Source organism: Abrus precatorius, unplaced genomic scaffold (genome assembly GCF_003935025.1).
Source record: "Abrus precatorius isolate BTA unplaced genomic scaffold, Abrus_2018 Scaffold3, whole genome shotgun sequence".
In the NCBI taxonomy this organism is placed as follows: Eukaryota; Viridiplantae; Streptophyta; class Magnoliopsida; order Fabales; family Fabaceae; genus Abrus; species Abrus precatorius.
Window position 1 is genome coordinate 9,414,428 of NW_020874373.1, and position 121,674 is coordinate 9,536,101.

General features: G+C 28.6%; 11 protein-coding genes across 19 annotated transcripts; 9 read left to right on the forward strand and 2 right to left on the reverse strand.

Annotated features, from left to right (window-relative positions):
- Window positions 1-2,206: 2,206 nt before the first annotated feature.
- On the forward strand, window positions 2,207-6,334 carry LOC113860747 (pentatricopeptide repeat-containing protein At2g30780-like). Of its 5 annotated transcripts, XR_003504036.1 has the most exons (5): window positions 2,306-2,689; window positions 2,847-3,974; window positions 4,396-4,481; window positions 4,912-5,089; window positions 5,882-6,326. XR_003504036.1 is itself a non-coding variant. In XM_027493249.1 (3 exons), the coding sequence occupies exons 1-2, from the start codon at window positions 2,318-2,320 to the stop codon at window positions 3,969-3,971; spliced, it is 1,497 nt and encodes a 498-aa protein (XP_027349050.1). In that variant the 5' UTR covers window positions 2,207-2,317; the 3' UTR covers window positions 3,972-3,974; window positions 4,396-6,327. The 5 variants fall into 5 exon arrangements, 1 of the variants encoding a protein (XP_027349050.1); XR_003504034.1 differs by having other exon boundaries at window positions 2,207-2,689; window positions 4,912-6,334; XR_003504035.1 differs by lacking the exon at window positions 4,912-5,089 and having other exon boundaries at window positions 2,227-2,689; window positions 5,882-6,323.
- Window positions 6,335-8,714: 2,380 nt separating this feature from the next.
- LOC113860749 (gibberellin receptor GID1B-like) lies at window positions 8,715-12,072 on the reverse strand. Of its 2 annotated transcripts, XM_027493251.1 has the most exons (3): window positions 11,623-12,031; window positions 10,402-11,260; window positions 8,715-9,218 (listed from the first exon to the last, which is right to left on the reverse strand). In XM_027493251.1, the coding sequence occupies exons 1-3, from the start codon at window positions 11,659-11,661 to the stop codon at window positions 9,127-9,129; spliced, it is 990 nt and encodes a 329-aa protein (XP_027349052.1). In that variant the 5' UTR covers window positions 11,662-12,031; the 3' UTR covers window positions 8,715-9,126. The 2 variants fall into 2 exon arrangements, with proteins under 2 accessions (XP_027349052.1, XP_027349051.1); XM_027493250.1 differs by lacking the exon at window positions 8,715-9,218 and having other exon boundaries at window positions 10,264-11,260; window positions 11,623-12,072.
- Window positions 12,073-20,624: 8,552 nt separating this feature from the next.
- LOC113861766 (histone H2AX-like) lies at window positions 20,625-21,188 on the forward strand. Its single transcript, XM_027494790.1, has 2 exons — window positions 20,625-20,886; window positions 20,967-21,188. Exons 1-2 carry the CDS (start codon window positions 20,677-20,679, stop codon window positions 21,186-21,188), a joined length of 432 nt encoding a protein of 143 aa, XP_027350591.1. The 5' UTR covers window positions 20,625-20,676.
- Window positions 21,189-22,797: 1,609 nt separating this feature from the next.
- On the forward strand, window positions 22,798-25,174 carry LOC113863169 (pentatricopeptide repeat-containing protein At2g22410, mitochondrial-like). The gene has a single exon (XM_027496635.1). The coding sequence runs from the start codon at window positions 22,832-22,834 to the stop codon at window positions 24,833-24,835; it is 2,004 nt and encodes a 667-aa protein (XP_027352436.1). The 5' UTR covers window positions 22,798-22,831; the 3' UTR covers window positions 24,836-25,174.
- Window positions 25,175-30,471: 5,297 nt separating this feature from the next.
- LOC113863150 (dirigent protein 22-like) lies at window positions 30,472-31,174 on the forward strand. Its single transcript, XM_027496606.1, has one exon. The coding sequence runs from the start codon at window positions 30,509-30,511 to the stop codon at window positions 31,172-31,174; it is 666 nt and encodes a 221-aa protein (XP_027352407.1). The 5' UTR covers window positions 30,472-30,508.
- An 8,170-nt stretch (window positions 31,175-39,344) lies between these two features.
- On the forward strand, window positions 39,345-40,001 carry LOC113863358 (dirigent protein 22-like). The gene has a single exon (XM_027496914.1). It carries the CDS (start codon window positions 39,345-39,347, stop codon window positions 39,999-40,001), a length of 657 nt encoding a protein of 218 aa, XP_027352715.1.
- A 4,423-nt stretch (window positions 40,002-44,424) lies between these two features.
- LOC113862134 (dirigent protein 22-like) lies at window positions 44,425-45,087 on the forward strand. Its single transcript, XM_027495268.1, has one exon. The coding sequence runs from the start codon at window positions 44,428-44,430 to the stop codon at window positions 45,085-45,087; it is 660 nt and encodes a 219-aa protein (XP_027351069.1). The 5' UTR covers window positions 44,425-44,427.
- A 7,905-nt stretch (window positions 45,088-52,992) lies between these two features.
- LOC113863229 (dirigent protein 1-like) lies at window positions 52,993-53,630 on the forward strand. Its single transcript, XM_027496730.1, has one exon. The coding sequence runs from the start codon at window positions 53,059-53,061 to the stop codon at window positions 53,620-53,622; it is 564 nt and encodes a 187-aa protein (XP_027352531.1). The 5' UTR covers window positions 52,993-53,058; the 3' UTR covers window positions 53,623-53,630.
- A 6,746-nt stretch (window positions 53,631-60,376) lies between these two features.
- Window positions 60,377-61,253, forward strand: LOC113862799 (dirigent protein 22-like). Its single transcript, XM_027496005.1, has one exon. The coding sequence runs from the start codon at window positions 60,480-60,482 to the stop codon at window positions 61,050-61,052; it is 573 nt and encodes a 190-aa protein (XP_027351806.1). The 5' UTR covers window positions 60,377-60,479; the 3' UTR covers window positions 61,053-61,253.
- Window positions 61,254-84,231: 22,978 nt separating this feature from the next.
- On the reverse strand, window positions 84,232-85,053 carry LOC113863688 (zinc finger protein GIS-like). Its single transcript, XM_027497343.1, has one exon. It carries the CDS (start codon window positions 85,051-85,053, stop codon window positions 84,331-84,333), a length of 723 nt encoding a protein of 240 aa, XP_027353144.1. The 3' UTR covers window positions 84,232-84,330.
- Window positions 85,054-104,325: 19,272 nt separating this feature from the next.
- LOC113861334 (regulator of MON1-CCZ1 complex) lies at window positions 104,326-115,139 on the forward strand. 4 transcript variants are annotated; one of them, XM_027494091.1, is made up of 16 exons: window positions 104,326-104,499; window positions 104,896-104,952; window positions 105,316-105,417; window positions 106,010-106,165; window positions 106,302-106,477; window positions 106,635-106,894; window positions 108,215-108,368; window positions 108,620-108,729; window positions 108,831-108,918; window positions 109,762-110,094; window positions 110,171-110,245; window positions 111,304-111,468; window positions 111,610-111,869; window positions 112,424-112,532; window positions 112,633-112,812; window positions 114,675-115,139. In XM_027494091.1, exons 5-16 carry the CDS (start codon window positions 106,310-106,312, stop codon window positions 114,849-114,851), a joined length of 2,079 nt encoding a protein of 692 aa, XP_027349892.1. In that variant the 5' UTR covers window positions 104,326-104,499; window positions 104,896-104,952; window positions 105,316-105,417; window positions 106,010-106,165; window positions 106,302-106,309; the 3' UTR covers window positions 114,852-115,139. The 4 variants fall into 4 exon arrangements, 3 of the variants coding, with proteins under 3 accessions (XP_027349892.1, XP_027349891.1, XP_027349893.1); XM_027494090.1 differs by having other exon boundaries at window positions 104,336-104,365; window positions 104,476-104,499; window positions 104,880-104,952; window positions 111,304-111,869; XR_003504194.1 differs by having other exon boundaries at window positions 104,880-104,952; window positions 111,304-111,869; window positions 112,435-112,532.
- Window positions 115,140-121,674: the final 6,535 nt, after the last annotated feature.

The window sequence follows — 121,674 nt, forward strand, 5'->3', positions numbered from 1 at the left end:
TTTTTATAATATATTATTTTATATATTGATATTCTTATTTTCTATCACGAAAATGTGATATAAGTAAGGATGAAAATAAACTAAGTTAAGCTAGATTTTATATAAATAATTTTTAACTATTTAATAATTTTAAAGCTTAAGTTTAACTTATTATTTGTTATAAGTTTTTTTATTAATTTTAGCTTGATTTTTTAAAAGTCTACTTTGACTTATTAATTCTTTTGATGACTTAATTTTTATTAAAATTTTAATAGATCATTCAACTTTTTTATAAATAAATTATTAAACAATCTATATGTCTTTATAAAGATAATAAAATTTATATCTAAATAAGTAATAAAAAATAGTTCAATACTTTGAATATATTTAATAAAATTATATATTCTTATTTATCATTTTCAAATCACATATTTGATTCAAATAAGTAAATTATTATACATGCAATAAATACAATTAAATGAACATATATATATTATTAAATAAATCTAATAACATAAAGTTTTACACTTTAAATTAACAATTACAATACAAATAAATAATTTTTAAACTTAAAATTAGTCAATATAATAAACAAAAATCTAAAATAAATAAATATGTCATGTTTAATAGTTTTCTTTACACTTCCAATGATTTCTATTTTAACAAAATTCGTCCAAATAGCTAATGTTTTATGTCTCTTCCTTTTAATGACTAAATTTTTACTTTTTTATATGTTAGTTTATAGTTGAACTTAATAATAATTGATCATTTATAAGTGTAAGTGCAATAAAAATAGATGAAATTATTTCATTACTGTCAGTTGAATAAGACATTTTGTTAACTTGAAAGTAAAAAAGTTACATATAATATAAATAATAAGTGTGTAAGATTTTATTTTAAAAGAAGAGTATATAAAGAGGAATCTAATTCAAAATATAATGAAAAAACTAAAAAAAATAATTACATATTAATTTGTTAAAATAAAGAAATAATAAATACGCTAGCATAGTATTATTATTATATACACCGATAATGGATGAAACAAACTAGTGATATAAAAAAATAAAGACAGCGTAATATATATATGATTTATAAGACAACTAAAAAAATAAACACGAAAAGAAAATTCTAACAAATATTCTCTCTCTTAGCGTAAAAATTCTTTAACAAAAAAATATTAAAATTTTTAAATATAAAATTTTATTTATTTTAAAATTAAATTTATTTAATATAATATTATAGTTTTATATAAAATTATTTAATATGTTATTATAAATTTTATGAGTCATAAAATAATTATTTTATTAGATTTAATAAATTTTTTTCAAGTTCAAATATAATCTATTTAATGAAGTTTTTAAAAAATTAAAATTAAATGTATTACTTAAATATATCAAATCAAATTAAAATTTTAAAAAATTAAACCATAAGCTTCTAACAGAATACTTAATTTCCTTTCTAAATATACGGGGATAGATAAAAAAATTGATGTGGTTGGTTTTGTATATCCCACTGCTGAAGGATAAATAAAATCTGTCTACGTAAATGAAAAGAATGATGGTGTGCTAACAAATGCATAAAATATTTTTTTATTAATAAATAAAAAGTATCAAATATCAAGATAGTTTTTATTTAATATAATTTTTAAGAATTTATACTAAGAATGTAATATATTATATTAACAAATAAATTTATTAATTAAAATATTAATATATACTATGATATATTTAGAGTTAATATAAAACATAATTTGTTAAAGTCTCTAACTAAAATGTATTTTTTGTTTTAAAAAAATTACAAACAAATAATGAAAAAAAATGCATGCATACTAATAAAAGTTATGCAAATACTTGATGATTTGGTGACCGTTGCAGCAACAAAAGAGACAAAAGCCAAAAGGCCCCACCTTAAGGCTTTATTTTGCTCGACACTTAACGCCTTTTGTCATACACATTTTATTTATGTTTTTAGATAAAATTTCTACCAAAGAAAAAATATTATAAACTTACAAGATAGACTTATTATATTTTATTACTTAAATAAACATTAAAAATAAAAAAAAAAATTATACCACTCTATTGTCTAATTTTTCAGGTCAAAATTCTATTGTCTAATATAAGTAGTATAAATTTGGCTAATGTTTCAACAAGTAAGTTTGTTTTTTTTTGTTTTTGGTCGGGGCAATATGTAAACTATATGCTGTATTTCAGTTACTGAAATTGGGTGTAATGGGGCGTGGGCTGAAATATCCAAGCCCAGACAAAAGGGAGGTTCTGCATAGTGATGCGTTTTGAGGGGGGTGTTTCTTCATCGTAAAACCCTAGGAAAAGCTTGGGCAATGACAATGAAGCGAGTGTGGAGATTCTCTTCAGACGCAGCGCAAGCTCAATTGTTTCTCTCTCAATTCCATGGAAAATCTCACTCCACAAAGCCCAGAATCGTTCCTTCCTTCATCGCTCGCCAGGTCAATACCCTTTCAAACGGATTATCTGAAATCGCTGTCTTGTTCACTGCGAAGCCTGGCTCTTCATCCGAAAACTATAGGATGGCAATTTTGAGGAACCAATTGGTTCGAGAATCTTCAGACTCTGTTCGGGTTCGCAAGATTTTGGATGAGAATTCTGAAGCTTTGAATCTGCATCAACCTGGTGGACACGCGTTGCTTGAGCTTTTGTATCAATTGAATTCAAACCCTTCTCTTGCCCTTCAGGTATTTTCATTTAATATTCATTTTTTAATAACTGATTTGAATAGAACCGGTTTTTATGGTTTGGATTGGTTTTGCCCCTATCCTAAATCAGAGACTGTGAATTTTGAAAGTAACCCTCTGTTTTTTTTTTTTTTTAATTGTGTTGTTCAACATTCAGGTGTTTAATTGGAGAAGAAAGAACTCTAATGTTGGAAACCCTATGAATTATTTTGAGTACTCAAAGGGTATAAAACTTGCAGGTAGATGTAAGAATGTTGATTTTGCATTTGAACTCTTTAAAGAGGCTTCAACCAAAGGTCTCAGGTCAACCAGCACTTACAATGCACTTATGGCTGCTTATATGTTTAATGGTCTTGCTGATAGGTGCCAGTCTTTGTTCTGTGATATGAAGCGGGATCCAACATGTAATCCATCCATTGCCACGTACAATATTCTTTTATCTGTTTTTGGTAGCTTGATGCTGGTTGATTACATGGAAGCTACATTTCAGGAGATAAATAAGTTACATCTTGACTTGAATATATGCACTTATAATTATTTAATTTCTGGATATATTGCTGCTTGGATGTGGAATGACATGGAAAAGGCTTTTCAAATGTTGAAGTCCAGTCCTGTCCGACCTAACTTGAAAACCTACCTACTAATGCTTCGTGGGTATGCACATTCGGGTAATCTGGAAAAGATGGAAGAGATGTATTCCTTGGTAAGGGATCATGTAAATGAAAAGGAAATTCCACTGCTCAGGTCTATGATATGTGCCTACTGTAAAAGTAATCAAGCAGATAAAATTAGGAAAATAGAGGTATTGTTGAAGCTTATTCCAGAAGAAGAGTACAGGCCATGGTTAAATGTATTGTTAATTAAGCTTTATGCCCGAGAACACTGGATAGAGGAAATGGAGAATGCACTAAATGTGGCATTTGAGCACGGAACCCCTGTAACAACCGTGAGTATTATGAAATGCATAATTACAACTTATTTTCGCTCCAATGCACTAGACAAGCTAGAAAATTTTGTGAGACGTGCTGAAAGTTTTGGTTGGAGAAGCTGCCGCTCCTTATATCATTGTAAGCTGGTCATGCTTGGAGGACAACATCACTTAAATAAAATGCAGGATGTCCTTTGGGAGATGGAAAGTGTCAACCTTGGTTGTACAAAGAAAACACTGTGGATAATGTACAAGGTTTACTTCAGCTGTGGCCAGAAATCCATGGTTTTGAAAACATTGGGACAAATGTTTAAGCATGGTCATGAAGTTCCCCTGCATGCATTTCCATCATAAAATGTATTGTCTGAGGTGCAATCGATCTTTCAAATGATATTGTTGAGTATCAGTTTAAAAGGGGATCTAGAAAAATTTCTAACCAGCTCATAGACACAAATTTTTCGTCCATTTGAAAATATTGTGAACTTCTCATTCCAGTTTCTTCTGTTTGAGTTGTATCTGGAACATTGCAAACCCTTGAGACGCCGAATTGCAAAAGCAAAATGGCGAATTGTTTTTGTAATAAGAATAAATTGACAAAAACATTTTTGTTCAAGGAAGAAAAGAAAAGAAATGTTCATGTGATGAAAATAAATGGGATGCCAATAAAAAAATTAAATGGCTATCAAAGATGTAAATTATTTGTGAATTAGTGGGTCAAGTATGTACATGTGTTTTTTCTCCCTTCTTTGTATTAATTTGAATAACCTTCTTCATGCAGGCCATTTTGTGTTATACATTATTTGGGGAAGAAAACATAGTACCCATAGATGCTAGTGAAATTGATCCTGAGAGAAATTCATTCCTGTAGGTTCTCTCTCCCCTGATTTTGTGATTCTCACTTTCCGCAGTAATAAACATTTATGTACATAACTTTGGAAGAGTGACATTAGAAAAAGAAAGACACTTTAAAGAGCTGTACACTGCATGCTCTTTCAGCTTTTTTTTTCCATTTGTGGATAAAACTGGGCTTTGTGAAGAAAAGTAAATGTGGTCTTTCCTTGGTAATTTACTGTTTAGTAATATTAGCAGGACATGTGTGGAAGCTGGTTGCTGATGCTTAATTCTGAATTTTGAAATATGAGATGTCTATATGCTGAAGTCCTAAAATTAGAAGGGTGTAGTTGCATTATGCTATTGCAAATGTACATTTCAATATTTCATGACTGAATCCTTTGGTGATAATTGAGTTAAAAAGCATGATTTAGAATTTGCCTACTACTTTAACAAAATGCAGATGTGATATGAATCATAATAGTCAATATTGGGCGCGATCGGGGAGCAGCACCGTGCCACGATTTTGGGGCCATCGTGTTGTGGCTCAGTATAGTGGTTGTCTTGACGCGAATTGCGACCATGAAAGGGGAAAATTGAAGCCATCACGACTGCTATGCCAAACAAGGGCAAAACAGGAAGTTTGTCCTTCCTTTCTATAAGTTGGAATGCTTTTTAAGAGGCAATTTTGAGATTTTGCCCCCGTTTATATAGATCGAACCCTACCTCATTCTCTTGCTTTATCCTCGGCATCACTTTCTTGTGCAAGTCACTATTTTTGGCCAAGTTCAGTCATCTTTTTTATCTCCAATAAAATTCAACTTATTTCTAAAATGAACATATAGACATTTTCGGGTTGTCTTTTTCATCTCTAGTGAAACTCAAAATATTTTTTGAGATGTAGACATTTTTTTGATGATAATGAGATATTTTTTGGCAAGACTATATGCATTAGAGCTTTCTTTGGTGACTGACCCCTCTTTTGATTTATTTTCTTTCTCTGTTTAGATTGTTTTCAAAATAGCATTCGTACTTGCTATAGCGTTTTTGGGGTCAATTGCTTTGCGTTGTTATTCGGGATTGACTATTATGATGTGAATCACGAGTTTTCTTATCCCTTGTGTACATCCTAGTATACCACTTGAAATGGTTTTGAAGAAAAGGAAACAATTGTGTTTCTCTGCGCATTAGGATTGTGAAGGAATTGGTATTTCCTTGTGTATTAGAAATTTTTTTTGTGTGTGAAAGACACAAAAACATGTCTCTTTTAGTGCACATTTGTCTTATTGGTGACTTCTCCTTTTCTCTGAATTTTGTTGCTTAACAGTTTGCTCATGTCTAAAGCTTTGGGATTTGCTATAGCACACTTCTGGATGTTACTAGACAGTATGCAGGTGCATAAAAGTTTTTTTGTTGTATTTTTGTGTATGCAGATAATTGTTTTGGAAGATGCAAAAGAATATATTGGTTATGACTCAAAAGAACAGATAAAAGCAGAAGATGAAGACCTTTTGATCGAATGGTTCCATTTGCAAACGAAAGGAGTGCATTGAAATGAAATTCAGAGTTTTGACCTTAAGGTCCGTTGGTTCAATAATACATTTTCATTCTGTTCTGAGGTAGGTGATCCTGGAGCCCATTGTAAAGAAGAGCAACAGGATTGCCCTATTTTTGAAGGGTGGTGCTTGAGGTGTGGCAAATAGTGCACAGATTTTGTAGCTTGACGCTGGAGCTGCCTCTGAAAGCCCATTAATACCCGTTGGTTGTGCACTTTAGTGAGAATTTTGACATTGGTTGATCTTATCATGTGGTCAAATTGTGTGTAGTTAGAAACATTGTCAGCGATTGAGAATAATACATATCTCCCAATTTTGAGTGTCATGTTGAGATAATTTCTTTTGCCATCTGCTACTTATCATTTAGAATTAACGATAACGAGCTGGAGTACAATAAAGATGAAAAATGGCAAAAAAGAAAGCGTCCATTTCTCTTTTATATCTTGCATCTAAAATAAATGACAACTGTAGCCCTCCTTATTTCTTCCCTAATTGCGATTTTTTTTAAAATCCCATACCATTTTATTTTCATATTTTTCTCCTCGTCAAAACACATAAACCTTAAAAAAAATTTCCTTAATTTTCTTTTCCCTAAATATTTCCAACGTAAACATATGATCATTGTTGGTCTAGCAGAGTGCTTTGATATTAGTATTTTCTTTTCTTTTTCTTTTTCTTTTTATTTCCATACATTTCATTGCTCTCCCAAAAAATTTCTTTACCCCTAAAGTCCTCTAGATTACTTGTTGCAATTATCTATTCAGGGTTGAGTCTTGAGGTTTGACAACAAAAATGTCGCATATATGGAGTATGTGTGATAAGTCTTTGAAGTATTTTTATAACTTATTTCATACACTTAATCATTATTTGATAACTTAAATTGAAAACTTATTTTTTATAATGAAACCAGTTATGCAAAGTACATAGATATGCATCGGGGCCGGTTATCCATTTGTTTTTCTTGGTGCTGTTTTTGATACCCTCCATGTACCTCCACCTAAATTATTATAGCTTAAATATAACCCACATCCCTACTTTAAGCCAAAATTGGGCAACAAAACAGATAAACTCGTATAAATATTATACTATAGAGCACTATACATCTCAACGCCAACCCATTTAATCAAACAGATCAAATTGGTTCAAGAATAAAAACAAAATTCCCGTGTCAATTTCTCAATTTCTTTTATACTCTTGTCAATACAATTAAAGATACTTTTTTTCCTTTTAAGGTGGAATTATAATAAAAGTATGCCACGTAACCAAATAATTAATCTCATCATATTATAAATGTTATTAACTCAAATAAAGATTATTTTTTGAAGTGGATATCTATTGTCCTTGGAAGATAAAGGGAATAGGTAGGTGTCGAATTTTATTGGCTCCCTTCCATTTTTGTTTAATTTATTGTCCTCATGAGTCTTTCTCATCAAGTAGATAACATTTCCATAATTTACAATGCTGCATACACAATCAGCTCATGACTAAGGAGGTGCATGTCTATACACACAACACAGTATTTGAAATGGTCAAAATAGTCTACTGTTGTCAACTGCAGACGATTCGGACAATCTTGGAAGCATAGAAAACTACCGAGCATCGAAGAGAAAAGTCAACACGTATATTTCTCATTCTACAGTCATTGAATTTTGACACTAAATCGCATATAAATGGATATGATTGTTTCCAATGAGAAGCATATACTTTGTAAGAGGTTACCTCCACAAAGAAACAATTTCAGTTCAATTCCCCGTTAGAAGATGCAATCACGTATTCTAATCATCATGACTCAATCAAGACTACTAGGAAAGAAAAACAGCCTTTTCTAGTAAAAATAAAACGTCATTAGGATCTATTTACTTTTTTAGCACCTATTTCTTCTCTTTAAGAATCTTAAATTCGAAAATTTACTATTAAAAATCAAATTCCTTTTTAATTAAACTAAGAGACATTGGTACTATTAATTTAAAATAAAATTGGACACTAATGACACACCTGAATAGAAGATCATCATAATGATGTAAACGCGCAAACTACAAGCAATCTCTAGATTTTATATTGTATTAAGGTACCGACCAAAAAATGGTGATTTTTGTCCATGATCCCCAATAAAGAAAACCAATTTGTTGATAATGACTCCTCCCTTTGTCGAGTTCGGGAATATTTTCAAGACATAAACAGCTAATTTACTCGGGACAACTCTCAGTAAGAACATGAAATATGCTAGCTAGATAACCCAGGTAACAAAAATGTGTATATATATATATATATGTATGTGCGTGTGTGTGTGTGGAATTTTTGAAAGAATTAAAAATATAGACACACTAAAAAATTCGTCAAAATTAGTTAATTTCATATAAAATTTGTCAATCACAAATATGAATTTAACTAATTTTATTCAAAAGTTTTTATATTTTTCTCCAAAATCTCATATTTCGATATATAACATTTTTAAATATCATTATAAAAATATTACTCCACACACACATGTATCAAATAAATTTTGAATTAATAGAAAATTTTTAAACTTATCTTCTTAATATAAACTATTAACTCAATGACTAGATTAAGGGAGTTCAGTTTCTATAATATATATATATATATATATATATATATAGAGAGAGAGAGAGAGAGAGAGAGAGAGAGAGACCACAAAAGACAAGGTTCGATGTCTTTGTCCCACCTTAGCTGTTCCTACCACTTAGTGACCATTAAACACTTTAAAGCAAACCCAACAGGTTTAATTTTTTAATTGGACTATTTGGTTTCGTGGGTTCCCAAAAGTGGTCCCTATGAATACATCCAAAAATCCCAACCACTAGAAAATGGGTTCTCCCTGTCAAAAGACTCAAAACAATGCCAAATTCCCGAATTTGCTGTTTTCCCAAGCTCCAAATAGACATGATACAACAGGCAATAAGGTGATGACAATAATTAATCAGATTGATGTTGAAAGAGAGAGAAATATTATGATTCAAACTCCTGCCAATCATTCTTCGCGTGAAAACTTTTCTTGTCCTTTTGGTGTATGGTGGTTAGGCTTGGCCCTATTTTGGTATATGTGGATTAAGAACAAGTCCTCGCTCCCTCCCCCGCGAGTTCAATCACACGTTTCATTCTTCCTAAGTCACACTATTATGCATACACAAAACTCTCTTTTCCGCCTTCACATTTGTCATCAACTTTATCAGACGAATCATATTTATCGAACGTGCTAGAATGCAAAGAGGAGGGGAATCAGAGAACAAATCTAATGCTTCATCTTTTTATCACTAGTGCACTAGTACTACTCTATTATCTTGACTTTTTCTAATATACTGTCCCTTCTGATTCAAATGTTGAAGATGATAACCTTACTTTATATTTTGGAAAATCCAAAAGGCAAAATTAAAAGAATGGCCCTTTAGAACAGACAAAAAGCTTAGCTTTACTTTTATAGTCAATTGGACACGCCATAATACTCGAATTAACTTGTGTCGTATTCGCCCGTATCATAGGCCTACTCACCCTCTATTCTCTTTTTCCTTTCACTCTTACCTTTTCTTCCTTTTAATTTCTTTTGGGCATTACCCCACATAAAGATTTTGCACAAGTATCTCAATGAAACACATTAAATAACTCAACACAAAAAATTGAAACAGCTTAATTGGAACCATTAACAGGATGCAATTGAGACCAGCACGATATTGGCTTCTGCCAGAACTAAAGTCAAAACCAAACATCCAATACAATTGTATAACCCTAGAACATAAGTGTGTGTGTGTATATATACACACCACATACAAATTCATAACAGATTGGGGTCTTCTCTAGTTCACATTCAGTAATTAGTGCTACAAGAGGAATGCATTCACTTAACCAAAATGATTAACCATTCCTTATCTTCTATCACCCCGTTGCTATTGAGGTCAAAAATTTGAAAGGGGGTAAAGTTTTGTATAAGGTGGTTCCGCCAAACCCCACAAATGAACTGATTTCTGCTCCTGCAGAAATTGGTGCAACATTCCAAAAGACACGAACAAAGAGAACAGGAAGTAATAGTCCCCATGTCACAGAACTCTCAAATTGACTACCATAGATGTTACGATAGTAATAAGTAGTACTACACAATTTTATAACTACACACCCTTACTACAACGTGGAGAAAAAGATAAAATAAGATACAAAAATAGGAAAAAAGAAAAAGAGCACCCATGTAAAATGTCAAGCTTTTGTTATGTATGGCCTCCTGTAGGTAAGTTAAAAAGTGGTAGTAGTGTATTAACAGTTAGAATTCACAAAGTTCTTGATCTCCTCCATAAGGCAATAGAAATGATCGTTATTTGGCAAGAAGTAGAAACCAATAGTGGCCTCCTTAAGGTAAAGAAGTTTGACCTGTTGGCCAGAATCCTCAAGACCTTTCACATATGCCAATTGCCAATCTTGGAGAAGATCCAAACCAGCAACACAAACAAGAGTTTTAGGAAATTTGACTCCTGCAAGGCTTTTCCCTCTAGGGCCAAAAGGGTTACAAGCAGGATGGTCTCTGTCCTCTCCTTTAGGTAGAAAAGCCCTCCAATACCAATCACGATCTTGAAGCCTCACAAAGTACTTCCCATCCAATCTCATCTCTGACTCGGTTCTCTTCTCCCCACCAAACAATGGGTGAAGAAGAATATTTCCCATTACCTCAACTTCTTCCTCAGCAGCCCTCACAGCCACATGATGAACAATGTTCCCACCAGAACTGTCCCCTACCATGTACACATGAACCTTCGATTCTCTTCCACTTTGAAGCCATGTTCTTGACTTAACCCACTTCAATGTAGCCCAACCATCATCATAGGCACAAGGACACCGATGTTCCGGCGATCGCCGGTAATTCACTGAAACGACAACAGCCTTACAAATACTCACAAGGCGGCGACAGAAGGTGTCATAGATAGCACTATTTGCTGAAGAATGCGAAAAACTTCCCCCGTGAAAGAATATTATAACAGGAACAATCTCTGTGGTACTCAATGGCCTTTCAAGATCTTTGATACCCCATTGAGCCTCGCTTTCAGAAGCTGGTAAGTACACACGATTGAAGAGTCCATTGTTTCTATCAACATGATCAAAGGAGAAAACCCCATCAACGGGATTTGCATTGGCAGGGACTTTTCGATCAAGAAACTCTGCTAACTCCCGATTAAATGTTCCATCAGCTCGTCTAAGAAGATTGTAAGCTAACTTGAAATTGGAGATAAGCACCCACGTGTTAAGTGGAACAACACTCTACAAAATCAAACCATAGATTGAAGATATTAAAACACTTATCCACATCACTCTTTACTTCTATTTCTAGATCAATTTGTTGATTCAACTAAACAGAACAAGAAATCCAAAACCTACATGGAACAAACTGAAAGTACAATGAAAAAAAAAAAACCTAAACCAACCCCAAAAATTGGATTATTCAATATGGTGTCACTTCATTAATAAACAAAAAACCAGTCCCTTTTGTAACCCCTATATGTCACCCAAAGAAGATGCAGTCCTTGCAATTGGAGTTAAAGATTAAAACTTTCTTCAAAACCCAACATCAAAAACAAAACAAAAGCAAAATGGGAGATTCCAAAAACAAGAGAGAGGGATACCCTTGATTCATTGAGGTTGACTTCATTACTGCCAGCCATGTCTCGTTGTTTCTCTATAAAGCGAATATCAAAAGGGGGAACCCACAGAAAAGGCCTGAGCAGCAGCAACAATGATCCCCACTGTAACCGCTCTCTTGTGCCGTCTCGTAATAACGATCACAACAAAGTGTAAAAGAGTATGTACGTACGTACATACGTACGTATCTATGTATGTCTCTCTCAGGGTGGTGCCTCTTACACTAACAACTCTCTTGATCGATTCCTAGTTGAAGGTTTTGGTGAAGAAGAAGGTACACTCGTGTGTGACACAGGAGGGAACAGATAGAGTTCAGAGAGATCGTAGATATATAAGAGAGAGGAGGGAGAAGGATAAGAAGATGAAGAAGAGAGAGAGAGAGAGAAAGAGAAGAGAGAGTCAAACGCAACGGAACGACGAGAATGGACGGAGACGAGAAATACGACAAAGAGGGCGGCGGAATTAAACTGTTTATATGGGTCCCACCATTTCCAATTTTTTATTTTATTATTAATTAATTTCTTTCAATGTCCATTTTCTCTTTCTTATTTTGTCTTTTTCCCCTTGTGCATTGATAATGATGACCATTCAGCCATTTTGCAAGTCCGTTTTGGGCTCGTTTATTTTATGGACTGATTATTAAATTTTGACAATTTACCATTTTTTACTTTTTAAAATAACTTATTTAAAATTATTTTTATACATTATTATTATTTATTTATTGATATTAATATTTATATAATATTTAATTTAACTTAAATAATATAATATATAATTAATATAAATGATAGTAAAGTTATATTTGTATTCTTTTTAAATTTTATTTAAAATATAACATTATTTATAAAGTATATCATTTATATTATATATTAATTAAATTATATAATCTAATCTGAATATTATATAAATAAATAACATATATTAAAAATAAATAATATAATTTTAAGATATAAAAATCTTATTTAAGCGACTAAATTTAACTTCTATGCCCCAATAAGTAAGATAATTTTTTTTATGATAAAAGAACTGAAGCTTTTATTTATTTATTAATAATTACTAAAAAAAACCATCTCCTAATATTTTAACTCTGATAAACTTAAGCTAATCTAAACAATGTTATTTTTCTCACGTTTTAAACTCATGGTCCACTTTTTTATTTTCTTTTTTTTCCCTCGTGTTCTGTCTTTGCATTGTTTTCGTTATTTTCATTCTATTTATTATTTTCTCGTTATGATAAGGGTGTAAGATATTTAATTAAAAAAAGGCATAATTAAAAATAGTAATAAATATCATTTTAAACTTTTAAAATGACAAATATATAAGAATAATATTTTCTTCTAAAAATAAAAGATATGAATAGATAACATTTAAGTTAACAGTTTGGTACACGTCACTTAATTCTTTACCACTAATTTCTATGAATATACAATCGAAGCTCTTACATCTGTCGAGTTTGCTTGATCATATATACTTCATGAAACTTGTATTAAAAAACAACAACTTGTTAGCATAAACTCAAATTAACTGCACCGTACTTCATAATTAGCTGCATACTTGATTCTTTACACCTGGTTACAACAAGTTACCCCAACCTTATATCCAATAATTCATGAAAAATATTAACAAGGTACTTTTTGTTCGTATCTTATAAATATTTTTATTATTACAAAATATCAGAATGATTAAAAAAAGTTTACACTATTTATTTAGTAAAATATATTTAACAATAAGAATTTTTTAAAATAATATTATTGGCTTTCCTCGTTGACGAGTGTCTACTATTGTACCTAAAATGGACCAAGTTTTTTTTCACGGGTACAATAATTTTGTTGTAACGAATTGAAGAGATGGCTTTCACTTTTCTACGCGAAAAAGTACATTTCCTAAAGAGACAGTAGATCTGGAAAAGACTGGAAATAGTAAAAAACAGGGTCTGGCAATAGCCGTACCTAATGAAAAATCTTGTTGGAAAGAAAGAGAAGCCACAAGTGAAATAAAACAAGGAGACAAAAGAGTTTCCCTGCGTGCGGCCAACGCCAAGGAACGTGGCGACAAAGGGTTCCCTCTCCACCAATTCCCCAAACTACCCTTTCCTTTCCCACAAAACCGCAATAAGTGCCACTGACGATGACACGTGTTTTGTCCGCTAGTAAGTCGCGCATGACGGCATGTTTTTTGTCAGAATCTCAAAGGGAGCTTCGTTTTCGTCCTTTCTTTATTTTTTTCCACAGTTTCTCAAATTAAACCCAAAACTAAAAATTAATGTGTCAAATAGATTTATCAGTTAAAAAAATTTTAAAATGGAAAAAAGTGCATTGATCGTATATTTAACTAAATAATGTACTTGAAATTTTATAATTAATAATATTAGGAAAAATATAGGATATAAAGTTGGGCGAAAGGTTAGAATTGTTGTGGTATTGAATGAAACTGAGGCGGTTGAATTGTATCAATCTATATCTGTGGTGGTGCACTATAAACAAATGGCGTAATGACGTTAGTCTATGTTGGGGGTGGGTCCCGCATGCGAAGTGTTTATTCTCAAAACGAGTTTGATACGATGATCGAATAGGGCTTTCGGTGTGGGACACAGTTCGAGGAGACGTTCTGATCCGCTGAAGCGGTTTTCGCTACTGGACACGTGTGCAATAGCTTGCTCTGCGGTTCTTTCGATTCATCTCATGACGTTAGGCGCGGGACCCTACCGTGGATCCATGCCGTTTGTTTTCTTCTATTTGATGGAAACGGTGAGGTGAGAATCAGATTCAATTGAGCCATCACCGTTTCTCCCTCTGCTATTTTAATTGCAAGGGGGTAAGAGGCCATTTATTTACTTTCATCTTTATAATTTATCACTTTCATATATTAGTTCAAAAAATAAGATATAATATTTTTTATAAAAACATATTGTAGAAATATATTCAATACGAAATATTTAAAAAAAAACAATAATTTTAATAGGTTATGTACAAAGATCAAGAAAATATCAAATTCACTAAATATTTAAAAATAGATAAAAGATTAAGAAACGTTTTAAATAATGAGCTTGGACAACAAAAAATATTAATGATATAATCAAATTTCATATAATTTATTATTAAATAACAAAGTTAAGATTCACATAAAAAATTTAAATACATATAATAAAATTATTTAAACAACTCTATTTATATATTTATATATAATATAAATGACAACGATTACAAAAAAAATATATTATGATAAAACTGTAAACTAAAAGCTAAATTTAAATAAGTATTGTTTATAAGCATCGAAGTTTTATTTTAATCATCTTATGTCATGCCGTCATGTGACATACGTAATGCTTGGCCGAAAGGTTTATCATTTTACGAGTATTTTTATTTTTTTTAGATAAATGGATTTTTTTTTAATATATTTCAGTTTAGATAAGAAGAGAAAATCAATAATAAAATGAGTAATATAATAAAAAATATATTATTATTATCATCATCCATCGGAGAAAACAATCCACCATGCACTCCCCAATTTATAACGGCAATACTTTTAATGTCTATTTCTTCATTTATTTCATTCTATTTTTTGTTTTAGAAATTTATGACATAATGCTTATAAATAGTCCAAACATATTTTTAGTTAATCATTATTTTAAGGATCTACAAATAAAATTACACTTATTAAATCATGGTACAACACTTTGACAATGTACGTAACATTGTTTCCACAGAATTTGATTACTTCTTGGAACTTAGTCGTGGAAAATATAGTTTAAAAAATTATTTAAATAGTTAAAAAAAGTCCTCTTTTATCTTTTCTTTTTAAACAAATTTTAAGAAAATAATATTATATATATATATATATATATATATATATTTCTTACAATAGCTCACTCTATAATAATAATAATAATAATAATAATAATAATAATAATGCTTTTATTCAGTATACACTACTATTCAATTTCATTATGAGCATGAGTATATTATTTTTTAAAAATGCCTGTAAAAAGTATAAAATTATTAAATAATTTATGTTAAAATATTTAATTAATGTAAACTTTATTTAGTTTATTTTATAAAATATTTGTTTTTATGAAATTTCCAAAAATATAGACGATTATATTTTAAAATTAATCTCAAATATATATAGCCTTAAAATAAATAGATCTTAAATAGAAAAGGGGCAACCAAGTCTTCTGTGGAGTAAGTAACTAAGGAGACAAGGACCATTCGTGCACGGCACTACACCGGCAACTCTGCGTCTCTCCCAACATTAATTGCTCTAAACCACACTACATGTACATTCAATTTGGTATAACCCGTTGTTGGTGCACTCCAAAAATTGTCTCGAGTTTGTGATGCCAAATTCAAATTGGCATCCATAAGAGAGGCATTTATTGAAGACCCACTGAGAATTAAAGACAACGATGCCCAACTGTCATTGGAAGGTCGATCAAAACCAAAAGCTACTCACATTCTCCTTTACTTGAAACAATTAGAATATAGTTTCACTCTCTCCTCAACACATACACCATGCAAAATGGATGGCTTAAGGGCGATTTCTGTGATTGTTTAAAAGCCTGGGATAAGTATGTTCATAAGCTATATGTATCATTTTTCTTATTGTGTATGTACTTAGAAAGAAATAAACAAGAAATAGAAGGAGAAAAATGATAAATATAATAAACAATACAGTATAATAAAAAAGAAAAAAATAAATGAATAATATTTAAAAATTAAAATTAAAAGCACTGGTGCGCATTTAAGTATTTGATTGTATATGTTGTCCTAATATGGAAGCGGTGCTGAGCATGTGCAACGCACGCATATTATTCCGAACATATTTGCCGTGTTGTTTACTACTTCCTTGTTGCTTCCTCTGCTCCCTCTTTTTTTCCACTTTTTTCGTCTCTTTCTCCCACTCTGCATTCAATGGGCCACTTGCCACATTTGTTTTTCTTTTTTCTACTTTTTTAAATTAATAAACAAAAATATTAAATGTTTTTATATTTTAAATAATAAATGCATAATCATTTTCATTTGATTTTTATTTAATAAAATAATAAATAAATTATTTTTAAAAATAAGGATGATATAACATTATTTTTTAGCAATAAACTATTTTTCTCTCCATCTCTGTTAATTTTTGTCTTCTTCTTTGTCCCTTCATTTTAATAAAAATAAAAGTTTCTGCATTGATAACGTGCGGGCCACCTTTGGGTTTGGCCTTTTCTGCATTAGGTCAGCAACTAGGAACAGCTTTCGGCCTGTTGTGCCCATTGGTTCAATTCCACCAAATGGAAATTGGATCATTTATGCGATGCCAGTCTCTGTTTTATAGTCAGATCACAAAAACAGAGGGGTTGTAATTGTAATTACAATGCTAAAACAATATCAAATGACCAATCCGTGTCGATTTGGATTATCTCCAATTAATCCATGAATAATTCTAAATTATTTTTTTTGCTAATAAATTTCCTTAATAATAACAATTATTTTTTATATTTTGCAATATGTAGATACATATATTTTATTATTTAGTGTTTATTTTATAAAATGACCATAGAATTGTTTTAAAAATAGTATAACAAAAATGTTTTCGACACTAGTCCAATCATCGTCAGAAAAATTAAAAATTCACTCAATCTAAAAAATAAATAAAAAAAATTTTGATGTTCAAATCAATTTGGAAGAATAAAAACATAAAAGAATTCAAAAGCTGGAAAGAACAAGCCAAACCATGTCTCAAACAAAGCCAGTATTAAGACAATGTAAAAAAAGTCACCAGAAGGCAAGACATCAACAATATCTCAAATGCTCATTCGGTAAAGTTTTTTGGAAGTATCATCTTAATATAAGCGATCATATTTTAAGCATTCAACTAATATACCTTCAACAAAGAATTACGAAAAGCAGGTAACTATTTTTTTAAAGTAGTTTCTGTTAAAAAGCTGAAACTTATCATCCTAATTTACATAAAGAGACATTATTTTAGAATCATGCAATTAAAATACATTTTATTTGTATTCGCGTTATTGATTATAAATAGAATCCTTACGTAATATAAACATCAAACCTATATGCATAATTTTTCAATAATACTTTTCATTATTTACTTACCTTATTTTTATTGTCATTTATACTTTTTAAACTTAGGAATTTCTTTGTTTAAATTGTAAATTTTACGTTTGTTTATATGCATTACGTTAATTATTAGGGATAACAATGGGTAGGGTATCGATAGAGTACTATAGTATCTATTTCTATATCCGCGTTTTAAAAAAATACTCGTACTCAGCTTATACTTGCGTGGGTATAAACATTAATCTCCGGACCCGTACCCTCTGAGTACTCGCATACCCATCTTATACCCATTAGCCATGTTTGTTTGAGAAAAAAATATTTATAAAGAAAAATATATTTATATAACTTTACACAAGTAGTATAATAATACAAAAATTTAATATGTAATTGCCGAACAAAGTACAAACATAGGTAAAAAATAAATATTTAAAGATCATAAATGCTAAATGTATTTTAATATAATAATTTTCTAAACTAAAATTCTTAGAAATAATAAGCGAAACTAAACATACAATTATTTGTCATTGATAACCCTATCTTGTGTGAGATTTGATCGATTGACAATGTCAGAGCGACAACAAAATAGATATGCACAATGATTGTTCCTTCGTGTAGGATCACTTAGTGATCTCTTGTGACGGCATTGATAACTAACTCTAATGAATAACGTTTCATAGTTGTTAGGTTTTAATCATACAGATATTGAGAATGAGAATAGAGTTAGAGTAGAAAAGTTCAATATTAACAGCAGAAAGTGAATACATAATTTTTTTTTTAACTTTTGAATTTGAAATTGTAAGAAAAATAATAGATTTAATTAAAATAATATATATATTAATACTAGTATTTTTAACTCATATACTATACAAAAGTATTTTATCAAAAATACAAATTTTTGAAAAAATATTTTAATGAATTAAATATTTATAGTGTATATAAATTTTAAAAGAAATAACTTGAATAAAAGATAAATGGTCACAACAAAATTTTATAATAAAGAAATATACGTGTATATTAAAAAATATATTTTTTATCTAAACAAAATTATCAAATAAAAATTAATAATATTTTTTTATATTTATATCTTTTTAAAAACTTCTTTGAACTTAAATAAATAGTAAAAATAATATTATTTAGATTCAATATATTATAATTATGCTTGTAATAGATATGTTGTATATAAAAATATTATTTTAAATTAAAATATAAAAATAAAATTTAAATATTATTAATAAATAATAAGTTTACGATAATAGTATGTGATTGTAAAATTTATAAAATATTTACAATATATTTATTATTTATCATTCACTTTATGATTTAAACATCAATATGATTTTATTAATAAAAATATTTGTAAAAAAATATTTTATGTGTGTCATATATAAATAATATTTTAAAAAAAGTCAATCTCATATTATTTATGTAATAATTAAATTGTATTAGTCTAATTAAATGATATAAAATAGTAAATAAATTTTTCTATTAAAAATATAAATTAAACTAAATTTGTTGGTTTACTTTATTATTAAATATATTTTTATATTAATCTTATATAATTTCATATAAGTAATATAATAATACAAAAATTCAATACATAATTCTAGAATAAAGTTCAAGCATATATATATATATATGCGGGTATAAGGCAGGATAAGTACTTATATACTCATACACGTACTCATCTCCATTAAAATTTGTGGGTTTTTACCTACACTCATATCCATATCTATATAGCAGGTAAATAACCTACCCATTATGAGTAAATTTTGCGGGTGTTCATTGAGTACTTTACTCATTGTCATCCCTATTCATTATCACTCCCACAATGCATCAATCTATTTTCATCTCATTTCCTCTAACAATTCGTTCTCATTATTTATCCTCCTAACTGTATATTTTGCGGTTTTTTAAACCAATTATCAATGAGAGGGATACCACTATAGTAGTATATTTGTCTTTGAAAATTCTAACCCCACTCCTTGTCAGAGCCACTTTGTTATGGCATATTTTCTCCTTAATTTACGACTAGGTAATGCAATAATAAGAGATAATCATTCGAATGTTATTTGAAAGAGATGATAAAAAAATGGTATTTGAAAGAGTAATGTTATAAGTTTTTATAACATGTTTTTATTAGTTTTTAATATATATACATAGAAAATAAATAATTATTATATTTAACATTCTATAGTATAAAAACATTCATTACATTTTTATCTGATCAATAAGAAAATTAATACAATAAACATTGTAAGAGAACGTAGAAAAATTTCTTAATTTATTGAAATACACCTTTCCTCAAAACTGAAGATAACTATCAACTTGGAATATATAGATGGAAAGATAATATTAACCTGATTCACATGTAAATATTGTCATATTCACACTAACGCATAATTTTATCAGTGATAAAATTATAAACATATTAACCATTAAATTAAACATTTTAATTAAATAATTAAAATTTTACATTTTAAATAGTTAATTCTTTATGGCATAATTTTGCCTTAAATTATAATATATTATTAAAATATAAATACATATTAATTATAAAATTATATATTTATAAACGTCTAAATTGTTTAAATTTAGTTCATATAATTGTTAAATTAATATAAGATAATTTAATAGGTACTTACGTTTGTATTTTACACAAAATTATTAAAAGGTTTGGACATGGTGTTATTTTTTGTTTTCAAGTTTGGGCCCAGTAGGATAAGTGAAAATGGGCTTACACAGTAGCCTTAGAAGACCCATGAAATGTCAACAAGGTCAAATATATTAAAATTATTGTTTCCCGCCCAAAAGCGCAAACTTAAAACTCAAATTACAAGGCGTCCACGCTGGCGATCCGCGAGAATCCCTTTCATCCAATCACAATGAAGCGTCGCGCTCTATATTAATTGAAAACCAAGCTCTCACTCTGCATAACTTCACGACGGGATCTCCACAGAGCAACTTCGGAAAACGACTATGAGTTCTTCAGAGGCAGCAGCTACCACTACCAAAGGTGGAAGGGGCAAACCCAAGACTTCAAAGTCCGTTTCCAGATCCACCAAAGCAGGTCTTCAATTCCCCGTTGGGCGCGTGGCTCGCTATCTGAAAGCCGGTCGCTATGCCCAGCGCGTGGGGTCTGGTTCTCCAGTTTACCTTTCTGCTGTTCTCGAATACCTTGCTGCTGAGGTTCTGGAATTTTCTGTCTCAATTGAATATTTTATGATCTGTTCTGTTGTGTTGTTTCCTGATGTTGTTTTTGGGATCAGGTGTTGGAACTTGCTGGAAACGCGGCGAGGGATAACAAGAAGACGAGGATCATACCGAGGCACATTCAACTTGCAGTGAGGAACGATGAAGAATTGAGTAAGTTGATGGGGCATGTGACAATTGCAAGTGGAGGGGTACTGCCTAACATCAACCAGAATTTGTTGCCGAAGAAGGTCGGCAAGGGAAAAGGCGAAATTGGATCTGCTAGTCAGGAGTTTTAGTCTTTTGGGTTTTGTTGCTCTTTCTCAAACATCAAAATCCAAGTCAATGACTCTCTGTGTTGTGGTTTTGGCTGGCTGTGTGATGTTTTGGGATTAGAATTAGAGTTACATTATGTATAGCTCTTACTTTTGTGAAGAGTAGTTAACTGTTTTGCACTCTACTTTGCGTTACTTCTTCATAAACTTTCTATACCCATTGTTACTGCTACTTGTTCTTGCAACTTTTCATCTTATTGAAAGTAGAAAATTGGTTGAGCCTTAATTTATGCATTATTTGGTTTGAATATGAGTAAATGGAATAATGAAAAACAATTTGAAGGAAAAAAAAGTGAAAGAGGAATTTTAAAAGATGGAAGGGCTTTTTTATTTGATTTGGGAGGAAAGAGAAAGTGAATGAAATTAAATGATGAATATATATATATATATATATAAACTTGTAATTAATTAAATTTAAATTAATTGAACATGTGATAATTTTCTACTGTTGGGATGGGGTTTATAATGGTTAAAGTTTTTGGTGCTCAAGATTTGGCTTGTAACCAACGCTAATTCTGTTGTTTGGCTCCTTTTGAACATGTTTCGTTTAAACACATTATTTGTTAGTCTATAAAATTGAATTATGTTGCTTGCAATATAAAGAATTTATTGTTTTAAAAATACTGTTTTCATTTTTTTGATACTATAAGGTATTCCTTTTTTTAAAAATATTTAAGGATCTTTTAGTAAATAAGATGGGATAAAAAAATAATAAAATAGATAATTTAAATCATTGTATTTTGTGCATTTTTAACCTAGGTTTTTTATGAATAAAATTTGTGTTATAGAATAAGATTAATAAGTCTATATGGTAATTAATATTTTAACTGAATATGTTAATAACTTTAAATTAAAAGTTTCAAAAATTAATTTCTTTTAAGTAAGTTGTTCATTTCTAATAAATGAATAAAAAATATAAGTTTTTAGATAAAAATAAAAATTTAAGTTAATTTTTCTAACAAATACTAAATAAAATTAAATATTGTTTTTAAAAATACTTTTTATGTAATCATTAAAAAATATTCGCTCCAAATGGTTAAGTAAAGATCATAACAAGTTTGATGTAAATTTAAATTTTAGGAGCAGTATCATAATTGACTTTAATTATTTCAAACTTAGATTCAGTGTTATGTGAGAATTGTACCGTGCATTTAAGTAAAATTTTATATGTTTACTTAATAAAAAATATATTAATTCAAGGGATAGGTAAAATTTTGTATTTTTGTTTAAGTAAAAATGTGATAATTTAAACAAAAATACAAAATAACGTAGGTGTATGACGTAATTACTGCAGTGAATTCAAATTTAATTATTTTTTCACTCTAAAAAACACAAGAAATAACATTGAAAACATTTAAACGCTAAATGTTTGTCTCTTCATTTTTAAGATATACATTTTCAAATGTTTAAATAGTAAAAATTATATAAACATTTCTTTGTGGAAATTAGTTAAATATTTTAAGACAAAAATTTAACAAGAGTATGATATAAAATAATAAGAAACGGAAGGTTTTACCACAACTGCAGTTCCTTCGTGGTCAGAATTTATAAGCGACGTTCTCTTTAAGTATCGTTAGCAACGATGCTAACGCTCAAGCTGTTGGCATATGAGAAAACTCTTTATTCTCGTTCCTCACAAACATAAATCATCGTATTCGTACTTTCTCCAACACCGCAAACCACTGTCCGCGTCCGTTTCTAGTTCCACCATTACTAACCAACCAAAATGGAACTCCAAAACCAACGTGGTGATCACACACCCAACTCTTCTCGTCATGGAATCATGTTCATCCATGCCACAATTGAAGCAGATTCAAGCACGCATGACCCTCACTGGCCTCATCACGCACACCTTCCCTCTCAGCCGAGTCATCGCTTTCTGCGCTCTCGCCGATGCCGGTGACATTCGCTACGCTCACCTTCTCTTCCACCACTTTCACCAACCCAACACCTATATGTGGAACACCATGATTCGTGGCTATATCAAGGCACAAATTCCCACCTTGGCTTTCTCGTTCTTTCTCCGTATGCTTCGACGACGCGTTCCGATGGATTGCAGGACCTTCGTTTTCGCTCTCAAGGCGTGCGAGAAGTTTTTGAGGGCTTCTGAAGGGGAATCGGTGCATTGCGTAGGTTGGAAAATGGGGTTTGGTTCTGAGTTGATCGCGCGAAATGGGTTGGTTCATTTTTATGCTGATCGTGGTTGGTTGAAGCACGCGCGTGAAGTGTTTGATGAAAGTTCTGACAGGGATGTTGTTACTTGGACCACGATGATTGACGGGTATGCGGCCCATAACTGTTCAGATGCGGCTATGGGGTTGTTTAGTTTGATGTTGGTGAGTGATGTTGAGCCCAATGAGGTGACTTTGATCGCGGTGCTTTCCGCGTGTTCTCAGAAGGGTGACATTGAAATGGGGAAAAGCATTCATGAAAATGTGGAGAAGAAGAATGTAAGGTGTGGGTTGAGTTTACACAATGCCTTGTTGGATATGTATGTGAAATGTGGTTGTTTGATGGCTGCTAGGGAGCTTTTTGACAGGATGGAAACTAAGGATGTTTTCTCATGGACTAGCATGGTTAATGGGTATGCTAAATGTGGTGACTTGGAGTCTGCAAGGAGGTTTTTTGATCAAACTCCTCAGAAAAATGTGGTCTGCTGGAGTGCAATAATTGCAGGATATTCTCAGAATAACAAACCCAAGGAATCGTTGAAATTGTTTCGCAAAATGGTTGGGGTGGGTGTGGTTCCGGGTGAGCACACCTTAGTGAGTGTGCTCTCTGCTTGTGGCCAGCTGAGTTGCTTGAATTTGGGTCATTGGATTTGTCAGTATTTTGTCAATGAAAAAAGAATGCCCCTTAGTGTTACTCTCGCAAATGCCATTATAGATATGTATGCCAAATGTGGAAGCATAGATGCAGCTGCAGAAGTCTTCCGTGGAATGCCGGAGAGAAACCTGGTTTCTTGGAATTCAATGATTGCAGGGTATGCTGCCAATGGTCAAGCAAAGCACGCTATCTACATTTTTGATGAGATGAGATATATGGGATTTAAGCCAGATGGCATTACATTTGTGAGCTTGTTGACAGCTTGCAGTCATGGTGGTTTAATTTCTGAAGGTCAAGAATACTTTGATACTATGGAAAGAAACTATGGGATAAAACCCAAAAAGGAACATTATGCATGCATGATTGATCTACTAGGTCGAACTGGGCTTCTGGAAGAAGCTTACAAGTTAATAACAAACATGCCAATGCAACCTTGTGAAGCTGCTTGGGGTGCCCTTCTAAATGCTTGTAGAATGCACGGCAATGTTAAGTTGGCCAGATTGTCGGCTCGTCATCTTTTAAGCTTGGATCCAGAAGACAGTGGCATTTATGTGCTGTTGGCAAATATTTGTGCTAAAGAGAGAAAATGGGGTGATGTGAAGAGAGTGCGTAGTTTGATGAGAGACAAGGGTGTGAAGAAGATTCCTGGTCATAGCTTAATAGACATAGATGGTGAATTCAAAGAATTTTTGGTGGCAGATGAATCACACCCTCAATCTGAGGAGATCTATAAAATACTAGATGAAATATTTTTGTTGTCAAAATTGGAAGACTCTGACTTTTAGTTATAGTCTTCAATGGTATGAGTATGACCATATCTCTTCCCGTAAAAATTGAAACCGAAAACCTTGTCTTGGGAAAAATGTATGGTGCTTGTAGTGGATCTGACGCCAATGTAAGTGGTGAATGGTGTGGTCTCTTGCTCAGTCCGATGATTTGCTTGACCAACAAATGATGTGTACTTGTATTGCTATTCATGTAAGAGGATTCCATGTGGGGGCTAGTTACTGCAGATATTGGTATATATATTCCTGTTTGCAATTTTGGGAACCTTGCGACAGGTTTATTGGTTTATAGCATGTTTGTAACTGAGTTTAAACATATGCTTAAAACTCATGTTAATCCAGAAGAAAAGAAGATAAGGGTAGGAAAGGAAGTCGAAATCTCTCTTCATTCAATTATAACTCCTCTCCAAAAATGAGATATTTGAAGGGGAGAGAAACTTTTAAATTAATTAGACAAAATTATCTTTAACTTAATATATGTATTTAATTATTCTAAAATAGTAAACTCATTTATTTTTTCTCCCCTTTCCTTGTGAATGAAATAAGGTACCTCTTCTTTATATTAAAAGCTGTCCTTTTTGAATGCCGATTGCCTGCAATCAGAGAGAGATAGGAAACTTTAAAAAAAGAAATAAACATCTCTATATCTATACTCTTTATTTTATTTTCTAAACGTAACAAAATTAATAAAATATAAGAAGAAATTTTTTTTGAGAAATCTTTTAAATCAAAAGTAACTTATCCGTTTTTCGACAAAATGTACTCGATGTGGTCTTGATGAGAAAAGGAACAAAGAAACATGCTGCAATAGGTCTGTTTAAATTGAAAAAAAAAATCTTTTTTTGTAATTACAGACCTATTGTTTTCCCAATAAATTGAAAATATACAGTTGTTATTCTGTAATTACAAACCAATCAACTCATTAACAACTGTAATTTTCCCAATAAATTTATTTATTAGCCCATTTTAATCAACATTTTCATTCCTGCTCTAGCTATGCTTACTTTGTGCCTTGTTGCGAACTACAGCGGAACATCGTGATGATTGTCTTGCTAAATTATATATTGGCTATCACTGTCAGGGACACTACTGATCGATTCAATAATATATTAGTTAAACTTACTTTTAGGAGTGTTCATCGATTCAATTCAAAGCAAATCGTAACGAATGAAAAATCTAACAAACCAATTTTTTTTTAAAATTTTATTATTAAAAATTAATGTTTGAGAATAAAATTTAATTACTATTTAAGTTTTTAATAAAAGATAAAGTATTGAAGATGCTTATTGGATCCATGCACCTGAGATAAGATGACGCCTCTGTATTCATAATATTATAAAGCTTTAAAACTAGTTAAATTTTGGACTTTGAAATTGCATAAGATGTTCATACCTTGAATGATGGCTTTATGATAGATAAGGAAGGGAAATTTTTTTCATATTTTATATCACTTTAGACTTAATTTGCTCTCTTAAGCTTGGTATGCTTTCTATATAGTGTAATTCCCTAAACTAAGCTTTGACATTATATTGTATTCGCTTTTAGAAACATAAACCCTTTTGACGAATTTGGTCTCGTTACTCCTTTTCATATGTAACTTAACATTTTAATTTAAAATTGCACTAAAGATAGACCTAGAACCTATTTGTCAAAATTGCACATGAACTCTTCCTTCTTTTAGTTAAACATTTGCTCATCCTATGTTTTTACCTAAACTCTAAACCTAAAATTTCACAAAAATCAAAATATCATTATCACACTTGCATGAGCATGCAAGTGTTCAAAATTTCTTTTAACTAATCTTTTGTCATGATCCAAAAATAATTTATAACTAAAGTACATGCTAAGTTATTTATAAATATCACTTAATCTGACAAGTCTACTTAGAAACTAACACATGAGATAATAAATATTTTTAATCAAATAATATGATAAATTTACCACATTTTTGGTAAAAAAAATTTTGTATTTTTATTTCAAAATATAATGCTCTCTTAAGATTGATTTATAACTCAATAAAAATCAATCAAACTCCAAAATACTATAGTATAAAAACTAGACATTTAATACATATCTATAATAAAAAGTTTAACTACTAAATAACTTTAGAATGTCTAAAATATAACAAAAAAGTATCAAGTCTATCTGAAACAATGAAGATCTTATCAAAGGAGATTTTATTAGGATGAATTGATATTTTCAATCATTTGCAACTTCACTACTTAATAATTTACAAATATCAAATAAATAAAAAGTAAGTCAGACTTAATAAAAGCATAATAACTACTTAGAACAAGAAATGGAAATAAATATTGCACAATTTACTTAAAACATATTATTTTAAAAAAAATCATTATAATCACTCTATTAAGAGTTTGATCATGCTCAAAAGTTTATAAATTTATGTTGTTAAAAAATATAATTTCAATAATGGATATTATAATAAAATATACATATACTAAATGTAAATAATATTAATTTTTTAAAATATTGTCAAGATAAGTGCCAATATAATGCTATAAGAGTTTCTCATAAAAAAAGAAAAATAAAATCCAAAACAATTTTATCAAATATTTTTATAATTTTTTAATAAATAAAATATTATAATCAAGACCCCTTTAATATTTTGTTAATTCAATAAAATTTTAGTTTTAATATTAAAAAAAAGTTAAACACATTTATAGCATGTTTGTTTTTAAAAAACAAACATACTTTTAATATTCTTTATTTTATTTTATTTATCTTTTTCTATTGCATAACGTCTCATCAGTGCCTTGCTTATGCGCCGTCGAATATTACTTTACATGACCCGACCTTAAAAGTAACAGTCAACTTAAACTTTATTGATAGCTATTTTTACGAAAAAGCCTATGAGTCAACTTAAACTTTATTATAATTCAAGAGTTGTGTGCTTGACCTCCAGTTGTCCAAGAAGTGACGTTTAAAACAAATCCAAAACCACATTTTTCAAACATTGGAATAGTCATTAAAGCTAAGTTCTTGTTTGAAAATAAAAAACCCTACTCGTTGACTTGCAATGGGATTGTAATCTAACCCACGCTATATTTCTCCTCTATTTCGCGTGGTTTTACGTGCGTTAGTTGCCCTCTCAACCTTTCTCAGTCAGTTTCGAGTTTAATATAATTAATTTTAATAAAATAATAAGATAGATCTTTTTATACCATAATAAATTTTAAAAAATTTTATATTTAATTTAATTTTTTTAATTTAAATTTAATAGCTAGTAAAATAATAAATTATAATTTATTAAATTTAAATTAATATATATTTATATATAGAGAAAGATCTTTTTACAATTTGAGTCTTTCTTTTAACTTAAATCTAATAAATAGTAAAATAATAAATTATAATTTATTAGATTTAAATTAAATAAAAGACTCAAATTAGGTATAAAAACTTTTAAGCTTATATTAGTATAAGAAAAAATAATATATATATATATATATATATATATATTTACACTAGTATAATTCTAAAAACTCTTATATTTAATCTGAACCTTTCATTTAACTTACATCTAACGGTTAGTAAAATAATAAATTATATCCCTTTAAATATAAGTTAAATAAAATGTTCAGATTTAGTGTAAAAGTTTTTTTAAACTTACATGAGTATAAAAAGATCCTACCCGTATATATATATATATGAAGAATAATTTTCTTACACCAGTATAAGTCTAAAAACTCTTACATCTAATCTGAACATTTCATTATAACCCATTAGATGTAAGTTAAATAAAAGGTTCAGATTTAGTGTAAGAATTTTTAAACTTACACCAATGTAAGAAGATCTTGCTTATATATATATATATATATATATATATATATATATAAAAATTAAATTATACTAATATAAGTTATACTTACTCTTATATCATTTAATAATTTTTTATTAAATAAATTAATTATAAAACATTATTAAATTAAAAGTTACAATAATATATATTATATGTACACAATTTGAGATTAATTTAGAATTATTTGATATTTTATATATAAATTAATATAATATATATTATTAAAATTTATAAAATAAAAAATTTGATAATAATCGTATAAATGTTTATTTTTTTAAAATTGACACAAATAATTTATGTAATATATAATTATAATTCAATGATAAGATTAATAAAATATTTTTTTATATTAAACTATTAACTATATAAGAAAGAGTGTAATTTTTACTGGTATGATTAAACTACTTCATATGATAAATTTGTTTAAGGATTGTTTGAAAAGAAAAGTTTTTATGAAAAAAAGATAAAATTTAAATTATAAATAAATATTTTTAAAATTAATATTTTTAAAAATAAAAAATATAAATTAATATATTAATATAAATTTAATATATTAATTATAAATTTTTAATAATAAATAATATATAATTTTTAATTTAAAATTAAAAAATATCAAATATTTCTTCTACCAAAACTCACCTCTCATGACGTACTCTCACTAAAATCTTAAATTATTTTCAGACATTTAAGAGTTATTTAAGAAGGGAAATTTTGGACGGAAAGAAAAGGTATAAATTAATATTAATATATTTAAAATTAATATTTTTTAAAAATAAAAAATATAAATTAATATATCAACAAAAATTTAATATATTAATAATATATTTGTTATTATAAATAATATATAAATATTTAATTTAAAATTAAAAAATATGCTCACCGTTTTCTTCTTAAAAAATTTCCTCCAGACATACCCGTACGGATCATTTAGTTGAAGCCATCCGAATCCCAACCAGAATCTCTCCAACAAATAAATGCTGAGATATTTAAGTTGACCAGGTCAAATTTCACGTTTGAGTTTTGCCTCCGTTAAATGGCTTTCACTTGTAAGGTCAAAAAAACTGGAAAGCATTATTGCTTCCGAGTCAATCATGGGCAACGCCTCACGTCTCACGGCTCCATTTCAGAAGTGGTTACTATTCCCTTTTACGTTGAACCCTTTCCCTCATGCTGGGACGAAGCTTTTGTTTCTCAATTTAGCAATCCCTCCTCCTACGTTGATCATTAGCGTTTCCTTGAGATCGGGGAGAGTAGTGTCATTCCCTTCACTGTTTATCTCCTCTTGGTTAAAACCTTGAAAACAAAAATAAAAAAGTATGAACACAGATAGCTTCTATAACTTAAATACTAAACAAGAAGAATACATAATTTGCCTCTCCGTGTGTCTTTTTAGAACTAAAATTTAATTAGAACCCGATAATTGTATTCTTGTTATGTTCTGCACTAGTTTATTTGCAGCAATTCTTGATTAATTAGAACAAATTAATGCAAGAACAAAGCCACTACTAGACTTGCGACAGTATGAAGTGACAGTTCTGGTCATAATGAACTGCAATTGAGCGACCCTAGGAAAATGTCAATTGTGAAGTAACGGAAGCAGACGTGAAATTTAACGGGGTTAATTTAATTGATATGTCACAATTGAGTTCCTGGGACATGATTTGAATCAGTATTTTCCTTTTCCTTCAATCAATTTAATTTTGAATTCAGATTTTTATCATTGGACTAAGAAACAAGGATCTTAAGCGACTACATCTCCAACTTGCTATAAATAGAACCCACTGTCCTCATAGAATAGTGTCCAAAAAGGAATCAGCAAATAGCTTTTCTTACTTCCTCTCCTATACACCATTACCATGGCCAATTCTAAAACCATCTTATTCACTTTCCTGCTTCTCCTATTCCATACTTTTCTATTCTCCTTACTCGCCACCGCCAGTTACTATCAAAATATCTCTCCAGCGTATCTGGGTTTCCGTGAGGAGAAGCTCACCCACATTCACTTCTACTTCCACGAAATTGTTAGCAGCCCAAACCCTTCCCTCGTTTTTGCCCTTGAACCTCTCAAAGGTAAGTCCAAGTCTCCCCTACCATTTGGGTCCCTAGCTATGATTGAGGATCCATTAACAGTTGGGCCCAAACTGGACTCCAAAATGGTGGGAAAGGCCCAAGGGTTTTACATATCCGCGGCCCATCAAGAGGGCACCGACTTAGAACTTGTCATGGGGATGACCTTTGCATTCACAGATGGGGAATATAACGGCAGCACCCTCAGCGTGTTGGGCCGAAACCCCATTTCCTCTGCTGTGAGGGAAATGCCTATTGTTGGTGGAACCGGTTCCTTCCGGTTCGCACGTGGTTTTACTCAAGCTAGGACTATCCACGTGGAGCACTCAACAGGAGATGCTGTTGTCGAATACAACGTGTTTGTGTTCCATTATTCATCATTGTCTCTGCAGGGTTTTAACGACGGAGTCGAGTTCATGACAGACCCTGTTCTTAACAGAATACAGAATTTTTAGTTACGTTTTTAGAACTATGTTTCACTTCGGGTTCTGTTAATTGCTCCATTTTAATTAGGTGTGTGAATTGTTACTTAAATTTATAAAACTTGTGCCAAGCTATTATAGTCACTTTCGTGACTAGAATGGTATACAGAAATGTAGTGCAAAGTTTTATAAATTTCTAAACTGATTCACACGTATAAATAAGTTCAGGAAACACAGAATGTGGAGAACAATTTCAAAGACATGTTTGATTTTATTTTAAAAATAGTTTTCTGTTTTTTAAAATAAAATTTAATATAAATATATATTATATTTTATTTTTAAAAACAGAAAACTATTTTTAAAATAAACACGTTTTTATGTGCTAAATTTCAGTTAATGTTGTAATGTAAGTGGCATAGATTTGCTAAGTATGTTGCACTTAAATAACTTATGTTGGGCGATGTTATTCCTAAAACTTATGAAACATCGTGCCCATGTACAAATGCTGTACACGAAAATGATGCTAGAAATAATAGTTATGTTATGAATCAATTTTAGATGTTTTCCTTTTGTGTGAGACATCAATATTTGGATATCACACTAGACCTTTAATCAATATCTAGTTTAAGCCATATAGATTATTATGGGTGCAGTAGTGGAACTAGACTAATATTGGGGTGGCTAAACAAAAAGAATACTGTTAAAAAAGCTATTTAAAATTTGAGTTTGGATAATATTTTTAACAAATACATATAAAGACAGAAAATAAAACAAATTAATAAGGCGAAATGATTCAAAATTCATACATAAAATAAAATTAATTTATACACTTAACTTTTTCAAAAGGTATTGTTAATTCTTTTACTAACTTTTCTGAAAACTTTGACTTTAGAAAGTTGTTTTATAAACTATTTAATTAAAATTTCCTTGTAATTTAAAAACTAATCTAAAGTGGGTATATATATATATATCATAAACTTTTCTCAAAAACATTACTTATAAAATGAAAGAAAATTAAAAAAAAATGGAAGTAGGGAACTTCAAAATGAATTAGCTCTCTCATGTTAGAGGTTAATCCAAAGTAAGTTTAAATTTAAAAAGTACCAATTAATTTATGCTTAAAAGAAGAATTTTTAAATTAGTTCTGGCTTTGTAGCTAATAGTGTTAAAGCTTTATTTTCTGATAATTCTCAAGGAGTAAATTGTCCTAATTTGCTTAGGCTTTAAAATATACTAAGAAGAAAACTCGAGATATCTAATCCCTACAATATACTGCCTTATCTAATTGTTGATTAAACGTGAAAAGGTAAAAAAAGAAAAAAAAGAAATTTCATTAAGGTCTGTTTGATTCGAGAAAAATATATAGTTGTTTTATTTATTTTTTTCACTAATATATATATATATATATATATATATATATATATATATAATATGTGTGTATATACACTATAAAATCACATGACAGTATCTACTTATCAAACTAGCGAAGCTAGTAGTTTACAAAAGAAAAAAATTGATATAATGATTTAACACTTACAGGACTAGCTAGTTTCTAATAAAATTATGTTATAGAACTATTTTCAAAACTGAAAAATGAGAAACACAAAAGCACAGATTTTGCCATTTTCAATCTCAACAAAAAATTGTAATATTTTTGTTATAAATTTTTATGCAATTATTTTTAATTTTTTTTAAGTGTTTGTTATATTACTTGTAAACTTGAAAAAATATTCTATATATTTTTTAGATTAACGGTTATAATTTGTATTAGTCTCATCTTTTTGTTGTGTGATTATTTTATAAATTAATTAACGGTCATGTCAGAGTAACAATTAAATTAATTACTTATAATTGTATTAGTCTCATCTTTTTCATTAATTTTATAAATTCAATTTTTTATGCTAAAGATAGTTGTCATGCACTAATTTTTATATCACATATTTTTTGTTGTTGGATCACATAAATATTAAAATTTTGAAAAATAAGGATTAAAATAAAAAACCAAAATTTTGGGACTAAAAAGAAATATATATTTAACCCTAAATTAATGCAAGCCATAACTACAAATTAAATTTACTTTGGACTCTGTACTAAATCAAAGTATAAGCTTCCATAAAAATCAACTTTGCTGTCATGAATAATTGTTATATGTCAAGACACGTGTGATTGACCACATGATAACCCGGAAGTGAAGTTATGCCTTTTAGTCAACGGCCAACAACCCCCTAGAAAAACAAAAACTCCAACTCGATCGTGGAATAATAAACTAATAATAATTTTACAATATTAAATGGGACACTTTTAAATGTTTTTTTATATTTAAAATATATTTTTGGATGTATCATAATAATAAATAAATAATATATGATATTATATATAATATTAATTTTAAAGATTTAAAATTTACATTATAAAATTGAATTAATTAACCTTGATAAGTTACGTCCAAATTTTATAGAAGCAACTTTCGAATCACTCCGGAGGTTTTCCACCCTAAGTATACATATTCTTAATGAATTTTAAATTTATTTAAAGCATAAAATGGTGAATATTTTTAAAATTTAAAGATCTAAATACTTTTTGTATGAAGATCGTAAATTAAATAAATTTGTGAGAAGAATTTGTTCCAAAGTAATAAAGGCAGAGTTTTGGATTAAATTGAGTTGAGATCTACTCTCTAAGTTGTGAAATTCACTCTACTAAGCACTAGCCAAACTAGGTCCACTCACTTTGGTCCTGCCTTATTTTAGAATATTGACATTTTGCCTAAGGATTTTGGCACCAAAGGGAAAAAGTGGTAGAATCCTAGAAGGTGATCATAGAATCAAAGAGTTTCAGGCAAAAATTAGTGTTTAAGACAGAAAAATGTTGTGAAATGTTTAAATTATAATTTACTTCATACGGAAACTGTTTTAGAAGTCTCCAATTATCTCTATTATAACCTTTACTATCTTAAACATTGTAATATCTCTTTTTGACATAATAAAAATGCTATTATGATTACGTGCTTGTAACTTTCTCGCATTTAAACTCCATAAACATTCAATATATATATATTATGAAAATAAGTTTCGGTATTTTGAGAGGATTTAATATTTTATGACTTTTATTTTAAAATATATCATGAAACTAGAACATTTTAATTAAAAATGAAAAAGTATCCTCTCCTTCCTTCTATTATAAAATTTAACTGTCAAACATACCTAAAATAATTTTTTTTAAAAAGCTTTCACCCTTAAATCTGTATGTATTATTATTGTCAAATACTTTAAATAAAATAATACTTTTTTTTTTTTTTACTTTATAAACAAATTTACTTTAAAATAGCCATATCCTTTCTATCTTATAGACTCGTACAATTACTTTTAAAAAGACGCTTACTGTAGTTTAGAGTTCATCCGTTAAAAGGAGCAAGGTTAACTTGGAGAGGTGAATCTAACTAGCTTTTAAAGTTTGACATACAGGAGGTTAAAAAATATTCTCTTTCCTTCTCAGTCTCTTTTTTTTAGTTCTATGTTTTATTAAAACATATTTTAGAGAGTTGTTGCTACATTTGCATATTTGTGTTGTACGAGAATAAAAATTATAGATGGAATAATTGTTAACTAAATTTGAACAAGTAATCTATCTTGTTGGATTGATGAAAATAGAATATATTAAAATTTTTACGTTGTTTAAGGTATATTGAAAGAAGTCTCACTTCGCTTGGAATAAATAAGAGAGTAGGTGAATAAAGCTATATAATGGACTTGAGTCCATGATATCAAGGGACTCTAATCAGAAACATTTTAAGCTTGTATTTTCTTTTCTTATACTTTTGTATTAGAGTATTGTAAGGTTTAATTTAATTACTTGTTTTGGAAAGTGTGGGTGTAATTGGGGGTAAGGAAAAATAGTCTATGCATTGTAAATTTTTTACATAGTATTATTCTATGGTTGTGTGATTATTTTTATCTTATTTCTCTGTTAGAAGGATAATTCTCAAGGGGTAAAGGTGGTGTTTCTTTTCTTCTTTACCCCACAGTGGTATCAGAGCTTATGGTTCGGTAGGATATTCTTAATATACTTTGTGGTTGCAGCTTAGTCCGATCTTTTACATCAGAAAAGATTAATTCCTTGTTGTTGGAAAATCATCCTTGGTTACTGAAGTGTTTCAATGTCATTTCCAAGTGCTATCAAGTGTGACATAGAGAAATTTGATGGTAGGATCAATTTTGGCTTGTGGCAAACACAAGTCAAGGATGTGCTGATACAATCTGGATTACACAAGGAGTTGAAAGGAAATACTTCCAGCATGGAGGAAGAGAAGTGGGAGGAACTAGATTTTAGAGCTACAAATGCAATTCAATTATGTTTAGCTAAGAATGTTCTTGCAAACGTGCAGAAGATGTCGACGGCTAAGGAACTTTGGGAGAAACTTGAAGGCTTATATCAAGCAAAGGGCATCTCAAATCGGATGTTATTGAATGAGCAATTTCATAATTTATGCATGGATGTTGATATGAAGGTCCCTGATCATCTTAGTAAACTTAATGGGATTGTCGCTGAATTAGAGGCTATTGGAGTTAAGATTGAAGATGAAGATATAACATTAAGACTCATTTGGTCTCATTTGTCTTCCTATGAGTTTATAAAGCCTATTCTGATGTATGGCAAGGAAACTTTTAGCTTTGATGAAGTTGCTAATAAGATTCTTTCTGAAAAAAGGAGAATGAAAAGTGACGAATACATGTCAATAAACACAATGATGGTTGTCAGAAGTGGGCCTTATGGAAAGAAGAACCATAGAAAGACTATGGTATGCTGGAAATGTGAAAAGTCTAGACATGTTAAGAAAAATTGTCCAAGTGGAGGAGTATCGGAAAGAAACTCCAAGTTAGATGCTCCTACTATCTCTCTCATTTCTAGGGAGGATGATTTGTTATTTTTTTTAAAAAGATGAGTTGTGTATCCTTATGGCATATCCGCATTGCCATGGAAAAAGATAAGTTTTTTCCTAGTGAATCCACAATTGTATACGGGAGTTGGTTAATGTTGATGCAGGGTGTGCGATAATTATACATGGACATTGGTTAGCATTGATGCAAGGTGTGTGATAATTGTACATGGCATTGGTTAACATTGATGCAGGGTGTGCGGTAAGTGTATACAAGCATTTGTTGGCATTGATGCAAGGTGTGTAATAAGTGTACATGAGCATTGGTTGACATTGATGCAAGGTGTGCGGCAAAAGAAAATTCTTATAGTGGTTTAATTCCAAGTGAGTATACTTTTTATGGTAGAGTATGGTTGTCAGTATAAACAATGATGTGATTACTAGAGTAGGCAATGAAAACAGAAGATGTATCTATTTTAATCATAATGAAGATTGTTAGGATTGATGAAAATAGTACATATTGAAAATCTCACATTGTTCAAGGTATATTGGAATATATCTCACATTGCCTGGGATGAACAAGAGAATGAGTGAACAAGGCTATATAATGGACCTAAGTTCATGGTATTGAGGCATCCCACTCAAAAACACTTTAAGCTTGTATTTTACTTTTCTTATACTTTTGTATTAGAGTATTGTGAGATTTAGTTTAATTACTTTCTTTATAGAGTATAGGTGTAATTGGCTCAAAAAAGAATAGTTTATGCGTTGTAAAATTTTCACATAATGTTATTCTCTGGTTGCCATTAGATTTTCTTCAATTTTTGATGTTTTCAAGTTATATTCTTTTGTAATTATTTTTTATCTTATTTTTCTTTTAGAAGGGTAATTCTTAAGGGGTAAAGGTAATGTTTCTTTTTTTCTTTACCCAACATATCTTTATATAATAAATTAAAGAATATTTATAAAAAAATTAATTTTAAATTTTTTTAAAGAACAACATATTCATATCTTTTTAATTTTAATTTTGTTTAAATAACCGTAAATTATATTTTAATATTTTATCTCATCTTTTGTCTTTATAGTTTTTTGCAATCATTAAATTATTTTAGGATCTTTTTAAGTAGACAAAAAATAATATGACATGAAAGTTGAATAAGACATGAGAAGGAAAAAATAAAGTAAATTCTTATCCTAACATTTGAAGCATACTAAAATAACAAAAGCTATATATATTATGTTATCTTATTACACTTAGAAAGTATTTTTTTTACGATTCTATGCAACCTTTTTTTCTTTTGATTAAAATTGCAACGAATTGTAGTAGAAAAAAAAATGTACGATAAGTGTTACGTTAGGATTCAATTACAAGATATAAGGCTCGAACCATAGATTGAAAGTATGAGATTGCACGATATTTTGAATTCTACAACTATGACTATTTTTTCTGATATGACTCTCTTAAACTTTCAATGGCAATCGAGTAGCACAGATGGTGACACAATTATTATAGTGTTGGCTCAAAAATAGTTAATGAACTAGTACACAATCAATTACAAGATATAAGATTTGAGTCTCATATTAAAAATATAAGATTCCAAAGTAAAATATTTATAAGGTCTGACTCTTTACTAGGATAGCTAATTTTTCTGATGTGATTTATTTGTCAAGATTCTTTTACGTGGAATTACAATAAATCTTTTTCTACATATAAAATCTGAGACATGAGCAGAAATAAATACATAGTAATTTTACAATTTTTCAACTAGATGCCTAGAATTCAACGAATATTTTCACAAAACTTTTTTTTAGCTTTCCCAAATTGCTAAACGTTTTATACGATTCTAGTTAGTTGTTGAAAATTCCGAAAAAACAAACTAATAAAATTTTCCTCTTTGTAGCTTTCCCCGAATTTTGCCAATTAAGACTTATATAAATTTATATATGTGTGTGTTATAACAACATTAATAATATTATTTAAATGTTAAACATATATCTATTAACCTAAGAATTCATATGGATAATAAAGCAAATAAAATGTATACCTTTTGATTTTTTAAAAAATAACTTGGATAAAAATAATAAAACAAATATTTTGAAATGCATTGGATATTTTAAATATCTGTTTGTAGCGTACAAGCAACAATAGCAGAAATTAAAAGAAAATGCTAACCCAATTAAAAAGGGGAAGAGAAAAAAAAATGTAAACAACGAAGGGTGAAAGAAAAATAGTTTTAATTTATTTTTATTTAGTGTTACAGGGAGTAAATTAGTTGGTTTTAAAAAAATTCTCAATTAAATTTAGTGTGCCATCTAAATGACATTTAACATGCTAACTCAACACATCTAAGTTGTACTAATATTTGGATCACAGTAAGAGCAAACGTGATCAATAATTACATAATTAGAATCTAGGAAACAATCATACTTAGTTTAAAAATTAATATCACCTGCCATGCTAATTAAAATGGTAATTTCCTGTCACGATTGTGCTCTCTGCCCATTCTTGTTTTTCATAGTTTTACACATGCATTTCGCAATTATTAAGATCGAGATTTAAGATAACTTAAGTGGTAAGAAGTACCAATACATTATGTTTTTTAATCATCCCCCTTCCCCCTTCCCTTGGGGGTTAGTCTACGTAGCTCAGTAGGTTATTGAGCAGACGTAAGCTTAATTAAAAATATGTTTAAAAATTTGAAAACGCACAATTATTCATTATATTTAATTATTTCCAAGCATGTAGCTCAATGAACATCTAGCAGAGGCTTATCCCACCCTAGCTAGCAACGAGAAAAGAAAAGGCAATCAATTAACAGAGCTTGGACTTAAGATTAATTAATCATTTCAATCAATTTAATTTTGAATTAAACTATAGTTTGAGTGCGGGTATCTATATAATAGTTACTAAGAGTATTTTATTCTTAACCAAGGTGTGATATCTTAATACATCTTACGTTTAATATATAAATCTGTACTACTAAATTTAACAGAACTAGACATTTGTCCTCTCTCATGTCTAATGTTCAACTCAACCAGACTAAATATTTTGTCTTCTCTCATGTCTAGTATACAAATATGCTTGAGTGTACCCAATATGACTAAATATTTATGAACAATTCAATATTAAAATTGAATAGACTCTAATAATATGTTAAAAAATTTGAGTCTAACTTATTTTCAAAAGTTAACTTATAAAGAGAAGACTATCTCAATCCTTGTAAAAATAAAAAGTATTTTAACTTTATTCCTAATCAATTACGACATCTAAACATGTTATAAATAGAATCATCTCTTCAGTGAATTATCAAAATATTATTAAGCACTATGGACAACTCCAAAACTTTCTTACCCACTTTCATCATTCCCATAACCCTCACTTTCATTTTCTTGTCCACCGCCAGCGCCACTTACTACCGCAACATCTCTCCAACGTATCTGGGTTTCCGTGAGGAGAAGCTGACACACATTCACTTCTACTTCCATGAAGTTGTTACGGGCCCAACCCCCTCCCTCATCATGGCCGCTGAGCCCCTCAAGGGTAAGTCGAACTCTCCCCTACCATTTGGATCCATGGTGGTGCTCGAGGACCGTTTAACAATTGGGCCTGAGCTGGAGTCCAAACAGGTGGGAAAGGCCCAAGGGTTTTACATATCTGCGGCCCAAAAGGAGGGTCTGGAATTGGAGATAGTTATGGGGATGACCTTTGCTTTCATAGAAGGGGAATACAATGGGAGCACTCTGAGTGTGTTGGGGAGAAACAGCATCTTCGATGAGGTGAGAGAGATGCCTATTATTGGCGGAACAGGGGCTTTTCGCTTCGCTCGTGGGTTTGTTGAAGCTAAGAGTGTCAAGGTCGATTACCAAAAAGGTGATGCTACTGTTGAGTACAACGTCTACGTGTTCCATTACTCATCCTCCTCTCAGGAGCCTTTTAACGAGGGTCTTCAGTTCATGACAGACCCTATACTTAGCAAAATGTAACTTTTTTTTAATAAGCATGCCGTGTACGAGTTAGTACTAAAATTTGTCACCAGTTTTAGTTCACTTCAGCGATTAAAACGAGATACACATAAACTCACCAATTAGACTGCAAGTGAGTGGAGAATAATTCCATAGACCAACCTCCCAAACTCACTCCTTTTAAAACTTTGAATCGGATTGAATCAATAAACCTTTTGTCATATCAATAATTTTAGTCTTTGAGCTAAATCATTGCCACTCAAATAATTTATATTGGGAGCTGTCTTTTTTAAGATGTTATATTTGGCAATGTTGACTATTGAACAAGTACTGCGATAAAAAAAGAGAAAGATAAGGCATGATGATGTGATGTACACGACTAATGGAAAGGAAATGGGGTGTGAAAGCAACATTTCTCTTATATATTTTGATCCATCTTAGGGATCGTAAAATATATATCAGTATTTATATAGATTATTTGTAACATAGGAGAGAGATTTTAAACGAGTGAATATAGGTATCCTAATACCTGTCTCACGGATACTAACAGTTATATTATTAATTTTTTTATTAAATATTATTATATGTTTGGGATTTTTTTTTTATTTTGAGATAATATTTTTTCGGTATTTTTCCAATAATATTTTTCGTATATAAGCAAATAATCACATTACATGATGTTAATATAATATGATATTATATAATTTTATACAGTATTAATTTTTTAAATTTATAAATATTCATAGATACTTACTATACGCAGTGATATCCACCAATATAAATGAGGAAGAACATAAGGAAAGGATTATATCTGCACCTGCCTCGCTTAATTCATATTCTTAATCTACCTATATTTAAGTTTGTGTAATGCTTACGATAATTATTAAATCATGTAATATCAGTTAAATAGTTATACATGTATATCAAAACTTAAATAAATTAAGTATTTAGATAAGCAATCCTATAATTCATTTAATTATATTTTAGTTGGAGTACATTAAAAAATATTGTAATATTTTCATTAACGAGTTTAAAATTTTAAACTTAATAGTTGATGTAAACTAATCAAGTTTAATACTTACTAATTTTATTAGAAAATTCAAACTAACTTGCGTTGCCTCAAGTAAACCCGAGTTGATCATATCTCTATTCAACTTGTAAGTTGTAAGTACTTTTACTTAAAATAATGTTTTTTAAATTGGATCACCCGATTGGATTAGTGAAGAAACTGGTTTAAGAGTCAATGATTTAATTAAAGTCCACTCAATAAAAATTAAATAATAAATTTAATATTATATAATATGTTAAATTGTAAAAATAATAAAGTTAAGTAAAATTTAAAATTAATATAAAATGATTGTATTGAATGTTTTATAAGATAAAAAATTATAATAAAATTAAATAATACCAATTTGTATATACACATATCTTGTAGGAGACTTTATTTATTTTAAAAATAATTTAAAAATAAAAAATTATGAAAACAAGTTCAGACTGATTTACTAATAATTGTTCATACTCGATTTTAGTTTATTTAACCAATTTTTGAATTTCAATCTAACTGGTCAAATTCGTCGATTTAATTTTCAAAACTATAGTTACTTACCATGTTGGCTATTATACTTGGACTAATGGAGAGCAAGTTTTGTGTAGTACAATTAAATTTAATTAATTTTAGAGAGAAGGGTTACCAACATATTCTTTATTATTAAAGAAAATTTATTAAAATTTATGTAAATCTTACTCTTAATTTTATAATTTAAAAAATTTAATTCATAATAAATAATATATTAAAAATGTATTTCTAACACTACTCTTAATCAAATTTTAATATGTATTGAAATAATTAAGTTTTTGCTACAAGATTTATTTGATTTAATTAAGTTTTTTGTTCTTTAAAAATTATGATCTTTTATTTAATCTCTTTATTTTTTTATTTTCAAATAAATATTTCACAGAATAAAATTTTTATTCTAAATCTGTTCCTCCTGTTTTATTTTATTTGTTATGTGACGCGAGAAAAGAAGAGAAGAGTAAACAGAATAAAGAAAAGGAGTGTGAATCGTCAATGAGCGAAACAAGGAAGAAATTAAGAAAGCTAAGATACAAAAGTCTTTGGAGTGACCTTAGCTGCTAATTAAATGTCTATAATATTTCTTGTACATAATAAGAGTTCATTTTCATCATTCACCTGGTCAAGAATAGCTCCTCTCCACCCTCTCATACATCACTTTGATATTATTTAACTTGTCCTTTTCAAAACTTAAAATTTAATTAAAAGGGAAAGTAAAAAAAAAAAAGTTTTTAAATAAATATTTAACAATTTTATGAATTACTTGTAAGTTAATTTTTTAGTAGTATATTCATAAAATTTAAAATAAATAAATAAAAATAAATTAACTTTAATAAAATTCATTTTTAAAAGATTTCTTAGTTAAAAAAATATTTTTTATGAGAAAAAAATGTAAGTACAGTATCTTAAATATTTAAAGTGCTATTTATTTAATTAAAATTAAAATTTTACCTCAAGAATTTATAAGTCAAGGTTAGAAGTATATTTTAAGATTCAGTTTAAAAGTATATTTTAAGGTTAACTTGTATTAGGCTATTATAATTTAGGTTAAACAAATTTGATTCACTTTTGTGATGAGTTAAAAATTGCTAATTTAAATCAATCTGTTTATTTAATGAATAAATTTATTAAATAAAAATTTCATAATATGTATATAAATTGGATTAATAGAAATTACATGAGAATTTTGTGAATCAAATTTTTTAATTTAACTCATTTATAATTAACTAACTTTTTTAACTCATAAATTAACTTAACTTACCATATGCTGTGAGTTGACTCAACCTAACTTGTGAATTAGGTGAGTTGGATTAAAAAAACACATGAAAAGTTTGTGAATGAATTTTTTTAAACTTAATTTATTTATATTTATCTAATTATTTTAACTTATAAATCAATTTGATCTTACCATATGTTATGAATTGACTCAACCTAACTTATGAAATATAGCTGAGTTGGATTAAGAATAAAACACATAAGAATTTTGTGATTTTTTTGTTTTTAACTTAACTCATAATTTACAATGTGATAAGTTGACTAAAAATTTATAATCCATTTTATAGTTATCTTTTTTCGCATATTGTCAATATTTTAATCTTATTTGACAAAATTATAGTAATACAAACAACCCAGCGAGTAGCCAAGTAGCCATTAATAAGTGATTTTTTCAGTGATATACAATGCAACATACAAGAATCGTTACTATTATTTATACACCTTGTCCAATGTTTCAAGAAACTCCACACATCCAGAATTTTTAAATATATTGTGTTGAATGATTTTAATATGTTTTAACTTTTCCTTTCGTATAGGAGTTGCCAAAATAGAAAAGGAAACTGAGATGATGTACATATTTTGATTGATGAATGCACTTTCACGAACAACCCCGTACCTTTTGACGACCGATATTATCATTATGAAAGAGGTTGGAAGACAAGACAGAAAATTTTAAGTTGAAATAAATGATACAATAGAAAGAAATAAAATAATAAATAATGTTGTAAGAAATTAATATAAATAATATTTCTTTATTTGATTAGTTGATATTAAGATTTGGAAAATGATCATTTTAAATTATAAAATAAGTGTGAAATGGGTGGAAAATATAAATAAAAAAAAGAAGATAAATAAAGGTATATATATATATATATATTATAAATGACATGATAACAAAATTTAAAATCAAATTAGTTATAAGACTTTCTCTGAACACTAGCATTGCACCCTGCTTACATTAATTGTTTAAAAAAACTTGATTTGAAAATGTCTACGATAAGACATGTAATTAAAATGAAAGTAAAACTAAAAAAGATATACCAGTTAGTAGGACTTTCTCCGAAGACTTGCATTGTATCTTACTGAATATTTGGAGAAAAATAAAATTTTTCTCCGAAAATTTTGTTTAAAAAAATAATATAAAAAATTATAAAATTTTTCTATCTTATGTTTTATTTTATTTTAAGAAATTCTTTCGTTTAATTTTTATAAAAATGGAAAATATTAGTTATTTTTAATTTATAATAAAAAATTTATTCATTTTTATAAGTTTTTTCAAATCTAATTGTATAAAAAATTGATTTAAAAATATCTAGATACCTAATTGAAATAAAAGAAATAGGTGTAAGCAGATGCAATGCAAGTTTTTTATATGTATATAGGATATGATCTTCTTCTTATACTGAATTTTTTTTAAAAAAATAAGAAAAAAATTTCTTAAAATAAGAAAAATAATATTTTCACATTATTACGTCTTTATCATATTATATTAATTTAAGAAATATATTAAAAATAATACACAGTTTTCTTATAAATATAGAGTATGAAACATTCCATAACATAACTCATTTTTCTGATAGACCAGTAAGCAGGAGTATCATGCTTGGTGTTATGGCAAAATCCAGAACCCCCTTCTCCACATTCTTTATTCCACTCACTCTGTGTGTTTCCATCCTCTTCTCCTCCCACATAACCGCAAAAGCTTCAAGTTACTCTCGAAGAATCTCACCAGCATCTGTCGGGTTCCACGAGGAGAAGCTGAGCCACCTTCACTTCTATTTCCACGACATAGTCATTGGACCGAACCGCACATCGGTGACTGTAGCGGAGCCCCTTAAGGGTAAGTCAAACTCATCCCTCCCATTCGGAACGGTGGTGACCATCGAGAACCAATTGACCGTGGGGCCCGAACCTGAGTCCGAAAGCGTGGGAAAGGCACAAGGGTTGTACGTGTCTTCGTCCAGGGAAGGACCCGAAATGGAAGCGGGGCTAACCATGGCTATGACTTTTGCGTTCACGGAAGGCAAGTATAAGGGTAGCAGCCTCAGTGTGTTGGGGCGAAACGTTATTAATTACCCCGTCAGGGAGATGCCCATCCTTGGTGGCACCGGAGATTTTCGGTTCGCACGTGGGTTTGCTCAGGCCAAGACTCACGCTTTCGATCACACCACAGGAGATGCTATCGAGGAGTACGACGTTTTTGTCTTCCATTATCTTCCCAGCACTTCGCCATCGGTGAATTTTCATCAAGAACTATGATTCATAATCAATCATGCAGTGTTAAAAAACGTTAATTTTTAATGTACTTTTTTATTATTAATAAAATTTATTAAAAACTATCTAATAATTTTTATCTTTTATAGTCTTAAATTTCAGCTAACAACGGATGACATCTTAGATAAAGTATCTTTTTAATTCTTCTCTGGGATTAAACATGATAGGTCATGTTCAAGTTCTATTATATACAAATTCACTTGAATAGACACAAATTTTTATGTACAAGTTCAGTTGAATATGAATTACAAACGAGAATTTTTTTGGGACCTTTTAGACTTTACGACACTTCATAATGTCCTATCTTTAAACAAAATAATAGTGTTAGCAATTATTTAATATTTTTAATTTCTTTTTATCATATTATATTACATTTTATATCTACTATTTCTTTTTTCATTTTATTATTATTTTTTTAAATGTATATATTTCCATAACTGTGTCTCCAAAACATTTTCTTTTGTAATAAATCTTGTATTACAGGCAATACTGTTGGCATAAATTTAAACAATTAAGTTGATTCAACATAAAAAAAATGACAGTACATGTGATGTCTTAGAAAACCATCTTCATGATTCCTTACTCAGCTTGATCCCAAGTTAATTTTTATGGATTTAAATTTTAAAGAATAGGTTCGATATATTTTAAAGATGAATTTGTAATATACCTCAAGTCATCTTAACCCACTCTAATGGGCATTAGCTATTAGTTTACTAACAAGCATTAGTTATGATGTGTGCAGCTAATGGAAAGATAACAGGGCATTAGTCGTCAGCCAACTCACATACCCAACGACCCGATAAATTTAATTCAAACCAAACACCAAAATGCAGTTTGGTTCATATTTGGTTTAGTTTAAATAATAACATGCCCATTGTAATTTGGGTTAGCATCAAATTTTAAGGAATAAATCCAATTATATGCAAAGATCTGATTCAATTAATGTACCTATTCAATGTTCGAAATTATTTTTTAGTACTTACTTACCTTCAAACACAATAAATATCGTTGACATGAGAATTTAGTTTATTCATAAAAACTTATTAGAACAACATGTGATCTTTTAGATATATCTAATGATTATAGATAGTTAGCTAATAAGAAAAATTTTGCAATTTTGTCAGCTAAAGACAGTATATAAGAAGACATGTAATTTTATTTGATAAAATATAAGAGATGTTGAACTATATTAAAGTTATACTTTTTTTTAAATAGGTATTTTTCCATCATATTAAAGCTAAAAGTTCATTTAGATGATCAAATTAGACTAAAATTATGGAAAAAAAATGAAGATAACAAAAAAGCAAAAGATTGGAAAAAAGTGTTTCTTTTCACAAATTACAAAAATATCTATTAGTTGGTGAATTTTAATACTAACAAAGGATTGTAACAAAGTAAAGAATAATAAGAGAAAAGTTACCAATAAAGTAAAGAAATATGAAACTTTATATAAAAGAGTGATTTGTTGTGTTAAAGTAAGTTATTTGTCTAAGTCTTGCATTAATAAACTTAAATAAAAGAGAGGTAATTGAAAACAAATGGAATGACGAAAGGGGAAAAAATCCTTTTTCAGAAATGTTTTGGTGTATGGGAATTAGAGTGGGATGATATGTAAGAATCTTGAAGAGTATTGACATCAAAGGAGAAAGAGGAGGTGCTGGAAAAAAACAATTTGCATTATACTACAAAAAGAGAGTAAGAGGGTGTGAGAGGGTGGGTGAGGTTCATAATGGGTGGACGCTTGTGATGACTCAATAGAGAAAATATCAAGTAAAATTTGACAGTTATATTGGTCGTGTACAAATATTACTAACATTTTTTTGTACAAACTTTTTGGAGAATTATGAAGTGTTAGCATTACGGGAGATATTCCAAAGGTATAGGAAGGTTGGGGATGTGTTTATTTCGAAGAAATAAGAGTGATAATGCATTTGAAAAGGAGGCTGACCGAGGTAAGCCTTTGTTAATTGAAATTTATGAAGAAAGGAATTAATTGGTGGGACATGAAAGTTGATGAAAACTTGGTGTTATTGATAAGGGACTAACATGAGTCAAGGATGTGGCAAAAAAAAATTTTATAAGCAAATCTAATGACCTGATTATTGGGTATTCCCATGGGTTAGACGAGGCTAATCATGTATTAAGTCAAGAATTAACTTCCTTTCAATCCAATGTTGTTGTTGAGGAGGTAGTGCAAGAAAGAATTAATGTTAGAAATGCACTTTGCAAGGCGAGGAGGAAGAAGCATGGGCCAAATGTCTGGGATATGTTGCAACATTGGCGTTGATAAGTTCGTAATTAGGCCCTCTTCTATGACCCATATATTTATGTTTAACCGTTATTTTAATTGAGTTTTACAATGATTTATATGTTAAATGTGCTATTTAGTATGAAGATGCTACAAGTGAATTTTAGGTGCGTTTTGGATGCAAATTGATGAAAGATTAGAGCGTCGTAGCAATCAGCACATCCATACCCTTTCATCAAGGCTTTGCACAGTCATACTCATTTGCAGGAAGCCCAATTATAAAGAGCTTTTAGGGTTTTCAAACCCTATAAAAGAGATATCTTAGGCATCTTGTTGGACACACTATTTACATCTTGTCTTTTACTCTTTGGTACACTTCACATCTCATTTCTCTTGTACATGATCTTTGACATACTCTTGGTGAGACTTGAAGTTTCGAGCAATCGTACTTAAAGATCAGGAACTCATCTCTAGTTTATGATTATTTTAGTTCTTTCCTTTAACATGAGTAATTAAGTTCATAACTAGGGCTATGAGAACTATTATTCATGAATTTATGAGATTTTGAAGTTTGAATCTATATTTAGTTTCCGTTTGTGATTAACTTTTATTCTATTGCACATAATTATAATCCTAATTAATTATATCCTTAGACGATCGAACCTCGATTAGTTAATGAATCTATATGGCAAAATAAGACAAAGGATTAGGTGGACCAAACTAATCTTTCTCTTCTAATCGTTATTAAATTAAATAGTTCATAGGTACTTTATGCTTTTTTTAATTGATGTTTTGCATGATCATTGAAAATATTAATTAGAAAAAAGAATATTAATATTTCATAATCATTGGATATTAATAGTATGAATGATTTGTAATAACAAAGAAATCAAATTTAGATTTAAATGAAAAAATAAAATAAAGGATTGAATGAGAAAACTTATACGCCCTAAATTCCTCTCCTATAAGTTCAACCAAAATATGTGTTGTTTTATTTGCTTTTATTCATAATTAATTTTATAATTAAATTCTGGTTTTTATAAGATGTCACATCTTTTAGGCTCAAACAATTGAATTAAAAATTTTTAAATAATTAAAAATCAATCTTTGTGAGATGATATTTTAAAAATTTATTTTAAAATTTTTTATTATTTCTTGACGAGTATACTTGCCTAACAAATAGGTGTCAAAACAAGTTTATTTCTGTTTCTCAAACGTTATCTGTTTCTAGTAAGGATGATAGAGAATTGACAAAAAAAATAATATTATAAATTAAAAAATATGCAATCATTTTATGCAGTCATTTTTTAGTCTTTTGAGCAATTGTGTGTTAAGTAGTGATTTATAATTTAATCTATTAAAAAATTGTAAATGTGAGAATTTATAATTTTATGTAAATATTTTTGGGGGACTGAGAATGCAAACGAGAGCTCTCTTTTTAACAAATAAAATAAGATAGTTTCAGCTTTTTTTTCAAACATTAACAACCGCAGTTATATATGAATTTTCAAAATAATTTTGGGCCGTTTCCGTACTTTGTGAATTGAGACGCCAGTGACCCAATGGATCGGAGACAAGTCATAAAGGACAGAAATAGTGGGAGATAATTTGATATACAATAAATCATGTATATACAAGTATAGTATTAATTTTTTTATAGAAATAATATTTGATATTTTTATTTTTATTAAAGAATTTATTCTATTTATATACTTTTTTATCTTTTGTTTTTTATATTTTACATTTTAATAGTTATTTTAAAAAAATTTCAAATAAATAGCAATAAAAACTAATTATTTTATGTATTTTTTTTTAATTTTATGATATACAAAATAACTAGAAAAAATATACATGAAAATAATACCCATTAATAGTATTTTATACTTACCTATAAATTTGTTATTGTAAATCCAAATAAAAGAATACTTAAATAATTTTCATTTAGTTTAATTCTTCTAAAATTAATATTACTTTAAATTTTACTTGCATGAATAAAATTAGTATGAAGTGGATAAAATTGTTTAAAGTCTGAACAAAAATATTTGAATTTTTTTGTATAATTGATTTTTGTATGTTTCGTTTGTAATACATTTGAATTTTAGTTTGACTAATCATAGTAGCAAAATGAACATGCTCTTTTTTTATACATCAATACATAACATTTTAAATAGATATATTGTCTAGTAAAATGTGATAATTTTTTCTCTGACTTTTCATTAGAGAATGAATCATTTCATAAAAAAGAATAATACAAATACAAGTGAAATAACTAAAGGATAGTAAAGTTCGACTGTTGACAGTTAATTAAATTATTTGTAGTATGGAAATATTATTATTTTAATTTTTTAGAAATTTGTAAGATGTAAAATCAATTACCAAATTTTTGTAATCAATTTTATTTGATATTCTTCTTTAATTGATATTAAAGTTAATTCATGTAAGTTTTCTGAGACATTGTTGACTTCGTCAATATTATTAATTTGAGATTTAAATGTTGACATTGTTTCATAAAAATTATGTGTATTAAATAAGAATTTAATTTGTATAAATTAACAGAGTAAGTGGATTGTAATATTAGTAATTTTTACTTTTATAAGAATTAATATAACAATTATATATAATGTATTTTTATTAGTAAATAGTGTAAAAAATTCTACACTAACTAATAACTATATACTAAAATTAAACTTATTAAATAGTTAACGTTTATGACTATTTATATATTGATAAATGTTTTTAAAAGTTTAATTTTGGTGCATTATTTTTACATTATTAATCAATTAGAATACATCACAGTAATAATTTTTACATTAATTATTATAAAAATTAATAATTTTTACTATATGATAATTTATGATGGAATGACAGTATGAAAAATATTGATACTCTCAGTAATCTAATTTAATTTCTTATTTTATTATAGTGTTTATAATATTAATTAATAGAATATATATATATATATATATATATATATATATATTAAGACTAATAAAAAAAGTGTCATGATATATAAAATAATTATAAATTTATAAAATTGAATTTTAAAATAGATGATTTTTAAGTAAAAATTTTTGTATTCTTAATATTATTTTAATACTAATAAATACAATTTTTAATTAATAAATATTAATAATTAATATTGTTTTTAGAAATCATTAATTGTTGGGGCTTCGGGTAGAAGCTTTGATAGCCTTATACATAGCCAGACTAAAGAAACAGTTTAATACTTTTTCTATGCGTACTCTTATAATATTTCGTCTTTTAAAATATATACTAATGTAAGTAGAAAACTATTTAGCATTTTTATCAATAAAATTATGCATGATTATTAATATTAAAATATAATAATTTAACCTTCTATTTAAGTAAAGACTGATGTAGACCAAAAATAAAATAGTAATAAAAAAATTTTATGAAAAAAATTTAAAATATTTTTTGACACTTTTTCTTATTTTCTTTCATCACATAACTCCTTTTATCTCACATTAGTCTCTCATTTTTTTTAATAAGTGGAAATATCATTACTAAGAACAAAAACTAAACAAGGGACGATAAATGTGGAAAACAAATAGAAAGCACTCTCACTACTCTCTCCAACAAAAACTAAAATCAATGAACTTAGCACCCTAAAAGTTAACTCAATTAATCTTCTTTTGTTTTTTCGTAATAAGTAAAATTAAAATAATTTTTTGCCTATTGTTTAAACACCAACTTTTGTTAACAACTTCTATAAACACTTTAAGTAATGAGAACTTTATTCAAATTAAGTTAATAAATCATTTTTTTATAATTATTTAGTGCCAAAGTCATTGATTTATTTTATAATAAGGTTTTCTCTTTTAGCTTTGCTTTATTTTTTATTATTATTTTATTGATTAAAATTTGTAGTGAATTTTGTTCAAATTTTTATTTATAATTATCGTAAACTCTTATTTCTTGCTTTATTGTATTGTATCTTTTCTAAACTTTCTCCTTGGACTAAGAATTATATATATAATATAAAAGATGAAATAACAATAAAAGACTATTTAGAAAAAAAATTAAACAATTTTTTATATAGAAACCAAACAAAAAGAAACTTTGTGTACAGACTAAAAAATTATTTAAAGTTTTTTATTTACAGTAACAAATCTTTGCGATCTCTTATTGAACCATTAAATGCACGACATTTTTTTTAATTAAAAATTTAATTTTAGTTTATTACCCATATATTTCATATTGTGCAAAAGTCAAAAATTACAATATTATCATTACATTTTTAAAAGTTAACTTGTATAATTTATAATACAACCAAATTATTTAATGCCGCGATAATACGAGATTGATTTATAATAAAAACTTACACTAAAAGTATGATTTCTAAACCGCTGTGGTAGACTTGTATTATTAATTGAGTTTTCTCCAGCGTAATTTTCAGTTTCCTTTTTTTAATCCAAGTTTGTACTTAGTTTCAAAGGCTAATTTCTTTATTAGTGTTTTAATTCAACGTAAAAGAATTATTATTAATATGACAATTTGTTTAGCAAAACTTTGTACCATCAAAGCAAATGCTTTAAAATAGCTAAAGGAATCACTTATGCAATAGCCTCCGGCTTCTGTAGAAATGCGTAACAATTTGACTTTTTAGTTTGAAAAGGAAAGAAAATAATAATATATTAAAACGAGGTAGAGAATTTTTGTAGCCACCAAGCTCAAAATTTTCTTAGTAATAGAATTGATTTCTTTGTCGCACATAGACGTTCGTTTACAGTTAAACACGTGGAGAACTATTTCATTTTAATTAATAATTAAAATCAAAATTTGAATAAGAAGCTAGGTTAAATAGTTAAATAGAGAATTTGTCGCCACAATTCTCTCTGTGCCAAACAAATAAGCACTAAGTCTCTATTTATTTATTTAATTTAAAAACCTAAGGTGAGAGCAGAATTTTATTATTTAATGTTGTTACAAATTGTCAATTTCAACGATAACTATATTTTATTTTTATTGATAAAAATAAATCTGGATTTGAATGATATAATTATTAATAGGAAACAAATTAAATAAATAGATTAATTCTTGTGGATAAATTTATTTTTAATTTATTACAAATGATATATCATATAACTTTTAATTCGTATGTGATTGCGTAGATTTAATCTATTTATATAGAATTTCAAATAGGTAATTAATTAAGTCGACAATGTTTAATATTCTTAAAAAATAATTAAATAAATAAATTTGACAAAAAATGCTCTCAAAATAATATATTCGTCTCCTTAGTTATAACGTTCCTGATAAAAAGAAGTAAGACTAAATAGTACTATTCCAAGCATGGTTGGTATTCGTCAACACGTCATGAACAGAGTATGATATTCCAAGCAAGATGTGTCCATATTTGAATAGGCGCTTAATAAATCAAAGATATGCGCTCAGCCACCATATAATAAACGGAAATATTTCGTAGACACATCCACTGACGCCACCATCATAAATATAATATTATCATTTTTCACGTAAAATTTTCTCATATTTCAGTTTCACAAAATATAAATCAATCGTCGACATTTCTTGCCTTCGAATTTCTAAGTAGCATGTAGCATGGCGTGTTATAAATAGCTCATCATTGCCTATTAGAATGCTATGAATCGAGTCCAAGACGTAACTAGTCACTCTTGCTACTCGTACATTGTCGACTATTTGCTTTCATAGTTCCTATCAGTAACCCCATGGCCAAATCCACTTTCTTCATTTGCCTTAACCTTTCTTTCCTCTTATCCTCTCTGGTCACTGCTAGTTACTATCAAACTACGTCCCCATCGATTTTCGATTTTCGCGAGGAGAAGTTCACTCACCTTCACTACTACTTCCATGACGTTGTGACCGGCCCAAACCCAAGCATGGTGGTTGTGGCGGAGCCCAATGGGAAGGTCGTGGATTCGCTGCCATTCGGAACCGTGGTGGCGATGGACGACCCATTGACCGTTGGGCCGGAACCCGACTCCAAACTGGTGGGAAAGGCCCAAGGAATTTACACCTCTATATCGCAAGGGGAGATGGGGCTAATGATGGTGATGACCATGGCTTTCACGGAGGGTGAGTTCAATGGCAGCAGCATTAGCGTGTTGGCAAGGAACATGATCATGAGTGAACCTGTGAGAGAGATGGCCATTGTTGGCGGCACTGGAGCTTTTCGATTTGCACGGGGGTATGCTCAGGCCAAGTTTCACTCTGTCGATTTCTCCAAAGGGGATGCCATCGTTGAATACGATGTATTCTTGCTCCATTATTGAGATTTAATTAACCAATATATATATATATATTCCTCCTTATGTTAATGTTTTGCCATTAGGTTAGTGCCTCCTACTGTTGTTACCCTCTTGAATTTGTTCTCTTTGAAGATTGATACTGGATCTTCTTAGTACGTGTCTTTTAAATAATTAAACCCAGAGCTTTGTTCAACAAAAATAATGCAAGTTTTCATGCTTCTATTGAGACCTTGAACCCTTTAATATTAGTTACTCTAAATAGTCCGTGTGATGTATAATTCATGTAAGTCAATGTTGCATTAACGATAAATTAATATTAAACTCTATAATGTACGTTTGATTTTGTTCAAATCACTTCTAAGCTAAATAATGAAGTGATGCCTGATGGGTCATTGTTTAATCCGTGTACTTAACATTGTTATTTAATTCGGAGGTCAATATGTTCTAGAAATTTATATCTTAATTTATACTACGTTTATAATTCACAATAATGAACTTTTTTACGTAGGTAGAATAAACTATTCTTGTGAGTTTTTAATACAATTGTATACACACGAATTTGAACTCAAAATTATTAATTAAGCTAAAATATTTTTATACCAATTAATTCATGTCTTTAATTATATTATAAAAATTTGTATATCAAAAATGTTAATAATATATTTTTATAGTTAAATAAAACTCTGAAAATTTAATAAATAGAAAAGGAAACCTATTTGAGGTGAGAATCACGCGTTAATTTTATTAATATTTTTACTTATATATTTTTATATCCAACAAATATCATATTAAATTAAGTTAAAATAAAAAATTGAATTTATAAAAATACTTAATTAATTCAAGTAATATACCAAAGATTTAGACTGAAATCAAACTGTTTTTCTAAGGATTTGGTTAAATTCTTAAGAAATTAATAAATATTTTTAATTAAATTTCATGTTAAAAATATATAAAAATTCTAGACTACATATGTTTTATTTTATAAAAGAGAATTTTATTCGAATAAAAACATGTACAATATGAAAAAACTAAAATTAAAAAAAATAATTTAAAAATTAATATTTATCACCTAAACCAGCCCCTAATTGATCAATAATTAATTGTTTGGTTTAATTATATATATAGTTAGATATATTATCTGACATTTTAAAGGATTAATGTAGCTAGCTAGGTATTATAATATAATTTTTTTTAAAAATAGAAATGATTTTTTTATACTATAATTTTTTTAACATTATCATACAACTTATTAACTAACAGATAATTCTGTTAGCATTTTTTCTCGAATATAATAACAAAAGGCTAATTTGACACGGCATAGTGGAAAAGTGCGACGGCTGCGACTAAAATCAACATAAAATATATATTAATTTATTTATTGTGACCAAAGCAATAGTTGTTTCCCCTCACATCTCGCGTTCCTGTAATCAGAGAGATGAGAATTTCGTAATTTCATGTGTCTGTAAGTATTCAACAGTCGTGTGTTGTGCTGTTTCATTAATAATTCAACATTGACGTCACAAAAATAATCCCACATTAAGGGCGTAAGAAAACATAAACTATAAATCGTTTTAAACTGATTTTTCAAATGGGAAAGCTGCTACTTGTTTATCCAAAAGTTTTATTTTATATTTTCCAATCAATCTATATATATTTAGTTATATATTTAATTATTTTTTATAATTTAAATAAAACTAATTTTCTCAAAATCAATTCAACTCAACCTTAAATTAAAAAAGTTTTTAATAGTATCTTTTGAATAAGTAACACTTATGTGTACAATCGCAATTCAGGAAAGATAATTAATTATATTATTTATATAATATTTGTTCGTAACATTATTTTTTCAATATTAGTTATTTTATCTTACAATTATTTTTTAAAATATTTTTGCTTAACACAGTCATGTATACTTTTCTATTATACCAAACACACTGGGATTGTTACTACTCTAATGTATGTTTATTTACGCTCTTTATATTTTTAACTCAACTTTCAAATTTTACCCTTAATAATTTTTAAAAAATGTGTTTTTAAGTTTAATTTATATATTTTATGCAATACTAAACAAAATAATGATAAAAAGTTACTGATGCTCTTATTTATTTGGCAAATATAAGAAAACAAAAAATGATATAGCTAGATTTTTGCAATGGAGAAATTTTTTATTTTATTTAAAATTATATATCAATATTCGTGAGAATATGAAGTTGATATTACTCTATACGACACGAACTTAAGGTTGAAAAAATTTATTTCATAATTTTAGAAACAATGTATGTCTAAATTATTTACTGTACAAAAGGTACACACATGGCACTGCTTAAAAGACTGAGTATTGGAAAGACCTTGAAGCCAATACACATAATCTTTCCTATAACGTTTAGTTTTTAGCGAGTAGTTATTGTTTTGTTTTCTTTTATTGCTAAACTTGTATTCAGTGGTTTTATGTACTAATTTTTTTTTCTTATTTTTAATTTTTGCAATAGATTTATTAAATGTAATGTTTATTTATCAGACATGTTATTGAACATATTTTGTCAATCAAATTATGATAATATTAATATATTATTAATAATTTTGTCTGTAAATAAATATAAAAAGTAAATATATTCACTTTTATGTAAAAATATTACTTATATAAAAATTAAATGATTTTATATTTTATTTACAAAATATCTAAATAAGGATAAATTTTTTAAGAAAATCGACATAAAATAAAATTAGGGTTCAAAATTTAATATTTCTTTTATCAAAAATAAATTTTATCAATTCCACAATTTAAGTTAATTTTTTTATATAATAGATAAAATTAAATTTTTTTACATAATTTAAACACTAATTAGTACGTCATCATTCAATTATATTTTGACAAGTTTATATAAAAAGGTTGAGTTTGAACAAGGTAAGAAGAGAGTAAAGATGGAGTCTTATCTTCCTCCCTTAGACAAACAGGAGCCACTTGTGATGACTATGTCTATGCAGTGTGCATTGTGAGTGGTGAGCAATACAACTATCTAACGCAGAAATAGAAGGACTGGCGGCTTCCACGTTTAGTTTAGCTGTTAGCGTTCGTTTTTTCGTCCATTTTCAGAACTCTCTCACCAAAAAGTAAAGCAAACGAATTGACTTTTACTTTATAGTTTGCAGGTAATGTTACGTATTTCTTTAAACTACTACTTCTTAGACTCAGGGCATGCCCATAATTTTCATGGGGTTTAAGAAATTCGCACTAAACAACCGGGGGACAGAAGAAGGGAAATTTGTCCGTTCAATATATACACTGTAATTTTTTTAATTACCTTAATTAACCATGTTAATTTTAAAAAAAATTAAACAACCGTAGGAATATAATATAAATTTATTCATACTTTTTAAAAGTATATTTTATGTGAGCTTTGATGTTCATAAATAATTATTAAATAATTTAAAATTTTACTAACATGATTTTTTTATTTGTCTTGACTAAAAATATTTTTTTATTGAAGACAATCTTATTCAAGTTAAATAAGATTACCTCACCTTTATTTTCACGATCACCTTCACTGTTCTATTCTCCTCGCTAGCTGTTGCAAATGACCATCATTTCTGTCGAAACATGTCTCCAACATCTCTGGGTTTTAAAAGGAGAAGTTGGTCCACCTTCACGTTTACTTCCACGACAGTGGGTGGCCCAAAGCCAACACCGTCAGAGTGACCCAGGCCCATGAAACCAACACTTCCTTCACACTTTTCGGTCTCATATTGATGGCCGATGATCCATTGACCATGGGCCCAGAACACGTGGGAAGGCCCAAGGAATGTACGGCTTTGCGGACAAGAACGAGATTGCGCTGGTGATGCTAATGAATTCTGAGTTCACAGAAGGGAAATATAATGTCTTAATTGCGTTGTCTTTCTTTCGCTTTTCAATTCTCTGTTAGCATTATTATATAAACAGGCACAAAATAATGTAATTTAGCAACCCAAGAGAATCTAAATTTATTTGAAACAGCGAATGTTTCTTTTGTTAAAAATAATTACTTAAAAGGGTAATAATAACTTTTTAGAGTCTTCATAACCCAACCCATCTCACTAATAGCTTTTAGGACTCGCATAGATTATACTTTGGGTCATTCCATCCCTTGTTGTCATGTATGTTTTCAAAATTTATACTTTTTTAACAATTATATATTGATATTAATAGTTCTTGATTTAATAGATATTATTTTGAATGAAAATAAATTTACTTGCTTTAGAAATAAGTTTTGGTTACTTGCTTCATTTAAATTTTTTTTATATTCGTCAATTGATTTAATCATTAAATTATATAATATTATTTTTATGATTATACATGATCGATTCAACATAAATTTAACATTCATGGTTATATAATCATATATAAACATTTCTTTATATTTTATAAAATATATTATTAATCAAAATAAAGTCACTTAATAAAATTTAAATAATTTTTTAAATTTATAAAATTTTATAAATTTAATTTATTTGTTAAAAATCTTAAGCTAATAACTGAATGAAGAAAATATTATGTTTATAAACTACGTTTTATTTTAAAGAGTAAAGTGAATTCCTTTTTATATTAATATTATTCATTTAAAAAATATTAAAATATATCTTAATTTTTGTTTTATATTTTAGTTATGTATACGGTTAAGATTAATATATTATGTGAAAAAATGAGTTTAATTAATCTTATTTTATAGAGTTTTGATTGAGTTGTTTTATTTATTTATAGACTATAAGTATCTTTTGCTATAAAGAATCTTATTTGAGTCACACTAGAAACACTAAAAGTCTTCTTTCAAAAATTAAAAACAAAATTATATATTAAATTAGAAAAATTACTTTTAATTGATTCTATTGAGTTAAATTGGAGTATAAATAATTAACTCAATTAAAATTTTAACTTGAGTAAAAATAAAAAATAAATCCATCCCATTTTTTCATGACTTGTAGAGATAAAATAGTATACATTATTTTTAAAAGTAATTAGTAACATTTTATGAACGAATATTTATCTCTTGAAATAAAAAAAAAAGAGAAGAAAACAGTTAGTTCGATTAGGACACGTTGGGGTGGATTCTTTTATATAACTTAAATTAAGATATTTATATGAGGTTGTTTAATTTAAGATATATAATAATATGTTATTTAGTTTAATTTATTTATGTACAAACATCAATTAAAAATGTATAATTAAATTTACATTATTTATTGTGTTTTTTATTTACTTTTTATCTAATTTAATTTATATCTAACCCGAATTATGTACTTAAATGTTATAAATGAGATTATTACCAAAAACAATTTTTTGCTAAAATCTTGCTTAACTCATTCGAATTAAACCTCCGTTATTACTATATTTTTTACTTTAACTTTATGGCAGAGGTTCAATTGAATAGTTGATAGTTGAAAAGAATCATTCTGTTTAGATTCACAAATCACATGCATACAGCGTAGGTCACTACTTATTGTCATTTTGCTAACTTGTCTCTGCATTGAATATCAACTAATTATTGAAAAAGAGAGAAAATGACATCTTTTATTTATTATTCGTTGAAAAATAAATTAACAACAACAGCAGAAAAAAATAAAATAAATTAACAGTTACAACTGATCTGATAAGTAAAACTTTTATTTAATATGATTATAACATTAACTTTTTATCATAACAAATTTGCTTATTAATAGGAAATTATTATTTTTATTCTTTAAATTTATGGTTGAATCTACCATAATTTTTAAAATTTAATCGTTTAGTTTTTATTTCAATTTAAAGTTAGTTCTTTTGTTATAATGGCGATAAATTCTTTTAAATAAGTAATAACTATCAAATTTGATTAATAAATTTCTCTAATGACTGAGTTGTGACCATTACTTGATAGGTTCAGCGAGTTTATTTTTTAAAATGCATTGAAAGTATTACTCTATCTCGGTTTTAGGAGTTGATGAGTGACTCGTTTAGGAATTTTAGCTTAAATAACTGCTTATTTTATTGATATTAAAATTTTGATTTGATGTTTATTAACTATGTTTGTAAAGATTAAAAATATAATTTAAACTCATTTGTTTTTATTATAAAAATTTAAAAACTGTATTCCGACAATTCTAATATACCTCATTTAACTTGTTTTAAAATGGGAATTAAGAGTAACAAGCAAGTTAAGTTGGTGAATTATATTATACATAACGGTGTTCAAATATAATAACTTTAAAAAAACATTTTATTAATACATGGTTATACGCATATTATAATTAAAATAATGTGTCATTGTTATCGAAAATTGGTTTGAGTGGCACGGAGTTTGCTACTAAGATTCGAATAATTGTATATAAAAAAAGACTCATCTAAGTGCCCAACCAAATTGCTTGTCACTTAGATAATGTGTCATTTTTCTATATTAACAACACATAATTATCAAATTTATATTTATTTTAATTTTTTTATATCAAAATAAAATAAGTTATTTAAAAAAAGTTTAAAGGGAATTTTTGTATAAAATTACCAACGCTTTTAATATAAAAGATTAAAATAATATTTATTTATAAAATTGTTAACAAGGAGTTATTATAAATAGATTTAAAATTATTCTTATAATTGATATTTGATGAGTAATACAGTAGCTCTCTCTCATCTCACACAGTAAAAAAACCTGAGAGCTAACACACACATTTGCAAAAGAAAAAGTAAAAGATATTCCAAAGGACCACACCCTATTAAGTAAAGGTAGCAAAATTCTTGGTCCAAAAAGTTTCTGCGTCTGCGTCACTCCCATGCTTCATCCACTCTATAAGAGATTCCAAAACTTCTATCTCTTCTCATTGCTTTTACATTCCCTAATCTTTGGGTCTTCAGCATCACCACCTCCATTATCTCTATGGCCAAACCCAAAACCCTAATTTCTATTTTCATCGTTACCCTCCTCTTCTCCTCACTAGTTACTGCCAAATCCTCACGTTTCTACCGAAGCATTCCTCCGACGTCTTTGGGCCTCCAAAAGGAGAAGCTCAGCCACCTTCACTTCTTCTTCCACGACATTGTCAGCGGCCCAAAGCCCACCGCGGTCAAAGTGGCCGAGGCCCACATGACCAACACTTCCTCCACCTTTTTCGGTCTCATGGTGATGACCGACGACCCATTGACTGTCGGCCCCGAACCTGGCTCCAAACTCGTGGGAAAGGCCCAAGGAATTTACGGCTCTGCGGCCCAGGACGAGTTGGGGTTGTTGATGGTCATGAACTTGGCGTTCATGGAGGGGAAATACAATGGCAGCACACTCAGTTTGTTGGGGCGAAATGCGGTGTTCTCCGCCGTCAGGGAAATGCCAATCGTTGGCGGAAGCGGTGCTTTCCGATTCGCACGTGGTTATGCTCAGGCCAAGACTCACACTGTTGACTTAAAAACAGGGGATGCTGTTGTGGAGTACAACGTCTACGTGTTCCATTATTAACCACTGCTCCATACAGCATAATTCTAATATCGGATTCTTGTCTTTACTTTCTCCTCTTCTTTTATTATTAGATAGATTTGGCGTTCTTGGAATAAGAAGTTGTCATAATTCTTTCTATGATTTCACGTGTCTTACTTTGGTTAAAGGTAATGGCTTAAAAACGATTATGACTTGTGTTATCATATTAGCATTGGCATTTATTGAATGATATAATAAATTATATTTTTTTCCCCTGAGATGTTCTGCAAGTGCTTAAAAAAACTGGTACCATCTGTGAAGTTGACTCGCTTAATTTACCAAATTTAACAGATCAAGTTGTGATTTTAAATCTTTCAGCTTACCTCCGCTTACCTATATTTTAAATTGGATTATATAGAGGAGGGGCAGGTTTAACCATTGAATTAATTTTTTAAATAATAATGATTAAAATAATTACATTTTTTGTATTTACTTAAGCAAGTCAAATCACTAACTGCTAATTTTTTTAATCTGTCTTAAAAAATAGGGTAGATTGAACCCAATGCATTTTTTTATTGGTTGATAGCGGGATAGGGTAAAATATGGTAGGTTGAATTGTTTTGCCATTCTTAAAAAAATTATGAACAATACTTTAAGTATTGTTAAAATATGAAAAATAGTTTGATTAACTTGATTTATATCGTCAATTAAATATTTATTGCTTTAATTATATCATTTAAATTAAAAAGTGCATAATTAAACTAGGAAAAAGTAATCAACAATGTAATTAAACTAATAGATTTTGTGGTTAATTTGGGTCAATTTTAAGCTCGTTCATAGAAGTAATAATCTATGTAATATTTTACTGTTCCTCTAAATCGCTGGGGATTCAAGGTAGGAATCGTTTGTCCTTCAAGAATAGTCAAATATTTCACTCATTTCAACTAACCCCACAATGAAAACGTAGAAAAAAAGAGAGTAGAGGAATGCTGAATGAGATCGTTATATTATAACTCGTCAAAGAAATTATTGCATAAACTTATACCTAATTATGTTTATTATATCAACTGACTATTATTGTATTACTATAAACTATCGTAATTAATTGATAATTAGCAAACATTGTTAATAACGTGTTAATAATATACTCTCTGTTTTAAATAATTCACATTTTGAGATTTTTATTTTGTTTCAAATTAACATTAACATGTTGATATAGAATTCCAAGAGGACATTAACTTTTTTCAAAAAAAATTTATTCATATATTCTAGTATGTCTAATTAGATCACGTTAACAAATGTCCTCAAGCTTATTGGTAGGAAATTTCAAAACATAAAAGGTAGAATATCATAAGATACTTATTAGTATTTATTTATCCAATAAGTAAATTGAAATATCTATTTTAAATCAAAAGAGCATTTAATTAGTGCACTTAATTGATAGGTTTAAGAAATAATTAATCCGATAATGGATAAAATAATTTAGCTCTTTTATAACCAATTTAACGAAGAATTGGATTAGTAAAGTGCCACGTGGTAGAGTGGTTGGCATTGATAATGGAGTAGACTTTGTTGGCTTTTTTATTTTGTTTACGTTGGGGTTTGCCATGTACGGTACGCACTTGGACCGTCGAGCGTGTGTTACGGGATTTTGTAACAACTTTTATAAGCTAGCGAAACGTTTAAGTTACAAAAGAATATGCAATTTTTTATTTTTTGTTGCAAAATATAAAAGCAGAAAAGTTACTTTTTTTAATAGATTTTACAAGAAATATCAGAGAATTCCTTTTTTTATAAAAAAATTATTATTAATTTAGTAAATAAAAAAAATACTTATAAGTGGCTATGGTTTAATTTATATTAATAAATTAAAAAGTATACAAGTTAGAAGATTATAAGGTTAAGTTGTCTAAAACATTTTAGATAAATCGAGCTTAAACATAAAATTTACTCTCTTCTTACGTTAGATTGAGTTGATGTTCAAAATTCTAATAGTTGGCATTATAATTTTTACTATTATAATTTAGTTTTTATTGTGGGTGAGCATCTATTGGGATCTAGGTGGGGAATATTTGAGAAATGTACATGAGGAGGGAATTGATCAACCAGCGACCTTAGGTAGCAATGAGACACCTTGTCGATCAAGGAAGCGCCAGTAGGCTTGAAGATCCTTTTAAGAATTATGTGTTCTGTACCAGATTAAGTGTTATTGTTGACATTTGTGTGGATTGTGATTTTATTAAGTAGGAATTCTACATAAGTCCTCAATACGCAACTATTTAGTGTATGTGTAGTAAAGCTTTTTAACAGTTTTTTTAGATAAAAAAGTTGTTAGGGCGGATTAAAATTATGTTTGAGTAAAAAAATTAAAAGCTATGGATTATTATTTTCTAAAGAGAAAAGTTATTGGGTTAAAAGATAAAAATTGAGCATTTTCTCTGCGAAGCTGTTGGGACAAAATAATTTTTTTTTATTAATAACTTTACTATTTTCTTTATAGATAGTTTATTGTCACCAACTACCACACCCACTAATACCTTCTTAAAAAAATAGTATTTATGAACTTCTTTCAGTCAATTTCTTCTTTCCATTACAAAGATTGTGCTTATATGAAGAGAATATGAAGGATCACTAAGAAAACGTGTGGGGTCTATGAATTTACAAACGAAGTATGATTTTTTGGATTTTTTTTTTCTATTTGATTCCACAATGAGTGATTTTTCTTTTGGGATTCCACTTTCAATTGCTGTTATTTTTTATTTTCCTTTGCTAGGAAAGAAACCCTAAAGTATACACCAACATCTTTCATAGGTAAAAACTAAACTTAGATTAGTGAGTGTTTTTGTTCTTCATTGTTACTTACCATAAGAGGTTGTGTTTTGTGGCTTTGGTTTGTTGTTTTTGGTATGTTTGTTGGCTGCCACTTTGTTATCCTTTTAAGGTATTTTAATTTTGATCCTTGGTTCTAATTTGCATTTTCTTGCTATATGTATAAATGGAGTTACTGTTGATGATTTGCCCTTAGATGTCTCTAAGTTTGTTATAGTTTGAATCAAGTGATATATTACTGTTATGATTTGGATATGTTAATATTTATTGCTTAGATAGTCAGTTCTGTTTACTGGTTAGTTTGTTATCAATAGTGGCTAGGAATATAGAACATGATCTCCCATTAGTTATTTTGTTTTTTTATATTTAAGCATTTTCATATTTAATAATGAAACAGCCCAGTTTGCATTCAACACTTGCATTGTATTTCTTTTATTCTCATTCTTTCATGAAAATCAACTATTACTATAATTGGTTGTTATACGAAGTTATGAACATTTAGAAAGGAATCAACTTGTTACAGGAATTGGCCTTAGATTTCTTTGGTTAATTGTGCTATCCTTGTGAACTTCTACTTATTCAAGGATTAGTCCCTTATCTTCCTTGTGCTTTCTCCTTAAAACTAACAACAGGGGCAAAGATTTAAAGAATTATTAATGCTTAGGAATAATGCTTTGACAATATCCTCTTTTCCTTTCTTTTTAATTCTTTTTTTTATCGGTATAAGATGGCAAACCTATTAAGGAAAAAAAGGCACTAATGGATAATGGTGATGCTAGGATTTTTCATGAAGCACTACATGATGCTTCTCTCAAATTTTCACATCCTCCCACAGGTTTGCATTATAACTAATAATTTTTACTTTGTATTTAACTTGTTCTAATTTGTTATATTTGTTTTTATATATCTCATTTTTATAAAACATTTATGGTTAGGTAAATATTATTTGGTTGATGCTGGATATCGAACCCCTCTTGAGTACTTAGGACCTTATAAATGTGAACGGTATCACCTTCCTGATCAGGGACAAATTCAGTAGTATTGAAGTGGGGACAATTGCCCCCACTATATTATATATATATATATATATATATATATATATATAATATTTTAATGTCCCTTTTAATATTTTATTTGCCCCCACACTGTCACAGAAACATAGGTTAATCACTTTTTATTATATTAAAGAATTGCCTCCAAATTTTACTAAAATTACTTTAATGCCACTCAATTTTATATCTCACAAAACTTCTCTAACAAGCCAACTAAGTACATATAACAAAACTCACGTTTTGTATCTGACATGCACGTGTCTCTCTTTTTAATTCTTTCACTTCAATTGCTTTTTTTCAAATGTTAACAAGGTTTCTTCTTTCTCACACATGACGCAACAAGTCAGCAACACAATAGCTCTTATTCTCTTAGGTTCTGTGGATTTTTTTTGGTGTAAAAGCTTCAGTTTTAGATAAACAAATTTCTATCCAACAAGCTGTGAGTTGTTCAACAGTTGTTCTATTGCATTTGTTACTTTTTTATCACTATATTATTTGCATATTTGATTTGTTTTATTTTATTAATGCATTACTTGCATTAGTTTATTTATAATTGTTATTTTTATGTAAAATATTATCATCTTTATTATTGATTTTAGTTTTATGAACATGAAATTAATTATAATTATATTGATTTTATTTCTAGCAATGGAAATATTTTTTAAAAGAAAATCAACATCAGAATAATCATCTTCTCCTCAAGCACTTGATGAATGTAGAAGTAGAATATTGGGTCCAACTAATAAAAAAATATTTTTGGAATTTGATTTGGAAAAACTTCCTAATGATCCTACTTTGAGGCAAAAAATGTCATATCATTATCCAAATAATAGAGATGAAATTAGGAGATATTATTTGTAAAAAGGTCCTTGTCAACCAAAAGAGATTAATTTTCCACAAAGACAATTTGGGGATACTGTTTGTAAATTTAATCTAGATTAGTATTTAAAATATGACAATTGGTTAGAATATAGTCAAAAGGAAGATGAGACATATTGCTTATGTTGTTATGTTATGAGATCACATGTTGGAGAACATAAAGAAAGTGGTGATGCATTTATAACAGAAGATTTTACAAATTGGAAAAAAAGTGACAAGTTTCAAGTTCATGTAGGAGGCCCAAATAGTTCTCACAATCAATCATGGAGAAATTGTGAAGCTCTAATGAAAAAAAGCAACATATTTATGTTGCCATATATAAATAGTCTCATCAAATTAAAAAGGAATACTTAATTCATTTGACTGCAATAATTGATTGCATTTGATTTTTATTGTGCCAAGGGTTGGCTTTTTGTGGTAATGATGAGTCAATGTCTTCATGTAATAAAGGAAATTTTCTTGAACTTCTAGATTTTCTTGCTAACCACAATGAAGTTATTCATAAAGTTTTGAAGAATGCTCGTGGAAATCTTAAGTTAACAGCTCTTACAAAACAAAAAAGATATTGTTAGAACTGCTGCTAGTGAAACCACTAAAGTTATACTTGAAGATCTAGGAGATAATTTATTTGCTATTTTGATTGATGAATCTCGAAATATCTCTATTAAGAAACAAATGATTGTGACTTTACGTTATGTGAATAAGAAAGAGCATGTTGTGGAGCTTTTTCTTGGTCTTGTTCATGTTTCTAATACCAATGCTCTATCATTAAAATTAGCTTTGGAGTCACTATTTACAAAATATGGGCTATGCTTGTCAAGGTTACGTGGACAAGGATATGATGGAGCAAGTAATATGCAAGGTGAATTCAATGGTCTCAAAAGCTTGATATTGAGGGGGAATTGTTCTGCATTCTATATTTATTGTTTTGCTCATAAACTCCAGTTAGCTCTTGTGATGGTAGCAAAAAAGCATGTTGAAATTACATTATTTTATTTAATTTAGTTGCTAATTTGTCTAATGTTGTTTGAGCATCATGTAAGCGTAGAGATATTCTTCGTGAAAGTTAAATTACAAACGTGAAAGAAGCATTGGAAAAAGGAGAAATCTCTAGTGGACGTGACTTGACTAAAAAAACTACAATTAAGAAAACAGGGGATACTAGATGGAGCTCACATTATGGTACATTACTTAATCTAGTTTCTTTGTTCTCTTCTATGATTGATGTGCTTGAAATGCTTGAGGAAGATGACATTAGTTTAGATCAAAAAGCTGAACTATGTACTTTATTGAATTTTATGCAATTTTTTGAATTTATTTTCATCTCGCACTTGATGAAAAATATTCTAGGGATTACTCATGAGTTATCTCAAGCATTACAAAGAAGTGATCAAGATATTGTAAATGTTATGAAATTAGTTATAGTGTCCAAACAGAGGTTACAAGTTATGCGGGATGATGATTGACATTTTTTGCTCACTAATTTTTCATTATTTTGTGAAAAGCACAATGTTGTCATTCCAAATATGAGTGATACCTTTCAAATAAAAGGAAGGTCAAGGCGCAAAATGGAAGAAGTACCTAATTTACATCATTTTCAAGTTGAATTATTCTATCAAGTGATTGATCAACAACTTAAAGAGTTGAATACTTGTTTTACAGAAGTGAATATTGAGTTACTTCTTTGTGTAGCATGCTTAAATCTAAGAGATTTATTTTCTGCATTTGATAAGGAAAAGTTGATTCATCTTGCTCAATTTTATCTTTCAAAATTTTCTCCTGTTGCACTTTTGGCACTAGATAGTAAACTTGAAAATTATTTTATAGATGTATGCTTTGATAATGCATTTTCAAAGCTTGTTGAGACAAAAAAAAATGTTGTATATCCATTGGTCTATTTGCTTTTAGAGTTAGCTTTGATACTACCAGTGGCAACTACAATAGTTGAAAAAACTTTTTCTACTATGAATATCATCAAGAATCGGATGCGAAATTGCATGAGAGACGAATGGTTGAATGATTGTTTAGTTACTTATATATAAAGAGAGATTTTTTGTAATATTAAAAATAAGAAAATTATTCAGTGTTTTCAGAATATGAAAGCTCGTAAAGAACAGTTATGATGTGAATTTTTACTTTTAAATATTATGTTATATTTTTAATGCTATAAATTTTGTACATATTGCCCCCACAACCCAAAAATTCTGGATCTATCACTGTTCCTGATTTTAATCGAGCTACCAACTTTAATAGCCACAATGAAATTTATAATTATTTCTATTCTAATTTGCAGGGGACCATAGAAAGAGCATTTGGTTTATGGAAGAATGGATTTACGATATTGAACTACATGCCAAAATTTAAATATTCAACTCAAGTTCAGATAGTTATTACTACAATGAGAATACACAACTTTATTAGACAAAATAGTCTCATTGATGCTGAATTTAAAAGAATGGATGCTGAAAAGAATTTCATCAACACTCATGATGAGCATGACAATGACAATGATGCAAGTCTATTTGAAAATATGCCATCATCTAGGTCCTCACCATATATGGATCAAATATGAGATTCAATCAAGGATGAGATTGTTGAAGCTTTTGCGAAGAATTAGTTATATTCTGATATCCATAACATGTGTAATTGACAAGTTATTATTACTTTTGTTACAAATTATGCAAGTGCTTGTTGCATTTGTTACACCCTGTACTTGTAGTGCTTGAATTATATTTAAACCTTCTTTTAAATTTTGGATTGTGTTAGTTTGTAAACTTATTAAGGATATGAAAATTTAGGATTGGGATTTATCTTTTGTTTTTGTTTCTTTCAATCCTTTTTTATGAATTTATCTGAATATTGAATCAGCATGTGAATTTCAAACTCAGTTATTAATTATCTAATTTTTGTTCAAACCAATTCATGTTTATTTTGTTTTGATCAATTTTAAGAATCAAAACTAATTACAGCTAAAATATCATTCACTAATGAAAATAAAAATAAAAATAAAATAATTGACAGAATCTGAACATAACAAATTATGTTAAAAATCATTTGTTCAAACCAATTCATACTCTTTTTGATAATTTTTTACAAAAAGTCATCTTTTTTATATCATCCAAACATAACAGATTATGTTAAAAATTACTTTTCAGCAAACATACCCAAACAAAAACAGATTCTACACATAATCAATTCTATATATAATCGATTCTACATACAATCTAATTTTTACAGCTATTCCAAACACGCTCTTAATGTTGGCATTCACGATTTGCAAATAGTTTCGTAATGAATAGGTAAAAACACTGGAATTGTTTACCAAAGAGAAAGCAAAGAACTTTAAATGCTTTTTTTTTATTTTGTAACACTATGTAGCTAATAGTTAAGGGTAAAAGTGAAAAATGATACAAGAGATTACGAAGAGAAAAAAGACAAAGTGCTCGTTAGACAAGACACTTAAGAAGTCGACATCATGTGTTCATGATGTTCACAATGCCCTCATAAAAGTTGAAAGCTTTTTTATTATGAGAATATGCATCGAAACAAAATCTTGTCCTGTCAATTAAGGACAAAAGGTTTTTATTATGTGTCTTGACCTTTTTGTGTGACAAAAGAATACCTCTAAACAAAACTGTGGAAGTTAACCCATGAGAATAACATCATTCATAAAGGGTTAAAAGCTGAACAATAAGAGCGGCAGAAACAAGGAAAGCTCTTGTCATAATTAATAAGCATTGTATTGCACAATGTTTATAAAAGAGAGGAGTTGTGAAGAGAAATAAGACTTTTTTCCTCTTTCACATTTTGGTGTTTTGAAAGAGGGATAACCTCACCCAAGAGAATCATAAAAGAAGAACGGATGATTCATTCTCAAAAGGACCTTTTCACAAGTGTACTCTCTAAGTTTACAAATCCAGAGCATGACATAAAGAGAAATGATGAAACTTCATAATTTATGGACACTTCAAGTACAAAGGAGCATACTTAAATGGCTGCTCCTTGGTATACTTAAGCAGAGAAATAACGCTCAGGTGAAGCTGAGAGAGCGCTCCACTAAACGAGAACTCATGGACGATATTCCCATAAGCGGGCTTTCTAAGTTTACAAATCCAGAGCATGACATGGAGAGAAAGGATGAAACTTCGTAATTTATGGACACTTCAAGCACAAAGGAGCATATTTAGACGAATGCTCCTTGGTATGCTTGAGCAGAGAAATGACGCTCAGGTGAAGCTAAGAGAGCGCTCCACTAAATGAGAACTCATGGACGATATTTGGTTTAGAGGACTTTTAGGTGCGCTTTACTCTAGTAAGGGCGTTTCATAAACAACCTCTTACAAAAATGAGACATGTTAAGAGATAGGGGTAAACTTATTCCCCATAAAGCATCTGTTACGCTCGCCTGATTCACCCTTACCGGTCGAGTGTCTATGAGCTCTCATTTATTCTTATGTACTACGTAAGTTTACAAACCTACCTCTTGTAACATTTTCTAGTTGCGAAACAATTGGCGACTCCACTGAAGAAGTACACTTGGAAATGGAGGGAGCATTGAATAATAATATCAGCAAAAGTTTTTAAAGAAAGCAGAACATAAAGTTCACTTTGAACAAGTCATGCACTCTGAGAATGAGTTAAGTGTTCATTTTACGTTGAAGAGAGTTAAGAAACTGTAAGAGAAAACACGCTAATCATGAGAACGATGTTATGTTCCAATGAAAAGCATTCCCTTGAAAGAATATCCTTATTGTGAGAACATCTGTACAAGAGCAAATGCGTTACTTTGTGACACAAGATAGCGACATATGTGTAAGACCAAACTCCCTAATGACACATTGATGGTTGAATGAGAACGCTTATGATTTTGATTAAGAGGAATGACAATGAGAGAATGAATCGCTTAAAAAAAAATTCATCAAAATTCAAGATCTAATAAATCGAATAATTGAAAATGACTCTTCAAATTAACGAATTTGTGACTCCCGAATATCAAACTGATTTATTAATTTTTTATAATGTATTTCCTAAATATGCATAAACTAGTTTGCTAAGGAGCGCTTGTGAAAGAAGAATGAAAAAATGTGAAATCTAGATAAGTTCCTCTCTCATATTTGTAATATTATGGCACACTTATTCATTGCCTTATAATATGTTTTAAACTAAAATATAACAATGAAATGAGAAAAAGAGGAGTAAAGAAATCACGTAAAGAGAAGAAGGGGAAGCACATTCTTACAAGTATGAAAAATATGGAAACTTGCCTTCACTTTTCCTAAAGCTGCATTTCCAACAACAAAAAATAACATTTTAAAGAAAAAATAGGTACTTAATTTTTAGTGTCCTAATATCATAAAAGAATATTACTTTAATTGATATAATAAAAAAAGAGAATGGGAAGAAAATGATCAAAAACACTAAATTTTAATATCATAATATCTATCTACTGTTCAACAAGTATAAGTTAGTATGATCTGAAAACATAACTTGCACACTCGTACGGATTGTATATTTTGAGAAATGATTTAGTATAATATTAGTTAGATTTCAAATACTCACTTGATATATTTTGGTTTATTTGTGTTCTTAGTTACCAATGGAGACAAATTTAAGATGTTGTTTTGAAGCTAATTGACTTGCATGGATAACGAGAACAATAGATTGTTGAACATTGATAAAAATGACTTTATGTCAATTTATAGCCGGCATTGAAAAATGGTTTGAGTAAAAGCTACTTTATATTAAATACATAGGTGACACGAAAATGATTGAGCAAAAGTTACGCTAGACTAAAATGACTTTACATAAATATCTGCTGAACATAATGTATGCAAATATTATTAAGACATCAATGCCTTGAATAAAAGGAATTACGTCTCATGCGTCCATAATAAGTCTAGTCACGCTTTACAAAAAAGGAGTAAGTGTCTCCTAACCACTAAAATAAGTAAAGAAAGCATTGTCAACAAAGGGAACTAATACATGATAGCGCACTATGGAAGAAGAGCACTGACCTTGAGGGAGCGAACTGAATTATAAAAGAGAGTCCTCATGAATTACCACAAAAGAAAAATGAAATGAAAAGCACATGCTAAGAAATGGTAAAACCCACTATTATGAAAGAAAAACAAGTCAAAGATAGCGAAATTATGTGAAAATTGAAAAGTACATCAAAATGAAATACTCAATCTTGATCGTTTATGTTAGAGCGCAAAACTACACAAGTGCAAAGTATACATGTTAACATCATGGAGATAAGTCCTTAATCCTGACTTCTAATATGATACTTACATTTAGTTATGTATTTCAAATAGATAATAATATTTGTTGCCTACACAATAATTAGTGATACTATAAAATAATATGCATGAATAGTGTATTTGTTTGACAAATATGATGCTTGACTATGTAAAATGACTATCTTGCATGAGATTAATTTCTTGAATGATCGCTTTCAGGTACTTAATAAAAGGTATGAGTGTTTCGATATTTGGAAAGAGTGAAGGAGGATACTTTTCAAAACACGCTTAATACTTTGCTCCCCTTACATAATGAAAAGTATAAGAGTGTCTCAGTATTGGAAAGAGGTGACCATTTTCAAACGCACATGACCATTAAATCCCCTCAACCAACCTTGGCCAAGTTAGAACAAGTAAAATGAAGAAGAGGGAGACTGATCAGAAAAAGTAAAAGAGGGATAAAAGTGTTAGCTCTCTATCTCAGCAACATAAACACGCAATGCAAAAGTGCAAAAATGAAACACGCAATATAGAAGCGTGAAAATGAAGCGCACAATGTGCAAGCGTAAAGGTAGACAATTTTCACAATGAAAATTGAGCACGACAAAAACAAAACTACCTTAGTCAAGACAAAGAACGAAAAGAAAGCTCAAAATTTACTGAAATAATAGTAAAGTACAAAGTAGTAAAAAGAAACCTTTTTAGTGTCTCATACATAATATGTATCCATAAACATTCACAGATCACATACATTCATGCATAACATACATCTATAAGCATTCATACATAACATATATACATATATAAATATCCTTACATTTGCATATAACATTCACATATGACATCTGCATATAGATAATGACACTTATAAGAGTGAGACACAAGGCTCAAAGTTTTTAAGAAAAAGTAACATAACATATATTTTCTAGGTACATTCAAAGCGCTTGTCAAGTGCAAAGAAATGAAAAAATTGAGAAGCTCTATTGTTGTGATAGTACATGATCCGCACTAGCTTTAGAGGCATGAGAATTTGTTTAGAAAAAAGGAAAGTATTACGCTTCACAAACTATGATTTACTTCACATCATTATTTTTTCTAACGATTTATTTGTAGCATGACAAGTTTAAGAGGAAAGAAACCATAACATCTATAGAACTTGAAAGGCAACAAGTAAAAGATAGTGAACGCTACAAACACATGGGACAAAATAAAGAAAGTGTTTCAGAATATAGAACGCATACAAGAACGTGAAATTTATCCAAAGTCATCAAAGTACAATAACTAAAGAACTAAATGAAAAAAAGCTAATAAAGCGCAGATTGGAGCCCAATAACTAAAGGTTCACTCTCTGTCTTTGTTAGCCATGAGTAAACCAAATTCAACTAAGAAATCAAACCTAAGACTTCAGCAGGCAACCTGAAATGCATATTTTTTTACCGAAAAACTAAGCAACAAATAAATTTGCCAACATTTGAAAGGGAATTACAAGGTTAATGCAATTGAACATAGTTCCTATGCCCAAGCACAACGGGCTAATGTTGGGAATTGTTGGAGTACAACTAATATTTAAGGATAAAAGTGGAAAGTGGGACGAGATTGGGAAGAGAAGAAAGACAAAGTGCTTGTTAGACAGAGACGTCTAAGAAGTCAACATCATGTGTTCTAGATAGCATGCTCACACAGGTTGAAAGCTTTTGGACTATGGGAATATGCAACAAAACAAAGCCTTATCCCGTCAATTGAGGACAAAAGTTCTTTACTATGCATTACTTTGACCTTTTCTTATGGCAAAAGGATATCCCGAAACAAAACTCCAGAAGTTGACCCACAAGAATAACATCATTCATAAATGGTTAAAAGCTGAACAGTGAGAGCAGCAAAAATAGGAAATCTCTTGTCATAATTAATAAGTGTTGTATTGCACAAGGTTTATAAAAGAGAGGAATTGTGGAAAGAAACTAGATTATTTTCCTCTTTCATGTTTTGGTGCTCTAGAAGTAGGATAACCTTCTCCAAGAGAATCATATAAGAAGAACGGATGATCCTTTTTCAAAAGAACTTTTCCATAAGTGTACTCTCTAAATTCACAGACCCAGAGCACGACATAGAGAAAAAAAATGAAACTTCCTAATTTATGAACACTGAATGCTCCTTAGTATGCTTGAGCGAATGAATGACACTCAGGTGAAGTTGAGAAAATGCTTCACTAAATGGGAGCTCATGGGCAGTATTTGGCTTGGAGGGCTTTCAGGCGCGTTTTACTCTAGTAGAGACGTTCCACTTCTTGAAAAAGAGATAACAATTACTCTTGGACGTATCTTATATCTTGAGACATTAAACAACCTCCTACAAGAATGAGACATGGTAAGAGATGGAGGTAAACTCATTCTCCCATAAAAGCATCTCTTACACTTGTTTAGTTCACCTCTATAGGTCGAACGTTTATGAGTTTTTATTTATTTTTGTGTACTTTGTAAGTTTACGAATGTATTTCTTATAACATATTTTAGTTCCAAAATATGCATATATATCAATTTTAAAATTTAATTTTTGGAAGCAATTTTATGTTTCTTACAAATTAAATTAATTAGAAAATAAAAAAAGAAATTTAAATATCAATTTCTTTATTTTTATAATTTTTTAACTTTGCAGTGTTATTGCCACACTTGTGGGTACACCCCCTTTTTTTTAGTAAAAAAAAAAGATTGATGTAATTATCAATTTTCTTTTTTAACTTTGCGGTGTTATTGACTCAAATTTTGTTTTGTTGTTCAACAATTGCCACCCTTGTGGGCACACGCTAAATTCAGAAGCACACAAGTAGGTGGATCCTTTCGCACCCTGGGAGGGCTAATTTTATTTTTTTTTTTTTTTTTTGCTGAGCCTCTGTTACTGCAGCCTGACATATCTGAGTTTAATTGGGCCCAGCCCAAATCTATTATTGGGCATTTATGGAGATGCTGTGTTTAGGTCCAAAAATTAGGTTATGAAATGATTTGTAATATAGGGCACAATATAAATAGATTTTAAGAGGCCTATTCAAGTTCTTCAATCAAATTAATTAGGAGATTTGGGAAAAAGGAATTTTTTATAATTTAAAAAGGTCAAAATATAACCATAAAACATAAATCCCGATTATCTAATTAATGTGATTTTATCTCTTTTGGTATAAAAAATATTAAACAGTAAAAATAAAATAAATAATATATATGTATATTTAATCTCTATAATAAAAGCTCGTAAGCTGAATAATTCATATATATAAAAATTTTATATTTTAAATCATATACAAGTATTTCATTTCATTTTAGTCCATACTTTTTTATTTTTTATGTGTATATATATAATTTATATTTATTTAAAATTAAAAAATATATTTGTTCTTTGTAATTAATATTTATTTATAAATTAATTTTTATATTAAAAATTATATATTAATTTTATATGAATATTTCATTATGCCTTGTCTGTTTTGTTTTAATATTTCTCTAACATTGTTAAAATAGTAGGTTACAGTGGAGGAAAAAAATTATTTGTCTAAAAATTAAAACATATTTTTTAGTTACACAGTTTAATTCATAGGTGAGTAAGGATAAAACGTGTATTTTAATTAAATAAAAATAAAAATAATTTTAACCCTTAAAATTAAATTTAAGCATTTAAAAAAATTATTGAAAAAAGAAAGTTGTTATTATACTTTTGCATTTTTCATGTTATAAATATTTTTAATAAAAATATTGCTTTTAAATGTTTAATCTCAACTACTAAAGCCAATAAATAAATGAACATTGTCAAATACAATTTAAAGCATTCAAATTACATGCGAAGTATCCAACGCAGCTGCAATATGCTAGTACGCTATCACTATTTTGCAGCACTTTTCCTGGTCTATGGATGATGAAACCTTGATTTTGCTTAATCTTTTATGCCACACACGTACTGTGAATACACTAATTGTGCAAAAAGAATATTCTGGCAAAATTGCAACTATAACTATTTGAAGTAGCCACCTTCTAGTAACTGTTGTAATTAGACTGTTCATGAAGTGCTCCAAGTATTCTAAACTCCTTTAGCTATAGCTTGTTTATTTATTAGCCTTTGAGTAGTGCAGCAGTTGAATATTAAATCGACTCCTTAGGAACATCACATGCATATTCTGGATCAAATTTGACCAGTTAGACCCGTCATTGTCGTGTGCAGATGTTTCGACTCTGTGTAGATGAGTTGGACCGTTACTATGTTCCAAGTTAAAACTTAGACTGCCAGTCATTTTAATTGCATTTATTGTGTTGTTTGCCTGTTACATATATGCTCTTGCAATAATTCTCATTTAAAATATAAAGATAGTTATTTGACACTTTGACATGACCAGGGAGGAAGCATATATGATCCAAGTAAAATTAATGGTGCAGATGAAGATATTATTGATGATTACAAATACTTTTCCTCATCTTATTACACTGAAATTCCTTTTGTTTGCGAAATTAGAGCAATTTCCTTATTTGATCTAGAAATTAGTAGATAGCTTAAGCACGTTGAGAGGAGTTTGATTTATAATCATATGTAAAAAAGACTTTAGCTTTATTTGAGTGAACTTATAGAGAAGCCCTTATATAAAAAAAATAATATAAAAATAAATAATTCTTTTTTATAAATTTAAAATAATTTATCTCTTTAAATATTTTAAAGAAGTTAAATAAGAGAACTTTCTAAACTTCTAAAAAAAATGTATAAGCTGTTTTTATATTATAAAAGAAATTTTATTATTTTTTATAAGAATTTTTCAAAAAATTTAGCCAATTAAGACTTTTGTTAGAAGAGTGAAAACCCGCTTGGGTAATCTCTAGGCCTCATAAGAATCACTCTTCGACTATTGACTGAGAGATACTCTTGGTACACACCAAAAAAATACATACCTTCCTTGTTTAGGAAAACTAGAAGAGTCTACAATTTCCTAAACATTAACATCTTCAAAGGTTGGCGAAATTTGTCCTGGAGTTAAGGCGTTTATTGTGGTTCGCGATGTTGTTAACTAAGGTGTAGCAATAGCACCTAATAGGAAGTGGATGAAAGGGAAGGGTTTATCTATGTGCTGTAAATGCACCTTCTATGCAGGTTGGCATAACGAGACCACTTACTATGGACAGCCTCGTTTGTTAACTTTGAGGTGTGGACCGATGTCTCTTAATTTCCACTGTACTTTCACTTTCCCTCCGAAAGTGAGGAGCAAGTGGTCCTAGCTGCAAGTCCTAACCATGAAAGAAATTCTACTACTCACATTTTTTATAATTTTTTCTTTTCAGCAAGTAGGAAAAAGATCGGACAAGAAGAAAGAAATTTGAAATAAGAAAAATGAAGTGATATATATATATATATATATATATATATATATATATATATATAATAAATTATAAAAAAGTAACTGAAAAATAACAAATAAAAATATGATTTATTAATCTCAACTCTCAAAGTTAAGAATAAATAATTAATAATAATAAAATTTTATTAGAACGAGAAGTATTTATTATATTTTTAAAATTTTAATATAATAATTGTGTATTTTTTTATAAAAATTTTCTATTTATAAATACTTAAACTGAGTAATGAGATTAAAAAAACTTTAAAAAATATTATAACTCTTACTATAACATGTTCTATTGTGTATTTTGTGTCATTGTTGTAGTCTCACAATGTCATCTCATGTTGCATTTACTCGGGGGCCTTATGCAGTTGCGTTGATGTTAATATTTTTGCAATATTTCAGAATTTCCTTTATTTATTTGTGGTTCTCTGTTTTTATTTTACAGTAAACTCTTAGATTAGTCGATTTTAAGTAAACTTTTAGATTAGCCTCTAAAATTACAAGTGTTAAATGAACTGATTTATAAAATTTTAAAATAAAATTAATTTTTTGATTTGTCAAATGTTAAATATTTTAGTTTAATCAACAATTTGTGTCACAACCATGTTAATTTTTATTATAAAATGACAAATGAAATGTCCAAACAAATATACTATTAATCTAACTGAGCCATTGCCAAAAAGATGCCACCTCCATCATTGCTAAACGACTATCACCTCCATCACTCAAAAAGAATCCCTCATTTCTTTCGTCATCTCTTCTATGTTATAATGTTTTTAACTGTCACTACTATCGAACTTGCCACTGCTCTCTTCACCAAAAACTCCCTTTCTTCCTCATCCACGAACACAAGGACCAACTTGCTTGTCACTACCTTCAACTTCTCTCACCTTGCCCTTTCAAAATCTTTTTCCTTTTGCTTCTCATTTATCGTCATTATCTTTCCTACGTAGAGTCTCAACTCATTGTACAATACATCAAATATAAGTTTCATGATAGTAATGATAATGATAGTAAAATTAGGGAAGAGATGATAAATGTGCAAATTCAAAAAGAAAGGGGAGGGGAGAGGAGAGGAAAGAAGAGAAAAAAGTGTGTAATTTTTTATATTTTATATATACTTGAATTCATCAATAATAATGCAACAACATCGTAAGCCTGAATTATTGTTAAGGTCTGGTTGAGAAAGAAAGATCCTTTTTTGGTGATGAAGTGATAGATGGTCCTTATGGTAGCGGTGGAGACAGTAGGTTCGATGGTAATGGCGGCTAGGAATAGTCTTAGGTTGGAGAGGAGAAAGGAGGGAAGGAAATATCAGATATAACAATGACAGTGACAAAAAAATCAGTTAGAATAGTCATTAAAATTGTGTAAAATATATTGTTTTAATATTTTAGGTCTTATTTAACACAAAAATTAACATCGCTATAATAAAAATTATTAATTAGATACAAAGCGTTTAATAATGTTGATAATTAACAAATTCATCTTACAATCTCATAAACTAATTTACACGCTTATAATCTCATAGATAATATTTGGAAATTTACTCATATTTTAATAAATGCTCAATTATATATAATAAAAAAATTAATAATTTTTTTTTATAAAATATTATAGTATGTAATGTTATTTCTTACTTTTTGATGCGCCAAATCGTAAATATAAAAATTATTATATATAAACTTTTGTTATATATCCTTAAATACATAATAAGGAAAATTTTACTTTGTATTATTTTAGATGAAATTTTTGACATATTCAAATTTCATACAAATTAATCAGTTTTTTAATATACTTTTTTACATACAATAATAATTTATGCACAATATTTTTCAACTAAAATTTACATGATTGTACAAGGTCGCCCATAATTATTGGGAATGTGTATAAATAAAAAAATAATTGAACGATTTTCATTGATGGTCTTTAGAGACATTAAAAGTCCTTGTATGTTCAAAATAGAAATTTTCTTAATCTATGAATATATTCTTCATTTAATATATTATTTGATTAATTGCTTGGGTGTCATATATTCAAGGGTTGATATGGAAGAGAAAAAGATTCTTGCTCCTTCAAGAATGTCTCTTGATTTAAAGATTTGTAAGCTTTTTGTATAAAAGATTTATGAGCAGGTAACTGTCCTCATTATAAAAGTAGCTAAATTTATGAAGCAGTACAAGCACGGTTAGTTTAGCCGGTCTAATGAGGTCTTAGGATAACCATTTGTTATTAAGCTCCGTGTTCAAATGCACCTGATTACCTCAAAAACAGTCAACAAATGCGATTCCACTTCGGCCCGATCTTTCAGAAAGATTTGACAATTAGTTAATGATTTGGTCAATAATTTGATTTTACTATAGATGCTTACAACCAAAACCAAACATACTCAACCTCATATTAATTGTTTGAAAAATATTAATTTAATTAAGAATAATAAAATTTTATTAAACAATATTTATTATACTTTTATAGTTTTAATATGATAAATATTTTTTTATATGCTTATACTCTACTCCAAAAAACAATTCTTAAATTGTTTACTTTTATCATTTGCTTTCGATGAGATACTTAATTCCATCTTGGCGTAGATCACTCTCATAAATGGGCTCTACAGATGACTAAAGTTTGAAAATTGTACAGTTTCATCTTTAACATTTACAAAACTATATTTCAGTCTTTTACATTTTCAAAGTATGCAATATAATTTATTTGATATTTTTGTCATTAGAAGTTGATAAATTTAACATCACTCATTTTATTTTAATTAAAAAAGTAGTTATTTTATACTCTTTAAAATTGCTTAAAAATAAATGTATTTTGTTAAAGATCAGAGATACATTGTATATAATCCAAATTTCAAGAATTTTAATTTACATGTTTAATAAACTTCACACCTAATATTAGTTGATCTTATTTATATACACATATTATGTAATTACATCATGTATTAAAAAAATTATCATGCATAATTTTCGTCACTATAAATGAGTAACATGAAATTGTATTAATAAATCTACCAACTAGATAATAGACACTTAAAACAATAAATAAATGGTGTGAAATTGTGTTAATAAATTTACCAATTAGATAGTAGGCACTTAAAATAATAAATCAATGAGCAATTTCATTTTTGAATTTTTTTTACTAATAAAGTATTAATTTGATTATTAATTGTATTAATGTATTCGAGTTAGTATTTAAAGTTATACAATTCGTTTTAGATTAATTCTAGAAAAAAAAAATCAACGTAATTCAAGTTTTATAAATTTGAAATCGAAATCATGCTTAAATACAATAAGTTTAATAATTGAAAATAAACAAAGTTCATAAAAAAATAATGAAAAAATAAAGATTAATTTCCTTGACTCCATGTGAATAACTTTATTTAAAACTTTAACATAAAAATTATCAAATTTTAGTTTGAACGTTATTTTAAATTAAATAATAATTATAGAAATTTATATATCATAACACATCAAAGTAAATATAACAATTTGTATGTATATTTTTTTGGTGGGAGAGCTTCGCTAAAGGTTTCTCATCACAACATGGCTATATATATATATAGAGAGAGAGAGCACATGTAATTAAGTCAATTGAGAAGAGAGTACATCCCCACGAATAGGAAGCTAAATGCTTGGAGGTGAATCATCGATATAGTATAGTTATCCTCACGTTAATTTGGAAAATTGTAGAAGCGAGTCATTGACTTTAAAGTGGGTAATGAAACGCGCGGAATTCCTTTCACAGTCAATATATTCAGTAGAAGTTCAAAATCGCCATTTTTAAAAACGATACAGGTAAAATGACGAGGAATTATAGCATCTAAAAGGTCCGTGAAAAATTTCTTTCTGACACAAATTTGAGGAAAAAAAATTGAACTTCAACGTGTGTGGTTGACCCTACTTCCCATTTAGAAAGAAAAACAAACACGTGATAAACAAAACTCACTTATCAAGTAGGCCTAACTTATCCTCTATATATCTCTTTTTCCCTCATAGTATACGGTTTAATTGGCTGAAGAAGATCTAGGTCGACCCGTGTTCATGAGCGTGTGAGGTTTATCATCCTTTTCCTATGAATTTGTAGGTAAGTTAAATCCCTTATCCTTTGTGCTGCCAAGTAATAAATGATTAAAATAACAGATCCCACGGTACTAACCATTATATATATATTATGCGTGTGTATTATACTATTATACTATTATATTGTTAATTACATGTTCCGATTTCTCCCTGCATGTAGAAGGAATCTCCAAGTCTCACATTTCCACTCACAACGAAAATCTAAGCCATATAACATTTATCTGTGTCCTTCAATGTGTATATCAGACATAAAAGCAAAACGTACAGAAGATAGAGAAAATAAAGATGGCTGTCTAACTAACTACCATGTTCAGTTGTTCCTTAAAGTCTCTAGGGAAAAGAAAGATACATCCTTTTCTGGAGGGGATGGTTTTGCCATTATAAAGTCAAAAGCCCTTTGTGTACCACCTCCACTGAATGATGAGATTTGCATCTGTATACAAGGCATTAATAAGTGACTCATGTACGGGATCCCTAGTTATGGGACATTACTCGTCAACTTAGTAATTAACTCGTCACTTCGATTTTGAATGATCACCTAATACCCATTACATCAATTCTGATTCCACCTCCGGATCGTCCACAACACATGGACTTGCCAATTTTCTAACAGTAACATTTAGTCAAACTGCAGCCTGAGTCTATATATTCCGGTCAACCTTAACTAACTGCAATGAACACCAAAGAAGCATTGACATTTTCTCGCCAAATATGTTCCTTCTCCCATTTATTCATTTATAGTGTTAGCAAATGTGACAAATCCCTATTAATGAATCACAAGCAAATTGCATAAATAATCTTGACAAAATATGCAATTTAAAATCATATAAAAATTAGATATAAGAATTTTTAGTGTATATATATATATATTGATTAACATATTCATATTTATATTTATATAAGGTAAAACTTTTTTATTCACTCTTGCCACAGCAATAGAGAGTAAGGGGAAATGAGAGAACTTATGGACACTGTGTGTGTTTATATCACCGACTTTGTCTCCTAAGCCCTAAGTCTCATAATGAGGTTCCATTTCATACACCTTATTATTAATTAGGCATAAAGGAGTAAAAGACATAATATTACAGCTGATAGGCACACGTCCTCATAGACAAACCTGTCTTCTCTCTCTCTCTCTCTCTCTCTCTCTCTCTCTCTCTCTATATATATATATATATATATATATATATATATATATATATATAACGCTGGAAATTAAGCAGTAACTTATAACAAAAGAAGCATATGAATATGCTGGTCTTACTTCGGTCCAGCAAATGGCATTGAATTATCACTTTCTTAACTGGAAAATTTGAGCAGATTTTCGAACGTTGTCATGACCTTTCTCAGTTACACTGCATTGAATCAGAACCCACCTCTCTCGTCACTATACCTGTCTGGACAATATAATCGAATTACGCACACGTGTGTTCTGACAAAATGTTCATGCGCACTCAAACTGTCTTGTACGCTTTACATGATCTCCACACGAGTGGACAATTTTCTCAATGCAGGTCGAGAATGACGTGTGGTGACTATGCAATATATGGACCTTAACTTTATAGTGTTCGACCAAACGAAAGCATTAGTAGCTACTAGCTGGCTAGAGCTCCATGTACATTTGATTTACTATCTTCACTCCAGTTTTCAAAATCAACAAAGGCATATCAGTAATAATAAGGCTTCTCTTAAAGGTAGGAAAACGAGTTGAAGGGCAACTAATCATAAAAATACATCTTATGTTGTAATAAGTTCGTGTATGTTTTAAGTTTTTTAAAATATGATTTTTTTAGTTTTGGTCATTATTTAATTTTATTTATTTTGAGCTTTCACCTTAAAAATGATATATTTAAGTTCTTTATTAGTGTCTAAAACGTATAATTTTAAAAAGTAGAAAGAATAAATTTAAATTAAAAGTTAATTTTAAAGATTAAACTATTTAAACCTAAACAATGTGTAGATTTAATTAAAATTTAGTTGCCACGTTTATTTTTAGTCTGAATTATTACACGAAAAAAAAGATAAAACCAGTCCCTGTATGCATATAATCATTGTCAATCCATTCTATGTTGTCGCTTACAAGGACTAAATTGCCGTCCGTTTGTTCTAAATTTTAGTCCTTAAACTTAATGATAGAAATTAAGAATAATTTCACATATAGAAACCAGTATGAAAGTTTTTTTTTAAACTTCAACTAATTGTATCTAAATAATAAATAATAATATATATCATATTTTAAAATATCTACTAATATTGTAGAGAAAAATAAAAATAGTTCTCTTTTCTCCAGTTTTTACTATCTCCAGGTTTACCTTCTCTCGTACGGTAAAAGGAAAGGTAGGGCAGCCTCTTTTTAACCACAAAAGGTGGGTGTGGGCATCGTGTAAAATTTGAGGTATGAAAAAAGAAAAATGATTGGTACAAAGATAATTTTTTTAAAATCGTGAAATAAATTATAAAAAAAACTAAATTTCAAAAATTAAATTTAAATTAAATTTTAAAAATTAAATATTCAATATAAAATAATCATATACCATAACAAAGAAGAATGAGTTATTTAAGATGATTTTAAAAATATTTTTGTTTAAAATTTAAAAAGAGAGGCAAGACTAAGGAAAAAGAGAGTTAAAATTACTGTAGAATTGTATGAAAAATTTTGGTGAACAAATCATTGCTTGGAGACATGGTATGGGAATCATTATATAAATATCGTACAATTAATCTGGTGATTATAAAGTTTGAACAATAACAGGAAGAAAATTCTGAACTTGAATATATATATTATTCCCGGCCGCTCCCACCTCCAAATTACTCTATATAAGCGGATAATATGTTATCGAAATATGTGTGTGTGTGTGTGTAAATTTGATGTCACAAATGAAGATCCAAACTGACATGGTCCTTCACGCTGGGTTTGGAGTCATAAACATACCGGTTTTGAGAACCAGAAGCACCCACCCTCGACGACCCCACAACCCTCGCGTTCTTCATTTGCTCGCCAGCAAACAAAGGCAACGGATACAAGGAGCGTTCACCGTTGAATATGGGAGTTGTAGTGGCATTGGGGAGTCGCAACAAGGCCAAGGGGCTTCCGTTAATGGTTTGTAGTTGATGGGAATCATAAGAGCTTCCATAGAACCTTCCAGTGTTGGTGTTCCACGTTGGATAAGGCATTGCCGTTGAAGGAGCAGCAGCGAACCTGTAGTTCATGAAGCCGTATATGTTGGCATCTGAGAGGGTGCTTTGAACCTGGAGGTGTCGTTTCGCGTGTTGTCGCTCTCGTTTGTGTGCGTTCTGGTGGCCACCTAAGGCTTGAGAAGTTGGGAAGTTTCTACAACAGTAATGGCATTCGAATCTACGGCCACTCTCACTGTTCTCCGCGTTGTTGTTGTTGTTGGTATCGTTCTCGGAACTGTTGTTGTTGTTGAGGGTTGTTGTTTGGGTAGAGTGAGACTCAGGCGCGTCGGTGAACTCTTTTCCAAAGAGTCGAATGGGTTTTTCTTTAGAAGGTGGCGCGGGGCGAATAAAGGGAAGCTGAGAGAAAGAATCAACGTTCATGAAGTCACGGGTTTCTCTCTCAGTGATCTTGTCCATGAGGGTGTGTATTGTATTTAGATAAATAGATAGATATATAGAAAGAGATACTGTTGGTGTTGGAGAGGGAGAAGATTGAAGTTTGGGGGAGTGAGAAATATTGGAAGTTTGAACTGTTAATGTGACAGTGGAAGATGTGTGCTTAAGAGAGAGTGGGGTCTGTTATATGGACAATTGGGGATTATCTCATCTCTCAGTGAAGCCCTGACAATGCCACAAAGTCTGAGAATGGCTTCGCCTTGTTAAAGTACCACAACAAATGTCTGGGTCCGTTGTCCCAACAGTTTCATTTCTTTTAAATAAGCTTTTAAGTTTCAACTTTACAAATACGAGGTCTCCTTGAATAAATAATTAATTAATTATAATTTTTTAATATAAAGTTTGTTTTAGTTTTTAAAAAATGAATTGTATTAAAATTTATTGAAATACAAAACTTTTAAAGTTATGATAAATAATTATGTAATTTTACCCGAGTTTTTGAAAAAATATTTATAATTTTTACAACTAAAATTAAAATATTTTTTATTTAAAAATAGATCTATAATATTTCAAAATGGTATTTAAAACTAATTCTTTCATTTTAGTTAAATATATTTTACTTTAAAATAAAAAGCTTATTGTCATCTCAAGCAAGTCCTAAAAATTTTGCTTTTGACTGATATTTTAACCAACTTATAATTCATTTTTTTATTTATTAGTTTATTTGACCAAAATAAAAATATTTAATGAAAAATTATTGCACTAACTTAATTATAATACTTTTTATATGTTATTTAAAGTAACATTTTGGCTTATAGTTTATTATTATATTTTATTTTATACTTAATATTTAAATATCTTTTTTCTTCAATTTATCGGGTTTAATATTTAATTATTACATTACTTATTTTTTATAAATAATTTCAGTTTTAAAGAAAAATAATAAGAGATAAATTAATTAAAATTTCTAAAACTATAATTTTGTCTACATAATTAAAATAAAATTATAAAAAAAATATTATTTTATATCTTTAGAATGTATTCACAATGTAATTTTTTTTTAATATTATTATCAATCATAGAATGTCATATTAATAAAACTGGTAAAATAGGACTATTCTGCCTAACCAGTTGTAAGTGGTGGACTTTGGCTTATTAGACCTTGTGAATTTTTGCAAGGTTAACCTGCAATAAGCCTAATTGGATTAGGCTAAATATTCAAATTTAATGTGAGCTTAAAATTTAAAATTTAAATTCTACATTTTATCGGATGAGTTCAAAACTCACCTGATTGAAAAAAATAAACTTTATTGATTCTATATATAAAAATGATATATTTTTATGAAAAAAATAAAATCGTTGTATTAATGTTATAAAAGTATAATAATTTTTTAATATAATATTACTATTATCAAGTGTTTAAATTAAGTCTTAAGAGTTGCGGTATTTTTTTTAGATGAGATTCACATTAAAAATAAAACAAATAAATGTATAGATTAAGTGTGAAAATAGTAACATATTAATTGTTAGTTAATCAAAAATAAAATATTTTATAAATTTAATTTATTTGAAATTAATAACAAATATGTATTTATTATTATTATTATTATTATATTATATACTAGAATAATTAAAATTCAATTGAAGTACATAAAAAATATAAAACAATTATATGATCATCCAATCATTATTATAAGCAAGAATAACATGATCCTATGTGCACAGAACGAAGACGCTACAATGTGAAATTCAACGAAGGAAGAGAAGAACTGCTAGTTATCTGTTGATTTAAAATTGCTGTTAGTTTTTAAAATTAATAACGATGAATTTTACTCTTGATTATTTGTTATGTTACAGTTTATACATTTTTTCACAAGATAAGAAGTTGCAAGTGTCATGATCCTGCTAACCAAGTCATATTTATAATTGGCGTGCACAGCAAATATAGTTCAGAATAATATCAACATTGGATGGGCTTTAACACGATTAATCAGTAAAAGGTTGTAAAACATTAGGAAAGTGCTTTAAAGTACGAATATTCAAATACTCCGACCTGATTAGTTGCTACAATTCATTATCTATCATTTCATGCAAAATGTAGATGTTTTTTAATGGATTCTATGCAGAAAAGTATTGAGGTAAACCTAGTGATCATATAAGTCAAAATATGGAAGCTTTAGAATTCATATATTTTTATGAGTAATATTCTTAATATATATTCTTTTGTCATTTTTATTTTCTGAAAAAACGATTGATATATCGCATTCAATCATATTGCTCACGTAGTTTTCCACTTTTTTTGGTGGGAACATATTTTCAATTATTAAGGTAGCTCGTATTGTTTTGTTTGAAACTGCGAGATAAAGAATTATTAGCTAATCACTTCAAGCAAAAGTTTTGGCTGCTAGCTACCGCCGATGGTATAATCTTCTCTGGATAGGAACCATTGATTTTTATTTTTTAACCATCAATCATTGTTATTTTAGACTATGACATTTTTTAAATGAGACAATGGTCGACTAGCATACACTTTTTTTTATATACAAAACATAAATCCAACATTTTAGTAAAAAACACATAAAGTATAAAGTATGCATAATAAACTCCCGATTGATGATTGGAGAGTAAGTGTGTTAAATATATAATCATCTTGATATATATTAGATTTTAATATTTTTATTTTTTATTGTATAAGTTTTATAATTTATAATTTTTTTAAATTGAGTCTCTTATATCACATTTATCAAAAAATTAATGAAAATATGAAGTAACATTGATTAATAAAAATTAATGAAAGAATATAAACATTTAAATGAATATTAAAAAAATTAGTTTTACTGAGCTAATTTTGGGTATTATTATTAATTATTTATCTTTCTTCTCATTTTAAATATTTTGCCTATTATTTTTTTTTATCAAGTAATATACGCTAATGTTATGTTACATGTTTCTTTCATTCATATTAATCATTAGATAAAATTTAGCATGAGAAAATTAAATTAAATTTCCTTACACTAATAAGAAATAAAAATAATTAGAACTGGTAAAATTATATTTTCACATAAAATAATGTATATACATGAAAAATATAATTTACCAAATCCATATATTGCAATGCACAAATGAAGGCTAACTTTGACAGATTGAATTAGTTTTATCATTTATTAGATCATGTTTAAATCTTATATTTATGCCCGTTTATTTATTGTTTATCAAGAAAGATAAAACATAATATTTAAACGTTATAATATTATATATATATATATATATAAGAACGCATTTTGTGTTAATTAACATCCTAAAGTCGTTAATCAAGAAATAATAATTAATTTACTCTAATAATAAATATTTTTAATTAGTTTAATGTTAAGATTTTAATATAATAAATACCTTTTATTATTTATTACTTTAATCAATATTTGACAGTAGTTGTTAGCATTCTTAAAAGTATTTTACTTTGAGCTATCTTGTATAAACAGGAAAAGGGAATAGTAATTGATTAGTTCTTAAAGGGGAATAGGAAAAAAGCGACATTATCAGTCAATTTCGTTATAATTTTATCTATCTCTCTCTCTCCCTCTCTCCCTCCCTCTCTCTCTCTCTCTCTCTCTCTCTCTATATATATATATATATATATATATATATATATATATATATATAATTGATCCCCTGAAATGAATATGTTATACGCTGATGTATTTATAAATAATTAATTATGTGTTTTTAAGGAGTTTATGAAAATAAGTTATAACTTGTTAATTAAATTTATTTTAGTAAAATTTATAATAAAATTTATTGTACAAATTACCACATAGTCAAATTTTATAAAATAAGCATTTAATTAAACTATATATAAACCTGAATACATGCATATTCTAAGAATAATGTCAACTAAATCCTTTAAAAAAATATTTTCTTAACATCCAAATTAAATATATCTTCGGACGAAGAACATGTGAGAAGGAAACAGAAAAAGTTAATAAACCATGATGAGAAAAGATAAATATATAAAAACAAATAATATAAAATGAACGTAAAATTTGATGCATAGCAAAAATCATAATTGAAAATTATGATAAAATTAAATCATATTAAATATCAAATTTAATAAAATAACATTTTGAATAAATTTATTAAAATTTATATAGTTTTAATATTTGTAGATATATAATTTAATAATTATTATTTGTATATATTTTAAATAATATATAAGTATATTCATTATTCTCGTAATAATTAAATTTTTTTTTCTGAATATTTTTCTATATATACGTCTCCTATAACGCGCACTTTTTTTGGGTGATATATATTTCGAAGTGTTGTATTCCAACAATGTTGGGACAATCTTCAAGCTATGTTATCCCAACGTGTTCGAGGTCTGGTTAACGTCATTCATCCTTGTGTGTAAATTAACTTGCTTTATTAGTTGTGTTAAATTTGTTGCCGTAAGTTATGTTTTATACATTATACGAGTTCAGGACAAACAATTAGAATTAGTAGATATAGATCGAGCATCCATCACAGGATTGAACCATCTCTCTCAATTAGCGTTTGTATACCAATTAATTACTTTGCATTGTTGGTATCTTCCTTTCTCTTATCCAACAGTCTGTTGTGGTTTCCAGTCATCTATAGATTACTCTTATATTGCCATTTATGAAGGGCCAGGTTATTTTTGTTTCTTTTAAACGGATAATGTTGCTGTTATCATGTACAGTAAGAAGAATGTTATGCAGCAGTACTTCCATTCATTTGAGTTCAATGATTTGGAGATATCGTCTAAAATTATGTGTTTAGATAAACATTTATAAATTTGAGTTTGAATAAATTTTAATTGATTTTTTTAGTGTTTAAATGTTTTTTTTTTCTGAAAAGTGATCGTTAAACACATGCTTAGATACATGTTAAAAAATATTTTTTAAATTCAAGATTCAAACCCTAATCATAATAATTATATTCGGTTAGTTTTCACCACGCATTACCTGTATAGCTGAGTGGCCTTGCTGGATAGTGGACATATATGGCAGTGGTTTTTCTGAGGTAAAAAGGAAACGTAGATATATTTACCATGACTGGCTCAGTACTTGATTTCCCTGTACGCACACGTCTTTTCTTCTCACGGTTCTCTTCTACTCTCTTATTTCATGTACGTGTACTGCATATATCAGGTGGCCAATTTAAGAATTCGTAACAATAGAGAGACTGAGAAATGACGCAACTCCTCTGATAAAGTCCATCTCTTTCTCTCTTTCCAGGACCATATGTATATATAGTACTACTAGGTGGTGTCGGTTCTTTATTTTTTGTTGGCTGCTTTATATTTGTTGCAGGATTCAGCTGAGTGGTCCTCAAAATGTGTTCAATTGAATCAGACTACACGAATGGTAAGAGCATCTAATATAAATTTGCCTCTCTCTCCTCTGGGTAACAAAGTACAGTACTTCTTTCATCTATGCCTTTTTCTTGTTTTTCTATCTACCATTTTATGTTGTTTTATTCTTCTTGAGCTGCTGTTCAATGTGTTCGTTGTTTTTATTTACTCTCCTTTTCTTTACCTTTTTATTATCATCTTTTAATTTTGATTTTAAATTTTTTGAAGTGTAATTAAATACATATACAAAAATTTATATATAATGTTTCTTTATTAAAAACATATTGATAATTTTAAGTATTACAATATTCAATAAATTTTTATTATTTATTAATTTCTAAAAATATATATTTGTACGTGCCTTAAAAAAAACTGTTTTAGGCTTTATATATTAGTTGCAAAACAAGAGTTAATATTTTGCTATTGACAAACCTGAAAAATTCAGTTTCTCTCAAAATGAAATCAAACTTTGCTTACTAGCCGTGATTGATTGATATTAGCTCAAAGACCTGAATGACTGTAATTTCTTAAATCCTCTTTTTTTTCTCAATCGCTTATTTTTCTTTAGCTAGGAATACCTATTGTCTGTTATCAATTATATATCATGGATGATAATTAGTTGTTCTTTCAAAGCAGACCAAACAGTGGAGGGCTGTTCTAACTTAATTAGGGTTAACTTTGTCACTTAAAGTAATTTAACCTAATTACATAAGTACTCAATGTGATGTACCAATATCAATAAACAACGTGTTTTTTCTTGCAAACACTATAAAAAAAATCATTTAGTAACAAGCAAAAAATACTAGGTATTTTGATTGTGTTGGTTATAATTAAAAAAAAAAACATTTTTCAACCTAGAAATTTAATATGGTTATAAGTAATTTGAAATTAAGAAGGAATAAGTTGTCAATAGATAAATAAAAATCAAGAAATTAGCTTAATCACTTCAAGTAATTGTTTTTTCTTTATCCAAAAATATCTACCCGTATTTATACTATTTCAAATAATTCTCCATAAATATAGCTTGGGTCATACACACAAAGGAAAGGAAATATATATATGTCAATCAGTTTTTTTTTTCCCTTGCACTTCTTCCAATGACTACACAGCCAATGTGTTTCTTTTATCGTTCGTTAGCCTAAAAGGTTAAATCCTAATTCAGCGAGATTGAAGAATTAGAGAGGGAGGCCAATAACCTCTCGTTGTCATAGGGAGTTGTAAGTGTTTCTCTAGCGTTCTCAGTAAATTTTTCATCGAATTTATCTGAAATAGAAGTTTAATGATGTTTGTGGGGGTTTATCTAAGTCACTCAAAAGTTAAATTTAAATACACTAATAAAAATAAAGAAATTATAATAAAATGTATACTAATTTTTTTATAAATAAAATTCTATTAATTAATCAAATATGAGTTTATTTATACCATATGAATAACTTAAATAATCCCCTTTTGAGGAGCCCTTTCATGCGCTTGCTTTAATCATAAATGCTCTTAGACTCGTTTTCCTAAATATATAACCCTTCTTTCATAATTCTACACCTTTCTTGGTCATCCCTGGATAGTGGACATGTAATTGCTCCCATTTCTTTCTCTCTCATATTCAGGCAATTAATTTATTATTCTGGAATAGTCGTCAAGATAATAAGTTTAAAGTCTTGGAGATAAATATCTACTCTATGCAATTTGATTTTTCTATTTTCATTAGCTCATACAAATACCCCATTGACAGATTTGTATCGATCTCAAAATTAAAGTGGGCCTCTTAATCTCTTCTCTACATATCCTTGTAACATCTCCATTAATACTATCAATAACACCAGCAACTACCTTTTGTTTCATGCCAAGAGTATATCTTTGCCAATAAGGCCACACTCATATGATAGGCTTAAAGAGCGGGGGACCATGGTAACATAAAAACAAACATACGGGGGGCTTCCATTGCAAATGCACCTCTTATATATGCCCTAACAATTAAAGTAGAAAATTATCTGACATGAACACGAGCTCTTGCCCGTTAGCTTTGTCTCTTGATTTGGCAACATCGCGAGCGACATATCATGGATCATAAAAAATGACAAGACTTTTAATTAATTACATCACATACAAAATAATATTTTGTTTTTGAGATAATGAATAGGCAACATATTATACATTCATTATTAAAGTGATCAAATTGTTCAATGAATTTTTTTAAAATTTTAATTCGTCGCTAAAGAGAAAAATATATATATTCATATTATATTTGGATCATATTATAGTTAAATTAATAATTATTAAAAGATGAGTGTAACTTGTTACAAAAACTAGTTCACACACACACAAAAAAAAGATTGTTTAAGTAATATTGCATATTTTCATACGCCTTCTTCATGTCTAAAATTAGATATTTGATACATAAAATTTGTAACACTAAATATTTATAAGTAACTCATCACGTTACAATTAGATATATTCCAAAATCCTAAGTTTAGAGAATCTGAAAAGGAAAGGAAGAAGAAAATTAAAGAAGATATTTTCAAGAGTGCATACAAGGAGCAATACAATTATAAAAAAATCGAGACGTTTGATTTTATCCATAAAATCATTGATGTTACCTTTTTTTATATATAATTTATGTTATATTTTTACTTGTCAATCATCTATTATTACTTTTTTTATCACAGTGTCAATATTTTTTTTCTCAAATTAAACTATTACTATTATAATGGTCATATAAACCGCAATAAAGAAAAGTATGAAAATCTAAACAAATTTATCAACAAATTAATTTATTAAAATAAAGAAATTATGATTGGTCTTCTCATTTCTCTTGACCCAATTTATCCTATATTTTTATTAAATAATTGTTATATAATCGATAGTCAATCAAATAAATAAAGTTATATAGAGATTGGCCAATTTTAATCTATCGTACGAAGTCTTGCTATAGCCCTTCCTATAAAATCAATAAGAAAGGAAATATAATTATTTTTAAATTAAAAACAAATAATTCATACATAAAATTTACTTTTAATTACCCAAAACCATGAACAAATACATAAATCAAGCAAAGTTTACGTAATAAAAGAAAAGAAATAAAAATAGAAATATCCTCCTCAACTTGAGTGTGATTTTACGAACAAACTACTTAGGCGTGTGATAACTTCAGAGAAGTAAAAAAATGGAGAAAAGATATGTCAAAATATTCATTGATTTGCAAATAAATGTGTTCCACGTATTTATAAGAGAGGCTGACTCTGGACCTATATGGCCTTCGCAGGGGTGCATAGGCATGCAAAAGGCACAACTGTACTACATTAAAAATGGCTTGCACTAGCGTGCATATAACTTATCACGACTATTCTCGCACTTGATTAGGCATGATTGGAGTATAGAGATCAGAGACTCCTGTTTTGGAAGTTGTTAGATGGTCACAATTTTTAATTATTTATTTATGCGATTATCTTTTTGTTTCTTCATTATAATTATCAATATTAATATTTTAAAATCAAACTAGTGATTAGAGTGATAAATATACTAGTTCAAAGTTTAATAATTTAACTGTAATTAAATCAAGATTGGACAAATGATAATTAAATAATATAATTTCATATTTTATAACAAACTCAATAGTACATTAGTGTAAAATTATAAAAAAAATAAGCAAATTTTTTAATTAATTTAAAAAATCATTATAAAAATTAATAATAAATATTTAAACAATAACAATTTACATGTACGAATTTTTAATTATTTTCAAAATTTAAAAAAAAACAACTTTTTAAAGTCTAGTTTAAACTAATTTTTTAGTATCGGTTCATAATCAATTTTGACTCATTCTTAATCAATTTGATTGATTTTTAACTATTTTTTTTAATGGTTCGACCTGATAACTTAACTAATTTTCAATCAAATTGACCAGTCCAATTTTTTTAAAAAAATAACTATTACTTTTTTTTTTCAAAATAAGTTTTCTTAGTGCTAATTTATTTAATTTAAGCTTCATTTTATTCTAACATTCATCTTCAACTATGCTATATTTACTGACCAGACAATAAAACAGGAAAAATTGTAAAAGTATATATTATATATCAATAAATAAATAAAAAGTTTATGCATTTTTTATAAGATAAAATTTGAATATTATTGGTGTCGTTATCAATTAATTTAAATTTTATTTTAAGAAAATGTTTATATTTTATATATTATAAATTATTAAGATAGATTTTAAATTTTAATTGATAATCAATGTAACAGCACTCAAAGAAGTGAAACTAATTAACTATTTTGTCAAGCCATCAATAATAGTATGTGTGCTAAAGGAATTTTTTGGGGTAAGTGGAAAAATCTGTTTAAGTGAATTTAGTTAAAAGTAAATTTTATTTAATATAAAAAAATTATTTAAGTAAATTTAGTAAAAAAAATTATTTTTATTTAAGATAAAATCAATTTTTTTTAAAAAAAATTCATCTTTTTATTTTAAACTACAAAAATATTGAGAAGCCTTTGTTCAAAATCTTGTGATTATCTTTTATTATTGGTTATATAAATATAAATGATAAATGACTTCATTTTTTAAAAAGTCTTTAAAAACTAAAGAGCAACGAAACGAAAGCCACAATGTCCAGTATAAAAATTAGAAGTTTATTGGTCTTTCTTGATTTCATTACATGGCCATAGCTAAAACACAATATCTTTTGAAAAAAAAATTCATCAAGTAAGATTATCATGCATATCACAAAGACTTAAAAGTTCTACATTATATAATATTATAATTATTTTTCAACTAATTTTTTAAAGTTATAATCTTTGGTAAAAAAAATTATTTTTTTACCAATTTTATTTAAACAAATTTTTTAATTAAGTGAAAATCACTTTTAACCAAATTTACTTCAACAAAATTTTACTGCTTTACTGCAGACTGCAGTTATTATAGGGAATCTAGATCACTAACATCATTAGTGCATGATGATATTAAGTGAATTTTTTTAATTTAAACAAAAATTAATTTTTCATTAAATTTATTTAAATAAATTTTTTAACTTAAACAAAAATTACTTTTAACCAAAATTATTTTAGTAAAATTTTACAACAGACTAAGTTATTATTATAAAGATCAAGATCCCTAACATCGTCAGCCCATCACTGGTCGTCGTCTTCGATGAACAAAGCAATCGGTAGAAGCTTATGGGTGTATATTACCAAACAACTTTTGTCAGCAATTTTCTGCATGCAAATATATCGTAACGATTTTTCATAAAAAATTAATAAGTAATAATATTTAATAAAACTAATGTATTAAATTACATTAAATTTTATAATTTTTAATAAAAAATATTATTTATAATAAATGTATATGAGTTAAAGAAATTTATATCGTAAATGTCTTTAACCGATGACTATAACATCAGAATTGCAAATCACACTGACCGCTACATAGCCGTAAAATATATGCTAAATCGATATAAGCTAATTTTATTGTTGTGTACACCACAAATTAAGTTCCACAGAAGTTACCATGCAATATAATACTTCCACTTAAAGGTACTTTTGAAAAAAAAAAAAAAAGGAAAGTTTTTAAATGTTCCCAATAAAGCATACATTGATCAGACACTTTATCAATAGTTCCATATATATAAATCCACTGATAAAGGTGGAATTGTTATCTGATCTGATTTACGGTTCTTCATGGCATCTCAAATTGGTTTTAATTAATTGTATACAAAGTTTCACACGCTGACATATTAAATGGCTTATATTTCCAAATTGATATAAAACTCTAATCAATATATGCAGGGGTGATGATACTTATATGGTTCTTAGCTTTTGAAACTAACACTGTCAAGCAAACTTACAAATCATCTGTGTACGGATAGAAACTAACACTATCAGGAAATTAACATATACCATAAATATTAACGTCTTATTTCCATAGAGTCGTTAATTTGGCCTTTTGTTTCTTATTAATCATTTGACGTACATAAGCAAAATCAAATAAATATTTGGAAGTTTAAATTTTAAAAGAAAGAGTTTCTCATGACGGAAAAAATAAATAAAAAAAATATGAAAGCAACAAGAATGTGGGTGCAAGAAAAGTGACGGAAGTGGCAGAGAAACACGAAAGCCCATCATTTGTCCACCTAAAGGATAAAAGCTTTGGTAGATATGGCGCCACCAAACGCACACAAACATGTAGTTAACTACTTACATGCATGAACCTATAACATAATGACCACGATGGATAGAGCACTTTTCAACATGTGTAAGATCCTTAATTGTCAAATATAAGAATAATCCTATGAACTACTTTACTTTAATCTTTGAAGCTTGACGGGTACGATGTCAATATTGTCTGAAACTTGAGAGCTTGGAACATAAAAGGGCATCTTTTCATATATTCAATTGAATTAGTATTGCATGTGGAGCCCTAAATTGTATGATATCCTAACTCTCTTCTATTATCTTCTTTCTATCACTTATTATTTTTCATGCAGAAATAGTTTTTTTATTCAGGAAATCAATATGCTGGAATTTTATTAGGCGTATAAATCGTGTGTATGCACTTATGATTTGTAAACAAGTAAAAAGCAAATTTTTCTCCTGTTATAAGATGTTAGAAGTCTCACATAAATCAATTTAAAAGTAGTTTTAAATTTTGAATTTAATATAAAATCTTTTAAATTTAATTTTAATTATAAAAATTAAGATTAATAAAAAAATATTAGTCATAAAACGTAGTTAAAATAAAATTTTATGAACTTATATAACATAAAAATTTAATAAATAAAGATATAAAATAGTACTTCCATATATATAGATTTGAATAAATTAAAAAAATTTAATTTTAGAAAATAAATTTAGAACACTATACCAGTTACATAAATATAGTTAATTAAAAAATCAGTTTAATATAAATCTAAGTTTTTAAAACTAATTTAACACTAGTTATAAATTTGACTTAAAAAATTAAATTTTTTGCTCAGCGCTAGTGACACATATAATACCCTGAATTTTGAAGTTTATTAAGGAATATTTCCGTTATTGAACTGTACATATTTTGTGAAAATTTTTTGTTAATCTCAATCCTTAGAACTGAAAATAAACAATTAATAATAGTAAAATTTTATTAGAAAAAAAATATTTATTATATTTTTATAACTTAATATAATAATTATGTACTTTTTTATAAAAATTTTCTATTTGTAAATGCTTAAACTCAACCCTAAGGGTTGAGGTTAACAAAACATTTTGTGAAATATATATACTTAAATAATTTTACTCTAAATAAGAAGTTAAGAATCACTACGTCCAGTTAAGTAAGATCTTGAGTAAAATGTGGTAAGTGGTTCGATATCACTTAATAAAGATCTTGAGTTCAAGTTCTTGTATATGCAAAAAATCTTTAATAGTAGACTCACCCACCACATTCAGGTGTGCGGCACAGTTCGAATCCTAATTAAACCAAATAAAGAAAAAAAAAGTAAAGATTTGTAATTTGTTAACTACAAATTTATTTTATTTCACTCAACCAATCTTTTTAAGATTATATTCATAACACTAGATTTTTAATCAATATAAAATTTTATTTAATTTTATATTTATCTTTTATCTTATTTTTAAAAAAATTAATAAAATAGTAATACCGACATTTTTATTATAAATTTGTAACATATAACTATATCAATTTTACATAATTACTCAACATTTTTTAAGATTAACCTTATTAAATCAATGATTTTATAATTTTTTATTATAATATAAATAAATATTTTTTTATATTGATTCAAAATTTTATTAATTAATTTTTATGCTATCTATATCAATTAAGCATTTTATTTATAAAAAAACTTAAATATATATAGTATTTTTTTAACTATAATAATTTTTTTTTATCATGTATAAAATATTTGTAATATTTTATTAATTATATTTATTATTATTTTGATTTTTTTTTATATTTATCAAATCAATAATTTTGATTAATAAATATATAATTTTAATTCATAAATTATCTTTAACTTAAATATACATTTTTAATTCTTGAAAAATTATTATTCTTTTAATTAATATTTTATTTTTAAATTTTTAAAATAAATTTATGAATTTTTATTAAAATATATATTTAATCTCTATAATTAATAATTATTTATGAATTAATTATTATACTTTAAAAAAATTTATGTTCTACACTACTAGAAAAATGTTATTTACAGATAGTTATTATCTGTCTGTAATACAGACGAATTTTAAATTTTTTTTTATTTTTTTTAAGTTTTTGAGAAATTCGTCTATAATGACGGTCTGTAGTTGGCTCGTCATTTGGTGCGAATTATTATAGACAAGAATTACAGATAAATTTTTTTGTCTGTAATTTGAAAATGAGAGAGAAATTTGGAACAAGAGTTACAAATGAAAAAATTTGTCTGTAAATATTGTCATTTTTTATTGACTTTTCAGCTGACAATCTACATATGAATTTTTCTGTCTATAACTGTATTTGATGAATTTATAGACGGATAAATCCGTTTGTAATTAAACTTTTAAAACGCACTATTTCATTGAACTATTTATAGAAGAATTTTTCCGTCTGTAATATGTGAAACACATAAATCTGCCCCTCCTCCTTTTTCTTCTTCATTTTGCATAATTTCCTCTCTCACGCCTCTCTCTCCAGTAGCTTCAGGTTTTTGGCCTTTGCGAGTGATTGGAGCATCAATTTGAAAGATAATTTGCATTATTGTGTTTCTGGTACGAAACTGTAACTTTTAATCGGTTTAGATTTTTTACTTTTTTATGTATTTTAGAGACTTAAAATTTCTAATATAAAATTGTAGGATTGGAGATTGTATGACTGAGAGAAAGGGCGTAGAGATCATTCTTTGAACCTGATTATTGTGTGCTGTGGGATTATTTGTGTTTGCAAAGTTTGTAGAATATTTTAAATTTTTAAAATAAATTTATGAATTTTTATTAAAATATATATTTAATCTCTATAATTAATAATTATTTATGAATTAATTATTATACTTTAAAAAAATTTAACATTATTGATAACAAAAAACTAAATATAGATAACAAGAATTAAGACCTAACAAAACACTCGTAAAGAAATATAAAAAACAACGTGGAAAGGAGTATTAGAGATTAAATATAATTTATCCTATTTACATTTAACCATCAACAAAACTAATGCGGTAAATAGTTGCATATCTTATATGTGTTGACTAAGACTAAATTAGTATCATATTATACGGTTATTCATGACACGATTGTAAATGAAACGGAAATGCATGAGAACATCCTTTCATTGACTCCCATTTCTAAATGTTTCACAGAAGTTTCCATTAATTTATATGGATTGGATATGCATTGATGAATTACGAGTGGCTGGTCATCAGTCTATTGATGGAGATTTGCGGTTCCTGTGTCTTGATTTCACACGTAATTACAATGTGAAGAGAACCATCAATCATGCCTTCAACTAGCACCAAATCATTGACCTTCCATTAATATCTTGATAAGCGCCTTATAAATACCAATTAATTTTTCAAATTTCGTATCAATCTAACCCTCCTACTATTAAACAAGTTTCAAACACTTATTTTATGAACCAGATTTTATAATATAAGTTAAATTATTAAAAGTATTATTATTGAGCATGTATATCATAGAGAGTTATTCTAACTCAATTTCTACTCTTAGGTACTCGAAAGAATAATTTTATTATTTCTAGTAACATTATTTAACTCAAATAAAATTAGTTTCAATAAATAAATGAAAATAAAATAAATAAATTACTAAAGCATGCAGTAAATTAAAAAAATATCATGTGACACTTTTAGTAAAATATCTTCAATAATATTTATAAACTATTCTATAGTATTAATGATAAACTTAAAGAAAAAGAATAAATTATTTATTCAGTAACTATAAATTCACTTGATATTAATTTAATTTTGAAAAATACAAAATATATAATGATAAGGAAAAAAAACAAAAGGTTAAAAAGTATAAAGATAAAATAAATAAAAGGTTAATGAAATTTAATGAATTAATAAATTAAAATATTTTTAAGAAAAAAATTTCACATGAATTTTTTAATGAAATAATATAAAAATTGTAAAGTAGATTACTTTCATTTCCCTTCAAAGATATATGTATTACACAACTCTCCTCTCTATTTTAAAATCATATAACCTCCTCCCCCAAAAATTAAAATATATTATAATTTAATTCATTTTAAATATTTTATTAAAATACTATTAAAAACCTAATTTACTTTTACTAAAATAATTTTTTAATAAATGTATACTTTTTTTTATGAAAAATACACTGACATTGTTGAGTTTTTTAAAAAAATGATAAAGGTGTAAATTTATTAAAAAAACATTTCAGTAAAAAATGTAAAACGTGTTCAACGGTACTTTAACGAAAAATTTAAAACAAATTAAATTGTTATGCATTTTAAGTGTTTTAAAAAAAGAAAATTTAAAAAGTGAAGAGAGAATACTGTAATATATGCACATTTTAAAAGATAAAAATATAACTTACTTAAAATAAAAAAAATTCACGTAATAGTTTTAAGAAGTTTAGTACTTTCTTCGATTTTTTTAATAAGAAATAAAATAGAATATATTTTTAATTATTATTATAAAAAAATAAATGATAGATTCAAGATACATTAATTGTTAAATTTTTTTTATACTCTTCTTTTATTAGTATTATTAAATATATATATTACTAACTACACTATTTAATATTATAGATATTTTTAAAATAAAATTTATATTTATGAAAAACATAATTAATTTAATTATTTTTTTAGTCTTAATAATTTAATTTTTTTTATTTCTTATAAAAATAACCGAAATTCTGCGTAAACACAATAAATTTGAGTATCTTTGTCAAAACAAATAAAATGGAAAATAATTTACAGACTTCCCAAGTAACTTTCCCGCCTTTGTCGTTGTCGCTGTTTATGACAGATCATGTGAGGCAGAGAGGACAGAGAGAGATAGAAAATCATTCAAATTTGTATGTTCTTTGAGTTTGACATTAAAAGTAGTCCAGAATTGTATCTGCATTTGGTAGTTGTAAGTTAACGATGTTCACATGAATGATGTTTCCTTTCATTTACTTCAATGACAGAAAATTGGTCCACATCCATAATTCAAGATGTTGACACTAGAAAGTGTTCAAGGTCTGTGAATTATTTTATATTAACTAGTAACAATATAGTCATTATCATTATCATTATTATTATTCTATGCATAATTCAATGACACCTAAATCTTTATAGTGACCATGATTTTTATATTTGTTTTCTCATCAACTACAGAAGAAAACAAAAATGCATAGCTTTTCTAGTTTTATCTTTATATCCTTGCCTGACATTAGGATTCCAACTAATAAAATCATTAGCATCAAATTCCATCACCTTAATTAATTGAGATAAGATTACTGTTCTTGGTAAAAGATCATAATCCCGACAGCATCATTCTCATGTGTCAATTGACAAGGGCTGCCAGCTTCTTCGTTGGTTTACATTGCCATTTCCCTTTCTGAGTAAAATTCGTTTATGTCTGCATTTGGCACTAACAATTTTTTTCCTGTTACATGTATGTAACATAATTACACATAGTCCACTTGAAATTTCATTTTGTGTCACTGCACTTGCACTCTCGTGGTAGATTTGTCCATGTATGTACGTACATAAATATATATGTTTTATGTATGTGATTGAAAATTTGAAATAAAGAGATAAAAATGTACTTGATAGGCCAAATGCAGCATACTAGGCTTAATTGAAAACCAGTGTTCTTTCTCTGTTCTATGACTGTGCCTTGTCTTCTGGCATTTTTAAGTGGTCCTAAACAAGCTGCCTCTATTGCGTGCCCTGTGCTTTTATCTTCTTCCATGCCTTTCCTCCACACATTAACTTGTTGACCTTTTCTTAAACGTTTAATAGTGTAGGGCCCTTTGACGGAAAGTGGGTGAAACAAAAGCATCCATCTTCCTAACCCCCACAAATAGACTACACATACATCATAATGCATTTCAGAACTGTAAAGCTAAATGAAGTACAATCCATGAAAAAAATCATAACCAGCTAGAATACTATACTAAAATTATGTTCCATCTTCATATTGTAAGGATATTTTTCTTTAAAAAAATTGAGACACCTTTTCTTCATAATCTTTTTGAGGTGTATAATTCATCTAAGTGGTTTTTTCCTTTTAAAATTCAGTTTTATTATGGTTAAATTTAAGCATCTACAAGTAGTAACATTTTATTAAAAAAACAAAATATTTATTACATTAGAGCTACAAAAGTGTTATAAATATTTTGTTTTTAATAAAATTTTATTATTATTAACTGTTTAAAGAAATAAAAAAACTTAAAATGATCAAAATCATTTAAAGTGTATCTATGTTGTTTACTTGAAAAAGGTGACATATAAGAAAGATATGACATAGGGGCAAGTTAGTTGCGAGCTTCGTTATCATAATCATCATGCATTTCCTAATGGACTGTTACCTATGCAGCACGACGATTTACAAGTCAATAGAGGCCGAAAGGTCTTTGATATTAATGGCTTTTGTGTGGACTGTTCCATCGTTATATGATTAATATCATTTTTAAGAAATCAATAAGATTAACCGAAGTAATACATTTTTAATTGATTGGAAGCTTCTAATAAATCAAGGAACTATGGACTAAAACTGTGTCGCAACCCTGCCACTAATGTATATTAGTTCAAATGGAATGAAAAACGGGTGCAGTTTTTCCCTTTGGGAGGACTTTCCTTCCATTCATATTTTAGGGATAATATCAGAAATGACTGACAAAATCGCCATCAAATTCTTTTAGATATTTACTTACGGCTGGATCAATATAAAGATGAAGAAGTTGTAAATCTAAGTTTAAGGGAAAACAATTACATAGCATATATGCTATATATCTTTATTGGTGGTTCTGGTTGAATATAAAGATGATTAAGAACACCCCCATACTAGGTCATGAGCCAATAGACAATTCTCCTCATAAAATTGGAGACGAGGATGGTATATTGCTAGCTAATTGTGTTTATGTGCTCAATATCCTTAACAATTATGGCCTCAGAAACAAATATAGTGTAATTTGCTACCTGGCTTCCTAGGAAAACAATATCTAAGATGTTTCCTAGGCTACATTGCCACGAGTCCCTTCTATTAGCACTGGTGTGGTTGGTTTGCGATTTCCTATTTGCAATTCATTCTTGTATTAATTTCTCCTTTTAGAGAACAAAATTTCAGAATTCAGTTCTAAATACAGCAATTAACTAATGTTGGTATATTGGTTTAAAATTTTCATTATTGATATATTTTCTGTTTTTTTTTTCATTAATCTTTAATGGAAAAATTTTCCTCATTTTCTATTCATGTATCGTAAAGAAAAATAAATGCAAACTTTTGAGAGAGGCCCAGTATAACCCATTATTTGCTGGGTTGAGCTTAATAAATTTAAAATAAAAATGTTAGTAACACTCTTAAATACATTATTTATTATTAGTTAAAATTATATATGTGTCATTCTTTATTTAATGAATCTTATTCATGATTTTATATTTTTTTTAGTAATTTCATTCAATAATAAAAAAAAAGTATTTGAAAGAATGTATAAAATTATACCATTAACACTATTCAATTTTTGTTTTTTACCAAACTATCAAAATTTTAAAAAGTCAATCAGAGTCAATCATTTTTCTTTTGCTCAGAAGTCAAATTTCTTTAATTTGGACCAATAAATACTTTTAGGTCCATTTTTGGTTGTAGGTTTAACGTATTGGTTTGGACAGGCTAATTCGTTTATTGGGCTATACAATACCAGACTGAGCCCAAATACAAGCTCTCTTTTTAGGCCCACAAAGGAGTGCAGCGGAGAAGAAAGGAAGAACAGATGCAAATAGTGTAGCTGCAACTGGGCACGCAAGTAATGCGACTGGTAGGTAGTTCCACTGCAGCATTGTGGTTTGTTCGTTACTATGAATTGAATAGAGAAGATGAATAAACAGAAGAGACTCGCTTCGTGATCTGCTATTAATTCTGTTGCAGAATGCATATGACCGATTCTTGATGGTAAATAAACCTCCTTCATTTCTCTCTCACATTTCCGCTGTTTTCTCTTCGCACTCTACACGCATACGCTTTATGCAGATTCTCGATTTTCTTCACCTGGTAGGCTTTTCAATTTCTAATATTTTCGCTAGACTATACCTGTTAGCAATTTGGGACAAAGGTACCATAGGGGTTTTGATCTTCTCATTTACTGAAACTCCCCGTTGTAAAAATCCATGTGATTCTAGAAATTCAAATTAAACTATTATTATTGTTGTTGTTGTTATAAGTAAAATTTAAGCGTCTTTGCAATTTTCAAATGTTTATAATTTTGTTTTATTTTATTATTTGTTTAGCGACAGTTGATTGTCGTTTAAAGGTGGCTTCTATATATTTTGCAGTGTTGTGGACATGAAGGAAAAGAAGAATACTGCCTCAACTCTCAAGCGCATTTTAGTGAATTGTTCATCTCAGGTTTGATTTTATTTTTCATAGAGAGCCAGGAATGAGATTTTGGTTTTGGGCTACATAGTGAAATTGCGTGCACAGTCTTTTCGTTACATGTTTTTTATGCTTGGATTCCATATACAGTGTAATTAATATAACTTGTGAGTACCTTCAAGTTAATGGTTAACTTGATTTTATTGTTTTCACTCAAACCGAGTTTAATTTATTTAGTTAGATACGTTACGATTGATGCATGAGGGTGTTGGGAAGGGGAGGGAATGGGTTTTATAATAGGTGCTTGCCTTTTCTCATATGTTCTCTCTTTCTTATCCTTATTATTGTTTGATATTTGTGCATAAACATTGATTTGGTTAAGAACTCATCTAATAGGCAAAGGCATACGGGAGCTGTATTGCAGCAAAGGTTCCAGACATTGAACGTGATGTGTGTGTGAAGGAATTTCTGGCATTAAAAAGTTGTATGCAGAATATGGTATTGAATTCTACAATTCGCTTGGAATAAAGTTTTTTATTTTATTCTGGCTTGGCATTTCAGCTATAAAATATTTTCTTTTCATTACACTTTAAATAATAATAAAAATAAGTTACTTTCAGTGTTTTTCTGTTTAAGCAGCATTCGGGAAAGACTGAAGCGAAACCTTTATGCAAACATCATCTGGGGCCTGTTTGTTGGATTTATTTATTTTTTTTGAAGAAAAGGTGCTTATTTAATAAGACAAATATTTTTAAAAAGTTATAATTATTATGTAAGTGTTTCAGAAAAATACAAAAGCAAAAACCTCTTAGAAGTGTTTTTTGTCAGGAGTTAAGAATAATAGCTTCTAAAAAAATGCTCTAAAATAGATGTATCACATAATCACTTTTTTTTGAACTTAAACAACTGGACCCTTAATTTGATCATGACTTTGGACTTTTGAGAGTTAGAAACTGTTTTTTATTATAATCATTTTGTATTTCCGTGTCAACATAAAACTATTCGGTGGTGTCTACGGTATAATTGTTACCTTTCTTTTGGCATTTCTAATAAATATCTCGTGTTTCAAAATCTATATGGCTTCAAACAGCTCAAAAAGAAGGTTTAGTGAACATCCACTTGTTTCCTTGTTCTGGGCTACTGAAGAAACAAACTAGAAAGCTTGAAAGTTACGAAGAGCAGTTTTTTGTAGAAGTTTTCAGTCACAAGAATAAGTGGAAGGTCCTACGTATTTTTTCCAGCATAGGTATAACCTTCAGCGCTTATATCTGCTGATAATTGTAGATGCATACTTCTACCTTTGACTATCCAGATTATATATTTTTGGGAGGTTTGCTCCAGTTGTATCATATTCATACCTCTACCGCTCATGCTGTAAACAGGACTCAACATGTCTGGAAGAGCATCAACTTCAAAGCCTAATATAGGTCTGAGCGGATCTGATGGTCTTTCACATGCTTACACTCAGTATCCACCACTGCGGTGCAATGTTCCTGAATCAATCGGAATATTTTATGATGATGGAAATAAGTTGCTACTCTCCCCCACAGCTGATCAGGTAATATGATGTGCTTCATGCATTTGTTGTTTGGTGAAGAGTATTGTTTGTCTGTAATATGGACCCCTTTTTCAATAGTTGTAAAAATATGAATTATTTTTGCTTGCTTTTATACTTCCTTGTTCCTCTCAAATCACATTCTGTTTGTAATATTTAGATCTTTTCCTGGAAAGTTGGCCCCTTTGATCCTCTCATTGGTCCCACCACTGATTTAATAAGTGAAGGCCCTATTGTAGCTATTCGGTATTCTTTAGACACAAAGGTAATAGCAATCCAACGATCGAACCATGAGATACAGTTTTGGAATAGACAGACTGGGGAAGCTTTTAGCCATAATTGCCGGCCAGAATCAGAAAGTATACTTGGATTTTTTTGGACAGATAGTCAACAGTGTGATATTGTTCTTGTTAAGACTAGGTATGGTAAGCAAATTTATTTCTTCTTTGTTGATATGATTTACACTGTTTAATGATGCCTTTTTTTATATATCCTGGTTGTTAAATTCAGAGGAGATCCAGCAAAAGCTACTCCTAGTCAAAAAACTGCCAGGAAATTATGGCATATACCATGGCAACTTGTGGTGGAAGCATGACAGCCATAATTAAATAATATATTATATCTACAAAATTATATATATAAAACAGAATAATGTGATATAAAACCAAAAATCTAACTGCTTTTGTCAAAATCAAGAAATATAATTGATAGAAAATCATCAAATGGCATCATATCTCTCATAATAGGATCTCATAATAACATAATAGCATAGTTCAAAGCACAAGTTCAATACAAACTAAAGGCCACAAGCCTCAAGTGAAACAAAGTGATAAAAAAACAAGGAAAATAAAAAGACTAATTGAGGAAGCTTGTTGTTAGGCTATGTTAAGGAAAACTGCTGCTCAAGTCTCAAACCAAGGCAGCAGTGTTAGAATAAAAAATGGATGAAAAACAGAGAAGGAAATTTGAGAAAAGAAAATGAGAAGGCAATCTGAGAAGAGAAAGAAATTCAGAAAAAAAGGAATGAAAAGAGAGAGAGTGGAGGAGGAATGTAGAGAAGGAAAAAGTAAAACAGAATGAAGGAGGATAAAACAAAAGCAACCAAAAGTAAAACCTGCTCACTGAAAAATGAGGGTTGTCGGAAGTAGGAAAGGTGAGAGAGGGAGATGCGAGGTTGTTGTGAGAGAGAAAGACATAGCTAAGACTGAAAACAGAGGCCAAAAGGGTTAAAAGTACATTTCCGGGATTTTTATGTTGGGTTAGTGTGGAACCGGGTCAAATCAGCAGAATCAAATTTTTTATTTTATTTTTTACCAAATGTTGTGTTTCCTAAATTCCCTTCCCACATTAATATCTGTGGCACTTGCCTCTCTCCTACTTTTCTTACCTTCGCTTTTGTTTTATTTTTTGGATTGTCTTGGGTGAAGATATTTTTTCTTTTGGGCAGAAATTGATTAATATAAGGTAAAGAGCCAATTCCAAGAACTAATATCCTCAGATTACAACTGAAGAAAGAAAACAAAATGAATTTTTTTTTTATTAGAGTCTTGTGCTTCCTTGTTGTAAACATAACAATGCTGAAAAATAATTTTGTCCTACTTGTTGTGTAATGCTCTAATATAGTACATTAAACTGTTGTAAACATGATACCACTCCCCAAGTATTTCCCTTTCCTCCTTTTTTCTTCTTTTTCACATTTTTGAAGAGAAAGATTTACTAAATTACAAAATTTCTCAACAGTGGTCTAGACTTGTATGCATATAATTCAGAGTCAAAATCACTGCAACTGGTGGAAACAAAGAAACTGAATGTGAGTTGGTATGTTTACACACATGAAAGTCGCCTGGTTCTTCTTGCTTCTGGAATGCAATGCAAGACATTCCATGGATTTCAGGTGAGAGTGGTTACTTGTAGCTTCTTTTCTTGTAATTTATGGATCTAGAATATATGTACCTCAAGGAAGAATAGTTATTTATTGATGTTTTAAAATAGAAATAGATATCATTATTGTTCAGAAAAGAATGACATATATCAATGCAGCTTCTGTAATAGTTGTCATGACTCCGGTATTTGAATGTAGCATAGCCACTGATATTGCTTCTGTGTTATTTCATTTGGCTGATACAGCAATGCATTTTTGGTTAGATTTCATCTGCAGATATTGTTCGCTTGCCAAGGTTTGAGATGGTTATGGCCAAATCTGAGGCAAATAATAAGCCCGTTTTAGCAGCTGAAGACGTTTTTATCGTCACTGTGTATGTATCAGTTATTTACATAATCAAACTTAGACCTTTATAGTTTATAATTAACATAGCTGCCAATTGAAACTTTTATTTTCCTTTACTATCAATCACAGTTATGGTAGGATATACTGCTTGCAAGTTGATAGAGTTGCTATGCTACTCCACTCTTATAGGCTATATCGTGATGCTGTGATACAGCAGGTTGGTTTACTATTTTAATTCACTCCAAAATTTCTTTTTTGAACAACATTCAAAAAAACTTCTGAAGAAATGCCAATTTTCTGTGAAGAATATGATATCCTCTATTTTACTTTGGTGATATTGTGACATCATTTATAGTATATCTTTTTTAACAAATAAAATTTTATAAAGATGCAAGGAGTATTTGTGATTGTGACTTCACAATCTTGGGTTTATTTTTCCATTTGGTAAGACATTTTTTATTAACATAAAATGTACGTAAAAATCAGTACCAGTTCATTGTATGATTTATTTATAGGCAAACAATCTGCAATAAGTTATAACTCAATAAGAAATATCAAGAATTAAATTTTTATACTTTCAGAAACTTGCTAATTAGAAGCAGTAAGACTTATTTGTGTATCTTAATATCACTATGTTTCTTCAAATTGATTAAAATTAATTTCAAACCTTCAAATTTGGTAGTTTCTTTTTTAACGTCCTTATAGTAATTCTTAGAGAGAGTGAGCCTTGACACACGAGTATGGTTGTTATCTTGTGAGTTAAAGGTCACTGGTTCAAATCCTAGAAACAGCCTCTACGATTGTGGGGAACAGGGATAAGGCTGTGACATGTAACCTAGGAACTCCACTTGGTGGGAGCCTCATGCACTCAGTCACCCCTTTATAGTAGTAATTCATAAGTTTGTAAAGGCATTTTAACTATGTACATAAATAACATATTGCCACGTAGGATATGTAATTTAACCATGGATCTCATCTGATAGTCGTAGTTGAGTATTTTGCCATTGAACTATAGACTTAAGAAAATGAGACTGATATTCATAATTCATGATATTTGCAGGGTTCTTTACCAATTTATTCCAGCAAGATTGCTGTGAGTGTGGTCGACAATGTACTTCTTATTCATCAAGTTGATGCAAAGGTTGTTATACTTTATGATCTCTTTGCAGATTCTCGAGCACCAATATCTGCACCACTTCCTTTATTATTAAGGGGTTTCCCCAGGTCCAGCACTTTATCTCAATCTAGTGGTAGAGAAAGTCAGAGTTCAGGCAGTAATGTTATGAGTAATCCTGAAGCAGTTACCTACGCCAATACATGGACTTTCCTAGTGCCTGACCTCGTATGTGATGTGGCCAATAAGTTATTGTGGAAGTTCTATATAGACTTAGAGGTAAGCTATTATGTTCATTTATGTGTCAGTGCTGAATTTGGGTGGCTTCTTTTTCATGAAAAATCCTATCTTGCAGGCAATTTCTGCTAGTAGCTCAGAGGTCCCATCATTAATAGAGTTCCTGCAGCGGCGGAAGTTGGAAGCTAACAAGGTACCCCCACTTTATTATGACAATGCTTATTGATTAATTCTTCAGGGTGCTATAGGGCAGCAGTTGCTATTGCGTATTTGTTTTTAATTCAGTATAAGTCAGTTTCCTGTTAGTTAGTTTGATGCTGGAATTGTGCCAGTGACCACAAATGTGTATTGAGCACTTTATGTCTAGGAGTTGCTGCTACATAAGTACATATTCATTAGTTAGCTGATTTCATATATATGTTGATTGGGATCTTAAAGTAAACTTACTTGCCCAAAGATGGTGTGTTTTAGCCACCCTCAGTCTTCCTTTGGCATAGCTTTCTGCATTAAGTTCTTTTTATGCACCCTAGCGTTAGCATAACTAATGCAATTAATGTATCCATTATTTTATTTAGTTGTTTTTCTTCCTTTCTGTAAATGATGAATTAGGTTTAGTAATTTGTGCTCCTAGAAATGAAGTTACCTGTTATTTCTTTTAGCTGGTTTAAAAGTTGTAGAAATTTTTTTTAGTCATTTTAGGGGGTCCATTGCAGTTTAGTATCTCTCATATACTAGGACAAAATGCATAATTGTTTGTGAGAACTAGAGTGCATTGAATAGGCATTTGAGAATCCTACTTGGATATGACAGGTGTTAGAAAGGATCAGTATCATCTACCCTTGAAAAGGAATATTTTTTATTTGCTTTGCCTGTAAAAGTTATACTACTATTTTTCAATTATGGAAGTAAGGGGATTCATTGCTGTATATTCAAGAATCAAGATTGTTAGATATGATTATATTAAAGTTTTCTTTTGCGAGTTGGGGATGCCTTATAATTTTCTTGCTAAACATGAAAATTATGAATTCCCTGTTATCCTTTATGTGGGTCACTCGAAATCTGGAATGTGATTATGGAAAAAAATTATCATCTAAAATTTGCCGTTAAGGAAATGATTTTACATTGATATCTCTTGAAATGTTCTTTTAACTGGTTTTAATGAGTGTGTAACTACAGATGTTAATGGTATTCTCATCTACACTAGTTTGGTTTGAAACTTTAAATTAATTTACCGGTGATTTACTCTTTTAGGCTAAACAATTGTGCTTGGGTATAACACGTACACTTATTCTGGAGCATAGGCCTGTGTCTGCAGTTGCTAAGGCTATAAATGTACTACTTTCCTCGTACTCCCATTCAATTAAAACTGGTAGCTATCTTAAAGGGCTGAAACCAGAGAAGGCAACAGCTGCTGGTGTACAAAATGCAGGTGCTGATGTTTCTGCTATAGGAACAGATGTAACTGGAAAATCTATCATACATGAACCAACCACAAGAGTAGACAGTGGATCTTTTAACAAGGCTTCAACTGTTTCAAGCTTGGATTCCGATGATGAGTCCCAATCTGCAAATTCAAAACACAATTCAAAGGTGGCCCAAGTTGGGGGTGAAGGGAACCGTGAGATCTCCATGAGAACTGAAGCTCATAGGACTGATGTTATGCAATCATCTCTGCAGTCTGGACAAGAGGAATCCCAACTTACTTCTGCAGCAATTTCACCAGACGAGATGTACAGCTTTGTCTTCTCTCCCATTGATGAAGAGATGGTTGGAGACCCTTCTTACTTGGTTGCAGTCATTATTGAGTTCCTTCACAGGTATGCTATTACTCTTTAGTTAGGAAGCTATTTTGATTCTGAAGGCATTTGATAGATTTGCTCTTAGTTTCTAATCACTTTATGGTTGTGAATTATATGATTTCAACTATTTAAATAACTGTTAACTACAACTGAAATGCCTTGATTACTCCAGTGATGTTTGTTTAATTTCTTTTCCTGTTCCTACTAATATTGAAGGTAGGTCAAACTAAAATAGATGTTGTAAGAACAGAAAGTATTACATTTTTTATTTCAAAACTCACAATATCAATATCAATACAATACATGTCGTAATTTGTAAGTAAAGGTGAGTCAAGAAAGAACCGAAAACTTTCTGAAACTTCTAAAACTTTTTAATGTGGTTCAGCTTGATAAGCCTAAGCCAACTGAGGACTTGATTTTAGATATCATGTAAATATATATTAGGTCAATTGGGCCAGTAGTCAACTTGAAAGGATGTATGGGAATTCATGTGCTATTATTTCTTGATTGGATCATAAATTTTACCACCTTTTGAATCAGTGTTCCTCTTTGCTCTTTATTAATTGTTGCAGTGCAATTTCAGAAAAGATTCGTGTACTCCCAAATCTATATGTATTGATAATTCAACTTCTGGCCCGCAATGAACGATATGCAGAGCTTGGGTTGTTTGTCATAAACAAGGTTACCAATTTTTGTATATATTATAATTGTAAAGGTGAGAGGCTATTATATGTTAAAGTATGATTAATTTGACTCTCAGACTAGTCTCTTTTTGTTGCAGATTCTGGAGCCCTCTAAGGAAGTTGCATTACAACTCCTAGAGTCTGGTCGTCAGAATGCCCAAACTAGGAAGCTTGGTTTTGATATGCTGAGACAGCTTGGTTTACATCACGATTATGTTTTACTGCTTGTGCAGGATGGATACTACCTTGAAGCCTTGCGATACGCAAGGAAATATAGGGTAATTTCTACTGTATTGGCTGCTGATATAGGAAGTAATTGTGTATGGTTTTTAAATAATTAAGAAAACAGAGAGATGATGAAAAACTGACGGCTCTGATGCTGCAATTTTCTCGTGATTTTGTTGGCTTTGTTGCTGTAGAATTTTCATTCATCCAATTATCTCTAACTAATGGGTTATTATCCCAGCATCTGGACAAAGATAATCGTTTGCTAAAAAATAAAATATCTGTTTCTAAACACAAACTAATCAAACACCTTCATTGATGGGGTAGTGTTTAGGTGCCTCCAGATTTCCCACGGCGCTGCAGATCCCTGACAGAAATCTTACACTCCTGAGTGCTTTACCCTGGTAGTAGGAAGACAAACATGAAAGTAGGCAAAGGTAAACAACCTTGCAAAGGGAGCCTGACTCCCTGTGCAGTATAAAACTTCCCTTAGTGGGTTGGTAGAATTTTATTGAAAGAAAACTGTGCCAAGGCTTCATCATCTTGATAAAAGGGTTCTTTTGTCAGAAGTGCGTTGACAAAGCCTCAGACTCTTTATCTAGCTAGGCCACACCACCTGCACTGACCTGATCTTGTTTCTCATTAAATGCCCTTTTGTCCACTGCCACTCACACTCTTGCTTGTCACCATCAAGTATCAACCTGCAGTAGCTGCCTCTATGCAGCCCTTAAACTGGCAATCAGGAAGCTTGCACTGCCGTGCAGTGCAACATGCTTGCCAATCTGAAGGTTGACTGGCCCAGTTTGGTAAACTAGAAGCAATTTATACTTCTCAAATTTTAGGGAAGTTAAATGGTAGAACTTCTAAAATAATAGAGAAGTATAAATTGATTTTAACTTATGGGAGGAATTTGATTTATTTTATTACTTAATTTTCACTCCTTAAAGTACTTATTGAGAAGTTAATCCAAACTTGGCTTATGTATTAATTGAATGGCAGGTCACACTTCACCATAGTTAGTGACCCAGGAATCCCTGCCAGACCTTGAATAGAACCTCATCCTGAACCGAGAAGAAAATACCTTAGGACTGCCTAGCTTAAAACCTAACATACTTGCTGAAAATTCCTCTGAAACCCTGTAATCTTCTAAGAACCTAAGCCAACATTGCCTGCACGTTCAGAAGGATAATTTGTGTAAGTGCCCTCACTGTTACATAGAAGTACTCAAATACGACATGAAATAGTGAGTGTCCATAACCGAAGGCTTCCTCATATTGCCCTACCAACTCCTGAAGTTCTTTCCTTGTTCGGCACACTGCCCGCATGGGCAAGTGTCTCAGTTATATCCACACCTCAAGAGTGTAAACTGACCCATCCCAAAACAATCTAGTCTAGTAAATTTCTGCATCGCTGCAAGATACTATTGCCAATTCATTTATCAGGTTGAAAGGGCTAACTAAACCACATCACTCCTTTGGGATGAATTATACTTCTATATAATGGTTATCCCTCACAGAAATTTGGTTATTAACTGCATTGAAACTACACGGAGCAGCTATTTATCATCTAAATTGTGTCGAAGTTGTTGATATTGTCGAGGAGATTATGGTGCTGGTAGATACTTTGAAAATTTGTAATGTAGTAATTTTGATATGTGAACTTTCACGAATAAAACACAATGTAATTTTCAAAATGTTGATATATCTTGTAACACTCATGTAAATTGTTATTTGAAGTAAATGATTAGTTTTGGATTCTATGTGATGTACAAAAGCAAATTTCGAAAATGACTTCAAATAGTTGTACTGTTGAGACAAACGTACTGGGGAACATTGAAGTATTGCTAGGTTTGTGTTTATGATGTTGATTAAATTTCAAAAGTACAAAGCTAATTAGTTTTATGAATTATTTTCAGGTGGATACCATACGGCCATCATTGTTCTTGGAAGCTGCGTTTGTTTCTAATGACTCCCAACATCTTGCTGCAGTTCTTAGATTCTTTACAGATTTCCTTCCTGGTTTCAAAAACACATCAGAGTACAATAGATACTACCGCATACTGAATGAAATGAACTCATCCCTGACTGTTTGAGAAGTCTAACAAGAAAAAATTGGGAGAAATTGAGTCGTCGTCCCCTTGTTCAGCCATGGGTTTTTGACGTTATGAGTTATGACATCCGATATCTATTAAGATATGTGATATATTTGGTAATAGTTTCGTGTTGTATGTTAAATAAATCTCTTCCTAGTAAGATTAGCTTTGGTAGATACCGTGATATAAATGAAATTCTCCTGCAATGAAATTTTACCCTGGTCGAGTTTGTGGGTGCCTTGCATAGTTGTTTAATATATTAATTTTCTGGGAGGGAATATTGAATTTGGTGCAAGACTAACTAACTAGTAGGATGTGGAACGCTGATTGCCAACACGTGTACTCAATTACACATGGGTAGAAAATAATCTCAATTTTTTTTTTCTGTTATCTCTATAGGTGATTTTGCTCCTTCAAGGAAATGATGCATACTTTAGAGAATAAAATACAGTTTAATTATTAATTAGGAAAAAAAAATTATCTAGTGAGGATGGTGGATTGATCTAGTCTCCCTTGAAGTAGCAATTCCAAAATTAAAACCTTTAGATTACGAGTAAAGTTTGTTTGAATTTACAATTTATTTTTATTATAATCAATCATTATTATGTAAGTAGGATATATTTAAGTCGCAATGGTAAGTATTTTTGGTATATAACAAAAAGCATTTGAATTTAATTTTGATACATCAAAATACAGAAAGGCTTATTTTCGTTTAAATGGTTGACATCTAATGAAGTTAACAAGTCATTTAATTGCCAACATTATTAAATTTTATTAAGGTGTTGCAATAAGATTATACAATAGTTCAAGAGAAATTTTACGTATTAAAATTTAACTCTATTTTTATCTTGTAATAAGTACTAACGAGAAGTTTCATATCCAACTTTAGATACGGCAGCCCTGTAACTAATTTTTAATTTAATTCACTATCTATTTAAATTAAAGTTTCATTTGTCAATTCATATGCAATTATAGCATCTTGCAAATCTGATTACTTTTTTTCATTAAACTTCCGCTTCATCTCCCAATGTCAACTTATATTATAAAACTAATTACATTTAAATCATTTTACATTATATTTTTCTGTCTCTGAAATCTCATGTACTTGTATTCCCAAATTAGTTACTTTTCAAATCCACATACTATATATTGCAGTGGAATATATTATTTTGAAGGTGACTTAATTCTTTAGTATTCTTTTCCATAAAGAATGACAAATTCCATTATTATTTTTTAATTTTAAATTTTAATTCTTTTGAAGCAATTGCCTTTAGTTTCACTAGGATAATTTCATTGTTGGATTATTTTCAATGTATACTTATGGCAATATGATAAGGAATTAAAAATAATGAAAAATTTTAAAAAATTATTATATTAAAAATGTAAAAGCTTAATAAATATATTGAATTTAATACTTTTCAACGCCGTCCGTATAGAAAATTTGTTCATTAATTCACATGTTAATTATAAATAATGACCGTCAAATTTCTCTCTTTTCTGGTGAAAAACACGGTCGTTAATTGACTCCGTTTTCCTATGTGTTGTTTTCACCACTATAACCGTCTCTTGCTATTTCTTTGGACTACCAAATACGCTAAAATGGCCGCTGGCCAACGTCCACTATGATGCTTCCAGCTCCCCGGCTCTTCACCTTCCATATTTTCATCGCTCTTGCTTTTTTCTTTCACTTTTGGTATCAAAATAGAAACAAGAAAATGAAACTTTTTTCGTAATATTGAATTAGTACTCTTAACACTTTAATTTAGAAAAATAAATTAAAAAGTAAATACACTTTTGTCATAATTTTCAACATTTTTGTTTATTACTTTTTAATAAATACCCTTGATGTTCTAGATAATAGGACTCTATTATGTTATTGGTGATGATATATTTCATGAACAAGTTTTATTATAGTTTTATCTTACTAACTTGAAAAATATTAGGAATGTTTAAAAACTTTTTCTAATACATAATTTATTTTTAGGAACAAAAATATGTAGTATATATAACTAGTCTCACATAAATTTGGCCTATTAAATTGGGTGCTTACAGTTTGAGTTGAATTAGTTTGAGAATAAAAATAAAATTAAAACAAACAAAATCAATCTTTTGTAGTTTGATTGAATCGATTATTTTGATATTTTCCTTGCTATTTTTTTAAGAGATAGTATTTTAATTTTTTTAGTTATTAAATAAATAAAATTTAATTAATTAAAATATAAATTAAGTCTTAAATAATTATATAATCTTTTTCGTTTATTAGTTTTTTATTTTTAAGAGATAACATTTATTGAATAAAAAATTAAATAAATAATAAATATGAAAAAAAATGTTAAAATTATATTAAATCATGTTTTAAATCACAACTTAGTTCAAATTACAAATCAAAAATCAAAACAACACATTTTAGGTTAGTACTTATATAAGAACTTAATGGCAAAGTTAATATAAATTTAGAATGTTAGTTCAGTTCGATTTTATTCTATTTTAAAAAATGAAAACTATAAATCAAATCAAACTGTGTAAAAAAATATAATTCTTTTATTTTTTATTTTTTATTTTTAATAATTGTTTAGAACGTTTGAGTTGATTATGAAACAACTCTACGTTACTAATAAAGTTTTTGCTAAAAAGAATATACAACTTCTACTCTCCTAATAAAATTTTAGGGTCATTGATCTTATGTTTCTAACTATAATATTGAAAATTTCATTAAAAAAGTTAACATACAAATATAAATTAATTCTTTATTTTAAAATACAAATAAATATTAATAATAAGACCAAAGACAATGTTTAAACGGTCACGTTGGATTCTAAATACGGGTTTCATACAAAAACTATGCTAACAATAGGATTATATAGTTATAAATATTTAATTTATTTAAAATATAGTCTATGTAACTATGAAAATAATATCATATAATTAAATAGTTACATTGATTAAATTAAATTTTATAACAAATTTAAATAATGTAAATATCAAAGTTTTATTGTTAAAACAAATTAATAATTATCTCATACATCCCATAAATATTCTTAAATTCAAGTAAATTTTTTAAATATAAATTAAAAGACAAACATGCAAGACAAGAAACTTTAAAAAAGTTACCTAACTAATTCACATTGAACTATACATACACATATATAGCAAATGTATTGAATGAGAGGAATTTTATTGTGAGAGTGAGATGTAAATTTTATGCATTACATCGATCTAATTATAAATTTTAAAAAAATATTGATGATCATGTGATTATTAATATACTTTTAATCTTGTCTATTTTTGTATAATTATATGGTTAAGACTTACTTTTTTTAACCTCTCATGTTAAGATTTTTCTCTCACACTAAGTATGCTATATATATATATATATATATATATATATTAAAAAAAATTAAGCTTACAAAAAATATATATAATTATTTCAAAAGAATTAAAATAAAAAATTAAGAATGGAAACTGTCATTCTTTGCGGAAAAAGTATACTAAAGAGTTAAGTCACCTTCAAAGAATATATTCCACTATAGTATATAATACGGGGATTTGTAAAGTAATTAATTTGGGAATACAAGTACATGAGATTTCAGAGACAGAAAAAGTATAACGTAAACTGATTTAAATGTAATTAGTTTGATAATATAAGGTGACATTGGGAGATGAAGCAAACTTTAAAGAAGAAAAAAGTAATTAATCTATAATTAAAAAAAAAACACATTATCTCACACTCAATAGTAAAACCTTTTTTTTATTATATTAATTAACAACTAAGAGTACATTAGAGAAATTATATTGAAGAATTTATTATTAATATTTATCTTCAACTATATGGAAACAAACGAGTTTTATTTACTGTTTAATATATTAAAAAAAGAACAGAAAGAACGTTACCCTAAAAAGTAAGAGTGTAATACATATGATTTTCATTGAAAAGGTAGGAAAAAAAGGACCGAATAAAACAATCCATATGTCAAAAGTTGTTAGTAACATATCATATTATTTATGTAAATCATAATTGTCTTTTATTTTAATTATATTCTTTATACCATGATTGAGGTGCTATCCCATTAGTGATAAATAAAAAAGCTGGAAAATCATCTTACTCAGAAAGCATTTCAGAATTTATAAGCATACTGTGATAATGTATGGGACAACAATGCATAAACAAAAGCAGCAGCAATGAGTGATTTGTTGGAAATTAAGTTCAAATTTTATACTATTATTTTTGTATTGTCGTGGTTGTAACTTGCAACCACCTACAAGAGAAAGAATGATTAATCTTATTATAAATTACACATTAACAACTAAACTTCACTTTGTTGCTTTGAAAAAAAGTTTAAAAGAAAAAAATCAGCTGATATGTGTGAGCAACTGAATAATGCAAGTCCAATAACTAGGATTTTCTAAGCATATAACAGCGCATGTGTGTCGTAATTGTCACTTGTTTTGGACTTCATATAATTCACATTCATATAAAAGTAATTATATATTTTTCCTAAAAATTTGCGGTTCATACTTAGCAATTATATACAGTTGGTTGTAAGGGCAATATTTACTTATCTTTCTTTTATATGAAAATAACCTTCTCACTTCGTCACTTCATTAAATCTAATAAGGTAGTCATCAAAGCTACCCAATCACTTAAAGTTCCAAAAACAAAAAAGTTATTAATGTATGATATATTATTAGTTTTTAATTTCATTTATAAGATTAAGCAATCTAAATATATACATCTAGATGTTGTTGTCGTAAATTAACTTGTCCTTTTATTGCTTGCTTATTTGAATAACTTCTACATTATGAAACCGTGTTTATTTTTCATTTGAATTTCAAAAGCTTAAAACTATAGATAAAAATGACTTCAAAAATATTAATCTTAAAAAAAAAAGTTCACTGCTCATAAATGAAATTAATGCCCCTACTGAAAGTATTAAATCTTGAAAGTAATTATTTAAAATTAAAATTATTTAAATATTAATAATTCACGAGTTATTTTAAATCAGACCTCAAACATTATCTGTGTACTTGTAAAGTAGTATATACAACACAACATTTTTTTGTTTTGGGTTAAACTGAAGTACACATTGGCGAAGAGTGGTTGAATGTGGTTAGTTTGCGTTTGGCATCTTATGAGGTTTTATCGCAGTTCCCACTTAAGCGTTATTTAAAGAGTGATCATTTGTCTTTAGTTGTAGTGAATGCCCATTGCCAATGAATGGTCCACTTAAGGTCTCACACCACCAAAGTGTCACATCTCAAATTCAATATTAATTTTTAATCACAATTTGCATACGTAAAACCGTTTCCATATAATTTATCATTTTATTTCTACAACTTTACACGTAACTTTTAAAAACTCCAAATTAAATTGTGCAACTGCAAATTCAATTATTCCTAGGTTTTTTTTCCGCAAATCCAACTAATAATTCAATTCTTCAACTACAAGTAGACGAATAAACATGTGATTATTCGTATGCAAAGTTTAATTATGTTAAACTGTATTTTTATGTGTTACTTAATATCGACAAAAATTACCTGTTTTTGACTAAACAAAAAAGGTTAAAGTATGGGCAAGCGAAATCTAACATGTCAGTGGTAAAATTTGATATTAATTGCAGTTATTTTTAATATTTTTTTATTTATATTAATTTTTTATATTATTAATACTATTTGAGTAGTTTAAAAGTTAAAAAGGAATATTAATAAATGATAAATTAGGAAGTTTAGCGATTAATTCTAACAAAATGATTCAATTTTTTAGTTTGTATAACTTTTTCTTTCTTTAACCGTATAAATAAGATAAAATGTTATATTATTTACTTTCTTTATGTTATTTAAATGTCCTTTAGTATTAATGTTATTTTCAATAAATATTTAAATTTGAAACTTGATTTCAATAGATTTTATTTTATACATGTAATTTAAATATTTATTTATTTCATAATCCAAATTTTAATAAATGTTTGTTCTTTTCGGTTAATTTTAAATCAATGGAGTTACCTTTAAAGTATTATATTTTATGAACTTCAATTATGACGCGCTGATAGATTAATCGGCCCAGTCAGACATAATATTTTCTTAAGTTACGCATAATTAAGGAGGCCTTTGACTTAATTACAACTGTTCATGTCTACGTTATTTTTTTAAAAAAGCAATGGCAATAGAATTTAGTGGACAGGGTGTCCATATACGATATAATAAAATATTGTAAAGCTGCTAATAAACAAAAAGTATCGTAAAACTAATATTATTTATGTTCATCTCAATCATTTGGTTACATAATTGGATTTCCTTCTATGCGATAAATCGATTAATCAAATAAAAAATATATAAATAACATTTCACTATAAAATATAGAAATGTTAAGATGCTTTTGCTAACTCTTACATAGAAGATTCACATCGATTCATTTAAATAATAAATTCAGCGTTAGAGGATGTTTTAAATGATAATAAAATATATTTATGACAAAGATAGTCTCAGTTCTAAAATAAAATTTAGTCTCACATTTTTTTAAAAAACTATAAGAAAAACCTCATACGTTTCCTGAAAAAAAAAACCAAAGTCAAACTTCTCAAGTATTTAAAAATACGTGATTTTGACTTTTCAAACCGATAAAAATATGCTAGAAAACAAGAATAATTAGAAAAAGTATATTGTAAAAATGCTTTAAAAGTTGTGGTAGTCAATCACAACTAAGATCAAACGAGTAGAGAGGGGTAAACGGATGCAAAGTGCACACCAATTTGCTATTACCAAAGGGATGAAAATTTTGTTAACACAGGGAGAGGGTACGTGACTATCGTAGGTCCCATGCCTTGAC

Excerpts from the sequence above, each read along its gene's own strand:
- LOC113862134 (XM_027495268.1), top strand. The coding sequence starts at position 44,428 with ATGCTTGGTGTTATGGCAAAATCCAGAACCCCCTTCTCCACATTCTTT.
- LOC113860749 (XM_027493250.1), bottom strand. The coding sequence starts at position 11,661 with ATGGCTGGCAGTAATGAAGTCAACCTCAATGAATCAAGG. Across the intron at positions 11,261-11,622 it reads TCAACCTCAATGAATCAAGG|AGTGTTGTTCCACTTAACAC; the intron begins GTATCCCTCTCT and ends TTGATTTTGTAG.
- LOC113860747 (XM_027493249.1), top strand. The coding sequence starts at position 2,318 with ATGACAATGAAGCGAGTGTGGAGATTCTCTTCAGACGCAGCGCAAGCT. Across the intron at positions 2,690-2,846 it reads ACCCTTCTCTTGCCCTTCAG|GTGTTTAATTGGAGAAGAAA; the intron begins GTATTTTCATTT and ends TTCAACATTCAG.
- LOC113863169 (XM_027496635.1), top strand. The coding sequence starts at position 22,832 with ATGAGAAAACTCTTTATTCTCGTTCCTCACAAACATAAATCATCGTAT.
- LOC113861766 (XM_027494790.1), top strand. The coding sequence starts at position 20,677 with ATGAGTTCTTCAGAGGCAGCAGCTACCACTACCAAAGGTGGAAGGGGC. Across the intron at positions 20,887-20,966 it reads TCGAATACCTTGCTGCTGAG|GTGTTGGAACTTGCTGGAAA; the intron begins GTTCTGGAATTT and ends TTTTGGGATCAG.
- LOC113863229 (XM_027496730.1), top strand. The coding sequence starts at position 53,059 with ATGGCCAAATCCACTTTCTTCATTTGCCTTAACCTTTCTTTCCTCTTA.
- LOC113862799 (XM_027496005.1), top strand. The coding sequence starts at position 60,480 with ATGGCCAAACCCAAAACCCTAATTTCTATTTTCATCGTTACCCTCCTC.
- LOC113863358 (XM_027496914.1), top strand. The coding sequence starts at position 39,345 with ATGGACAACTCCAAAACTTTCTTACCCACTTTCATCATTCCCATAACC.
- LOC113861334 (XM_027494090.1), top strand. The coding sequence starts at position 106,310 with ATGTCTGGAAGAGCATCAACTTCAAAGCCTAATATAGGTCTGAGCGGA. Across the intron at positions 108,730-108,830 it reads GACGTTTTTATCGTCACTGT|TTATGGTAGGATATACTGCT; the intron begins GTATGTATCAGT and ends TATCAATCACAG. Across the intron at positions 108,919-109,761 it reads GTGATGCTGTGATACAGCAG|GGTTCTTTACCAATTTATTC; the intron begins GTTGGTTTACTA and ends TGATATTTGCAG.
- LOC113863150 (XM_027496606.1), top strand. The coding sequence starts at position 30,509 with ATGGCCAATTCTAAAACCATCTTATTCACTTTCCTGCTTCTCCTATTC.
- LOC113863688 (XM_027497343.1), bottom strand. The coding sequence starts at position 85,053 with ATGGACAAGATCACTGAGAGAGAAACCCGTGACTTCATGAACGTTGAT.